The sequence below is a fragment of the Chaetodon trifascialis genome, chromosome 11, assembly GCF_039877785.1.
Source record: "Chaetodon trifascialis isolate fChaTrf1 chromosome 11, fChaTrf1.hap1, whole genome shotgun sequence".
Taxonomy (NCBI): Eukaryota; Metazoa; Chordata; class Actinopteri; order Chaetodontiformes; family Chaetodontidae; genus Chaetodon; species Chaetodon trifascialis.
In genome coordinates this window covers 28904560-29048738 of record NC_092066.1, presented here as the reverse complement: position 1 = coordinate 29048738, position 144179 = coordinate 28904560, and the positions used below count along the sequence as shown (strand labels likewise).

Below are 144179 nucleotides of genomic sequence, written 5' to 3'. Positions count from 1 at the left end.
ACATGTTGTTTTTGTCACAGTAACTGTAAAGGAAATCAGAATAACCATGCTGTCCTTCAAAAACATTCACACTTTAATGTTTCTCAAATGGATTTTTCTTTCTAAGACAGTCTTGAACATAACAACGGCTGAATTATGTCATGCCATGCTGGCCTTCAAAACATTCGCCTTTGAGTGTTTTCAGCTGCAGATTTATTTCTGAAACAGTTTGGCACATAAAAACAGTTACACTTTAAATAAGTTCATATAACCTTCTAGCAATTTGCTGTGTATGTGCAGCAACTGCAATGTAAGTCAAATGAAGCCACATTTTACTTCATGAACATCCACATTTGAGTGTGTCTGAGATGGAAATTTCATTTGAAAAAAGGTTTGTTTTGTTGTTTATGTGCTCGTGTGCTTGTGTGCGTGTGTGTGTGTGTGTGCTACCACTGTAGAATGTGTATATTGTAGAGATCTCATGAAGCTCATCTGTTCCATCCGATGCAGCCACAGGTATGATCAAGTAAACTGAGCAGTGTAGATCACACCCTCCTCAGATGAAAGGGATCCTGGGTCGCTGTGTTTCTCTCCATGTCGTTCCACAATATGAGAACACTAAAGAAAAAAGCAATACAGAAATAAATAATTTCATAATTATCAAAAACAAAAATCAAAGTAATATTTTATAGCTAGATCTTATGCAGCACTTTTCAGGATACAATGGTGCAAGCAATGAAATAAATGAATAGATCAATACATACATACACATAGCAGTTGACATGCTCACAATCTTTGGCTCCTTTCTTCTCTGAAATGGTAAAACCTTAAACAATATACTCCACTACGAGACCTCTCAAGATCGCTGTCTCTCTGACTTTCTTCAGCCAAGGTCTAAGGTAATGTGTTCTTCTCGAAGGTACAAGTGTTTTCAGTTACAGGCAAAGAGGGTGTTAATGCTCTCTCTGGTGATATCATATTGTAACTACACTTGTTAAAATTTACTGGCTGGTCATTCTATGTGGGCCACACTGATACCCTTCAAGAATATCCACAGTTGAGTGTCTCTGAGCTGGAAGATTGATACTCAGACCTAATGGCACTTCATAAGAGCTTCACCCAAAATAATCATGTTCATTTGATTTCAGTGTCAACATCACATGGCCTCAGTGTCAGAGACACGAAATAAACATTTGTTTGATGCAGGGAACATTTCCAGTTTAAGCAAAACAAAACCAAGCCATACTACATTGATACCCACATTTGAGTTTGTCTGAGATGGAAATGGTTTACCAAAGAGTCAATAAAAATGAAAGAGAAAGAAAAAATGAGAATTTAAAATTAGAAAAGGGAGCAGTACTGGTACAGTCCTGGGATGTTCCTCCATAAATTAATCACCTCAGAGATGTGCCATATCATATATATTCACAGCAATTCCAGTATAATTTCTGTGATTACAAAATTCATATTGTCTTGTCTCCTCGTCTTGTCCCCTCGTCTTCTGCTCATTGGGATCTGGGTCGTGGGGGCAGCAGCCTCAGCAAGGATGCCCAGACAGCCCTCTCTGCAGGCCAGCGGAGAGACATAATCCCTCCAGCGTGTCCTGGGTCCTCCCTGACGCTCCGATCCACAGACACAGAAGCTGTCTGAAATTCATATTTTGATAATTATTTTTTATTTTTTTTTTAACATTTTGTCACAACCACAGAAACACTAGGTAACTGCTTAAGTATGGCAGAGTTGTCTGACAGCTTAGTTATTGGTTTGATTAATGGTTTACAGTCTAATAATTTGTTTGTATTGAACACTGACAGTGGCTGAAAAGTCTAATTACCAGCTACAAAAGCTAATATTTCCCTATATTTATCTCCACTTTTTACATTATCAGTGACTCTTCACATCCCCACAATAGTCTGTTCTCCCTGCTGGCTTCTGGAAAGAGGTTCTGCAGTATTCATTGCAGGACCACCAGGTTCTGCAACAGCTTTTTCCCTCGGGCCATCAGACTGCTGAACTCTAAATGAGCACAAACTGTTGATTTTACATACTGTTTATTTATACACTGTATATACAAAATTATTCTGCCGTGTATTTTAACATTCTTTACGATAATTGCAAATATTTTCACCACATACTGTTCATTTATATATATATCTATATATATATCCTAGCCTGCACTGAGCCTGCTGCAATAGAAATTTTGTTCAGTGTACACCTGCTGTTTACTGAATGACAAGAAAGCTTGACGATGTCTCTTTTTGTCAGCTGCTGTGTGTCTGCAGTGTATCTAGTGCCAAGAAGAGGAAAACAACTTTCTCATCGGTGTGTTTAATGTTTAGCATGTCAAAAGGGCTTTAATTCATTTTTGTGACTGTTCTTCTGAGCTCAGACTCAAATGCTAATATGGGTGCTGAAACTCTACCGCCCTGTTGCACTGACCTCCACCATCATGAAGTGCTTTGAAAGGCTCGCCATGCAACAAATAAATTCCAGCCTCCCACCTCTCCTTGGACCCATTTCAGTTTGCATTCCAGGCCAACTGGTCCAGCGACGATCATCCCTCAGCCAACCAGCTTGGCTTGAGCGACCTCCTCTGGAATTGGTGGCAGGACTTTGTTGCAGAGAGATCACATGCAGCACAGGTCAGCATCAGCAACAGTGATGAGATGAACTACAGGGGCGAAGTGAACCCACTGGCCGTGTGGTGTGGACATACCAATCTCGCCCTAAATGTGGGGAAAACAAAGGAGATTGTCACTAACTTCTGGAGAACCTACCCCCAACACCCCCCACTTACCGCAAATCATTCTGCTGTGAGAGGGTGGAGCAGCACCAAATTACTGAGGACCTCTCCTGAACAACAAATACCACATCAGTGGCAAAGAAAGCCCAGCAGCGTCTTTACTTCCTCCACAAATTAAAGAGAGCGAGAGCCCCAGTATTTTGCCGGACACTTGAAACTGGACCCCGACGCAGGCACAGAGACAAAGGGTTGCTCAAAAGGTAACAGAGTTTATTTATACAAAAAAACACAAAAAGACTACGGAGTAAGCAAGCGGCAATAAACAGACAATTAAACAGAGAGGGATGAAAGCTCCGACCAAGAAGGGGTTCCACCCGCGACCGACACGGAGACTGACTCTTTGACAGCACGAGGCAAACCAAGGTGCTGTAAAAAAAGAAACGAGAGAGGAAAAACACTGTTAACAAAGTAACAAAGAAATACCTACATACAGCAAAAGACTAAGTCACAAGGAATGATCTCACTAGGAATACAATACATTTGTATTGTAGAGGAAGCTCTACTGAAACGTGTCGGAATTATTTGGCACTGGAGTATGAAAATGCTGGGTTTTAATGGAGGAGTAGATGAATGAATGGGAGTCCGGTGTGCCTCATCAACTACAAGAGAGCCAGGACCAGCCATGCCCCCTTGCCACACACCTGCACTGTAGAAGGGGGAAAACAGAAAGAGGGAGGGAGAACAACAAAACAACAACCCAGAACCCAAAACACAACAGAACCTAACACCCAGCATCCATCATGTGCTCTTTCTACCGAGGCACTATGCAAGCTCCACCAGACTGAACTATTTATCCTCACACTTTTTACAATTACAATTAATTTATCATTTGGCTTTTTACTTCGACCCCTCTTGATGTGCTGTACATGTGGTGTAATTGACAAAAAAGTCGATTTTTGACTTTTTTGCCACTTGACCCAGTGGCAAGTCTATAATTACTATAGACTTAATTATATTGTTGAAATATAACAGTAACAATTTATATTCAATTCAATATGCCTTTATTCTTCCTGCAAGGGGAAATTCCAATTTCACAGCAACACCAAGTGGATAGAATAGTAAAGACAACAAGTGCATGCAAGTTAAACACAACAAGTTTATACAAAACGGTGGGATAGAAAGAAAAACGTCATCCTAAAAATTTGTAAATATGTTAACATGGTGAATAAAAATGAAAGTTTAACAAAAAAAAATATGTCTATATTATTTATTAATCACAGCACACACATGCTACAGGGAGGAGGAGACTGTACATGCGAAATTTTTTCTGCGTTTTTCGTCACCGCTGGTCAGACGGTGATCTTCTTGCATGTTTTTAGTGGGGGTTATTTAAGGAGGAAACCCCGGGTGAACACGAGGAGAACATGCAAACTCCACACAGAAAGGCCCCCTTTTTCCTCGAGCAGCAGGCACTGAAGACATGGTGGAGGACACGCCACCAGCGCCCACAGCAGGATTCGAACCGGGGACCTTCTAGCTGTGAGGCGACAGCGTTACCACTTGTGCCACCGTGCTACCCAAATATATTTGTGTATTTATGTATGTATGTATGTATGTATGTATGTATTGATCTATTTATTATTACTAGAATTTCATTACTTGCAGTGTCTTTAAGTAACCTGAAAAGCGCTGTATAAGATCTATCCATAAGATATTATTCTGATTATTATTTTTAATAATAATGAAATTCTTTATTCCTGTATTGCTTTTTTTTTATTAGTCTCCTCTGTGGAACGACATGGAGTGAAACACAGTGATCCAGGATCTCTTTCACCTGAGGAGGGTGTGATCGACTGCTCAGCTTACTTGAGCCACTTACCTGTGGCTGCATCAGATGGAACAGATGAGCTTCATGAGATCTCTACAATATACACATTCGGGTAGCACACACACACACACACACACACACACACACACACACACACACACACACACACAAGGACAAAAGAGCACATAAACAAAACAAACCTTTTTTCAAATAAAATTTCCATCTCAGACACTCAATTGTGGATGATAAAAAAAAGGGACTGTGACTTGAAATGTGACTTCATTTGAGTTACTGCACATACACAGCAAATTGCCAGAAGCTAATGTATAATCATCAGAGGACACATTAATATCAATAGTCACTATTGAAAGTGTGGCTGTTTTCATGTGCCAATGTACTGTCACTAAACCTGCAGCTGAAAAACACTCAAATGCAAATGTTTTTGAAGGCCAGCATGGCATGACATGATTTAGCTGTTTTTATGTGTCAAACTGTCTTAGAAACATTCAATTGTGCATGTTGTTGAAGGACAACATGGTTTATTTTGACTCCCTATGCAGTTACTGTGAAAATGCAACAAGTGTTCATGTTGTCTCATTTTGTGCTTTTCTCGCTCAGAAAGTGTGATTTTGACAGTAAAATGCAGCGAATGTCACTATTTAAGATTCAGCTGCTTTTATGTGTCAAACTGTCTTAGAATGACAATTCCACTTTAGAAACATTCAATTGTACATGATTTTGAAGGACAACATGCTTTAATTTGGCTTCATTTTGAGATACTGTGAAAAAAAACAAGAAGTGTTCATTTTGTGTTCGTTGTTACATAATAATTTTGGTACATAGAGCAACTTGTTAGGTAGAACACTTGGGTACATCAAACATCTTGTTGCATTGAAGGAACCTCGTGTTTTTAATTACGTTTGCATGGTTTGAAGAATGTGACTCTTAGCCTTAAGTCATAAAATATCAGTTGTCTGGGGACAACCAGCCCCAGACAGCTATGCAGCTGATTCAAATGATCAGCTTGTCATCAAGCTCTGCAGTGGCTTGATAAGGAGCCACTTGTCTTATCTAATATTACTGGTGAGTTTGAAATGTAATGCAATGAATGATGTTGGCCTGTTAGCATTAACCACAATGCTAACATGCTAATGCTAACATGAGGTCGTATGAACTTGTTGGTGCATACAGGTTTGACTTTTGATGTCGGGTTGGTGTGCTAACATGCTAATGATTATCATGCTAATGCTAACATGCTAACCTCTGGTACTGTAAAATGATTCTTGTATGCATTCTAATGGTGTTTGAGATCTTTTCAAGGTGTTACTTGACATGCTAATGTTAGCTTAGCATTAGCCGCTGTTAGCATTGTGGTGAATGCTAACATGAGGTCCTACGAATAGGTTTGACTTTGATATGAGGTTGTTGTGCTAATTTGCTAATCTGACACTCTGAGACCAGCGCTGCAATGCTTTATATGTGACCTCAAATAAATACTTTGACTGCGAACTGAAGACTTCTCCGGACCGTTCTTGGGCTTTCAACAAAAGAACCGAGCAACAAAGCAAACACTCATCTCGCTCATATATTATGATTTTCATGGTAAAATCAATGTCACTATTTAAAATTCAGCTGTTATTGTTATTATGTGTCAAACTGTCTTAGAATGGTAAATCGCCTAATGAAACATTCAATTGGGAATGTTTTTGAAGGACAGCATAACTTAATCTGACTTCCTTTGCAGTTGCTGTGACAAAAACAAATGTTCATTTTGTGGTCGTCTTGCTCATAGAGTGTGATTTTCATAGTAAAATCATATAAAAGTCACTAAAGGTCCCATATTATGAAAAACCAACTTTTTCTGGGTTTGGGGGTGTTATTTTGGGTCTCTGGTGCTGCCACAAACATACAAAGTGTGAAATAAGACCATTCGCGCTTTTTCGAGTGAGATACAGATTTCTGAAAACACCCTTCCAAACGAGCCATTCAGGCAACGGAGAGGTAAGGTGCGAAAGAAAGGCGGCTGGAAGTGACGATCACCAAGTGGAACCAAGGACTGTGAATGGACAGGAGATGGCAGAGGGAAGTGACGGGTCAGGAAATGATGGGATGGAATTAGGTGGCGGGAGAAATGAAAGTTGGAAGGTTGTGAAAGGGGGGAAGGCGAAGCGTAAATGCAGGCATAAGGGACAGAGAGGAATGAGCTCAGCGTCGGAAGAAACAGATAGCGAGCAAGCAAGAGAGGACGAGGAAGAGTATAAAGTAATCATTAGATTGGAGCAAGAAGGTGCCTCGTTTGGTGAGTGGAATCCTGTTCACCTTACCAAAGCATTAAATAAACAAGTGGGAGATGTGAAAAGTGTGAGAGTGTTGCACAATGGAGCACTGCTGATTTTTTGTAGAGATAGTGCGCAGCTGGGGAGAGCCATCAGGGTGGATAAAATTGAGGGGAGGAAGGTGGTAGCAACGCTGGCTAGGAAGGGAGGAGGGTTCACTCGAGGAGTAATCTTCGGTGTGCCGTTAAGTATATCTACTGATCAGATAAAAGAAAGTGTAAAGGGAGCGAAAGTGAGGGAAGCAAAGCGCCTGAAAACAACCCGTGAGGGGGAAAGATGTGACTGTCGGTTTTGGTTACATTTCACGAGGAGCGACTCCCTGATAAAGTGCATATAGGGTATATGAGTTACGGTGTGAGGCTCTATGTGCCTCTGCCATTGAGGTGCTTTAAATGCCAGAAGTATGGGCATGTCACAGCAGTGTGTAAGGGGAAACAAAGGTGTGGGAGATGTGCTGGGGAGCATGAATATGGGAAATGTGAAAACGGAGCCAAGCTTAAGTGCTGCAATTGTGGAGAAAATCATACTTCTGCATACAGGGGATGTGAAGTCAGTAAGAGAGCAGCAGAAGTGCAGCAAATTCAAACATCACACGGGGTTACATACGCAGAAGCGGCCAGGAGGGTGAGGGTGCAGGCAACTGAAGGTAATGCCAGGGTGACAGAAAGGCATGAAGTGAGAGCACATGAAGGCTGTAAAAGAATTAAGGAAGACACGATGATTGTGGGGAAGAGAGATTTCATACTGTTTATCGTTGAAGTGATTAACTGTACAGCGCAAACGGACAAAAAAACAGAAAAAATCAAAATAATAGTGAAAGCAGCAGAGAAGTATCTGGGACTGGAGGCCATCGGGTGGGAGGAAGTGGAGGACCTTTTGAAAGGAGGGGCATTCAGTTCACAGATTCCGTCACAACAATCATCAATATGGGGTGGGGGATCATCATGGTCCTAAGTATATTGCAATGGAATGCAAGAAGCCTCATAGCTAATGGGCAGGAATTTAAGAAGTTTATTTCTGGGTTACAGGACAAAGCCAGTATAATCTGCGTTCAAGAAACATGGCTGAGTGGGATTTTGTAATACATGGGTACACGGCTGTAAGAAAAGACAGGAAGAATGGGACAGGTGGTGGGGTAGCTACCTTTGTTAAGGATGGAACAGGGTTCAATATTGTTCAAATAGGGACAGAACATGAGGCCATAACAATTAAAATTTGGACAGGAAGGGATGAGGTAGTGGTTATTAATTACTATAACCCATGCAACAGATTGAGTATGGATTCACTGAATATGGTACTGGGGGATGTGCAAGGGAAAATAGTGTGGTGTGGGGACTTCAATGCACATAGCACTTTATGGGGGAGTGAGAGAACAGACTCAAATGGTTCAATAGTGGAAGAATTTATAGAGGATAAAGGGTTAGTATGTATGAATGATGGGAGGGGCACTAGGTATGATTGTGTACGAAATAAGGAGAGTGCAATTGACTTAACTTTAATGTCCAATGAGATGGCAGGTGTCACAGATAGGGAAGTGTGAGATGAAATATTAATGGGGAGTGATCACTATCCAGTCATTAGTAAGGTGAGAGTAGAAATGCAGCAAGAGGAGGAAAGGAGGGTGCCAAGGTGGAAAATTCAGAATGCTAAATGGGATGTTTATCAGGTAGTGAGTTGAAATAAGTTTGAGGAGTTACATGAGGTGCAAGGGATAGATGTAGATGAATGGAACAAGAGAGTGGTCGCAGTTATAATACAGTCTGCTGATGAGACAATTCCAAAAGTGTCAGGGGGCAGAAGTGTAAAAAGTGTACCATGGTGGGACGATAACTGCAAACAGGCAATAAAAACACGCAACAGGGCATTCAGATTGTTGAAGAAACAGCATACAATGGAGTCATTAATCCAATATAGAAGGTCACAGGCAGTGGTGAGAAGGACGATCAGAGCAGCTAAGCGGGCGTGCTGGAGGAAGTACTGTAGTGGAATAGGGCAGGAGGTACAGCTATCAGATGTTTGGGGAATGATCAAAAAAATGAGTGGAATAAGAAGAAGTATAACAATCCCGATTCTGAAGAAGGATAATAGAACAGCAGTCAGTAGTTTAGAGAAGGCGAAACTATTGGCTGAAACGCTGATTCGAGTTCATAGTTCAGAAAATATCTCAGCAGAAGCAAAGCAGCATAGGCAAAATGTGCTGACACGAAACACTTGGGTTACTAAGAAAAAGCAGGCAAGAGGGGATGACCTAGACCTGCCCTTTAATTTGTATGCATTAAGACGAGCTGTCTCCAACGCGCGGCAGTTGTCGCCAGGGAAAGATGATGTTTGCTACTGTATGTTAGATCACATGGATGACAGGTCGCTGGGGGTAATATTGAAGCTATTTAACAAAGTATGGGATTCAGGGGAGGTTCCACAAGCATGGAAACACTCAGTAATAGTGCCAATTTTGAAACCAGCTAAAGGAGCATCAGATCCATCAAATTATAGGCCAATTGCACTTACATCCCAGTTAGGGAAGACAATGGAGAAGATGGTGACAGAAAGGCTGATGTATTTTTTAGAGAGTCACTGCAGGCAGCGGTTGAAAAAGTGGAGCAGTGGGTGAATAGGTGGGGGTTTAAACTGTCAGTGGCAAAAACCCAAGTAATATGCTTTGCTAAGCGACATAAAGAGGTGTCAATAAAGCTATATGGTCAAACTAGAACAAGTCAAAGTTATTCGGTTTTTGGGTGTTTTGTTTGATGAAAAACTTACCTGGAAGCAGCATATTGAAAAAGTAAGAGATAAGTGTAAGAATGTTAATAACCTTATGAGGTGTTTGGCAGGATGAGATTGGGGTGCAACCAGGAAGTCTCTGTTAAACATATATCAAGCTATGATGAGATCTAGAATAGATTATGGCAGTGTGGCTTATATGTCAGCAGCAGAGAGTCACCTTAAGAAGCTGGATGTGGAACAGGCCAAAGGGCTGAGGATATGTAGTGGGGCATTTAAGACCTCTCCAGTGGCTGCTCTACAAGTTGAGGTGGGGGAAGAGCCTCTGAGGATAAGAAGGGTGCAGCTCATGCTGGCATACTGGGTGTATCTGCAGGGGCACAAAAGGTCTCATCCAGCAAAAGCAATATTAGAGGAGTGTTCAGAGTACAGCAAGGCAAATTTTTGGAGCTTGGGCTGGGTTGGAAATATAAAAGCTGAGAGTGTTGGTTTATGTAATATGCAGTATGTGTCGAGTAGTTCTTTGCCAGACATTCCTCCTTGGGTATTTCAGGAGCCAATGGTGGACTTTGGTGTTCAGTGCCAACTAAAGAAAAAATCAGGGCAAAGTGGTACAGGAGTTATTGTGCAAAGATATATTGAACAGAACTATGCAAACAAGCTATTGATATTTACGGATGGGTCAAAGAATCCAGAGACTGGGCACACAGGGGCAGCAGTCTACATTTCAGAACAGAGACTGGCAATTCAAGAGAGAGCTACAGATCATGCCTCAGTTTATGCGGTTGAGCTCTTAGCTATTACACTTGCCTTAAAGTGGTTGAAGGAAGGCAGTAATGTACATGCATTAATAGCATCAGACAGCTAAGCAGTCCTAAAAAGTATTAAAACAATGAAGTTATGTAGACAAGACCTAGTTATGGAGCAGAAAGGAGGAGGTGGCCCTCTCCGCCTCAGGCTGGGACATACAGGGCTGAACAGCACATTAAGAATAGTTGGTAAACACCCTACAGGTAACTGTATGTCAATGTCAATGTCAATGTCAACTTTATTTGTATAGCACATTTAAACGGCCAGTGGCCTACCAAAGTGCTTTACAGTAACGAAGCAGAAGCAAAAAAGGCAATAACTAGCAATACAATAACGAACAACAACAAAAGAGACATGTAGCATATAAATATAAACAGAGTAATAGATCCAATAAAAGTAATCATACTCCGCCAAAAGCTAAAGTGAACAAGTGCGTCTTCAGTCGGGCTTTAAAAGTGGAGAGACTGTTTGCAGTGCGCACACTTAGGGGTAGTGCATTCCACAAAGTGGGAGCTGCAACCGCAAACACTCGGTCCCCTCTGGATTTTAAAAGAGTACGAGGAACATCTAAAACAACTAGGTTAGCAGACCTAAGGGCTCTGGAGGGTTGGTGTAGTTTAACAAGGTCAGCCATGTACTAAGGGGCCAGCCCATTCAGAGATTTAAAAACAAATAAAAGAATTTTAAAATCGATCCTGTACTTAACTGGAAGCCAGTGTAGAGAAGAGAGCACTGGAGTTATGTGCTCGCGTTTCTTAGTGCCAGTAAGGAGGCGAGCTGCCGCGTTCTGAACGAGCTGCAGGTGGTTAAGCTCAGACTGGTCAATGCCAAAGTATAGTGAATTACAGTAATCTAAGCGAGAAGTAATAAAGGAATGGATTACTATTTCAAGGTCTCTCTTGTTGAGATATGGTTTAATCTTAGCCAAAAGCCTCAGTTGAAAGAAGCTCACCTTGACCACAGCACTGACCTGCTTGTCCAGTTTGAAAGCACCATCAATAATAATACCAAGATTCCTGGCATGGGGTTGTATGTACGGTGCTAATGGGTCGAGGGAGCTGGCAAGGACCTGAACCAGGTCAGGACGGCCAAACAGGACAACCTCTGTTTTGTTTTCATTTAATTTCAACAAGTTTAGGTCCATCCATGTTTTCACCTCATTTAAGCAGTTCAACACAGCCTGCAGAGAGTCTTTAGTAGGTGCTTTCACTGGCAAATACACCTGTACGTCATCCGCAAAACAATGAAAGGGTATACCGTGCTTCCTAAAAATAGACCCCAGGGGTAGCATATAGAGGGAGAACAGTAGAGGGCCCAGTACTGACCCCTGGGGGAAAACGCATGTCAGAGGGGCCATGGAGGAGGAAAACTGCCCCATGTGTACAGAGAAGGATCTCCCAGAGAGGTACGATCTGAACCAACTCAGGGCAGTGCCTTTTATGCCTACACAGTGTTCAAGGTGTGATAGGAGGATTGAATGATCCACCGTATCAAATGCCGCTGTTAGGTCGAGGAGAATTAAAACGACACAGCTACCAGAGTCAAGATTTAACAAAAGATCGTTAACCTTTAAAAGAGCAGTTTCGGGAGAGACTTAAAACCAGACTGAAACAATTCAGACACATTGGTCCTCTGTAAAAATTCTTGGAGTTGGTTAAAAACGACTTTCTCTAAAATCTTGGGAATAAAAGGAAGCTTAGAAATAGGCCTAAAATTAGACAAGACCAAGGGATCCAGATTTTTCTTTTTCAGGAGGGGCTGCACCATAGCATGTTTAAAAGAAGATGGAACACACCCAGAGCTGAGACACTGATTTAACAGAAGCAAAATAAAAGACTGAACTGAGGTGAAAACCTCCTTAAACAAACGGGATGGAATACTGTCAGAGGGGCAGTTAACAGGACGACAGTTTTCCACTATCTCAGTGATTGTGGAGAGAGTAACAGGCTCAAACTGCTGAAAGACCGCAGAGCCTGCTGTAGGAACTGAGGGATCCTGGACAGACAGAGATAGCGGGGACCTAAGAACAGCAATCTTATTAATAAAAAACTGCAGGAAATCCTCACACAGCAATGAAGAAGGCTCAACACAGGCAGCATCACACGGATTGACAAGAGCATCAAATACATTAAAAAGAACCTGTGGTTTGTGCGCATTAGCAGAAACAAGTGTGGAAAAATATTCAGCTTTTGCAGCTTTCACCGCATGCTGATAGGTTAAGAGACAGTCACGAAGGAGATCCCAATCAATTTGTAACCTGTTCTTCTTCCACTTTCTTTCCGCCTGTCTACATGCGCATCTGAGCGCACGGGTGGACTCATTCAGCCAAGGCTCAGTCTGTGGCTTAACACGCCTAAAAGTCATGGGAGCGATAGAGTCCAAAATCTCATTGCAGAGTGAATCAAACATAGACATACAGACATCAACACTACGATCACCAAGATCATCCAGAGAATATAAGAAAGAGTCTTTAAAAGCAGCGGAGAACTGCAAAGGAGTAGAAGAGTGAAAAGTACGAAGACGGCGAACGGGGGTGGAGTTTGTGGTTGAGACAACAGGTATCGCGAGGGAGAACAAAACAGGATGATGGTCGGACAGGGGAGTGTGACAGATTTCAGTTATTTGTACATCTAATCCATATGACAATACAAGATCCAAAATGTGGCCCTTGTCATGTGTCTGCTCCGAAACAGACTGCGTGAGATTAAAAGAGTCAATGAGATTGAGGAAGTCTCTAACCAGAGGCCTGGTCTCACAACAGACATGCACGTTAAAATCGCCGACAATTAAAAAGTGATCATAATTTAGAGTGACACCCGACATGAAGTCAGCAAAATCCCGAATAAAGTCTTTGTTAAATTTCGATGGACGATAGACCACCGCACAGAGAACAGTCACAGAGAAGTTTACCTCAAGGAGTTGAAGCTCAAAGGTGCAGCGATTAACAGCTGGAGGCTGCCGGCAGTGAAAGGTGGATTTGAATATGGATGCTAGTCCTCCACCTTTGCCGGTGATGCGGGGGGAGCTGAAGAAGCTATATCCAGGGGGAAGGAGCTCCGAAAAAGGAGCAAGTTCACCTTCCCAGAGCCAGGTTTCCATAAGAAACATAAAATCCAATTTCCGTGAGGTAAAGAAGTCGTTGATTAAGAAAGTTTTGTTTGTGACAGATCTCACATTCCACAAAGCCAAGTGAAGATTACTGTAGAAGCTGTGATGAGCAGGAGACAGTGCAACACATGTTAATGGAATGCAAAGAGTATGAAAGAGAGAGGAGAGTGTTAAAAGGCCTGGAGAAAGAGAAAGTAGGATTCACACTAGGGAATCTGTTACAAAGATCAGAAGATATTAATAAACATGTACGAAGATATTTGAGGAAAACTGGTTTAGTTGAGAGGATCTAGATTGGGTTTGGAGGGGGTTCCCCCCTCCCATTTCTTTCTTTCTTTCTTTTTTTTTTTTTTTTTTTTACTGCAAGCCTCCTGTTCCACACTCCAGTCCGGTAGGTGGCGGCAATGCGCCTAATAGTAGGATGCCAGCGGCCAATCAAAACCAGAAGAAGAAGAAGAACGAGCTATTGGCAATTGTCTCTCGCTAATGCGCAATACGGGAATATGTTCCCGCCCACCAGCCACCACTCCCTCCCCATCTCCCCGGTGTCTCTCCACCCATAGACATAATATACATAGACGCCTCATTACGTGCTGGAGCATAATCCAGCGTCGCCGCCATATTGGGTGGGTCTCCGCTAGCACCAGAGCCAATCGAAGTCAACGTAAAGAGCGCAACAATGCCCCTATTTTATTTATTTATTTTATTTTATTTAGCTTCCCAGCCCCAGTTACAAGCTTAACAGGGTAGTGTAAGACGCTGGAATGACCTGGACTTTTAAAGCTAACTTTTCCAGGCCTTAAAAAAAAGAAAGAAGGAAAAAATGTACTGAGCAGGTATATATGTGAGCTTTGTACGTATGTATGTATGTATGTATGTATGTATGTGTTAAAATCAGTGTATATCACAAACAACAGCAGTTTCAGTCCAGGTTATTATGGAATCTTTGTCATCCTAAAGCTGTGAACAGTTGTTTAAATTTAGACACGTCACGCCAGACGGTGTGTGTGTGTGTTTGAAAGCAGCAGTGGACTGTGGGCCGACACACATGATGAGTTGGCCAAAAAGAAAAAACCTTCCTCGTTTCGACAGTTTGTTTTGGTGAAGTTTTATTCCAACACAAGTGAGTATAAAAACTTACTCAAAGTTTAATACGCATGTCAACAGGTTATGCGAGATGTCTGTTTTTTGTGCGTGTGTTGTGTGCGCGCGCACGCGTGCATGTGCCTGTGCTTAACTTTACATTAAATAAACTCAGCGCACAAAAACAAAAATGAAGAAATTCTTGTGTTATTGGTGTGTACAGAAGGGCCATGATTGTGTGTGTGTGTGTGTGTGTGTGTGTGTGTGTGTGTGTGTGTGTGTGAGAGAGAGAGAGAGAGAGAGAGAGAGAGAGAGAGAGAGAGAGAGAGAGAGAGAGAGAAAAATCAAATGAACAATCAAACTGTTTCTTTATTAAAATATAAGATTAATTCATTTGTACATTTATTAATGTGCCATACCATATGTCTGTATTATGCTCTTTAACAAAGTATTTCAGCATGAAAGCATTTGTTTTTAATGTGTGACAGCGTGATTGCCACATACGTTCTTGATTTCCACAAGAACGATACAAGCCTCGAATCGGGGCTTCATCTGACATGCCCACTTTTGCTCGATAGACGCTCCGACGCCTCGAGTCGTTTGTCCTATCATTACAAATCGCTCCATCGGTTCCCAGCCGCAGAGGACAAAAGAGCGGCGTTTCAATGCTGCTGAAAATATGCTGCTGAAATATTTTCAGCAGCATTCAATCTGGCATCAATCCACTGGTCAGTGAAAAAAAGCCTGAGGGCTTCCCACTGGGCAGATATCCTTTTGACAACTTCAGTCAGTAACAGCCATCGTGTCTGGGAGGGCTTCAGTATTTTGTGGGGTTCAACATGGCAAAAATCCTGAAATTCACGAAGTTCAGCCACACGTTTAGCACTGTTTTTAAAATACCCATAAATGTCTCTGGCTAAATCTTCGCACTGGCGAGGAAGCTGCTTGCAGACCTCACTGGCACACAGGTGTAAGGAGTGACAGATGCAGCGATGTATGGTGATTCCTGGCAAATCGTTTCTTAGACGACTGGAGACAGAGTTGTGTCGTCCCATCATGGTATTACAGCCGTCCGATCCAAACCCCACAATGTTTTGAAGTGGGATGCCTGCCTCTGTGAATGACTTCATCATTTCTTCATACAGCCTTTCTGCAGTGGCTCCTTCTCTGACAAGATGTCTGTTTTCTTCTGAAAAGATCTGCACCAGCCTCCAAAAGCGGGTCTGAACCCTGTTTGTACTCTCGTCAAAAAAACGAACCACAACACAGAGCGTTTTGACATTTCCAATGTCGGTTGATTCATCAGTTAGGATGCTGAATTTTTTTCTCATCAGGATTTCTGATAGACTCTCAAAATAGCAGTCACCAATAACATACTTTGCTATGGCAGTTGCCTTTGTGCAGCCAAGTGACATGTTTTGTGCAGTTTTTGAGTCACTAAATATGTCCTTGATAACATCCACCAGATGGTCTGTGGCCCTCATTGCGATGTTGTGCTCTGCTAAAAACCCCGCCAGCTTGACCTCTGCAGTCTTTACCGCTGTTTCCAGCTTCTCCTTTTCTGACGTTCTTTGCAGGCATTGTGTTATGGATTTTTGTGTTGGCGCTAATATCTTTTCTTTCTCTTTGTGTTTTTTGGATTTGCTGTGGTTTTTTAACACAGTTATTTCAGCCACCAGCTCTGTCGTGCAGCACCGGCAAAAAGCTTTGCTTTCCAAGCCTGCAACAGGTCTCAACCACCCGGCAAATTGGCTTTCCCACTCTTTTCTGTAAGTTTGTAGGCGATGCTGCTTACTTCGACTCTGCCCCGCCGTTTTCTTAGCCTCTCCTTCTCCTTCTCCTCCTCCTTCTCCTCCTCCTCCTCCTCCTCCTTCAGGTTCTCTCATTTTCTTTTCCGCGCTTCACTTCTTCCAGACCAGGGGTGCTTTTCATTACGTTGAATTGTGCCTCCTCGTCTCCTCTCTCCTTCGTCGACCCGGAAGTCGTTTCCCCTCCGCCATGATGAAGGATCTTCCAATTGCTTAAATGCACCTGAAGGAGACGAGGAGCGAGGAGAGAGGAGGCTTCTGAAGGAGATCAGAGTGAGGATACACCGGTGTAGCCTACGCGGAAGTCTTTTATTATTTAAGGGGCGTGTCGTATGTGGCACACGTTTGAATCATGGCGGGAGCAGGTCTTCACAAATGTAATCTTGATTCTTGTTTCAACTGTGTCCTTTTAACAATTGTATCTGTCACCAAGAAATTAATGAAAATTCTTGGTATATTACGGTTTTTTAAAGCAAGGCTACAAGGCTGTTGGTTTAATCTACCACACAGCCGTCCTCTGTTATGTTAGGCATATAATTGAAACCTCATCAATAGCAATTAGGAGTAGAACAGTCTGACTGCAGATCTGACCATAATATCACGTTTTACAGCTTTTACAGCTGTGCAAACGTCATCAGTAATTGACGTCTCTTCGGACTGACGCTGTAGAGCAAGGATTTTTCATTTCGGAGTTTCGTTTCCTCCGTTCTCACATCCCTTCCTCGCATCCCTCTTTCATGTCCTCGCTGGGCGGAGCTAAGACGTGAGGAGAGGAAGCGAGTGGAGGAGACGAGGAGACCAATTTATGTAATGAAAAACACCCCCTGTGTGAGGATTTGTCCTCAGTAAAATAATATTTCAGGACTCAAGGTGCAGAGCAAAAACAGAAAACGATGTCACAAAACACAAACTAGATTTATTTACAAAAGGAGGAACAAAAGGTGCACTCAAACTGAGTGGAGGTAACAACAAACTAAACACCACGCTGGAGACTAAGGCAGGAACAAAAGGCACACTCAAACTGAGTGGGAATAACCAAAAACACCACGCTGGAACTGAGGCTGATAGGCACACCGAGCAGGACTGAGCACACTGAAAGAAAAGAGCAGAACAAAGCATAAGTCCAAAAAGGGCAACACAAAAATCCACTGGATAAGTTCCAGGACAAAACACCAGGGCAGAACCGACAAAAGGGCTTTACTTAGAAGTTACTCACACTGAGATAGGATGTACACACGGTTGAGATCAGGACGAACTGGCAATCACAAGACCAGAGAGCCTCCCTTAAATGCAGCCAGCAATCAGCTCCAACACGCCTCAGGTGTGCAGGTAATTAGGTCACCACGGTGCATGGGGAAAGGACCGCCCATTCTCAGACAGACAGGGAGACAGACCAACAAATAACACTAGGGAAAAAGGAAGGGAAGAAAAGACACATCCTAACACACTTGGATGGCAGCACTGGTGTACGATAGTTTTCAAAAAGATGTGTCCATATTTTAATGTTCGTATTTGTAAAGTTAACAATTTGTATGTCATAAAAATTGTTTTACACAAAATTCTGCTGTCACATACATGAGTCTGTGAAATTGGATTTGGGTTATGATTGTTTTTATATGAGTATGAGTCTGAAAGCTGTGAGTGCAAAGTCTTATGAATACAACTCATTTTTCTATGACTACGAAGTCTTCACTGTGAATACAAATTCAAGTTTACAGGTACGAGTCGAAAAGTGCTGAAATGACGTCACTGAGGTCACAGTCAAGTCGCAGGGGAAACTAATAGATCCGTGATTCCTCCAACTGCGCATGCGCATGCCCCAGACGCAAACATGCAGGGTAACGCCACCAGCCCCGGAGAGACTTCACTGTCAAAGCTCTCAAGTCTCACCCATTGGGCGTGAGACACACGCATTTCAACCCATTCACATGCTCACTCGCCAAATCTTGTATTTCTCACACAGAGAAATTACCAGAATAACACCCACCGAGTTGCGCCACTATTTTTTAAAACAGTGGAACAGGTAGAGGAATTGGTGATGTGTCGGTCGTGAACGAAACAGCTCCTAGAGCCGCTCTTGCAAGTGAAATATCGGAGCAGTCTCTGTCTCTGGAAAATAAGATCCATATCAGCATAATATTAGGGAGCGACTGAGTGTAAAGAGTGTCTGTTTCTGTTAGCACATTGCACATATGCACTTTATGGTTTTAATGATGGTTAAACAAAAACATTCCAACGGGATGCACATTTAGTTAATTTGCTGAAATGATCATTTTTATTGGCAGATTCAAACCAAGCCCCCAGGAAGGTCTTGAAGATTTGAAGGTAATTGTCATAGAGGCCAAACTATGTAACTACAACGTCCCATGATGCAGTGGGGCCCAAAAAGACTTTTTCCCATACGCTTATGTTACAGCCTGAAAAGGGAGATAAATGAATGAATAATGAATAAAGGTGCTCGGACTCTGGCTATCTACCTATCACACACTCCCCTGCAAAATTTGATTTCGTCCCGACATCGCTATACTTGTGGACAAATCTTTCAACCTTACAAGTTCTAGTTGTCTCAACTGTATTTTGAGGTTGATAAAGTATTAACTGTTTTCAGCATGACGGTAAATATGAACAACATAGTCTTACATCATTTCACAAAATCTAGTGACTTTATCAATTTAACAGTCTACTTCTGTGCTTGACCTTTCCTATCTGTTTCATGTCTAATATCCCTGCATGAATAAGGGTTGGTAAACTTGGAATGGACTTGCCCACATTGTTACTGGCTGGACCTTTCTATAAGGCATGGGCTGTTGGTAAAACATTTCATTTGCTTGTGCTGTACTATAGTATGCTGGAGTCCCAACTTGGTCATAGGTAAAGACCTTAGGAGCTCTCCTTTCTCTCCTTGGCAAGTCATGTCCTCGCTCTCTGACTTCACCTGAATCTGGATGCAGGGGTATGGGAATCTCATCCAGTGAGTATTCAGCTCTTTGCTCATTCTCATTCTGATCACTCTCTTCGCGCAGCACATTCTCAGGCTGTGTCTCATGGTCATATGTGTTTGTTGAGGGCCTTTCTTCAACCAGTGGCCAATCAGTGCTCAACACAGATGTTTCTAGGTCATTATCCTCTTGTGTGTCAACATACTCAAGGTTCAAATCCACAATGGGCATTTGAGGTTGTACTACTGGCTGGTAAAAGTACCCACATTCCTCTTCATCCTCTTCCTCTTCTTGATCTGTATTTTCTGCAGCTGTTCCATCATCCCTTTCCTTTGTTTGGATGATGCTTTTGGAGGATTTTCTAAAGGCAAGTGATCACACGGTAATAACAGATGACGATGTAGGATTCTCAACCTTCCACTTCCCTGCTCATGTTTGACTTCATATACTGGAATGTCATCTCCAACCTGGTGTATCACGGTATGGATTATTTCTTCCCAGTGACTGCGGAGCTTTCCAGTGCAAGAACACGATCACCGGGGTAAACACGGAACTTCTCACTTTTCCATCATAGTGTCTTTTGCCTCCCTCTGCTGACTGTTCTCTTGTACAATTTCATATGCTTCCTGCATTTCTCTTTTCCATTTTTCCATGTATGCTCGATGGTCAGCTTTCCCTGTCTCAGAGTTGAGGCCAAACAAGATATCAACAGTTTACCTTGGGGACCTTCCGAATAACAGGTAAAAAGGGGACAAACCTGTTAACTCACATCTTGTGTAGTTATATGCAAAGATTAACTTATTCAAGGATTCTTTCCAGTTCGTCTTCTGTTTATCGGTAAGTGACTTTAGCATTTCACTTGCCCATTCCCTTGTGGGTGGTAGGGTGCCTTGGTCATACTGTATCCGGGTTGGCAGTCCAAACTTCAGGGCATAGTCATTGAATATGCAATCAACGACTGTTTTGGCAGACTTGGAGGTGGTAGCATAAGCTTGCACAAAACAGGTAAAGTGGTCAACGATTACCAATATGTACTCATACCCGCCACTACATTTGTCCAAGTGGATAAAATCTATCGACACTAGTTCAAATGGTTGCATGGTGATGATACTGGTCAAAGGTGCTCGAGTCTCTTTGCATGGTGTCTTTTGTTTCAGGCAGGTCACATAATGATCTTGGTCACATAATACCAGAGGTGGATAGAGTAGCCAAAAATTGTATTCAAGTAAGAGTATTGTTACTTTAGAATAATATTACTCAAGTAAAAGTAAAAAGTAGTCGGCCAATTAATTACTTGCGTAAGAGTAAAAAGTACTAAGTGAAAAAACTACTCAATTACTGAGTAACTGCTGAGTAACCTCTTTGTTTATTGATCAGGATGTCAAATAATACACCTGCACAAATGCACAAAAATATAAAACAGCAATGAAAAAATCCAGAGCCAGAGAATATCTCTTAAACACTAAACAACAAGAGGAAAAAGGCAGTCTGCACATAAGTTTATATCAACCATGTAAACTGTGTGTGTGTGTGTAGTTCTGTGTATTTCCATGTTCATGTTACCAAACTATAACAACAAGAACAAGGCAGTCTGCACATATACCATAACACTGTGTGTGTGTGTGTGTGTGTGTGTGTGTGTGTGTGTGTGTGTGTGTGTGTGTGTGTGTGTGTGTGTGTGTGTGTGTGTGTGTGTGTGTTCACGCCATGAAGTGACTAACAGCAGCTGGCTCTCAAGTTTTGCATTGTAAAGCTCTGACCTTTTAGCTGTGAACAAGAGGCCTGCATGACTGAAAAGTCTCTCTCAGGTGGCAGATGCTGAGAGGGTCGTGTTGATTTTCAGCGATAGTCTCTTAATTTCAGGAAAAGAATGCAACAGATCCATACCTCCAGTCAATGAACAAGAAAGGTACCTCTCCAATTCTCCTGTTTTTGATTTTCCTGCACTCAGGGATGCAAAGAACTCATCTTTGTCAGAGTGATTGCTATTAGCTTGGGCATCATCATCCAAGTCTATGTCACTGCCCAGGTGGCTTCTGATGTAGTCAAGGCCTGTGGCAAGATAAATTGTTTTCAAAAGAGTTAGGTCTGCACATTTTTTTTACTTTTCTTGTCTGCCAAGCTGCTGTTTTTTAATATTAAAATCCTCAGTGTTTGTAACTTTTGCTTGTCATAATTTTTCAGTTTTTGTTATCAAAATAAGGTTACAGCCCTCACAATCTCAACAAAAAATGTGGTTAAATCACTACTTGTCTGACAATGTCAATTAAAAATGTATGTTCTTATCTTCATAGAGGCAGAATTTATGGCAGAGCTGTTGTACAATACTACTGATTTAAACTTGAATTGATACATAAGTACATTTACCAGCTTTTAAGATGTTCATGTCAGTGGACCAAGATGTCCTGAATTTTGGTAGTAGAATAGCTGCAGCAATCAGCTCCAGTTCTTTCATGATGTCCCCAAAGCATTTCTGGATTGCCTCCTGCAGGGCATCAACGAGAGGGCCACAAACTTTGCACACTGACACCAACTTTTTCAGCTTGTCTTGCAACTGGTGAAGTGTTGGCAGCAGGAAGCCCATATGCACCGATGATTGTCCTTGGAGGATGTTAAGGGTCATGGCAACAGGCTTCATTACAGCAGCATACTCAGTCAAAAATGCCATTTCAGCCATATTGAGCCTATAAAAGATGAAAATTAGCTTTTAGCAACTTCTGATACATATGTTTATTGTTCATTGTGTGTTCAATGAGCAATAACAAACTAACAAGCTTGTCAAGTGTTGCCTGTGATACTTGCCTTGACTGGTGAAAACATGGCGGACATAAGCATGGCGGAAAATTTGAAAGTGGTGGCGCTTGCTACATCCATGGCTGCCACTACGGCGACTCCACTTACCTCCCCACACAGGTGCGACGGCTGTCTCCAAAAATCCCAGTCCATTGCACAACTCGAGCGCCGTATCTCCGATCTTTACTGGATCTGGAATGAAGAAAAGCTCCTGGATTCATTGATCACTCTGGGCGCTGGTCTGCCGGTCAACTCCGAGATGGACTCTACCATCCCGGTCGCGGATGCTAACCATCTGGCCGCCTCTGTCTTTCAGCCTTTCCTTGGCCTTGGGGATAATTCAACTTCAACCAGGTTGGCTGCCTCGGTCCCACCATGTCTCCAGTCTGATGACTGCTGGCTATTGCTGGGTGCAAAGCCCAAGCGTATGTCTGCTGCTACTCTGTATTTTACCCCAAATCCAAGGCACAGAGCGCGTAGTTCCACCCTGCAGCGAGAGCCTTGGACCACGGTACCAGGCAGAAAGGCAGACGGGACCAGCCTGCAACCCCTCGGTGAACTCCAGCTGTCCAACTGGTACGATGTCCTGAGCTTGGAGGATTTCCCCCCACTGACCAGGGAGCCGGAGTCGGAGCCAGAGGTTGTTCCTGAGCGGGCCGCTGCTTCCATCGTGGCGGCTTCGGCCGGCGCTCCCTTCACCGAGGCTCAAGCTGGTGTCTCCTCTTCTGCTCCAGTAGAACCCATCCCTACAGCCTCAAATCACTCAGAGCCGGGTCGGAATGCACCCCGCTCTGCTGGCTCGTCGGCGTGGCGAAGGCTGCTCAGGGAAGCGGTGCGCCAGCACTCACAGGCGATCTCTTGCCGTGCTGCTCCCGAGCAGCAGCAACCAGAGGGAACCCGGTCCCAGTCCAATGGGGACAAGGTAACACCAGCACCCCCTCGTCCTCTTTTCCCTCCAACCACCTTAATTGTGGGTGACTCCATAATTAGACATGTCCACTTTTTCAATGCTGTCACTCGCTGCTTCACACAACTTTAATCTATTTTGGAATCGCTATTCCTCATACAGGCCAGATGGTGTACACCCAAACAAACTGGGCAGCACTATGCTAACTGCTAATTTGCAACACGCGGTGCAATCTGCCACACGCGCTGCACGTGACTGATGCCTGTTTACATCACACACCCCCTTCCAGACCTCTTCCTCTCCACCTTCTGTGGCAGCTCCTAGTCCTGCCTCACTCAACACTGCCCCCCATGGACCCACTATCCCCCACTGCGACCATATCCCCACTGTTCACTACCCCATCCCAGTAAAAATAAGTTCACGCCATTCCCATCCACATAGGCCCACCTCTGCTCGTCCGCGGCCCCGGGTGGCTTTACGGAGCTGCTTGGTGCCACGGACCTGTGGAGGCGGCGAGGTGCGCACGTTCGGCAGGGACATTCATTTGGCCATGCTGAACATGCGCTCTCTTTCAAACAAGACTTTTATCATAAATGATCTGATTTTAGATAATAAGCTTGATATTTTATTGCTCACAGAAACATGGCTTGGTTCTGAGGCAGGAGTTTCCCTCACTGAGGCCTGTCCACCTGATTTTAACTTTTTATTTTCTACCAGGGGAGGTAGGGGAGCTGGGACTGCATCTTTTATTCTAAAATATCTTAACTCTCACGAAGTTTCCTTTAAAAGTTACACATCCTTTGAACACCATGCATTTGTTTTTAGCAGTCCCCCTATCCTCTGTATTACGGTCTATAGGCCACCCTGCTATTCCAAAGCTTTTATCAGTGAGTTCTCAGAGTTACTTTCAATCGTGCACTCAACTTATAACAGGATTTTAATAACTGGTGATTTTAATTTACACATTGATAATGGATCGGACGCAACGTCCAGAGAATTTTTAAACATTTTAAACTGCATGGATTTTAACCAGCACGTTACACAGCCAACTCACAACAGAGGACACACCCTGGACCTGGTCATAAGCTACGGGCTGTCCACTGGTGTGTCCTCTGTTGTTGACCTGGCTGTGTCTGACCACTATTGTGTGTTTTTTAACATCACCAGCTTTAGCCATCAGGAGGCCCCAGTGAGAACAGTGAGGAAATGCTGTCTTACTTCTGAAGTGGCTGCTAATTTTGAGATTTTACAGAGCATTCCTGCTGAAGTTTTACCCGCACCTTGTGATTTTATTGTTGATGATTTTAATAACAAGTTAAAGACATCACTAGATGCAGTGGCTCCACTTTTAACTAAAACAATAAGAACAAAGAAAACACAACCGTGGAGAGATGACAACATCAAAAAACTGAAAAGGAAATGCAGGAGTGCAGAAAGAAGGTGGAGAAAAACCAAATTAACAGTTCACTATGAAATATACCGGGATCAACTCAAAACCTACAATAACTCAGTCAAACTGGCAAGAAGGGCTCATTTCTCAAAACTCATGGCAGACAATAAAAACAATCCAAGGTTTCTTTTCTCCACCTTCGCTCTTTTAACCAGCACTGATATTAATAAATCCTCCATGATACCAACTGAGATCCTCTGTGAGGAGTTTGCAGACCACTTCAGAAGTAAGATTGATAATATCAGATCCAGTCTTTTATCCCATCAGAATGCTGTTCTTAATACACCTGGATCACTGCTTTTACCCAAGGAAACACTGGAGAGTTTTAACCTGGTTGATGCAAGGGCCCTTGGTCGAGTTTTCTCCCAAGTAAACCCAACAACCTGCCTCTTAGACCCAATTCCCACATCACTTTTAAAGACATTTTATGAATTCTTTGAGGAAGAGATTTTAAACATAGTCAATTGCTCTCTTCAGACGGGTGTCTTCCCCACTGCCTATAAAACGGCAGTGGTGAAGCCCTTTCTGAAGAAGAGCAATCTAGACTACAACATTTTTAACAACTACAGACCTGTATCCAACTTACCATTTTTAAGTGAAATTTTAGAAAAAGCTGTTTTTAACCAAATAAATTATTTTTTAATGAGAAACAATATTTTTGAGAAATTTCAATCTGGTTTTAGGATGAACCACAGTACTGAGACAGCACTTTTGAAGATTTTAAATGACACCAGGTGCAATTTAGATAACCAAAAACTGACAGTATTGGTCTTACTGGATCTTAGCGCTGCCTTTGATACAGTAGACCATCACATTCTGTTAAACAGACTGAGGCACCTGGTTGGCCTCTCTGGTACTGTTTTTAACTGGTTCCTATCTCACAGATCGATCTTTCTTTGTAAGTATGGATACATGTTCCTCCAGAACACATGAAATTAAATGTGGGGTCCCCCAAGAGTCAATTTTAGGCCCACTCCTTTTTAATCTTTACATACTTCCCCTGGGGGATGTCATCAGGAGACACGGCATCAGTTTCCACAGTTACGCTGATGATACGCAGCTGTACATCGCCGTGTCTCCTGATGACACAAGGCCACTTGATGCCCTTCTTAACTGCATTTTAGATATAAAGTCATTGATGGCAGATAATTTCCTCCAGCTCAACCAGGATAAAACAGAGGTTGGTAACACTTTACAATAACCATCATTTATAAATGCTAAAGAGACCATTTATAAATGATTAACAGATAGTTTATTAATATTTAATAATTTTCATAAGCTGCATATAAACCATTTATAAATAGTACATAGATGATTTATTAATGTAAGTTAATAGTTTCTTTACCATTAACAAACAATTAAATTATAATCAGTAATGTTTATTAATTATTAATGGACTATTTATTAACAGTTTATAGTTGCACTCGTAACATTTTTAACACTATATTAAGCTTTTGTTAATGATTTATATACCTTTAAGAAATTGGTTGTAAAACGTCTATAAAAATTAAATATGTAGAAGACCACTTATTTGTAGCACTTGTAAATGGTTAATATTTTGTTTATAAACCATCTATAAACATTACTTTGATGGTTATCGTAAAGTTGCAACAGATGTTAGTTATACTTTGTAAATGGTTAATAAGTTGTTTGTAAACCATCAAGTAACATTTATTCGACTCCATTAAAACTTTTATTGGTGATCTCTTAGAGAGCTCATTTGTTCACCAATACAGAATTGGGTAACACTTTATAATAACTATCCCTTATAACTAGTTAATAGATCATTTGTAAACTGTTAATTAATGAGTTATTAATGACTTGTTAAGCGTTTGTTAATAGTTTGTTATGGACCTTATAAACTAGTAATAGATCATGAACAATCTATTAGTGAATTACTTACTAATGACTTGCTAAGTATCAGTTAATAGTTTATATATGTTATTGGGACGTTATTCTAAAGTTGCAACTATTCCTCATTTATTAACTGTTAGTAAATGAGGAATAGTTGCAACTTTAGAATAACATCCCAATAACATACATAAGCTAATAACTAATACTTAACTAATATATTAACAGATCAGTTGTTCATTGTTCAGTTTGTTAACCATTTGCTAATACCAAACTTTGTAGAACAGCAAATGGGTGGAACAACTTCAAGGTACAGAAATTTGATGTGATATTTAAAATATCAAATTTTTGTACCTCAACCCTGTTCCACCCATAGGCTTTTCTGTGTACTGTATTTTACCAAAGACACACCACAGATGAAATGTTGAACATTGTGTTTAATGTATAGAAACACGCATACTGAGCCATCACATGGCAGAACAGCAGTATACAACAGTATACAAACCCATGAGGTTTGGGCACTTTTTGTGCAGGACATGAAAACAAAATAAATCAAAATCAAGCCATTGGCATTATTGATATGAACATGTCTTAGCACAACTTGGACCCTCTATACTTAGTGAACCAGACCCGAGCTACAACCGAACTGCTCTAGGGCACCATCCTACAGTGACACAACACCTAAGCTTTCTTAGACAGAGGAATCAGTTTCCCCTTTTTCTTTTGATGTTCAACATCCCTCAAAAGGTTTGGACCATTAATCAACACTTCCAGACATTATTTGGCAAAGTCCTGCAGTCGTTGCTGTGGTGTATGAGCAACCAGCAACTCCTTGTATTTCTTTGGGGCTACAACAGCCAGCTCACAGATCGGGGCATTGGCGACAACAGTGTTTCGGTCGACACCGACCTTTCGATATGCCACACTCAGCTTTATTCCATTCCTACGTCTTAAGGACTTTTCTGTATCTCTTGATGACCTCCTCAGGATAACGTGCTGAAACAGATAAAAATTTAGTTAAGTATAACAAACATACAAGTAGTGAATCGACACAGGGAACCACACACATAGATGCAAAGTGGTTGCAAAAAGTAATGAAGATTACGTGGGCACAGAGCAACTGAGAGAGAGCAGGAGAGAGAGAGAGAGAGAGAGAGAGACAGACAGACAGACAGACAGACATTGCGATGTCTACATGCCTGACACACATGAGGGGAGCAGCCTTATTTCTTGTTTTATTAATGTTTGTTTTTATTTATTGTCTGTATTGCTGTTATTTGCTTTGGCAACACTGTATTTTAACGGTCATGCTAATAAAGCGTTTTGAATTGAATTGAGAGATAGAGACAGACAGACAGACAGACAGACAGACAGTCAGACAGACAGACAGACGTTGTGATGTCTACATGCCTGACACACATGAGGGCAGCCTTATTGCCTTCCTCTCTTTACACTTACCTCTCTGCTTGCCATGTTGCCTTTTTTTCTTCTCTTTTTTCTTCCTCTTGTCCTTTTTCTTGTGACTCTGGTGGTGGTGCTTCTTTTTCTTCTTGCGTCTTTTCTTCGATTTCTTGTCTGAATCGGAAGAATCAGTTGATGAGGATGAGGAGCTGGATGAAGAGGATGAAGTGGAGCTGGATAAAGAGGATGAATATGGGGTAAGGTTAGTAATTAGTTAAAACACAGTTTTTTTTTCAGCCGAATCAATGTTATGTTCGACTCGATACATAATGCCTGTGATCTCATGACGTAGTTTTGACAGTTATTTCACGCTTGTCAGATTCGTATTCATTCTGAAGAAAGCGTACATCCGTAAACTGCAATCCGTATTTGTAATTTAGTAAAGTTGTAACTTTATGAATTGTATTCTCACAGAGAAAATATACAGTATGTAATCTATGCATGATTTGACTGAAACAAGAGTTTACAAAATTTTTAATTATGCACAAATATAGACTAATACGCATACATTTTTAATACATGCATGATTTTTTATGTGTACATGCAGAAAACTTTTTACAGTAACCTTACCCCATTGATGAAGAGGAGTTGGATGGACTGGAGGATGAAGAGAAGAAAGATGCACCAGGAGACGAGTTGGCCAAGGAAGATGTGTCAATTGTCCCACCATCATCTGTATATACAACATAACAGAAACTACAATACCAAATGCATTACTAACTATGATGATACAAGTCAACTCACATACATTCTTATCAACATTTACATTTATTAAGACTTTCAGTTTCACTGATTCATCAAATCGTGATCTCATCAGTTGAACAGATATGTCTGCTGTCAATCAATGCTACAGATATTATCTTCCAGGTATTAACTGTACATGTGTATTGTTTGGGTAATAACACACCCATGCTCTGATGAAGGTCTTGTCACTGTGAAATGTTGGCATTTCTTCCACTCAACTGTATATATATATTTTACAAAACACCCAAGTATCATTGTCAGGTGTGCAGACATGCCTTTCCAAGAAATTGTTAGGCCTACTTACTTTGACCAACTTGTTGGCAGAGGGAGTCTCTCTCTTTTTTGATTTTTTCTGTGAGTGTATGCTGCTTCCTCTTGCCCTCACGGAGCTTAAGCTGCTTCTTCTTAAAATGTAAAAATGCTGATGGAGCTACAGTTGCCTCAGTATCTGGAATGATAGGATAGAGAATTAAAAAAGCTCTAATCATAAAAGCCAGGTGAAGGTAAAATAAAATAATGAGCAGCTGGCTCTAGATATCTGCACTGGATCTCTGAATGAATGAACGTAACTGTATAACTATCATCCATCACCAGTGAATATATGAATGGATATGTACAGACTATCATTATATACATATATACGCACATATACATAGGGCTGGGCGATATGGCCTTTTTGAAATATCTTGATATTTTTAGGTTATGTCATATTCATATTTTGCCTAAGCCTTGAATTAAAGTTTTGATGCATACAATCACACCAGTATGATGATTCTTGTTTTACTATTTTACAGCCAATTCTAGACCAGTCTGGTGAATTCAGAAAATGACATCACTTTAATAGCTTTCAAAACCAAGAAAAGCCAACTATTGTGCCATATAACAATATCGCTTTATTGTTCAGCCCTTTTATATATTTGACAGCTGTAACATTCAATCAACATTGATTAATACTTTGTATGCACCGTGTGTTGCTCTGTGAAAATAACGCAGACACACAAAATTACTCATTGGACACTTCACTAATCTGATTTAATTTACTGTTTAATAAAGCCAATGTGTCTACGGGTCTGAAGCAGACCAGGGTGGCTACTGGATTAGCCTCGGGCTAACCCTCGGCCTAGAAGGACTTTGATGACAAGCAGTCTTGCTTACCGTCACCGTTGTTGACCGTGTATTCATTCTTGGAAATCAATGCTAATGCAACCTGCCCATCAAGAATTTGCTGAGTGAGTGAAGGATGGGCGTGTCTGGCTAGGTTGTCACTGGTTGTCACTCACCGTGTACAGTGGTGATGCGAGGTGACTGACAAGTTGACAACCAGCCAATATGATGGAGGAGGCCGGATGGCTCCTCCTCCAGCCCGTGAATACAATCATGATTGGCTTGTTTCAACCTCGTCACCCCCGTCCTATAATTCGTAATAATCTGGCGGGAGCTAGTCACAGAGACTCGGGAAGCTTGCGTGATGTGTGTGGAAAGAACAGAGGATAAGAAAATAGGTAGGCCCTAATCAAGTCATATTGTAATATCGTAGCGAAATAATGCCTGGTTTAGCCACTGAGCTAAGAGAGCTTATTGAAGGCAGAACTAAATCTAAAAGAAGACACAGAGAAATAATCAAATGGATGCAGAGGAAAATGCTTCTAAGAAGAGGGATGAAATGCCAAAAATGCAAACACAAGATGAAATTCAAGGAATCAGTTTGTGCGGACAACTATGCATGGTAAGTTTTATTTTTATTGCATGAAATTAAATTTATTTAATTGTGAGCTATTAAGAGTACCCAATATATCTTAATTCAGGTTAACATTAATTTCTAGAAATACACGACTATACACTACACTACTGAATACTAATCTACAAGATCACAACATGTCAAAATGTTGTGAGCTTATAGATCTCCCATTTTCAGAAAAAAATACTGAAAAAAAAAAATTCAACACTTTTGAAACATTTTAACACACATTTTATGGGGGTTCCTGACACAAAATATTTTCAGATGGGGTCCATGGCCAAATAGACATTAATCTGGGGGTCCTTGACATGAAAATGTTTGCTCTAGGCACTACCCTGGCCTGTGTCATGCTTATCTTTATTTGTATGTCTTCAGGGTTTGCAAACACCATAACCACAGAGGGAGGAAACTGAAGAGGTCAATTAGACACAAATCTATATTCAGCAAGTCAAAGGTCTCCCTCTTCAATTGGATGCGCTTTGTGTACAGGTACGCTATGGCATAGGTATATGATTTTAGTCTGTCTGTTGTTATGCCCAGTCTAGGGGTGTCTGAGACACAACATGAAAAGGCCCCCATCTCCCCAAGACCCAAGGATCCACATGGACAAATGGATGAGTGAATAAAGAAAGTGTAGATTTTATTTACAAGAACTAAAGGATGTTAAATAATATGCTGAGTCAAACTTCAGGAGGGACTAATGCCAAAATAACAAACAAAACGATCATATCTAAAAAATAAATAAATAACCTAATAAATTATAGAAAAACAAATTCAATTCAATTCAATTCAATTTTATTTGTATAGCGCCAAATCACAACAGAAGTTGTCTCAGGACACTTTCCATATAGAGCTGGTACAGACCAAGCTCTTTTATCTACAAAGAAACCAACAATTCCCCCATGAGCAAACACTTGGCGACAGTGGCGAGGAAAAACTTCCTTTTAACAGGCAGAAACCTAGAGCAGAACCAGACTCTGGGTGGGCCATCTGCCTCGACCGGTTGGGTGAGAGAGGAAGAGCAAGAGAGGGAGAGTGAGACAGACAGACAGAAATGCACTCAGAGAGAGAGAGAGAGACAGAGACAGAGACAGAGACAGAGAGACAGACATGCAGTCATAGTAACAGTGACAGTGGATGTAATAACAGCAGTAGCAGTTGCAGTGGATGTCAGGCAGGGCCAAGGCAGGAGATGCAGCTGAAATCCACAATCCAGATTCAGCCACTGTCCATGGGAACCTGCAAGACGACAAAGCACAGAGACTCCGGGGAAGGAGCTAAGTTAGTAACACGCCGTGGTAGGACATGAAAGCGTGGAGAGGGACAGAAGGACAGAGGAGCTCGGTGTATCTTTGGAGGTCCCCCGACAGTCTAATCCTATAGCAGCATAACTAGGGGCTGGTCCAAGACAAGCCTGAGCCAGCCCTAACTATAAGCTTTATCAAAAAGAAAAGTTTTAAGCCTACTCTTAAATGTAGAGACAGTGTCTGCCTCCCGGACAAAGACTGGAAGATGGTTCCACAGGAGAGGAGCTTGATAGCTAAATGCTCTGACTCCTGTTCTGCTTTTTGAGACTTTAGGAACCATAAGTAGACCTGCATTCTGGGAACGCAGTGTTCGAGTAGGGCAATAAGGTACTATGAGCTCTTTAAGATAAGAAGGTGCCTGGCCATTTATGGCTTTGTAAGTAAGGAGGAGAATTTTAAACTCTATTCTAAACTTTACAGGGAGCCAGTGCAAAGTAGCGAGTATTGGAGAAATATGATCTCGCTTCCTGGTTTTTGTCAGAACACGTGCTGCAGCGTTCTGGAGCAACTGGAGAATATTCAGCAACGAATTTGGGCAGCCTGATAGTAAAGAATTGCAATAATCCAGCCTGGAAGTTACGAATGCATGGACTAGTTTTTCTGCATCATTTTGAGACAAAATATGCCTGATTTTTGCGATATTATGTAGGTGAAAAAAGGCAGTCCTTGAAATTTGTTTTACATGGGAGTGAAAGGACATGTCTTGAAATAACCTAATAAATTATAGAAAAACAAATGACATAACCTCACCTTCCTAACTAAATAAACAGGAGAAAACAATATCAGCCAAACTGGCAGTCCCACCCTACTTCTCAACAAAAGCTACTCCAAACATTAACGAAATAATATGTGGTCTGTTGGGAGATGAGGGAGATGAGGTCCGCTGCCTGCTGCCCACCAACGACCGCCATCTTGGCTCTTTATATATCCGGTGAGACCCTGGCGCGACCAATCAGGAACGAGGACAGGTACGCTCCTCCAATCACCGCTGGGCAATGGCACAGGCTAAGGGAGAACAGGGAGCAAAGAGACAAATCCCAAAACACGACGCTAGTCGTAACACTGTCTATGATGAAAAGTGTTCAATGTTTCAATAGAAATACTGTATAACTATGCTGTCATAAACAATAACTGCAGACTATGTAGTAAAGCTTGTGATTATTATGTTATGGAGCATCTCTAGACTCATGATGATAACAGGTGCTTGGAGTTATTTCACTTTGGTGATTTAATTTGCTAAAAGGTGTTATTTACATCTTGAATTCTTAACAGTTTAATTATGGAAATATGTTTAATTGCTGTTACTTATGGGATGCTGTGTTGGTCAGCATTAGGCCTGGTGGAGCAACATGAGTGTCTGACCCTGCCTCTTGAAGCTCGGTGGCAATTGGCTATCTCAATCTATAGGCTCTGGCAATTAATATTAGAAATAGGATTTTACAAATACCCTATTAGTCCCAAATGTATTGACAGAGCTCTGTAGAAAATACCACAAAACATATTTTCCATCATTATTGCTGTTTTTGTCTACACAGTAGTGGACAATTGTCATATCCTGGGCTGCAGTAGATGCAAACTTTGTGTGTCAAACCAAAAAGATCAAAAGAACTGTGGTATAATTATTTGCCTTGTTCTGTCAGATTTGCACAAGGCCTGCGTCTACGTCAAGTGGACATGATCAATGATGACATCTCTGGAAGCTCAGCAACCCTGTCCAAGATGGCTCAAAAGCTGCGAGATGTGTGCACTACTGCGATGGACAGATATCAGCAAGCAAGAGGCCAGTACATTGGGCAGCAGCAGCAGTTTGTCACTGTTGATGAGAGCCACTTCAGACACAAAAGAAAGGCAAGCAGCAAGCACTATTATCAAGATAGTAATGCACCTTACCATTGAATGACAGATTATTCATTTTGTTTATGGAGGGAATAATTCCTAATATTTTATGTTTTCAACAGTATGGACGGGGACGAATGGCTGGTGGCTGGAAGAGGAAGAAGTGGGTGTTCGGGATGCTAGGTGAGCCGGAGAGGGAGAAAACATGTAAAGCCTGTTCTTCGTTTAGTTGAGAGAAGAAGAAGGAGAGATCTGGTGCCACTTATAGCTCACCATGTTAAAGTGGGGTCTACAATGATAAGTGATGAGTGGCGGGCTTATCGCAATGCTTTACCTCAGCTAGGTTACACCCATTTCACTGTCAATCACAGTGTATCATACAGTATGTCGATGCCCAAACAGGTGCACATACTCAGCACATATATGGAGAACGGTTAAGGAAAATGTGTGGAGACTCAGGGGGAATCGTACAGAGGAGTTACTGGTAGACCATCTCAGAGTTATTGAATGGTATGAGTGGCTTGCCCGTAAGCATCGCAAAGGGCCATTAGGACGGATAATCCATGACATTGCTGTGATGTATGGACATCAAATGTCCCTCTGAAATCCTGTTTATTCAGTGTTTAGCACAAAAAGTGCCCAAACCTCATGGGTTTGTATACTGTTGTATACTGCTGTTCTGCCATGTGATGGCTCAGTATGTGTGTTTCTATACATTAAACACAATGTTCAACATTTCATCTGTGGTGTGTCTTTGGTAAAATACAGTACACAGAAAAGCCTATGGGTGGAACAGGGTTGAGGTACAAAAATTTTATATTTTAAATATCACATTTCTGTACCTTGAAGTTGTTCCACCCATTTGCTGTTCTATAAAGTTTGGTATTAGCAGATGGTTAACAAACTATGAACAACTGATCTGTAAAGTGTGAGTTAATATATTATTTAAGTATTAGTTATTAGCTTATGTATGTTATTGGGACGTTATTCTAAAGTTGCAACTATTCCTCATTTACTAACAGTTAATAAATGAGGAATAGTTGCAACTTTAGAATAACATATATAAGCGATTAACTGATAATTAACAAGTCATTAGTAAGTAATTCACTGATAGCTTGTTCATGATCTATTACTAGTTTATAAGGTGTAGTTATAAATCATTAACATACAGTTAACAAGTCATTTATAACTCATTAACTAACAGTTTATTAATGGTCTATTAACTATCTATAAGGCATCATTATAAATCCATAACAAACTATTAAGAAACGCTTAACAAGTCATTAATAACTCATTAATTAACAGTTTACAAATGATCTATTAACTAGTTATAACGGATAGTTATTATAAAGTGTTACCAGCGTTTAAAAGGAATAAAAACTTGAAGGACATTTTAGTTCATGCTTCACTACAGGGAGATAAAATAAAACACAATCATGTGCACCTGAGATCCATTAAATATATCACAAACAAATACACAGACTTGAGTGCACCAGTTTGGCAAAACTTCCAGCTGGACTTGTCAAATCTGGTTTATGCAATTGAATGTAGGATCTGTGGTAAAATATATATTGGACAGACTAAAAACAAATAATGACAGAGGTTGAAACAACATAATTTGAACTTGGATTGAACAATAAAGACTACAGAGTTGTATACATATTTTCGGTTACATGGTGTGGAGAATCTCATGATTGCAGGCATGGAATCAAAAACTGGCTGGTCGACGGCCCAGAGATTGACAGCAGAAAGACGTTGGATCACCAAATTAAAAACAGGTGTGCCCAACGGCTTAAATGAAGTTTAATAAATATTTTCTTTTCTTTTTTTGGGAGGACTTTCAAAAGTGAGGCTCAGTTCCAGTTGGGAAGAGCTATGCCTTTTGTTTTTTAAGGTTGACAAAATGGATAAAAAACAACCCTGTTTAAAAATGAGGAAAGGTAAAGTTTCAAAAGGGAGACTCGATTCCTAATAGAAAGAGATACGCTTTTTGTTTTTTCAAGTTGACAAAAAGGATAAAAAAACAACCCCTCCGTATATATATAAAAAAGAAAGAAATATAAAAAGAAATATAAAAAGTCTCCGGGACCGGAGACTGTATGTCGTTGAAGGTTTGGTTGAAGGAGATCCAGTCTACCATTGATGGTATTCTCGACCAGTGAAAACAGCGCTGTTCTTTTGTGAATAGTGGAATGACTGTGGGATGCATTGTGTGCCTCTGTTTTTCATTTCTCCATGTGGACGACAAACTTATGAAATCTTTTCTAAGCCCCAACCTAACTCCACCTACCCCCCACCTAGGGGGGTGGGGGGTAGGTTAAGGTTCCAAGGCTCTAGCTCCCTTCCCAGAGTTCGGCAACTTTTTGCCATATCCGCTTTTTGACCCTTAATCTACATACTTTTTTTAACATATCATGATTATCATGAATCATAAAAGTGACATAGTAATGCTGAAAATTTTTAAAACACTGAAAGAAATATGTTTGTATGTTAAAAGGTATTTTAAAGATACCCTTTGAATGATTGTTAAAGTTTCAAAACAGAGAAACTTTAAGGATCCTACTAGCACCTTGAAAAAATTCAATCAGAGTAATGTTGCCTAACATTTGCAATCAAGTGATACACTGAACACGTCAAAATCAAATTTACTTTTTACATTTGTGATGAGTTTTGCCCACCAGATTTGCTGATCCCATCCTGAAATGCAAGAAGTTTTTTTTTTTATTTAAATTTACTTAAAAACCTGTCTGCCAGTGTTAATGGCTCCTCTATATCTGTTTTATCCTGTAAATCAAACATGAATTACACAGCTGACACCACAAGTATCATTATTAGTATTATACTGTATCAACATGGGTGAGAATGTTGAGTAAGTGGTTGAACCTGTACAATTAGATCAAACACACGATGACTGTCCCAGTTTCAAGCTGTAGCTCAGGTCGCTTGGGCTGACCATCAGCAATGGCATCTGCCATTTCCTGGCCCTGACAAAGACTCCTATTCTGTCTGTAGTGTTACAAAATAATCTTAACTCAAGGTCAAATTGCTAGCTTTTTCTAGGCTTTAAATGACATCCCATGGTCATTATCAGTGGATGGAGCTGGCTTGGGTATCCATGACAAGTCAGCGATAACTATTATAAAGCTATTAAGTAGATCTTGATATTATTTTTTTACTCTTACTAGTCGAATGAGCTAAGAATGAGCCTCCTTGCAGAAGCGAGTTAGGGTGAAAAAAGGTTTTTCAAAATACTTTTATCCATCCATCCATTATCTATACCGCCTATCCCTTTCGGGGTTGCGGGGGGCTGGAGCCTATCCCAGCTACAATGGGCGAGAGGCGGGGTACACCCTGAACCGGTCGCCAGCCGATTGCAGGGCAAAATACTTTTATAATAATATAAATAGGAGGTTGATACACTGTATGCAGCAGCAAATGTGGTGTGGACTATGACCTTATACCTTATCTACATTGGTCAGTCCATATGTGTCACTACACTTTCTGTCTTGAACAAAATTCATGAGAAACCACTCGTCTACTCTTGTGTTTTTGGTGACTCGCATGAATTTTGTCCCTCTGCAACATTTCCATTTGTACAAACCTCTTTTCCATGCTCTCCCTATCTTGCTGCCTCTCTCTGCCTCTCCCTCTCTCTGTCAATGATTGTGGTGGAGCCGCCCTCCACAGAGCTGTTATTGTTATGAGACTAAAACTAAAGAAGATATAGACATACAAACACACAAGGGAGAAAGTAACATGTTTTTTTCCTTCTGTTACTGTAACTGATTAACTTTTGGTCTACACACTTTCCTCTTCAAACCCAGTCTATTATTTCCATTTTTTAAATTAGATGCGTACACTCAAATTCAAAATCTGTATCTGTTAGTTGTTTTTGTATTGCATGTGAACAACCTAATACTAAGGCAACATCTTGTGTAACCCGGCTTCCAAAAAGTTTGGGACGCTGTGTAAACCAAAATGGAAAGAGAATGTGATGGTTTGCAAAACATTGAAACCCCACATTTAATTGAAAATAGCATAAAGACAACACATCAAATGTTTAAACTGACAAATTTAATATTTTTTTAAATAATATCCCCATTTCAAATTTGATGCCAGCAACATGTTTAAAAAAAGTTGGGACAGACTCATGTTTACCACTCGCATCACCTCTTCTTTTAACAACACCCTGTGGGGTGTTAAGGAACTCAGGAGATCAATTGCTGTGATTTTGAAAGTAGAATGTAGACATTTGTGAAGGCACTATTAATGCAGAATGATACATACAGGTTTTTGGGGCATGTGCTGCCAGGTAAATGCACATATTACATATTACATACTACGGCTCTGGAGGAAAAGAGTCTTGGAGCAAGAGAACCGGCCTGCTTGCAGTCCCGAGTAAAATGTTGCATATTAAAATGTTGCATATTAAAAGGTAAAATACAACAAAGGAGACCCCAAACTACTGAGCAACTGAAATTATACATCATGTAAGAATGGGAAAACACTCTACTTTCAAAATTACAGCAATTGGTCTTCTCAGTTCATGACCCCATCCCAATTTTTTAAAAATGTGTTGCTGGCATCAAATTCTAAATGTTACAATGCTGCTAGTGTTTCTTTTTTCCTTTCTCCCTGCGTTATGTGTTGTCTGTCTGTTTTCCCCTGTCTGTCTGTCTGGGTGTGTCTCTACACTTGGCCTCCTCAGGTGCACACCTTGTGCTACACCTTTGCTATGTCCTCTCCTTGTGAGTTGTGCTAATGATTAGTTTGTTTGGACGGCCACTTATAGTATGATCTGTGTTTCGTTTGTCTGCCTGCCACATCAGTATGTGCCTTGCCTCAGAAAACCTGATTCATCAGAGCTCCCTTTGTTTAATTCCACTCATATTATGAATGCGCTTTATTTTGTTCTTTTGCACTCCTTTTGAGTGCGCTGTGTTATTCAACATACCCTTGGGCCATTTGGAATACATGGTAATGCCTTTCGGTCTCTAACACTCCAGCTGTCTTTCAGGCAATGATAAATGATGTCCTGAGAGATTTCATCAATCAGTTAAAATCTTCTCCCGTTCCCTAGAGGAACATCAATTTCATGTGCAACAGGTGCTCTCACGCCTGTTGGAGAGGCTGAAAAATGTGAGTTCCATACTAAAACTGTGTTATTCCAAGGCTTTCTCATCCAGGAGGGCGGTCTGAAGGCTGACCCAGGAAAACATAAGACTAGTGGAGGAGTGGCTGGTCCCAGAGACCTGAAAGGAGATTTCGGGGGTTCACAAACTTCTATCAAAGATTTGTCCGGAACTACAGTAAGATAGCCATTCCGCTGACAAAGCTAAGTTTTTTCCAAAGTGAAGTTTAACTGGTCAGACAAGGCTGACAATGCTTTTAAGAGACTCAAGGGGTTGTTTACTTCCGCACCTATATTTTGGTGCAACCCAACCCCTGCAAACCATTGTGTAGGTTGATGCCTCTGACACTGGGGTGGGGGCTGAATCTGATAACCATTTGCACCCCTGTGCTTTTTTCTCCTGTCATCTTTCTCAAGGTGAGCGTAACTACAGTCATGGAAAAAATTATTAGACCACCCTTGTTTTCTTCAATTTCTTGTTCATTTTAATGCCTGGTACAACTAAAGGTACATTTGTTTGGACAAATATACTGCTAACAACAAAAATAGCTCATAAGAGTTTAATTTAAGAGCTGATGTCTAGCCATTTTCTATGTTTTTGTTGATAATAACCAAAATCACTTAAGTTCTTAGATTAATAGCTATGGCATTGTACTGCACTCTGGCAGGCTGTTCCAAAGCTTCGGACTATAGTGGCTGAATGCCGCCTCCCGGTGGGCTTTGGTCTGAACCCTTGGAACAATCAAAAGGCCTGTGCCAGAGGACCTCAGGATCCGTGAGGGCTGATATGATAAGAACAGGTCAGATAAATAAGATGGCCAAAGACCGTTAAGACACTTAAAAACTAATAAAAGCACCTTAAAATCGATCCTGTAACACATGTAAGAAAAACCTATCTTTGTTACATTTTTAATATGAGGAATAAAACTAAGCTCAGAGTCAAAAATGAGCTTTTCTAAAATCTTACTTAGAAAGGGTAAGTTGGATACGGGTCTGTAGTTATTAAGAATGCTGGGGTCTAAATTGCTCTTCTTCAGAAGGGGCTTCACCACTGGTGTTTTGAAGGCAGCAGGGAAAACACCCACCTGAAGAGAGCAATTCACTATATTTAAAATCTGTTCCTCAAAGAATCCATAAAATGTCTTTAAAAGTGATGTGGGAATTGGATCTGAAAGGCAGGTTGTTGGATTTACCTGGGAGAAAACTCAACCAAGTGTCCTCGCATTGACTGGGCAAAACTCTCCAGTGTTTCCTTGGGTAAAATCAACTGTCCAGGTGTGTTAAAAGTTGCGTTCTGATGTGATACAAGCCTGGATCTGATGTCGTCAATTTTACTTCTGAAGTGGTCTGCAAAGTCCTCACAGAGGGCGTCCGTTGGTGTCTCTGGGGATTTTTTTTAAAATGGTGTTAGTTAAAAGATCGAAGGTGGAGAAAAGTAATCTTGGGTTGTTTTTATTATCTGAGATGAGGTTTGAGAAATGGGATATTCTTGCCTGTTTGACTGTTTTATTGTACGATTTGAGTTGTTCACGGAATATTTCATAGTGAACTGTGAGTTCGTTTTTTCTCCACCTTCTCTCCGCACTCCTGCATAGTCTTTTTGATTTTTTAATTTCATCTTTACTTCTCCAGGGGGGTAAAGGTTTTGTTTTTACTGTTTTTGTTAAAAGTGGAGCCACACAGTCTAAAGTTAATTGCAGTTTCCAGTTAACATAAAGTTAGGGAATTAACAAGTAGTTGAGAGAACTTGGATAAATTAGCAGTATCTTAACCTCACGGACCAACTCTTATTCAAACCCACTTAGCATGCCTACTTGACTGATGGCGTCCCGTTGTCCTCTGCTCCGAACTAACTCGAAGATGCCCAGATGGTCGTCCTTGGCTCGATCTGCTCAGTGGTCTGGTGAAGGCCAAGCGCACCAAGGTGGAGAGCTGATATTGGACGGTGACGTCTCTGGAACTGGTTCTAGAGTGTCGGTTACAGATGAGGGATGGCTCCGGACGGTTGATATCCGGACCAAGGATCAACAGCTGGCTGCAGGGTTGGGTTCGGTTGAGTCCGTGACGGATTATTTTAGGCTGATAGTAAAAATTAAGTCGGGCAAAAACTACAAAATTAGTATTACTTGCCTAAATTTACTGAAGTTAAAACAAAACGTTTGGCTAAACAAAAAGGTTAACTTGAAAACTTGCGGCAAATTATAGAAACACGTCTTCTGAAAAATGAATCACGCTACTCGGTATGGCTTTTGAGTAGCTCGAAGACGGGAAAAACTTAAAGAGCAAAAACGACTGTGCAAAACTAAAAGACAAAACTAAACATAACCTAAGACAAGACGGAGTAACGCGCACTCTGAGTAACGCGCGCACTCTGAGTAACGCACGCACTGTGAGTAACGAGCGCACGCACTGAATTCATGCTGCGGCTGCAGACATTTAAACCTCGCTCCAGAGGCGTGTCTAATGAGCAGGCCGTCGAACATGTGAGACGCTCTGTGACGCGCAATAACCTCAAGGAGCTGAATTAATACATGAGTCACACGAGGGGCTCATCTGCTTCTCACTATGGTCAATCACATATAATTTCAATAACAAATTTTCAATGACATTTCAACATTGTTCACAGCATGCATCAGGCACTTCCTATGGTTGGTACAGTTTCATCCCAACATGAATAATGACTCAATGTATAACTAATACAACAATAAAAGAAATAGAAAGAGATAAAGAAGGAAATAAAGATAAAGAAATTACGAAATAAAGAAATGCAGACGATATTTGCCAAAATGATTATCATCCTTATGATTGTTCCTTAATCAAGGTCTTATAAAGCACAGTCAACTTCAAACCCTACGAACCCTTAGATAATAGGAAGGCTCCATTGCAGAGCCTCAGGCAAATCTTAAAACAAAGTTAGATTCACAGCTTGTCATGGGACATGAGAGAACATGGGCATCATATAGATCATGGGTTTAGCCATGTGAATATGTCCATTGTTGAGTTGTACAGAGATGCAATTGTCAGGTATACCAAGAAACAAAGTCCTCTGGCTTACAAACAGTTCATTTTAAGGTTGGCTACTTTGCAACCCATCAGCAGACTCGGTTTGGGGATTCAGTCGAAGCCTGGCCTTTGTTCTTCCCACCCGGCTTTACTTCCTTAGGGCTATTGGGGGACCATTAGCATTGACATGGGACATCCTGTTTCTCTTCAAAATCACACTTCATTATGAGCATTCTAGATGGTCTATAGTTCAATCAGTTAGACTGGTTTCCAACTCCGTTTCTCATGAGAAGTCAGAGAGGGTAAGAGAAGGTCAGTTAGAGGCTAGTTCTGCTACAGTGCTCTGTAAAATCTCGATAAAATTTGCAGCCACCTCAGAAGTTAGGTGGCATTTACTCACTGTTCTCACCGGGGCGCCCTGATGGTTAAAACTGGCGATGTTAAAATACACACAATAATGGTTGGACACAGCCAAGTCAACAACAGAGGACACACCAGTGGAGAGGCCATAGGTTATGACCAGGTCCAGGGTGTGTCCTCTGTTGTGAGTTAGCTGTGTGACGTGCTGGTTAAAATCCATGCAATTTAAAAGGTTTAAGAATTTTCTGGACAGTGAGTCCGAGGTGTTATCCACGTGCGGGTTAAAATCGGCAGTTATTAAAATTTTGTTATAAGAGGTGTGTATGATTGATAAAAGCTCTGAAAAATCACTGATAAAAGCAGTGGAATGATGGGGTGGTCTATAAACAGTGATGCAGAGAACAGGAGGACTGCTAAAAACAAAGACCAAAAGATGAATAACTGTTAAAAAAGACTTCCTTTGACAATAAAATATTATTAAAAATTGATGCAATCCCACCTCCTCTCTTGCCTTCCCTGTGGAGAATAAAAAGTTGAAATTTGGTGGGCAACTGGTGCCTCTGTGCCAAGCCATGTTTCTGTTAAAAGTAACCCATCTAACTTGTTGTCTAAACTCAGGTCATTTATGATAAAAGATTTGTTTAAAAGAGAGCACACATTCAGCACAGCCAGGTTAATGTTCATGCTGAACGTGCGCTCATGACCACAGGGAGATAAAATGTCCAGGTGTATGAGGTTATCCCTGTTAAAAGCCCTCTGTTTGTGAGTCTGGGGAAAACGTCTGCCTGTAATGGTTTGTATAGTAAAGATGTCCTGTTTAGGTGGTAGTGACAACTGTGGACTGTGGGGGGGCTAGTGAGTGTAATAGTACTGTGAACAGCTGGTGTGGATGGAAGAAGATGAATCTGGAGAGGGGGTGTGACAGGTAAACAGTCAGTCTCGTGGAGCATGCTGGATGGCGTGGTGAATATTAGCCATTAGCATTCGGCTGCCGAGCCTGTTGGGGTGAACTCCGTCGGCCCTATAAAAGGAGGGACGGTTCCAAAACAGGTTAAAATTGTCAATAAAACCAATGTTAAAAGCTCTGCAGGCGGACTGTAGCCAAGTGTTTAGGTAGAGTAGCTTGCTGAAATGCCATGCTCCGAGATGGGACAGTGTGGGAAGAGGACTGCTGATAAAAACGGACTTACCACAGTTGTTTAAGAAGCTAAAAAGGTTGTTAAAATCCCTTTTGAGCAGCTCAGACGGCTTCTGAGCAGTGTCAACGCAGCCCACATGTACTAAGACACGGCTTATGGAGGATGGGAGTGACCGCAGCAGACCGGGAAGTTTCTCCACTTGTCAGATCTCTCTCAGTTTGTACATGTTAATGACGACTCCTCTGTGCTCGCTAAAGTCGGCTATGGAGTTCTGCAGGGTTCTGTGCTTGGATCAGTTCTATTCACCTTATATATGCTTCCTTTAGGGAAGATTATGAGGAAGCACTCAATAAATTTTCATTGCTATGGAGATGATACCCAGCTATACTTATCAATGAAGCCAGAAGAAACCAGTCAGTTAAGTGGACTACAAGCATGTCTTCAGGACATAAAGACCTGGATGACCTGCAATTTTCTGATGCTAAACTTAGACAAAACTGAAGTTATACTACTAGGCCCTAAACATCTTAGAAAGTCACTTTCTGATGACATAGCAGTTATGGATGGCATTGCGCTGGCCTCCAGCACCACTGTAAAGAATCTGGGAGTTATCTTTGATCAGGACATATCCTTTCACTCCCATGTGAAACAAGTTTCAAGGACTGCCTTTTTTCACCTACCTAACATTGCAAAAATCATACTTTGTCTCAAAATGATGCAGAAAAACTAGTCCATGCATTCGTAACTTCCAGGCTGGACAATTGCAATTCCTTACTATCAGGCTGCCCAAATTCTTTCCTTTGTCCTTCTCTCCCTCTCCATCTGCATGTTTTCTTGCCCTACCACAGTGTTACTAACTGAGCTCCTTCCCTGGAATCTCTGTGCTTTGTCGTCTGGCAGGTTCCCGTGGATAGTGGCTGAATCTGGATTGTGGATTACAGCTGCAACATCCACTGCCACTACTACTACTGTTATTACATCCATTGTCATTGTTACTGTGTCACTGTTTCTGTCTGTCTGTCTGTCTGTCTGTCTGTCTGTCTGTCTGTCTGTCTGTCTGTCTGTCTGTCTCTGACTGCATTTCTGTCTGTCTCTCTCTGTCTGTCTCACTCTCCCTCTCTTGCTCTCTCTCTCTCTCACCCAACTGGTTGAGGCAGATGGCCGTCCACCCAGAGCCTGGTTCTGCCTGAGGTTTCTGCCTGTTAAAAGGAAGTTTTTCCTTGCCGCTGTCGCCAAGTGCTTGCTCATGAGGGAATTGTTGGGTCTCTGTAGATAGAAGAGCTTGGCCTGTACCAGATCTATATGAAAAGTGTCCTGAGACAACTTTTGTTGTGATTTGTCGCTATAAAAATAAAATTGAATTGAATTGAATATTTGTATGTGTAAATATTTATTAAGACTGGTGTATATTTCAGGTGATGTGATTATGTAAATATTTATTGTATATTTACAGTAACTGTGATCATGTGGTCCACAGCTGCCAAGAAGGTCCTCCTCATTGAGTTGACTGTTCCCTGGGAGAACGGAATACCTGCTGCGCACAAGTTCAAGGCTCATGTACACAAATCTGACTGCAGAGTGGCAGGCTGGACTGTGCCTATCCACCTGGTAGAAGTTGGGTGCAGGGGCTTTGTGGGCAGGTCAGCAATCCGACTTTTCCGTGTTACTGGAACAACGAGCACAAGTCTGCAGATTACCATCAAGGAACTAGCAGAGGAGGCAGAGAGAGCTAGCTACTGGTTGTGGCTACGGAGGAGGGAGACTTCGTGGGCCAGACACCCCAGTAAGGTCAGCTGCATGGAGTGGCAGGGAGATGTCCCTACATAGCCATTGACCCCCACCCGGACATGCACTGGCTCTGTTGTTTTCGTTTGTTTTTGTTAATTTAGTGTGTTTTTTCCATTTTGTTGTCACATTGGTGGAGGATTACAAATACCTCGGAGTGCACCTCCATTATTGGCTGTAAAGAAACGTACTTTATTGATCACAAACATTACATGCACAAACATGCACACGCCATGCTTCATGAAATTATTTCTCTGCTTTTGACCCATCCATCATCCGTCCTACATTTATTTATAATCTGCAACTTGCACACATTTTTTTCTGGTATATAGTTTATAGCTCTGGCTTGCTCTCTCTCTTAAGAACTGCTCTTAATATTTGTTCATATACTTAGTTACATTGTATTTTTATTATATTATTATAATATTATATCATATGTATATATATTATAATTAGTGCTGTCACAAATATTGCGTTATTGACACGTTAATGCAAATTAATTTTAACGGCGCCATTTTTTTATCGCGAGATTAACGCTCATTGTGACCGAGTGAACTTGTAGTTTTTTTATAAGCTGTAGCCACTGCTAGTAACGTAAGAAAAACTACAGGATCCGGTTGTAAACCGGAAACAAAATAATAGGCACGCCCCACGCATGTGTTTGGTCTTGTCTGCTTGCTAGCTGTAAAAATGTAGGCTACTGGTTTGTGTGGATGTCAAGGGCGAAACGCCGAAATGGATGCGACCAAGATTCTGAATAGAAAGTTTAGTTTCAAAAAGTTGTCAGATGGGTCAACTGACAAGACCAAAGTTATCTGTGTGTATTGTCGGTATGAACTGAATTATCACCGTAGCACATCCAGTCTGAAATACCACTTGATGGCCAAACACACAGCGAATGCGAATTCTCCGCCGCCTGCTTGTTGAAGGGGCTTTTTTGTAACCAAGTAATTATTTTTTTGTTGTCTCTTTATTGACAGTGTTAAATTGTGTGAGATTTGATTCATTCAAATGTGAATGGCTGCTTAAATTGAGAATGTTAGTGTGAAATATAACACTACACGTTTTTTTCAATTAAAAAACATTTGCACAAAGCAAGCCTATCCACTTTTCCATGTTGATAACAGTATTAAAATGATAATTCAAGGGACATTTAGAATAGATAAAAATGTGTGATTAATTTTGTGATTAATCATGAGTTAACTATGACATTCATGAGATTAATCGCAGTTAAATATTTTAATTGATTGATAGCACTAATCATAATACTTATATAACTTGATACTTAGTTATACTTAGTTCTGTTTTTAACAATTGCTATTATTCTGTTTGTATACTTAGTTATATTTTAAGAATTGCCAGAGCACCATGATGAAGGTGAACCTGCTGCTTCAGCTGTCCAGCAGGGGACCACAGCAGCAAGCAGTTCTACTACACTGGAGGAACTGACAATCTTGGTGAAGTCTCTTGTCTGCTCCCAAGCATCTAGAGATCAGCAGATGGAAAAAGAATCCACATGCCAGGAACAGGATATCTCCTGGATGTACACTGCAGGGGCTGCAGTTTGCAGTATTTGGTGGATTGGGAGGGATACAGGCCTAAGAAGTGCTGCAGGGTACCCCACAAACAAATTCTGCACAAAATGCTGCACAACTTGTGGAAGTAAAATCATTAGTTGTAATTTAATTTGTTCTATATAAAAAAGATGAAAACCAGATAAATCTGTGAAGGATAGACCTAGGATGGGGAGTCTATATGTCCTGTGTGTGTATGTCCATGTGTTCAGGAACATAACTATATCACTATCTCTGCACATTCAGAACATGATTTTGAGGTTAGTTTGAGGTTGAGTAATTAATAAGCCAATAAAGGTATTGGTGTGCATTACCAATTGATCAAATGTTGGATAACTGTTTGATCTGGCCAGAGAGGCAACTCACAAATACAAAGAAGCAATAAAGAAATTAAGATAAAATAGTAGATTGACAGAGTGGTCTCACACACACAAAGTAACTGATATAAGCTCAAAGCACCATGGGTGCTGTGCTTCTCAAGAGAAATGGACAAGCATTTTTTTTGTTTTTGTTGAAGGCAAGCGAGTGTATCTGTGGTGGAAATCTGAAGTAAAGATCATGGAAGCTCCAGCACGCAACAGCACTAGCCACCACAGACTCATAGAAAATCCTGAGCATAGTCCGGCAGATGTTGAAGGACCTCAGTCGCCTCAGAAAATAGACTCTGGCCCGTCCTGTAGAGAGCGTCATTGTTCTTTGCCCAGCCCAGTTTCTTATCAATATGTAACCCCAGGTGCTTGTCCTCCACAATGTCCACACTGACCCCCTGGATGCAAACAGGGGTCACCGGTGCCTTGGTTCTCCTCAGGTCCACTACCAGTTCCTTAGTCTTTGCCACGTTTAGTTGGAGATGGTTCTGTTCACACCATGTGACAAAGTTGTCCACAGCAGCCCTCATCCTCATCACCCTTACTGTTACATCCAACTATCGCAGAGTCATCAGAAAACTTCTGAAGATGGCAGGGTCTGTGCAATAGCTGAAGTCCATGGTGTAGAGAGTGAAGAGGAAGGGAGCCAGAACAGTCCCCTGTGGGGCCCCATTGTTGCTGACCACTCTCTCTGACACACTGTGTTGCAGGCGCACGTACTGTGGTCTACCAGTCAGGTAGTCCACAATCCAGGACACTAGGGGGGCATCCACTCGCATTACTGTCAGCTCGTCACCCAGTAGAGCTGGATGAATGGTGCTCGCTGGCTTGTCCAGGTGGGCGTAGACAGAGTTGAGCAGGTAGATGATGGCGTCCTCAACTTCAAGTTGGGGCTGATTTATTTATTTATTTATTTTTTACACTTTTTTGTTTACTACATCATTCCATATGTGTCCCTTCATTGTTTGAAAGTCTTCAGTATAAATCTACAATTTAGAAAATAAAAAAGAATAAAGAAAAAACATTGAATGAGAAGGTGTGTCGAAACTTTTGACTGGTACTGTAGCTCTCATAAGCAAACACTCCTCTAATCTGTCACCATTAATTGACCATTTAAGCCAGCATTAAGCCCTCAAACTGGAGAGACTAACTGTCAATGTCCCTGAGCTGGGGCAGGCATTAAGAAAGCATCCCAATTGTTGCTTTGTCAATTATTTGATTAAAGGACTGGTCCAAGGGTTACTAGCCGGGTTAACATTGTTGCGAAAAGTGTTATTTGTGTACAATTACTTGCAATCTGCCTTAAAGGAGCCTGAGATAACTGATATATTCGTGATAAAAGAGGTTAAGAAGGGATTCATGATTGGTCCATTTGATAAATCGCCCTATCCAATTACTCGCAATAATCCTATAGGTATAGCAACTCATAAACATTCTGGTAAAAAAAAATGGCAACAATGTACCCAATTGTAGTTGCGTGTCATCTGTGGGGTTAACACTGGGCAAGGAAACAAATATTATTTTTTTGTGACAATGAGGCGACTGTCAATATCATTAACAAAGGTCAGTCCCATTTATTAACAGTGATTGTTAATTTGTTCTAATAAATGTTTTTCAGTTAAACACAAGGACTCTTACCACTCAAACCAAGATCACCTTATTCAATTGGATTAATTATGCGTCAACTTGTATGATTCTGCTGGCACTTCCCCATAAACACGGGGAAGGTCAAGGGAGCAGAGAGGTGCTCTCTTTATGCAAGCACATGAAAGGGCAGGGAGGTCCCAGAACAGAGCCATACTGTATCTGTGTATGCTGTATTAATAAGTATACTTTGACTTAAGTGGTCCTGACTGAACTACGTAAACTCACGTGTACACTTGTGGGAAAATATAAGGTAACTTACTTCAGACACAATGCTGAATAAAAGTCTCAAAACACAGAAGCAAAACATTTGAAATCAGAAATGTATTGATCAAAACTTTCACAATTAGTTTTACAGTTACATTCAAACACTGTGAGCTACCTGAAACATACATGTACTCAAATTAAATTTTAGATACATACTTAAAACAATCTCTACATTCCTCACATTCTTTTTGCCCATTTCCGCTATTTACTATAGGAGTCATATTTGTGTGATTAAGGTAAGATGCGTCTACACTTTCAATATTCACATTCAATATGGCTATATCAGTAATTAAGCTGTCATAATAATTTGTGTAAAAGATGAAAATGTCAACTTCTACAAATTACATACATACAGTTAAAAATTACATTAGCTTCGATCTAGCCACTAATTGAAATTTATTTCTAACATTTGCCACAAAACAAGTTTGTTTTGGTGCTTCAAAATGTACTGTGAGTGTATAGTCCAAGGATGACAGCAGCCTTTTCATAAAGTGTGCTCAAGTTCTCAACACAAGGTCATATATGTTGTTTGTGAATGCAGAGAGTCTTTAAAAACAATCAAGCTTTCAAACTCATGCTAATAACAGAACGTGACAATTCACTTCAGTCTGAACACAGAAGAGCTTTGAGTGGTCTGGACCATTGGCTACCAAACTTTAACATGTGAGGTATCAGATATAAGAAACACTTTAGTAGTGTTCATTGTTCCTGAGTATGAGCATGCGTGGCTTTCTTTGGTTTGTTGATGATTTAGTATTTGCTATGGAAAGACACACCAAAGCATAGACGCATTTTTAGAAAGTACAGAAAGGACGTTTATATTCCACAATGCATGAGGATTATTCTATTGCTATTGTTATTCTGTGGCAACATATACTATATATTTCTATTCAATTAGCAATTGTTTGAATTCCTCTAATTTTAATGTAATTTAAGATGAATAGTCATTCAACATTTGTATTCAAGTATAAACCACTGAAATGAGGGAGGCATTCAAGTCTCAATTTCAAAACAGTATAATTACACTAGGATGATTAAGAACAAAAGAGGTGTTGATTTGGATGGCTGTGCTACTCCTTCCATTTCAGTCATCCTTCACTTCACTCCTGTTTTTTGGAACGCCCCCTGAACGTTTCCATGAAGTTGAAGGCTCCCACATACTGGCCCAGCAAAATGCTCAGCTTCTCAGGAACGATGCTGTGGAGATAAAAAAACAACAACAACAAAATGAGCTGGCCATTAAGACCTTTTGGTTGGTCCTCAGGTCTTCAATATTTCAGTTTAGTTTAGGTAAGGACTTGAGTATAGATTTAAAAACAACTTTAGATGCAAGTAAGGGGAGACTAAGTCCAGTGTTACCATGTGGATTAGGCCTGTAGTCTTCCTCCAAGACGAGGACTATTTTATCCCCCACAGAACATGGTTGGTGAACCAACATTACCTGAGGAGCCCTCCAGGACTAAATCATGAGACATTTTTTTTAATTTAATGTGGTTCCACATTGATTATTCAAGACAATAAAATCACACATCATTTTTATGCACATTACACGTAAATATAAATATAAATATATATCTTGCTCTGTAACGAGTGTTTCCACAGGTTTACTTAAAATCAGGGGTATTTATAGAACTTGAGGATATTGGGGTTTAGCCTGGACCTCCGTAGGTGTGTCTTATTTTTATAAACAAGCTCTTTTCAGCCTTTTTCAACTACTTTTTGATGTACTTTGGCACCTTAATCACATTCTAAGTTCATGTCTTAATCATGGAAAAATGTAAATGTGTTCCACAAAACCAGATTAATCATGGATTGTGATGTTAAAAATATTAGCAGGTGTTAGTAATCATTAGAGGTGGCGGTGGCTCAGCAGGTAGTGCGCGTGCCTCACAGCAACAAGGTTGCAGATTACAGCTAACTCAATACTGTGTGAAGTTTGCATGTTCTTCCCGTGCATGCGTGGGTTCTCTCCGGGCACTCCGGCTTCCTCCCACAGACCAAAAACATGCTCATTAGGTTAATTGGTGACTGTAAAATTGCCCCTAGGTGTGAGTGTGAATGGTTGTGTGTTTGTGCCCTGCGATCGACTATCGACCGGTCCAGGGTGTACCACGCCTCTTGCCCGTTGATGGCTGGGATAGGCTCCAGCATCCCCCGCAACCCCAAAAGGGATAAGCAGTATAGAAAATGGATGGATGGATAGTAATCATTGAGTTCCATTCCATTCCATTCCATTGAGTTGGAACAGAATATTTCACAACTGGCATTTATAGACTAAAGTTGGAAAAACGATAAGATGGATTTATGTTAAAATTTGTTTATTGGAATATTAAAAAAAAGAGCTGGTGTGATTGCCAAGCGGTATCATGTAAGCAACTACCTTTTGAATATGGGAAAATGTTAATATTTAATTTACAGTAATCTGTGCAAATTTAACAAAGATAAGGCTGTTTGCTGACTTTGTAAAAAGAAACTCCAGTTAACTGGTCACTCAAGGTGCGATTAATTCTACTACGCAGTTTTCAATTAGGCTACATGGGTTGTTGATTAATTCAAATGAATAAATGTGGGTGTTCAAATTATTGTAAACTTGAAGACTGGACTGCATGGACAAAAAGTAATGTCACTGCACTGAGGGCATATGCTTTGCAAGTCTTTGTACTTCTTACATGTCCCAGTCTTTGAGACTAGGTATGCAGAGCATTTCATTTCAAGAAGAACAAGTGTGAAGGGTTTTCTGTTTTTTCTGGCCTGATCTGTTTAATACGAAAGTTTAAATTCAGTCAATTGATTAAGGAGAAGGAACATCTTGAAACTCTAGAAAGTGAGTGTAAACACCATTGTGTAGACTTTAGTGACATCAAGTAGTAAGGTTGCAGATTACAGCTAACTCAATACACCTCACCCCTCCCATTCCATATATATGGAACAATCTACGGTGGCAGCAAAAAAAAATAAAATAAAAAAAGCTACGGTTCTGCAAGAGCCGGTGTTTGGTTTGTCCATTCTGGGCAGCTGTAGACACAAGGCAGACTCTGGAAGTTGACCTGCTCGTTCTGTAGATATAAAGAGCTCACTCTCAGATAATGAAAAAACATTTCTCATGTTTAGATGATTCAATACTATTGAAAACATGCTTATGAGCATTTTATTCCATCCATCCATTATCAATACCGCCTATCCCTTTCAGGGTTGCGGGGGGCTGGAGCCTATCCCAGCTACAATGGGCGAAGGGCAGGGTACACCCTGAACCGGTCACCAGCCACATGCAAGGACAAACAAACATTCACGCTCACACTCACACCTACGGACAATTTAGAGTCATCAATTAACCTAATGAGCATGTTTTTGGTCAGTGGGAGGAAGCCGGAGTACCCGGAGAGAACCCACGCATGCACGGGAAGAACATGCAAACTTCACACAGAAAGGCCCCGCCTGACCCAGGGATTGAACCGGCAAGCTTCTTGCTGTGAGGCACGCGCACTACCTGCTGCGCCACCGTGTAGCCCCGCATTTTATTCCATTTCTGCCATATTCTGCTAATAGGTTCCCCCAAATCTTACACACTGGTACACTATTGTGTACAGTTTCTATAGTATAATTATTACATTTTGTATTCGTGAATCAGTGGCAAAAATATGTAGAAGAGAGATGTTTGACAGAAACTGTGTAAGAATTGTTTGGCTCAGAACAATGATTGCTGTGTTCACGTGTGAAAAAGCACACACAAAAGTAATAGAATCTTGTTTTATTACTGGGTATTGTAAACAAGTTACAACGAATGAGTTTGCTTTTAAGATAGTGGACCTCCCCTATTTTACACATGGGTTAGTTTACTATACATGATGAATGAAAATTCGCACGTAAAACACTATAATGCTGATGATGCTATCAACTTTGTCTTGGCTTGGGCTTGGACACTTCAACTTTTTAACAGAAAGTCTGTCTTATAAACTTGGAGTGTGAAGTCCAAAAGATATGAGCATTTACAGTACCAGACAGGGTGGGTCTACAGCCCGTTTTAGATGTGGGATGTGTAACATTGCTGGCTTCATCTAGCCATTTGAAGTGATTGCTTTTTTGTTTTTCAGACTTTTATATGAATGTTCCTTCCAGCTTTATTCAGACATGGCAAGACATTTATATAAATAGGCACAATACTCATGCAAGATTTGGCACCTGGTGTGTGACAGTGAGTCAAGAGAGAGAGGGCAGCAGAGAGTTGAAATGACCGTTGTAAGTGCAAAGGATGTTCCCCACTTCTCATATTGAAAATACATTTTCACTCCACTTAATCATTCAATGTGATTAGTCTGGAAATTCTGCTGCTGCTATAATACCTTAACAACATATTAAGGTGGGTTGCTTGTTTAATTCTTGTGAAGATTTAGGTAATAAATTAATTGCAATCATCTTAGAAGTGCAATGTTGAAAGGGATATGGAGATGTGACTAGGTCTGACTTACTAAGATTGCCATTGTAACTTATCCATATAAGTGACCAGGGGACATACTTGACTATAATCAATTTCATATACATCAACATTGACAGATCATGACTCAGGTCTATAGTTGTGGACATCTGCATCACCACGCAACATCAGTACTACAAATATAATATACCACACCTCAACATTCAAAAATCATACAGTCACTGTCACTGTATCATCACCATCACTAAATGGTAACAGCTTGCACTTTGAATTACAGTTTTTCACAGTTCTTAACACACATTTCTCAAAACACTAACGGATTCCTTCAAATTGTACACACAAACCTGAAAACCTCACACACAAAATGCTAAACCTGACACTCCCTTGTCAAGATGACTCTTTGCCATCAAATCTCTTAACTGTTCACAAAATGGAACTCGTGTTCTCATTTGGTACACACAGCCACATTCTCAAATGACACACACATACGAGTCAATTGATACACACAGCTCAGCAATTGCTGCACACTACCACTGAATTCACAGCACAGAAGTGCAAAACTGAAAACCCAATTATAGAAATGCAACACCCAATGTGAATGGCAATGACTCATGAGAATTACCCATTTTTCCTTTTGGAAAATGTCTGTGTAGGCCCACTTCTTCAAACATAAAATATCACACAAGTATGCAGCAAATCATTGTTTTATTTACAGTGTTTCAGTGCTCTGCCCTGCGATCGGCTGGCGACCGGTCCAGGGTGTACCCCGCCTCTCGCCCGTTGACAGCCGAGATAGCCTCCGGCCCCTCGCAACCCCGAAAGGGATAAGCGGCACAGACAATGGATGGATGGATGGATGTTTCAGTGCACAAGAAAATGTACGTTTAAAAAAAAATAAATAAAAAAAAGTCAAAAGGTTACACTTTTGCCTCAAACATGCCCACCCCCCTCCTCCCCTTTCACAGGAGGAATTAGACAACATCAAGTCTCCTGTTTCTATCTGGCCAGAGGGCCTCATCCACGTCACAGATGGTCTCTCAAGGCACCTCTGGAAAAATCGTCTTGAGTGCCTCATGAAGCCTTGACAGGCCTCAGCAGAGACGTCACCACAGGCCTCCTCCATGGCCTGCAGCAGTGGGACCTGGCCCTGGGGGTTTCTTTCATAAACCTTCAACCTCCAAGCGGAAAAGAATTCCTTGATGGGGTTTAGGAAAGGGGAATAAGGGGGGAGGTAAAGTACAGAAAATCCTCTCTAATGCTCAGACCATGATTCAGAACATGGTCAACAATAGTGGCCTGGATCTGATTGGAAATTATTGCTCTCCTCCTCCTTTCTCCTCCTCCTCCTTCTTCTTGTCCTCCTTGTCCCACTCTTCCTCCTCCTTGTCCTCCTCTTCCTCCTCCTTGTCCCACTCTTCCTCCTCCTTGCCCCACTCTTCCTCCTCCTTGTCCCACTCTTCCTCCTCCTTGTCCTCCTTGTTCCACTCTTCCTCTTCCTTGTCCTCCACTTCCTCCTCCTCATCCTCCTCCTCTTCCTCCTCTCACTCTTACCCCTCTCATTCTCTGGTTGTTGTTCTCCATTGCTCAATGCTCACCAAACAAAGCAGAGGCTCAAGGCCCTTTTATGCTGCAGTTCTCCTGATTGCAAATTGCTCACCTGACCTGGGTGTTCAGAGCTTTGCATAACTGTGTGTTGTGGGTTGATGCTTTGAGATTTCAATTGGGGTGTGTGTGCAACAACTGACCATTGTGTGTACAGCTTTGACAACAAGGTGATGTGTAATTGACATCAGAGTGTAAAGAAGGAAAGTCAGAGTCTAATGCAGATAAGGGAGTGTTTAGATGTGGCAAATTGGGCCGAGCAATTGGTACTTGAAGTGAGGGTTTTACAAACTGTGCCAAATTATCGATTGTTGTGTGTTAAGAACCGCGAAAAACTGTAAGGGGATGGACACATTCTGACTGAATGGCCATTGCTTTATTACAGCATCTGCTCACTGAATATATGATTTTGCACGTCTTAGCTGTTCAGTCTTGCTTTTTTTTTTGGCTTTGTCCTTGTTGAGTTGTATGCTCAAGTTGTAGCTGTACTACTAGCTACCCCAAACATCAAGTGCCACTGGATGGAAATAAAAAAAAGAACCTGATAAGTGCTGAGTTCAGTTAGAGGCTGAACTGAACACACAGAGAATGCTGTTGCATGGTAGTTTACAGCTGATAAACAGGTATTCTAGCTGTTTGGTGTGAATAAACACAAATTATCCCCTGGTCAAACTTGCATGAGCAATATGTGGCCAAAGTTTGCTTCGCATTCTGTCTGAATAATCTATTACCAATACAGTCTCACAGGAAGTAATCCCACAGACTAATATGCAGCCAGACTGGCTACCAAAACAAAGAACAGCAAAGCTTGGATTAAACACTTTTCAATCGAATTAAATTTTATTTAAATAGCGCCAAATCACAACAGAAGTTGTCTGTCATAACATTAAGAAAATGACTGACTTCTTTCTCTGCTCAGGACGCCATAACTATAGAATAGCTTTACATACCAAATAGCTTTTTGCTACTAAATTAATAGTAGCAGATTAGTTAATTAATTAGTCTCATATATAAAACATTTAACAGGGTTGCAATGTGGGATGAGTTATTTCCATTGTCCAGAGATGGGAGCACTTTATTTTTAAAGCACTTAAAAACTTAAATGTACATGGAACTCTCCTGGTTAAATCAGTACGAAAGAAAAACAAATGCATTAGATAATACTACTTAACTGCAACTCCCAAAGTACTTTCTAGTAAGAAATACCTATCCATCACTGAGCTTAAATTTCTGCTACATGTGCTGCAGAAGGTAATGATGTCACTTTCTAGAACCCTGATAAACATTAAACAGAAATGACAAAGTTGCTTCTGCTCTTGTTTGTGCCTCTGACTGGCTTCTACTCCATAGCAGAGCATTCTGGCTAATAGACTCAGAAAAAACACAATTTCTTGGAAACTTCACAGAAAGAATTCAAGCTGACAACATAAAGCTAATCCCTTGTTACATTATCAACACTATATTTCTATGTTGGGGAGTGTTGAGGATATCATTAGTAAAAGAAATAAAATGAGAATTTAGAGGAGGGAAAGTCACTACAGCAACTAGCAACTATCCATCCATCCATTATCTATACCGCCTATCCCTTTCGGGGTTGCGGGGGGCTGGAGCCTATCCCAGCTACAATGGGCGAGAGGCGGGGTACACCCTGAACCGGTCGCCAGCCGATTGCAGGGCACTAGCAACTATTTTATGGGAAATATATGATGAACAGTTTTGTAACTGTAACTTTTGTAAGACACTAAAATTCAGGACACTGTGGTTTCTGCAGAAACTGTGAGCCTGGCAAGTTCTGATTTTGCAATGTTAAATTGCTGGAAAACCCATTTAAAACTAGGAAAAACATTCCAGGGGCCAATGCCTTTGTTTGTGTCAACAATAAGAATTACTTTCACAAATAGCTCCTAATGGAATAATATATTTGTGCTAATGTAAATAGGCTTTGTTAAATAACAATGTGACATTGTCTTCCTGCAACTCTTCTGAAATAGGTCCGTGTTAACAGCTTCTGGATGACTAACACATGAATGTCTTCAAAGGGGGAGCAGAGACAAAGCTGGATAATCCAACAACACGTTATTAAAAACTCAAATACAATGGCTTTTATGTAAAATGATCAGAGGTGACAGGCGAGGCACGATCTCCATCTATGTGAGCTGTGTTCCAAAGCTGAAAAGCTTTTTAATACAGAATAATGACTCTTTTCAGACAAATGGACCAGAGAAAGTATAAAGAACAATGAAAGAAGACATCTCCAGAATAATGACTTTTCAAACGTCATCAAGGGCAAAACAACTCAGCTGAAGTATTGAGGGTTTTAGGCATGGTTATAAGAAATGATGCATTTTCATTACCAATTACCAATCTTACTGCAAAGATACTACAGATTTTTAATCATTTAAATCAAGTGGTGGGAGCTGCTGTTGGTGATTTACTCTGTCCTCCCTCTACTGGAGCCAAATCAAAAAATAAACAAATAATTAAATAAAAAATACAGTTGAACAATAGCAATCTCAACAGTAATATCTCTTTCCAGAAGTTGTGGCCCGGTTACTTAAAATAATCAATAGACTGTGTTGTGAACAGTTTCATGTTCAAATTATTGTCCATCTACCGATCTACCCCCACCATCCGAATCATTGCACATCTACTCATGGATGAGAGGCTCATCACAGTGTGGAATGTAAACATTAATGAGGACCTCATCTCCTCAGCCATAAAATTAGCTATCAGTATTAGTTAGCCATAAACTTAGCAATGTCAGACTATCCATCCATCCATTATCTATACCGCCTATCCCTTTCGGGGTTGCGGGGGGCTGGAGCCTATCCCAGCTACAATGGGCGAGAGGCGGGGTACACCCTGAACGGGTCGCCAGCCGATTGCAGGGCCACAGGTAAGGACAAACAAACATTCACACTCACACCTACGGACAATTTTAGAGTCATCAATTAACCTAATGAGCATGTTTTTGGTCTGTGGGAGGAAGCTGGAGTACCTGGAGAGAACCCACGCATGCACGGGAAGAACATGCAAGCTTCACACAGAGAGGCCCCACCTGACCCGGGGATCGAACCGGCAACCTTGTTGCTGTGAGGCACGCGCACTACCTGCTGCCCCACCGTGCAGCCCCCAATGTCAGACTAGGGTTAGAGAAATAGATGCATGCTTCCTTCTGTGCAGTTATGTGGTTGGCCGGTGTATTTTGCTACAAAGAAAAACAGTTCCCACATGAAACAGCTCCCAAGGGCATAAGGTCTGAGGATTATCTTGAGTAACAGGGTCATGTTTTCTGGAAACAGACATTGCTGTTGATAGCATCTAATCTCCGGTGTCTCACCTTAAAGGCTGAACACACACACACACACAGTATAAAGTGGACATCAGCTCTCTTTTTCAACACTCTCTGTCTGCGTACCTACACACAAACCCAAAACAATCACCCCCTTTATCCCATCCTCTCACCCTACTGAGAACAGGATGTGTATCATACATGGAACATGCATTCTTGAGTTAAAGAGACTCTTGATTGACTCTTAAGTCACCCAAGTCTGAATTAATATAAATTAGGTGTTTCATCAGTTGGTAAACTGGCTTACATGATTCAGCACGATTTTTTTTGCGATTTGTATAATTTTGACATCTTTGCTATGCAAAGTTAGTCTGCTATAAAATCAATGAACTGAAACACGGTTTTGTTTTACTATGGACAATATTGCCTAGTGACAATAGTTAATAAGGTCCTATAATCGCTACATTTTCATTGTGTGATAGTAAATTGGGTAATCAACCTGAATGTATTTAACTTGTTTTCGAGTTAGTTCAGCAGTAACAATACTGTGATTGAGTGATGTTTTAATTATTAAGATGTTAAACAATTTGCCTTTCATGAATGCCTAATGTTAACTTTATTCCATATAATTTTATTCTTAAATCTTTCTTGATTGATCATTATGATGTGAGTAAAAAAAGTCATAAAATTAGATTTCATATAGGCTTCGTGTAACATATAAATTACATTTCATTAAGTAGAAAAACTAGGGCTGTCAGTTTAACGCGTTAATTAGATTAATTAATTACGCTGCAAATTAACGCGCTATAAAAATTAACGCAATTAATCATGAGTGGCAAGTCAATGCGCAAGCATTTTAAATTTGGCCCTTTGAGTGACCCGTAGGCTGCAGTGGCAGGTCGCATATTACCTGCGCCACTAGTCAAGAGCAGGGTGACAACAGACATGGATGCGACAACGGAGAGCGAGGCAAGCCTACTTGGACTTTTGAACAGCAAGTTTATTTATAAAAAGAACAAAGATGGGACTATTAACAAGAACGCAGTGATTTGTACCTTGTGTAAAAAAGAATTTTCCTATCACCGTAGCAGCTCCAGCCTGAATTATCATTTAAACGCTAAACATGTAGTTGCTGCTAGTGCCGCTAGTGCTACCGTGAGCTCACTACGCCAACCCACACTTGCTGAGTTAGGAAAACGAATGAGCAGAGCCACGACAGAAAAACTGACAAACTCTATTGCAAAGTGGGTTGCTGCTGATTGTAGGCCGATTTCAATCGTGGAAGACGAGGGCCTAAAAGAGGCGTTTCAGATAGCGTCATCTGACTCTAATTTCCAGCTACCGTCGAGAACTACAGTGATGAAAAGAATTCACCAGCTGTAATGTGAATGTCAGTGAATTGTAATGTCCTAGAATTCAAATTCTTTATTTGGGGACCTTTATCAGATATGAGATTAAAATGCGATTAATTAGATTAATTAATTACAAATCCTGTAATTAATTAGATTAATTTTTTTAATCGCCTGACAGCACTAAGAAAAACATCACTTTTTTTTAAACCAGGTTTTGTTTTTTGTTTTTTTTTTTTACTATATTTTAACACTGATAGTATTTCAGGAAAGTTTTATAAATATCAGGACAATAATATTTACAATGATATTTCTGGACACAATAATTGTAGCATAAAAATTTCATATGGGCAACCAATTTGCCATTTTCACCAAAATGCCACTCACCCCGAAAACACCTGGCAATGCTTAAACATTCATGGAATTTAAAGCACAATTATCACAGTATCACGTTCCTTCCAAAACCCAGTAACATCCTTACAAACTTAACAATAATCTTTTAAGCTGTCAAATCTGTATCATGTGAACTCCTTACCCTACTCTGTATGCTAAAATAGAAGAGAACCTAACAAAGGGATGACCCAACTTCTTTCCCTAATTGGCAGAATCTTTCCATTTAAAATGGCTATTCATCCTTTGACACTTAGTCAAACCAAACCATATTTGGTTTAAGGCTGTGTCCTCAATTATTTTCAAATCTTACTGGAAAAACAAAAAAAAACCCAGTAAATTAAACTATGCCAAATCAATTTGTAAACCTCAAGGACGGCTCCAGCACCCAATGCGTCTTTCTCGCACCCAAATCTAGAGTATCTTCAAATGCATTAACCACTCTCCGAATATTGCTCGTATTTAATTGAATCCATTCTTCCCTCTACCAGTGAAATGCTCCCTGTGCCACCACTGGTGCCAGACTCAAAAGAGATAATAAGCCAGCATTCTGACTTTTAGTCCCTAGTATAAATCTTTAATTGAATCATGTAAAAACCTACCAGAAACAATTGTGCATAATTATTTGTTTCTAAAGATACTCTTTTGGGTATTCTTGCATTTATGATGAGATGTAACAAACATCTGTGGTTAGATTAGAGTTGGGAACATTGGAATGCAGCTCAAAACTAATAAGTGCAGTCACAGTGTTGCCACTAACGCGTTACTTAGTATCACGTTACTCAAATTTGACCTATTTTTTTGTAACAAGTAATCTAGTGTGTTACTACTTCCAAACCAGTGATCAGATTAAAGTTACTTATCCAAGTCACTGTACATTACTATATATTTTAATCATTTTCCTTAGTAACAAGATAATATCTATAATACATTTTTTGCTTCCTGCTTGTCTTGGGGATTAACGTCTTGTGTGCATAAAGTCGCTTTTTCAGCATGAGGACAACTCAAGTCACGTGTAATACCACGCTACCAGCAACACAAACATAGCTACATGTAAACAACAATGGAGGGAGTAGAGAGAACTGTGTTTTCGAGCTGGAGGTATAGTCATTAATTTCAGTTTGTGTTGGCTAAACAAGACAACTTGAAAGTACGCTGTACACTCTGTGATGGTGAGAAATTACTTTAAAACACAACAATAAAAAACAATAAGAACACAACTTTGAATTTAATAAAGCATTTGGAATTGCAGCATGGCATTGTGCAATTACTGGAGCAAGTCCCACCAGGTAGTGCGAAGAGAGCAGCGAGTGAGACTAATGGAGGCCCTCCACCACCACACAAACAACAAAAGCTGGGCTTCGGTCCAAAAGTAAGTGGGGGAGAGATTAAAAAAAGTTGGTCGAGCAGTATGTTGTGGAGGAAATGCTGCCCATAAAAACAGTTGACTCGTCCTCATTCTGTGTCATAATAAATAAGATCCCTACCACCATCAATGCTGAGTTGCCTCACAGAACAGCTTTTTCTTCTTACATGGAGAAGGAGTATGCAGAGATGGAGAGAAATCTGAAGGCCGCACTGAATGAGGTTGACTTTATGTCAAACACAGCGGATACTTGGACTTCTAACAACAGAGGCAACTATATGGGAGTAATGCTCCACTGGATAAGTAGATCCACATTAGAGTGCAACAAGGCTGCATTGGCACGTAGAAGAATTCGCGGTAGACACACATACTGTATGATGTTATTGGTGCAGAGATCGAAAACATTCACTCTTCATATGGACTACTCAGCTGCTGAATGTAACTAATTAAGTAACTTGTAATCTAACTTAGTTACTTTTAAAATCAAATAATCAGTAAAGTAACTAAGTTACTTTTTAAAGAAGTACTCAGTAATCAGATTACTTTTTCAAGGTAACTGTGGCAACACTGTGCAGTCAACCCAAATAGACCCAAACTGTGGCCGAACAGCAACACCGGCAGCACCATGATGTGCGATCACTTAAACATTTTTTTAATTGAATTGTGATTTTTTGAACTCTACAGTTCACACTCAGACCTCTAGTCCACAAAAACATTGGATCCTTGATTCCTGATTCCAGTGATGCAACTTAAGGTTTTTTTTTTACATCCCCCTGTCTGACCAATGGAATTCTGTAAAATAAACAAACAAACAAAAAAATAAACAAAATAAAGCCAAGCTCAAGCTCTAGCCAAACATTACATTAGCCAAAAGTACTGTCCCTGAAATGTCTGACCAATTTGTCAACATTAGCTCACCAACCACCTAACATTGCCTCACTCATTGGACAGGATTCGTTGTTGAGATGGGACATTCATGAATTCAATTAAAAAATTTGTCTCTTTTAAACGTAACTTGGCTTGTAACATTTTGCATTATCCCTGTCAATTTTGGGGATGTAGTGGAGGTTGAATGCACATACATACAGTACAGTATACTGTATTTACACTATAAATTTTACATTTGTTTTGTAAAGGATACATTATATCACAGTTGAATACACTACTTATTGTATTGATAGCATCAGTATGTATTGTTTGATCAGATAATGGGTGTGGTGCAATCACATCACATAATCTAATTTTTGTGTTCCTACTCCCTCTATGTTTACAATTTAATGATATACTTACCCAAAGCAGTAAAGATTTGCTACTGGCCAACTTTTCTTTCCACTAGACTGATGCTGGGGGACTGGCAGTGCAAATTATATCTACCTCACCTAGTATTTACAATTGTATCATTGAGAGGACTTCTCTTTCCATGAGTGCATGCAGGTGTATTCAGTAACATTATTGCGTGTTTACATGTTTGACTGGTAGACATGGGAATTGTGTGAGGTACTAGTCATAATGACTTAATATTGGTCTGATGAAGGGTGCCATAAGGGGGGGGTGAGGGGAGAATACCATGAATAATTTGAGGGGACACAGTGTGTACATGCCAGTACCATCAGAGAAAAAGACAGGAACATTCACATAAGTAGCCTGTCTTTTGTCTTAGAAACATTAACTACTGAATGTAGGGAAGGTGTGAGGATGATTTGAGAAACAACTTTATCCAGACTAATACCTTGTGTATTTTTGCAGCAGTGATTCTGATACTTGCTCATGATGCACAATGATGTGCTCTAATTGATTACCTTTCTGTGAATTTCTCTGCCATTACACAGGTCAATGGTAACAGCATATGGAATCAGATTTGTGCCAATAAAATAAACAAAACTTCCTAGATATCAAACAAAAACGAGGATTTGAGAGAGAGTAAATCTCACAGAAGAAAAAACGAACAAACAAACAAAAAAAAAACAAACAAAAAAAACCCTGTCATCTTGTCTTTTATGTTTTTGATAATAAATTCCCTGTGCTTCTTACTCACTGATCAGACTTTTGCCCTTGTTGTCAGCTTCGTGGTTACACTGCCAGCTCTCTGGTTTGTGCAGCCTTTTTTTTTGCTCTTCTGTTCACTCTTACTGTCTAAGATAGCTTTTATCTAACTAAGAAACATCAACAACAACTTACTATGTATAATGATTGCTAGTTAAGTAGCCAAAGTGTTCGTGCATGCCACGCACACAATCATGTACACATACAACACTGGTACTTAGTACTTTAATTATGATTCCAATCTAAAAAACTAATGGGAGGACTGACTTAAATACAAAAACATCTAACATTATATTTTTAATGACACAGGTTGTTGGGTCATGGCTTCTTTTGTTCAAAGTGCTGTCTGTACTTTCAAAAATATAAATAATAATTATTTTGTGTAGGAGGCTTAAAACTGGGTGAGGAATGGCCAAACTCTGCTACCAAGGTGAGGTTGTGGAAGACAGTTTCATGTCACAGGTCATACACCATGGACAGACTGAGCGCAGCAAGACACAAGGTAGTTATACTGCATCAGCAAGGTCTCTCCCAGACAAAAATTTCAAATAAGACTGGGGTTTCAAGATGTGCTGTTCAAGCTCTTTTGTAGAAGCACAAAGAAACAGGTAATTTTGAGGATTGTAGACACAGTGGTTGGCCAAGGAGACAGTGCAGCAGATGAAAAACACACCAAGCTTATTTCCCCTTCGAAATCAGAAGATGTCCAGCAGTGCCATCAGCTCAGAACTGGCAGAAACCAGTGGGACCCAGGTCCACCCATCTTCTGCCCGGAGAAGTCTGGCCAGAAGTGGTCTTCATGGAAGAGTTGCATCCAAAAAGTCATACCTCCAACATGGAAACAAGGCCAAGTGATTCAACTGTGCATGAAAACACACGAACTGGGCTGCAGAAAAATGGCACCAGGTGAACTGGACTGATGAGTCAAAATGAGTGAAGCATAGTGGAGGTTCCTTTGCAAGTTGATCAAATTTATTCTGCAGCACAACCCCAAACATACAGCCAATGTCATTAAGAACTATCGTCAGCATAAAGAACAAGCCCTGGAAGTGATGATATGTCCTCACAGAGCCCTGATGTCAACATCATCGAGTCTGTCTGGGATTACATGAAGAGAAAGGATTTCATGAAGCCTACATCCACAGGAGATCTGTGGTTAGTTCTCCAAGATGTTTGGAACAAACTACTGTAGGAATTAGATGACTTTCTAATCCTGGGAATCAGTCTATGAATTGTTTAAGTCTTTGTGGCCCTTTCTCAATGAGGTGAGAAAGAGAGAGTGAACTCCCCCAAAATTGTTTTTGAAGGAAAGATTTATGATTACCAGGTGTGTGTGACATGTCATTTTCTTTTTGAAAAGTATAAAAGCCAAGACATTGTGGAGATCTAGAGAGAACACTGCATGAGTCCTCCCCCCATGCTGCATGTATTAAAGAGACCTGATTCATCACACCGAGTCTATAATTCTTCAGAGAATAAGCAACTCTCAACGAGCAAGAAGGAGAATCTCCTTTACAATTTGGTGACGAGGATGGGATGGACGCTCTGCTGATTGACATCTGAGCCTGGACTGAGGGTCAACTGCCAGCAGGGGTCTCATACAACTCAGGGAAAGTTCCGCTCCGACAAATGGAGGACACGATCCCGCCTGAGGTCAGGCACGGGTGGCGGAGAGTGGACGCTCCATCTATTTTAATAAGTGAGTACAGTGTTAAGAATCAATCTCTAGACGAGTTGCGTAAGTCCTGTGTGGGTGCAACCGTCAGTTCCCATGTAATTCTTGTGTAGGTTTGGGAACGGCTTAGATGTAATTCTTGTGTAGGTTTGGAAGTTTTTTATGGTATTGAATTTAAGTTCCCAGGTAACTCCTATGTTGGTCTGCGACAGTTCACACTTAAGACCCGAGGGGCAAGTACTAAAGATCACACTTATGAACAAATTTGGGATCGAGGTGGGACTGACATGATAGAAATGGAGTATTTGTGGGTTCACAGTTTACAGCTGCATCTGTGCATCTTTCTGAATCTCAACAGAAACTGTTTTCACCCAGTCTTGTGCCTCTGATGCCTATGATGGATATTGTAAATAGATTATGGTATGCACCAGGATTTTCAGAATTTGCTGAAAAGTTTTGCAAAAAATGTTTAATTTGTGCATCAAGCAATGTTGGCAGAGGTGAAACAATTCCCTTGTCAGCCCATCCTAAACCAGAGACTCCTTTTGAACATTTAATGATGGACTTCATTGAACTTACTGCATGTAGGGGTTACAAATTTTGCCTTGTCATTGTTGACATGTTTTCAAAATGGATTGCCTTTTTCCCATGTAAACATGCTACAGCTGTCTCAGTTGCAAAAGCACTGTTGAGCTAGTGGAGGGGCAGTGGCAAGGGCTAACCAGACTTTGAAAACATCACTGACAAAGTTGATGGCAGAAACTAATCTTCCATGGGGTGAAGTTTTATCACTCGCATTAATGTTCATGAGAGGCTGCCCACATAAGACAACTGGACTCTCTCCTTATGAGATACTTACTGGGCATCCTATGCGAATGACCAACACCCCTTTTCCGCAAAATAGGTTAACACTGACAGGAATGGATGATGACATGTTAAGATACTGTTGTGTACTTAACCATATCTTGAAGCTTATCTTTCCTAAGGTGAAAGCTGCCCTTCCTGAGCCTGCATTGGTACAGCTCCGTAACATCCAACCTGAAGATTGGGTGCTGATGAAGGATCTCAGAAGAAAACACTGGCATCAACAGACAGGGCAGGACCAAACCAGGTGCTGCTGACCACTCCAATTGCTTTCCGGATAGCCGAGAGAGACACGTTGATTCACGCATCCCAGTGCAAACCTTTCCCCAGCGGTGCCTTGGATGGAAAAGAAACAACCCAGCCAGCAGGGAGCTGAAAAGGGTTCCTGGTGGAAAATCCTGATTGCAGTTTTCATCATGTGATTTATCATCACAACTAGCATAGTCCAACTGTGGTTTCCAGCTGAGCAGCAAAATGATAGCTGTTCTTACAACCAGCTGAACTCCAGAGAGGATGGCGATGGACTATTATCCATGAGGGCGCAAGAAGACACAGAGGGGAGAAGTGGCATTGCCATGCCACCAACGCAGGGTCAGAAGACCCCAGAAGAAGATTACATCAAAACAGCCAAAATAAAGCAGTTGATCAGGAGAAAGAGACAACTGTTTGAACAGCATGACTGGAGACCCTGGAGGTTTGATGCTGAAAACTTAAACTGATCACTTCGGCCCCTGGGGTACCATGGCAATTCATGCTTTTATTCCTGTTTTTTTGTTTTTTGTACTATGTTAAGCTTTTGTACTGTGCGCTTATTTGTATGCAGGCCCTGATATATAAATGAATAAATGAGGTAGTTGGGGAAGACTGTATGTTAAAATACCCCTTGAACTAAGTAATAATGATGAACCAGAGTTTCACCCGATGTTAGAATGGGCACCAGGAAACCCCTATAGTGAATCAGATGATGAATTTGTGTAATATTGGTTTGTTTCCATTGGGATATGTATTGATGATTTTGTATTTGAGATTTTGATGTAATTCCTAATAATGTTCTGTTGACACTTTGTGTCAAAAGGGAGCAATGTAGGAATTAGATTACTTTCTAATCCTGGGAATCAGTCTACGAATTGTAAAATTCTTTGTGGCCCTTTCTCAATGAGGTGAGAAAAAGGAGCAAAGGACATTTAATGAAAGAAACAGGATAGAGGGGGAAGGTTAAGGTACGATTCATTGTACCTGAGGAATCTATGGTATAGTATGAACCCTAAGAAACAGGATGAGTGAACTCCCCCAAAATGGTCATTGTTTTTGAAGGAAAGATTTATGATTACCAGGTGTGTGTGACAACCATTTGTCATTTTCTTTGTTGAAAAGTATAAAAGCCAAAACATTGTGGAGATCTAGAGAGAACACTCTGCATGAGTCTTCCCTCTATGCTGCATGCATTAAAGAGACCTGATTCATCACACCGAGTCTATAATTCTTCAGAGAATTAGCAACTCTCAACGAGCAAGAAGGAGAATTTCCTTTACATTACCAGCCAAGTTCCTTCAAAGCCTGTGTGCAAGTGTACCTAGAAGAATTGATGCTGTTTTGAAGACAAAGGGTGGTCACACCAAATATTGATTGAATTTAGATTTCTTCTTTGCAACAGGAACCATGCAGGACGTCTTCCACATCATCAGGACTCTCTGCAGGCTCAGGCTGAAAAGGTGTCCCAGGATCACGGAGAGATGGCACAAGTCTTCAGGACTCTGGAACTAATGCCACCAGGGCCAGCAGCCCTGCCCAGGTGCAGCATCTCCAGCTGTCTTCTTACCTGGCCCCCAGTCAGGTGGGGGATGATGCTTATGGAGGGGGTGCTATGAGGGATGGTAGGGAATGTGGGAGTTGATCCATTGAGTCAAAGGAAGGGATCACCAGGGGATGTTGAGGGTTGGAACGAGAAAGTTTGGGCAGAGGGGGCTTATGGAGGCCGTCATGGACAGTGGTGAGGTGTGAGGGGGTGGGGAATGTGAGGCCACTTCTGGCTGTGAGCTAAATCTGTTCAAAAAGGTTTAGCTAATTGGTCCTCTTGAGGCTCCTGGCTACTGGTCTGATCTCCTTGATCCATGTAATCACATTTATTGTGATGCGCCATATGCATCTTTTGCATTAGCATACAGTAGGCCCAGTGTGGTGTTGTCTCTGGTGGGGCAGTTAATAAATTGGTGGAATGTTGGAAGAATTTTGTCCAAAGTGTGGTGATTTAAGTCCCCCGTAATGACTACAAAAGCGTTTGGTTCCTGCATTTATAGTTCTGCTGCAGTGGAGTGGATGACATCTTGTGCTGCTTCCCCATCAGCCTTCAGCGGAATGTAAACAGTGATCACAATGGCAGACGTGATCTCCCAAGGCAAATAATTCCGCCGCATGAACGGTATCATGTCTGGGATTACACCGCTTCTTATTCACAAACTCCTCCCTTCTTCTTACCGCTTCAAGTCACATCTCTGTCCACCTGCACACAGCTGATGCCAGGTACCTCCACGCTGTTGCCTCTTCAACTTGTCCGGGACTACAGTCCTCTCTCCGGGCTGCAGCGTGGGTTTACGCAATGTAATCAGCTGCTTGCATGTGTAAACAATGCACCCCACTACTCTGCAGAGGAGAATGCAAAAAGTAACAGAAGGACCACTACAAAAGTTGTGCAACTGCATGCAACTATCACCACAGTTACCAATAACAGTTGCAACGATAGAATTAAAAAAAAAAAAAAAGATCGGAAAACACCAAATGTTGGTATCTAACCATACAGTAATAATGCCATGGAAGAATACAGGTTAATGCCAGCAGCTGTGTGATATACTGACATTTAAAATGAGAGTTCTCTGAGAAGTTGTCTACTTAATTGTAGCCCACGTTTAATATTTCTATATGACTTATAATCTATAATCTATAATGACTTATGGCACTGTTAGGTTAGATTGGATGCTGGTGGACAGAATTCAGCAGGTAATAGCTCTGGGGAAGAAGCTGTTCCTGTGCCTGCTGGTACGGGAGCTCAGGCTCCTGAACCTCGTACTTGATGGTAGGGGGGCAAACAGTCCATGGTTGGGGTGGGAGCTGTTATTGCTGATGCATGCCCTTCTTAGAGACTACCTCAGGACCTGCCAGGAGACATTCTGGTGAAATTTGGGGAGAACAGTCCTGAGGTTGGAGTGGTTGAAGTCTCCAGCGACAATAAAGGTTCCATCAGGGTGTGCAGCATACAGTTCTGTCATTGCTAGTGTAGCATGGGTGTCCAAGGGGATATAAGCTGCAGTTATCACAGTGGATGTGAATTCTCAGAAATTCGCAGAACAGTGGCTCCCAGTGATAACAGAGTCTGTATATCAAGTTTTGTTCACATAGATACACAGTCCTCCTCCCCTGATCTTACCGGAGTGCTCTGCCGTTCTATCCCCTCTGAAGATGCGGCGTCCCTGCAGCTCTATCACATTGTCTGGGATGATGTTGTTAAGCCACATTTCACTGAAAATCATGACGTAGCCGTCCATAAACATCCTCTATGACGTGATCCGAAGTCGTAGCTTGTCCATGTTGTTCACCAAAGACCGAACATTGGTGAGGAAGATACTGGGTAGTGATAGCCGCTGCAGGGTTAGCTCTAGCTTAGTCTGTAGACCTCTGCACTTCCCTGTAGCGGAGTCGCTTTTTCTTGCTGTCCTGGCGAAGGAGCTCAAGTTTATCGAATACACTGCTTGTGCATTGAAATCTTAAATCCAGAAGTTGCTGTCTGGTGTAGGAAGTGTTGGCAAAGCTGTAATAAGCGAACAAGCTCAAAAACAGTAAGAAAATAACAACTATATCGTGATTTCTAGTGAGACACTGAGCCTTGTGCATGCTAGCACTAGCATGCACAAGGCTAGTGCATGCTAGTACTAGCACTATTAAGTGCTAACATCTTGAACAGAAAATAAACCATTTTCTAATTGATATATGATATTTGACTACATATGTGAAATGTGTAACAGATTGTGTTCTATTTCCGAGACTTGACTCTATTCACAAGCTGCTTTGGAACTCCTCACTGCATGCAAACAGAGTTGTGATGAGGGAGGGCTGTTGTGAGTCCTGGTGGCAGAAAAAAACAACAGCATATTGGATTTTATGAAGTTGAGGCAGGGTTTCAGCAGGGTTGCTGCCTACAGTGGAGGAGCTGCACCATGCCATGGTGGAAAAGAAGACACTATTAAGTGCTAACACTACACTAATAAACTGATCTTGATGTGTAAAACCAGTTGAGCAACCTGAAGCTGTTCTATTGACAAGGTATGTCCAGAAGTTCTGACTATCCATAGGTTGATTTTCCTGGGATAATTGACAGTGCATTGGAATTACCAGTAGCAGCTCAAGTAAGAGTAAAAAGATATCCACACATACTCATTTCAGAATTGACTCCTGAAATGCTATTCATAATTAATCTTCATGTGTACACATCATGTATATGTTGCACAGACATCTGCACATAAAACAGCAGTTGAAATCACACCATTGTGGGTGATGTGTACTTTTAACTGATTTGTTCAACAGTAGCTCAAAAACAGCTCCTGGCACCAACATTATCATGCTTCATAAGCTGCATCTAGCCAGATACTTGTGCCCACTGCCATAAAGACACCCAGTCCCTGTCTCCATAAAACTGATGGTCTCTGATGACTCCAACTGCCGTAGCTCCACAAAAGGCAGCTTGAGGCCAGAAGGTCATAAACACTCAGTAGATTCGGAGCAGCCAGCTGATTTACTTCTTATATTATGTCTCAGTTTGTTGTTCCTGCTGGGTGTTTGTCCAGTTTGTATTCAGTCAAGCAATGCATTTGGACACATGTTAAAATTTATCACTTTAGATATGCTGTGGGTGTGCAGTAATTTTGTTCTCCCATCAATGAATCCATCTGTGTACTTTTTCTCCATCCCTTGTTTTATTGATCCATTCATCAACGCTTCTGCCAGTGTGAGGGAAACATGCAGGTAGAGCAGCATCTGGCTCAATACTTGCATGGTACTAGAAGACTGGACTTTGAAGCTATTCAGACTTGAATTTATAAAGTGCTTCACAGAAGAGAGACCCACCTTTATTTACAACCCTATATGAACACTGTATGAACATATAGATATTTGAAATGAAACAAGCTCTTCAACTAATCAGGGTTGGCTAATTGCAAAGTGCCGCAGTGTGTGCTGATTGGTTTGGTGCTCCACTGTGCTCATGTTAGCTTCTGGCTGACAGCGTGATGAGTCATGTCAGGCAAGTTTATCATAAAGTCTAACATCTAACAATAATTCTAAATGATGTCAATCTGTGAATTGTGAATCTGTGAATCACTTTAAAGCATTAGAAGAGCTTTGATTCTTTTCCCCCCGTCTGAAAGTCATGTTTTCTTAACGGCATTTAATTTCCTTTGAATGAAGATGTACAATGGAGGTGAGATGAGGTAGATTCAAGACACAGAAGGACCAAAAGGTGTCATCACTTTTGGAGATGCTGTAACAAAATCAAAGAGTATCGAGATTTTTGTGGAGTGGTGTATTCCTTAACAGGCTTGCAACTGCCCCTTCCTGAAGGGTGCAAAAAGTCCCGGATCCACTGGGACTATGGACAAAATCTGTTCCATCAACAAAGCAAAAACAAACCAGAGTGCAACTAATCATGTACAAATTTTTATTCTATTTATTTTTATTTTTTTGAATCTGTGAATTCATATGCACAAATGCCAAGCCTCTTATTCACACTAGCCACAGTATGGATGCTTCCATTATCTTTGCAGCCACTGGCCCTGGCCCAAGTTCCACATCAATTCAAGATTAATTTCCCAGTCCCATATGCTTCCAGTGATTGCTGCTATACACATTATATGAGCTCTAATGTCTTTCCCAACTCCTACTATGTGCTCAGTCAGCCTCAGGGGTCTCCCGTTGAACCACCCGAGCTTCCTCCTAATTGTTCCCTTAGGCAACAAATGTACAAGGATCATGTAACTATCATACAGGGAGATTTTTGATTGATTGGTCTGTTATTCCATTTTTGGCCTGCAGGTTTGTGATTAATAAGATCTATGTAGGTTGCTTTTGATTTTCTCTTAATATCTCATTTCTCTGTTTATTTCCCTTGTGATACAGGTTGTAAAAATAAATTAACTAGGACCTGAACTCTTGAACATGTGTAGAAATCATCAGGTCAACAAATGGAGGGCATTTATGGAAGAAAGACAGACTAAAGAATAATGTTTTTAAAAGTGAAGTGAAAACTGAAAAAGGTGTGCACTGCCCTGACACTGCTCATTGAAACACTGCTCACTGATGAAGTGATGAAAAAGTTCCAGCTGTGATTGCCTCAGGTCATCAAAACAAGTAATGGACAGTTGTTATATAACTATAATAAAATATAACTATGATCATAGCTGTTTCAAAGTGGAATGTGGGATTTGTCAATTTGTAGTGATGCTTGAGAATGTAAGTCAATGCCAGCAGGCAGTATCAACTAGGCCTAATCATTGCACTGAGTAAGGAAAGAAAAGCAAAGACTACAGAGACAGAATGGAACTGTCGTCTTGCAGGTTCCACAGTGGCTGAATCTGGATTGTGGATTGCAGCTGCGTCTCCTGCCTTGGCCCTGCCTGACATCCACTGCAACTGCTACTGCTATTATTACATCCACTGTCACTGTTACTGTGATTGCATGTCTGTCTCTCTGTCTCTCTCTCTCTCTCTCTCTGACTGCATTTCTGTCTGTCTGTCTGTCTGTCTGTCTGTCTGTCTGTCTGTCTGTCTGTCTGTCTGTCTGTCTGTCTGTCTGTCTGTGTCTGTGTCTGTCTCACTCTCCCTCTCTTGCTCTCCCTCTCTCACCCAACCGGTCGAGGCAGATGGCCGCCCACCCAGAGTCTGGTTCTGCCCGAGGTTTCTGCCTGTTAAAAGGAAGTTTTTCCTCGCCACTGTCGCCAAGTGCTTGCTCATGGGGGAATTGTTGGTTTTCTGTAGATAAAAGAGCTTGGTCTGTACCAGCTCTATATGGAAAGTGTCCTGAGACAACTTCTGTTGTGATTTGGCGCTATACAAATAAAATTGAATTGAATTGAATTGAATTGAATTGAATTGAATTGAATTGAATTGAATTGAATTGAATTGAACTGAATTGAATTGAATTGAACTGGAGAAAGACTCATCTCAGATCACCTGAGTTAAGTCTTTCTCCTCTAAAGCCAGTTTTCTGAACACATCATTGGGTTGCTGGTTGACATTTTCTGTAACACAGTACGTTGACAGAAATGATATGGGATGTGTGTTCATGATATTCGAGCATTTTTTTTGGCAAATGACTTCACATTACTGGTGTGCAATTAGAATTACAGTCCAATTCAAAAGCATCACTGCTCATCAAGTTAAGACTTGTTGGAGGTGCTGGAGTTATGACACAATAAAGAATATTTGGGAAATCGTCCACACACCCCAATCTGTACAATATTCATTTATTGAGGGAAGCTCTCGGTCAGGGCCCGAGATGTGAGTGTTGGCTTTACTGTAAAAACATAATTCAGATTCATGACAAAATTAATATTCCTGTTTCAACAAAAAAATTGCCCACATTTTGGTGCTTAAATATTAACGTACTTGAAGTTACTCAAGTGATACTGACCAAGCATCATGAAAAATAACACCTTTATTCAATTGACACTCACATTCAATCAAAACCTGTACAAGCTTTTGGCAAAACAGAGTACTTGTTTGCAGAGTCATAATGACATATGGGCAACTGACTCAACAGATACTCAATATACAAGCTTTAATGCTGAGAGGAACATCATCATTTGATTGTACCAGGACCTGCCAAACAATAAATACCCCATGCTGGTTGCAATCAGAAGTACACAAAAGTCAGTGTCTCTGCACTGTTGTGTCAGTACTAAATACACACACACACACACACACACACACACACACACACACACACACACACACACACACACACACACACACACACACACACACACACACGCATGCATGCACGCACACACGCAATTTTGATAAGCAAAAATGCCTGGAGGTTGTTGAAAATGTCTGCAGAAAACAAGGTAATAATGTTGGATGTTGCTAGTGCAATTTGCAGTGCAGACTGAGGTCTGTCTGTCTACTCTGATTGACAATCCCAGGTAAGAACCAAGGAGGCAGGTCAGCTTCCACTGCAGAACACTGGAGAGGATGATGGACAGGATGAGGGCAAGGAAGAAATATATAACATATTCAACTCTGACTTTCATATCTGCAGGCAGTGTATTCAGCATTTTAATTAATCAATATACATTATCTCTGTCAAATGGACAGATGACAGTGGAGATACCTGGTGTCTTCTATGTTCTACCACTACCATTTGCACTAGTTTTTTTCAAAATTAAAATCATGTATCTCAAGCATTCTCGAGAGGATGTTTTTCCTGTCATGCCTCTCTGGCATGTCTTTTCATTTTCATGAATAACGATAAAGATTAAAGATTTCACAGTGATTTGCTTGCCAAATGTAACATTAGTGGCAAACATGGTGAAATGCAATATACACGCCACCAGAGACAAAAAAAATGTTCCCATAGATGATCAGTATACAGTAATTTAAAGAATCTTCAAATTTATGTAATCATGACAAATTGATACATTTGTTTTATTTAGTACTATTAAATTGGATAATTAGTATGCAGGGAATTGGGAGAATTAATCATGGACGATATGTCTGATGCATTTTAGTTGTCCTATTATATAATCTAGTTGGAAACATCTAAACAACCACAGGATTGACTGCCATGAACTACACCACAAATATCAATGGTGCTAATGGTATGAAACCAAATAACTTTGGTAATCCCCTAACTTTCCATCTAGCACTGTCATAGGATCCATTTCTCTACTTTGACTGGATAGATATCCAATTGTTTGGTTCTCTTTACAGTGACCTTTACAGCTTCAGTGAGCAGCTACTGTAACAACAGAGTCTAAATCAAGTTTATTTATGAATCCAGGACTGCCTTGAAAGCACCAGTGATATTGAGTAGATTATCCTGGTGAATTAAGTAAATTTAACTGGATGGTGAAATTGAAATTAAATATTTAGAAACCATGTTTAAAGTTTTAATGGAGAGATTACTGCACATTTGCCATGTAGGCCACAGAGCTGGTGAGTTGCAATTGGTATTTGATCAATCTATCAATGCATGAAAGAAGATTAATATTAAAGTTACCAAACTGCAATTGGGAAGACAGCTACAAAAGCAGTCATACAAGGATGGTTGCCAGTTAGGTAAGAATCACTTATAAAAGAGCTAAACGAGAAGGGCTTTATAAAAACATCAAACACCCAATGTGCCAAGTGCACACCTCCCTGAATTGCGCAAGCAAACACAAAGACAATTATATAATTTGTCAAGGGAACCAGATGTCAAACATTATGACAGGATGCATCAAAATGGACAAACTACACTACCTAATAGAACACTGGGAACAAACAGAAGCTCATTAACACAGATGAACACACAGGCTGGTTAATGCCACAAAAGTACCAGCTAAAATTACCACAGCACTGAACCAGATTCCCTGTGAGGCTTCTCAGTAAAAACTGTACATAATGAACAGCAAAATGGAATTCATTTACAAGGCTTCCCATTACAAGACCAATTGTAACCAAAGCTATTGCACAAAAACACATTATCTGGTGCTACAGAAACAAAACTTTGACCCCAGGTCAATGGAAAATGTTTTGATGAGTCATCCTCCACCCTTTTTGCTACATCCACACTGTCTTTCATTTGGAGAAATCCAATACACTGACAGTCCAGGATGATAATACCCTGATAATTTAAGAAATTTAACTGTCAGGGATTTGTCAATTACACACCAAAATATATAGACAGTTGCCACAGTATTGTGTACATACAGATAATTGCAGAATTTATAAACAGTCAAACTGAAATCTGATGGTTTCTCAGTTTCCTAAAATTTAAGTGATTAGGGTCACTGATGTCACTGAGTAAACACAGGCTGTGTTGTAGTTCACTGACAACACAGAACTATTGCCTAGCAAGACTGATAATCAGCCCGGATATTAAGCATTTTTCTAATTATTATTATTCTTTTTTTTTTTTATTTGATTCCCAAGAAAATCAATTGACGAAAAAGTAGTGCTATTTTAGTTCCGATGCAGCCGCCTCTCTCTGTCTATAGTCACCACTCCGTCGTCTTGCTCAATGTCCCTACCTGCTGTGATCAGCACATGACCTGAGATGAGAAGTCACATGACCACTGAAATGTCACTGACTTGTGTTTGCTAAAGGCAATGGTATTCCCAGCAGCTCATAGCAGTGCCCCTCCTCCTTATTGTGAGGTGGAGTAAGCTGCTTCATCCATGAAGCACAGAAGTGTAGTAAACACAGCATTGTAAGCTGAGGACAGGTCCTGTCTCAAATGCCCCACTTGACATAGATGACCTTGGCCCCTCTTTCAAACCACCTGTCTTTTCTGTCTAGGATACATGACATACTTGTCACTTTAAAACTAAAGTTGTTTGGATGAACATTTTGGTGATTGTTTTTTTTGTTATTGTTTAGTATTTATTAAGAAGAGAAAATAAATCTTTTTTTTTTTTCTTTTTTTTTTTTTTTAAATAACCTGGACGTTTTAAGAAATTAGTCTACATGGACATATCTGCTTTGTGAACCACAATCTGCTGCTGCTGCTTAACTGGGACAACTAATTGAGGACAGGGATTTTGAGAGAAGGTCTCAAATTTCAATAAAAATTTAAGTTTTATTGGTTTTACTGTGCCCTGCAATCAGCTGGCGACCGGTACAGGGTGTACCCCGCCTCTCGCCCATTGTAGCTGGGATAGGCTCCAGCCCCCCGCAACCCCGAAAGGGATAGGCGGTATAGATAATGGATGGATGGATGGATGGTTTTACTGTATACATATTTTTTTTTTACTTTGTTTACTGTATGAAACTTGTTTTTTTTTTCACAACACATTTTTTCAATGTAATGTAATGTATCAAGTTTTCCTTCCCAGCATTTATTAAAGATATGCATAGAGGCATTTAAACGAAGTTTTGAGTTGGAGTTTGTGTATTCCAAACTGTGACACTGAGATTTTCAATTTTACTGGAAATTTATACCTGTTCCAAATATCTATTAGTCTTCTTGATTACTTATATCTGGTAATAGTATCAACACTAAAACAAACAAAAAACAAACAAAACATATTGGTTAACCGGTATTCCTTAGATCTCCTCCTGCACTTTAGTTACTGCTATATTCATCAACTGACATATCAACTCTATCAAAGCTGAAACTATTTGGAATTAGTGCTGTCAATCGATTAAAATATTTAATTGCGATTAATCTTATGAATGTCGTAGTTAACTCGCAAGTAATTGCAAATTAATCGTACATTTTTATCTATTATAGATGTCCCTCTAGTTTCATTTTAATACTGTTGTCAACATGGAAAAGTAGATAGGCTTGCTTTGTGCAAATGTTTTTCAATTGAAAACAACGTGTCGTGTTATATTTCACACTAACATTCTCACTTTGAGCAGTCATTCACATTTGAATGAATCAAGTCTCACACAATTTAACACTGTCAATAAAAAGATGACAAAACAATAAATACTTGGTTACAAAAAGGCCCCTTCCACAACCCTTTCTAAGGGATCAAAACAGGGTGATACAAAATGAAGTTACAAAGTGCACATTATCGCTATTATCGATAAACTAGGACTCAGGCTATAGTGCAGTTAAACCATGGCTTAAACTTTCTTAAGATTCTTTTGAACATAATAGCATCCATATGCCTCTGTCAAAGGCCATCCATTGTTGCCTGGTTTTGACAAGGGGCGCTATCAAGTGGTATTTCAGACTGGATGTGCTACGGTGATAATTCAGTTCACACCGACAATACACACAGATAACTATGGTCTTGTCAGTTGACCCATCTGGCAGCTTTTTGAAATTGGACTTTCCATTCAGAATCTTGTTCGCATCCATTTCGGTGTTTCGCGCTTCACATCCACACAATCTGGTAGCCTACTTTTTTACAGCTAGCGAGCAGGCAAGACCAAACACATGCGTGGGGCGTGCCTATTGTTTTGTTTGCGGTTTATAACTGGATCCTGTAGTTTTTCTTACATTACTAGCAGTGGCCACAGCTTATAAAAAAATTACAAGTTCACTAGGTCACAAAGAGCGTTAATCTTGCGATAAAAAAATGACGCCATTAAAATTGATTTGCTTTAACGTGTTAATAATGCAATATTTGTGACAGCACTATTTGGAATATATTGTTATTCACATTCTCTAGAATAGTAACTGGAAATTTTTATTGAACAGCATAGGCATGCTAATTATTATCAAATATTATTAGTAATTACTTTTTTGCCACATTGACAACTTTTATCACTACATTTAACAAAATCCTTTAGATGCTATATGGAATACTGTGACTAAATGGGACCCTGGCAAAACATGGCAAATGAGCAGTGCCAAACAAACCATAAAGCATTAGGGGTCACCATCCAGAGGGGTCAAAGTTCAACAAAAGCACTAAGACTCACCTACCTGATCTGTTGCAAAGCATTTCTTAAAATAGTGATATACGGATACTTTATGACCACTCTTCTGGTCAGGTTGACCTCTGGCCCTTCATGTGACACAAGCTTTATGCTAATGTCAAGGTGCAGGGGGTAGGAATAAAAGCTAGCATAGAATAGAGAGCATAAAAGTCAGTTGCACCAGAGATAAAGTGAAAATGGACTACTTTTCAATCTCCCTATTTTTTTTAAATAAGAGAAAAAAGAAGCAATTTCACTGAAAAGGTAAAGTGAAACTGTAATCACTTTATATGGAGGAATATCATAGTTTGAGTATTGCTTCACGCGAGTGAAGTCACTACAGCAGAAGTTGGTGACAGGATAGAGTAAAAAGAAAACATTAGGAGAAAAAGCAGAGGTTTAATCTATAATGGAGACATGAAAGAAATGAAAATGGTGCCAGACTGTCAGGCTCTATCTTCCTGGAAGATCGTATCCAGTGGCAGACAAAACTGTACAGTGAAAGCAAGGCTCACAGGGGCCCAATGGTGTCACAATTCTGTAGCCATTACATTCTGCAATCAACATTTACTTCATAATGATACGCAACGCAAAAAACTATTGCCAGTTTAAGTTCAAACCACAAACAGTGTACACTTAAGTTGGAAGCCTTGCCCATCACACCATGTGGTCAGATATACGACATTTGATTCGAAGTAGGGCTGTCAACGAATATTTAAAACTTGAATTTATAATAGAATTGTACAAAAATCCATACATTGGATTATGAAAATTAATATTGGAATGTGTGTGTGTGTGTGTCATGCAGTACTGCACTGACAATACTGCATGACAGATAGGGGTAACAAAACCAGTTTCTATTGTCCAGTAATTAGTTTTATTTTGTTTTAGTTGTGTTTATGTGTGTGTGAAGATAAAATCACTGTGAATGGAGTCTGATGGCTTTGGTGAGAGCAATACAGCTGTTTCTCATTCAACATAATGGATCTTATTCTTAAACAAGAAAGTATCTTTGTTTCATAATGTCATCAGACACATAACAATCTGAGTCTGTCAGTGGCAAATACAAATACTTTTATTGGATGTACATTGATTTGAGGATTAGATTGCGTTGTTTCGTGGCTGCCAGCTGCAGTGCTCTCACACAATACTGCAAAAACATTCTGAAAATGTTTGTCTCCATTGATCACTTTGACACAAAAACATGGAAAAATAGGGCCCATAATCAGATAATATGTGACTGGAATTCCTCCCATTTGTCCGGGACATTGACGTCTCCTATACAATGAGTATGTCTCTCATTGCATTGGTTTTCCTACTTATGGACGAAATGCACAAGAATAGATATTTGAATTGTTCAATCCATGTGCGTTTTTTAGAGGGAATATTTCAACATCAATTTTGGCCAGTTTTAACAGCCCTATCTCAAAGTGGCACTGAACACTAATGTGCCACAAGCACAACATCAGCATTTATGATAACAGCTGACAGGATCAGCAAATGGGCTGCTGATCTCTTCTAAAGTCAGTGTATCATAAACTCACTAAGTCCTCTAGGTGTAAATACATGTGGCCAACTGTTAGTTGGCTATCTGTAGAGAGATGTGTGTAACTTTAGTGCAGTAATGTGGAAAATAAAAGGTAGACTCTAACCTCTTGAAAGATGTCATGATGTACATGGTCTTGGGCAGCAGCAGGTAGACCTGGTCTGTGAGCACAGCATGGACGATCTTCTTGGCGACATAGGGTGGATCCAGGATTGGCAGTAATCTTGGCCACCTGATGAAGACGAGAAAAAAATTAAGTAAAAGCACAACTTCTAATAACACTGAGCCACTTATCAGCAATTATTACAGTGTGTGTTTGCCCTGCCAATTTAACTGGTAATTTTACATTCAGTTAAATGTTGTGTGAATTAAAACCAAAAAAAACTAGCATTTTTGCAAAGCACATGCAGACTCGCCCTATTAATGTACAAATTACAGTGTACAATTCAAGTATTATGTCCTTGAGAACAATAAACTTTGATCTGAGATTCTCAAGATGTGAAAAAGCCGAAAGGGGGAAGTCAGTAAATGTCGCTTGGCCCACTGAGTTGGCCAGCTGTGATCAACACAGGTCATCCAACTACTTCCGTGTCATGTTTTGAAAATGTTGCAAAACAATAAAAAAGCTTGAGCCATAGCTCTGACACTTCTGGGGATCAAAACCTTGAAAAAAATGATGATGTGAAGCCAACTGTGGCCACAGAACACTGGGCAACTTGAAATGCAAATTTCGCAAAAGTGAGTTTTGTGGTAAATGTGTTTAGGCAGTAACATGACACATACTCATCACTGTATTGTGTCGAGTTTAATTTATAATCATTAAAGGTGACATATTATGAAGCTTTTTCAATAAGTTACATAGGTCTGTGATTTCCCTAAAACATGTTTCTGAAGCTGTTTGCTGGAAATAGCTTTCAGGAAAAGATTCTTGCCTCCCTCTATTTCCCTCTGTTTCAGTCCCTTTCAGAATGTGCTGTTTCTGGTGTCTGTAGCTTTAAATGCAAATGAGCTGCTGCTGTCCCACCCATGTCACCGTGGTAACAGGCCCTCACCTTCTCCTCTCTATGATTCTAATGGCAATGCTAATTCTTTCCTGATGAGAGAGAGATCGGGACAATAAACCTGTCTGAATGAAAGGTGCCAGGCTCCAGAGGAACCTCCAAAAATCAGATAATGCTGAGGGGCTGTAAATTAGACATTCCTGAAGCAAACTGTGCTGTATGTTTGTGTGCTTTTTCCTAATACTCCAGGATAACCAAACTTCTATGTTGAACTTAACTTTTGAGGTTTTCACATTACAGGACCCATAATATGTATATATTGGTGTTTTTCCAGTTTTTCTAACTTGAAGAATGACAAAGTTGAGATTTTAACTGTTTTATAAAGTTTGTCTGAATTTTTACCATGGAACCATACTGCCATCTAGAGGTTCATGAATACGCTTGATGTGATACATTTATTAATAAGTAACCGTAATGTGTTACAACCGTTATAGCGATATGTCTCGCGATAGACACGTCATCAATATCAATATAAAATGCGTTCGATAAAACATTCGATAATTTTTTTTTCTTCGTCGGAAGAAACCTGAAGTTGCAAAGTGAGGTTGGTTGCATGAACAAAGGCACTCGCTCTCAGGTAACTGAGCAACGTAGGGAATAATCGCTAATCAGTGAGAGAGACACGCTAACACGCCAATCATGTAACATTATCAAGTTCGGTTGCGCCATGTCGTTGTCATGTGTTTGTTGCTCCGCGAGGAGTGAGATGAGAAATAGAAAGTGAGCGCTGCAGCGAGCGAAGAAATCGTCGATAGAACAGGGAAAGTCAGCTCGCCAGTATGGAGTTTTTTGGATTTTATAAGTCGGACCGTAGTCAGACCAATGTGGTCTGTAACTTATGCAAGACTTTCGTCCCCACCGAGACCGGTAATACCACAAAGTTATTTAACCACCTTAGCCGCGCTCACTCTTTGGAGCGCAGCCGTATTCGCCAACGTCCGCCAACCACAGCACCACCGCACAAGCAGCTGACCACCATGCAGAGGTATCTGCTTCATTGCCTGATGACAAATCATCTAAAAGGCACGAAGACATAACGGAGGCAGCGGCATACCATATAGCTAAAGACATGCTTCCGCTGAGCACTGTGGAGAAGTCAGGTTATAAACATCTCTTACACGTGCTTTTTTTTTTTTTTTTTTTTAAACACACTTGCAATAAAAATATAATTGAATAGTTCATGTATGTTTAGAGTAAGAAGAGTGACTAAAGTTGTTCATATGTCTTGGCTGGTTTTATAGTTCAGTCAATCTTACTGTGCTGTCTATCATGTTTGTTTGTTTGTATGTTACAGATGTCAAGTCTACCTCAGTTTCTGCTATGTTTATAAAACACTGCACATATTTGAAAACATTTTATTCACCAGAGGGTGAATCAGCTTGTGAACTTTCTGCACTAAACCTGCAGAAAAAAAGTTCTCAGGTTTCTCTGTTTACATTTTTACACTTTTTTTACATTTATTATTTGAGTGTTTTCCATGGTTGTGTTGACAATTCCTTTCTGCCTTGATAGCTGAGGGGATTATAATCAGAGAAAGGTTAAATTTAAAATAAAAACGTTTAAATTGAATGTATTTTTCTCCTGGTCCTTATTTTAAATAGGTCATAAAAAATATCAATAATTATCGATATCGACCAATATAAAACATTTATATCGCAATAGAGTTTTCAGCCATATCACCCAGCCCTACGTAATAGTGATAATCATTTTGGGCAAATATAGTCTGCCTTTCTTTATTTCTTTATTTTGTGTTAGTTATACCTTGAGTCATCATACATATTAGGATGAGTATTATAAATTGTTACCATGATTATCGTTTAATGTTGTCATCCAATCATAGGAATTGCCTACCGCATGTTGCGAACAATGAAATTGAAATGCCATTAAAAATCGTCCATTCAAAATATATGTGATTGACCATAGTGAGAAGCAGATAAGCCCCTTGTATGAATCATTAATTAATTTGAGCTCCATGAGGCGAGATTACATTGCGCGCCACAAACCGTCCTACGTGAGCGACGGCCTGCCCATTAGACACGCCCTGGAGCAAGATTTAAATGTCTGTAGCTGCAGCATGAACTTAATGCGCGTTACTCAGTTTTGTTTTAAGTTAGTTTAAGTTATGTTACTTTATGTTTTAGTTTTGTTTGTTACTTCTTAGTTGTCTTAGTCTTGAATGGTCGTTTTGCCCTTTAAGTTTTTCCCGTCTTCGAGCTACTCAAAAGCCATACCGAGTAGCGTGATTTACTTTTCAGAAGACGTGTTTCTATAGTTTAGCCGTAAACTTTCATTTTTCTAAGCCACACGTTTTGTTTTAGTGTCAGTAAATTTTAGTCAAATAATAATAATTTTGTAGACCCTTTTCGACCGGCCATCTAAGAGACTATCAATTTTGTTGTTATCAGTCTAAAATAATCCTTCACGGACTCAACCGAACCAAGCAGCTGTTGATCCTTGGTCTGGGTTAACAACCATCCGGAGCAGTCCCTCATCTGTAACCAACACCATAGATCCCAGTTCGAGAGACATCACCGTCCAACATCAGCTCTTCACCTTGGTGTGCCTGGGCCTTCCACTGGACCACCAAGCAGATCGAGCCACGGACGAGCACCTGAGCATCTTCGAATTAGTTCAGAGCAGAACTTACCGGGACGTCAACAACCAAGTAGGCATGCTAAGCGGGTTTGAATAAGAGTTGGTCCATGAGGCTAAGATACTGCTAATTTATCCAAATTCTCTCAACTACTCGTTTAACCCCTTAACTTTACGTTTGCGTCCCTATTATCCCCTTTCAACTACTTCTCACTATCGCCAAACTTGTTTTGCCATTGCGTTGCCATAAGTTCCTTTTGTGTTATGTCATATCACCTCATATCTTCTGTCGTACTATTCATGATACATTATTCATTCCCCATCATTGTGTTTAATAAATGAGATTCTGATTTAAGTCCTGGTTAGATGGTGTCCTTTTGAGCTGAATATATATGATCCCTGTATCCAGAGTTTACACTTCAGATTATCAGACTGGTTTACCGTTAGTTCATTCATTAGTATTTTATCAGCGTTATACTGTAGCTGTAAATTTCTGCAGTCCTTCTTAGCTGAGGAAGGTGGTGCCCCGTCATTTTATCAACGAATGCTCGTGCCCCCCGACCACGTAAACTAAGTAAACCAAAAGTACAGAGAAGAGGAGTTAAACATAAGAATCTAATTAAAATTAGAACAACCTCTGCAATAGTACAACAAGATAGGAGAATTAAATGTGGACTCCTTAACATCAGATCTCTGTCCTCTAAAGCTGTTCTAGTAAATGAGTTAATATCAGACCATAATGTTGATTTATTTTGTCTGACTGAAACCTGGCTGTGTCCTGAAGAGTATGTGAGCCTAAATGAAGCTACTCCTCCGAGCCATATTAATACCCACATTCCTCGAGGCAGCGGCAGAGGAGGTGGAGTTGCAGCCATTTTTGACTCAAGCCTTTTGATCAACCTTAAACCTAAGCTCGACTATAACTCATTTGAAAGCCTTGTTCTCACTCTTTCTCATGAGAAATGGAAAACAGTGCAGCCACTTTTATTTGTTGTAGTATACCGCTCTCCTGGTCCTTACTCCGAATTTATAGCTGAGTTCTCAGAGTTTCTATCAAGTTTAGTTCTTGAAGCAGATAAAGTAATTATTGTAGGTAACTTTAATGTACATGTCGACGTTGATAATGACAGCCTTAGCACTGCGTTTATCTCAGTATTAGACTCAGTTGGCTTCCGCCAGAATGTACATGAACCGACTCACTGTTTTAACCACACCCTCGACCTTGTTCTGACATATGGCATTGAAATCGAAGACTCACAGAATCCTCTTTTATCAGACCATCATTTAATAACTTTCGAATTCATATTACCAGACTACCAGCCAGCAGGCAAAAATTCTTATACCAGACTCCTGTCTGATAGTGCTGTAGCTAAATTTAAGGATATGATCCCATCAGTATTTAATTCAATGCCATGTCTCAATACAGCAGAGGAGTCTTATGCTAACGTTAGTCCCTCCCAGATTGACCTGGTTCCTGGTTGATAGTGCTACAGGATCGTTGCGTATGACACTTGACTCTGTTGCTCCCCTAAAAAAGAAGAAAATTAAACAGAGGAGGTTAGCTCCATGGTATACTCCTCAAACCCGCAAATTAAAGCAAACTTCACGGAAAATAGAAAGGAAATGGCGTTCTACCAATCTGGAAGAATTTCGGTCCGCCTGGCAAGACAGTCTTAAAATATACAGGAAAGCCCTCCGCAGTGCCAGGGCAGCCTATTACTCTGCACTAATAGAGGAAAATAAGAACAATCCCAGGTTTCTCTTCAGCACTGTAGCCAGGCTGACAGAGAGCCATAATTCTATTGAACCATGTATTCCTTTAGCTCTGAACAGTAATGACTTCATGAGCTTCTTTAATGATAAAATTCTGACTATTAGAGACAGAATTCATCGACTCCTGCCGTTAACAGGTACTGTTTTGTCTTCAAACGCAGAAATCATAGAAACTGTTACTCAGTCTGTCGCAGTCTTAGACTGTTTTACTCCTGTTGACCTTCACCAACTAATTTCAATAATTTCATCATCAAAATCATCTACCTGTATTTTAGATCGTATCCCGACTAAGCTGTTTAAAGAAGTATTACCTCTAATTGACTCTACAGTTTTAGACATGATCAATCTCTCTTTATCAACAGGCTACGTACCACAGTCCTTTAAAGTAGCTGTGATAAAACCGCTACTGAAAAAGCCTACTCTTGATCCAGGGGTTTTAGCCAACTATAGACCGATATCCAACCTTCCCTTTCTCTCAAAAACTCTTGAGAAAGCAGTTGCCAATCAGCTGTGCGACTTTCTAAACAATAATAGTTTATTTGAGGATTTCCAGTCAGGATTTAGAGTGCATCATAGCACAGAGACAGCACTGGTTAAAGTTACAAATGACCTTCTAATTGCATCTGATAAAGGATTTGTCTCTGTACTAGTCTTACTGGATCTTAGTGCTGCATTTGACACCATTGACCATGGCATCCTATTGCAGACACTGGAACATTTCATTGGCATTAAGGGAACTGCGCTAAGCTGGTTTAAATCCTACTTGTCAGATCGCTCTCAGTTTGTACGCGTTAATGACGACTCCTCTGTGCTCACTAAAGTCAGCTATGGAGTTCCGCAGGGTTCTGTGCTTGGACCAATTCTATTCACCTTATATATGCTTCCTTTAGGTAAGATTATCAGGAAGCACTCAATAAATTTTCATTGCTATGCAGATGATACCCAGCTATATTTATCAATGAAACCGGAGGAAACTAGTCAGTTAACTAGACTACAAGCATGTCTTCATGACATAAAGACCTGGATGACCTGCAATTTTCTGATGCTAAACTCGGACAAAACTGAAGTTATAGTAGTAGGCCCTAAACATCTTAGAAAGTCACTTTCTGATGACATAGCAGTTATGGATGGCACTGCGCTGGCCTCCAGCACCACTGTAAAGAATCTGGGAGTTATCTTTGACCAAGACATGTCCTTTCACTCCCATGTAAAACTAATTTCAAGGACTGCCTTTTTTCACCTACGTAATATCGCAAAAATCAGGCATATTTTGTCTCAAAATGATGCAGAAAAACTAGTCCATGCATTCGTAACTTCCAGGCTGGATTATTGCAATTCTTTACTATCAGGCTGCCCAAATTCGTTGCTGAATATTCTCCAGTTGCTCCAGAACGCTGCAACACGTGTTCTGACAAAAACCAGGAAGCGAGATCATATTTCTCCAATACTCGCCACTTTGCACTGGCTCCCTGTAAAGTTTAGAATAGAGTTTAAAATTCTCCTCCTTACTTACAAAGCCATAAATGGCCAGGCACCTTCTTATCTTAAAGAGCTCATAGTACCTTATTGCCCTACTCGAACACTGCGTTCCCAGAATGCAGGTCTACTTATGGTTCCTAAAGTCTCAAAAAGCAGAACAGGAGTCAGAGCATTTAGCTATCAAGCTCCTCTCCTGTGGAACCATCTTCCAGTCTTTGTCCGGGAGGCAGACACTGTCTCTACATTTAAGAGTAGGCTTAAAACTTTCCTTTTTGATAAAGCTTATAGTTAGGGCTGGCTCAGGCTTGTCCTGGACCAGCCCCTAGTTATGCTGCTATAGGATTAGACTGTCGGGGGACATCCAAAGATACACCGAGCTCCTCTGTCCTTCTGTCCCTCTCCATCCGCACGCTCTCATGTCCTACCACGGCGTGTTACTAACTTAGCTCCTTCCCCGGAGTCTCTGTGCTTTGTCGTCTTGCAGGTTCCCATGGACAGTGGCTGAATCTGGATTGTGGATTTCAGCTGCATCTCCTGCCTTGGCCCTGCCTGACATCCACTGCAACTGCTACTGCTGTTAATACATCCACTGTCACTGTTACTGTGACTGCATGTCTCTCTCTCTCTCTCTCTCTCTCTCTCTCTCTCTCTCTCTCTCTCTCTCTCTCTCTCTCTCTCTCTCTCTCTCTCTCTGACTGCATTTCTGTCTGTCTGTCTCACTCTCCCTCTCTTGCTCTTCCTCTCTCACCCAACCGGTCGAGGCAGATGGCCGCCCACCCAGAGTCTGGTTCTGCTCAAGGTTTCTGCCTGTTAAAAGGAAGTTTTTCCTCGCCACTGTCGCCAAGTGCTTGCTCATGGGGGAACTGTTGGTTTCTTTGTAGATAAAAGAGCTTGGTCTGTACCAGCTCTATATGGAAAGTGTCCTGAGACAACTTCTGTTGTGATTTGGCGCTATACAAATAAAATTGAATTGAATTGAATTGAACTTTTTTTTCCATTTAAGCCGCATGTGATTGGTCAACTATATGATGTGTGGCGCTTCAGTGTGTACGCATTGAGCAGGAGGGGGCGGGGCGGGGGTTAGTCGAAAGAGCAGGCTCTTTTAAGAGAGCTGAGCTGTGAGAACTGGCTCTCTGAAAAAGAGCTGGAATTCCCATCATTATCACACAAGCCTGGTATCATATGAAAGCAGAGAGTCCAAAGGTCCTGGTTGTTTACATAAAGAGGAGGGGGTTTCTAGCAATCACTGGGTTGCTGAGACATTGACCAGTCTAACTGCACTGTTAGTTTCAGTGCTCCGTTGCATTCACACATGAATGGGCATAGCACGCAGACACACTGCTGAGCAGCACTACTGACCATTCACCTCAGGCTGATTAAAAGTAGCTAGCTAGAGCACACACATTCAAATGTAAAAAAGGGGTGCTGTTATTGGTTGAAAATGCTGGTATCCAACGTTTCTTATTTCTTTAGCTTTATACATGCATGAATTGGCATTTTTTTCAGTGCACATGTGGAAACTGTGCAACAATGCAGTCAGAGCCGGAGAACATATACTGCCAGGAGGAGCCACAGGTCACAGTATATTTACCTGCACTTACAGTATGATCGCAGTGTATGATTGCAGATAACATGCCACTGCAGATACTCACCTTATGTTATGCATAACAGGTTACAAGACGGCTGCAGCAGCTGGATGAAAGGCCTCCATGCATGATCGACCATCTAGGTTTAGAACCTGTTTGCCTAAATGTGCATACAACACTTACAGGGCTGACTATGGTCCTTTACAGCTATGGGAGACAGAGCAGTGAGTTTCATCTGTAATAACCAACTTCACTGTTCATACACCATAATAAACTAAAGTCAGTCTTATTTTTTCTTGAACATATAGTCAAGTTTTTCCTTAGCAAATCCTGTATATTACACATTTATTCACATGAAACATTTTACAGATATACAATAAATATTTATTGACCGCAGTCATGAATATTTATACATGGAAATACAGAACAAGTGAAGGATTCAATGAATCCATATTAGAAAAATGTGAATACAGATGTTGACATTATAGAACCTGTTGACTAACATAATTTTTTCAATTTCAATTATTTCAGTTGTTACAGGTATCTAGCTTATATGAGTTTTGTGAGCTGGTGCTGGAGCTTCCTTGGCCAGAAGATTCACGTAGTCATCCCATCATGCGTAATACTACAGATACGTTGGGAGTTTCATGACGCCCAGGGAAGATACGCCCCCCCGACTGAATGTTGACTCGTAGCTGGTGATGACCTGCTCCTTGTCTGGGTGCTTATATTGTGAAGGCATGTCCAGTTTATCTTCAGAATCTCAGCTCTGTACTATGATGGGTCGACCAAGATCTTCTCCATGATCATGTCCATCAAATCATCAATATACCGTGGGCAATACACAGACACACAGAAGTGAATCATTAGTATCATTTATTAGATCAGGGGTTCCCAAACTTTTCCATGCCATTGCCCCCCAAACAGCATTAGCTTCTGGCCGGGGACCCCCTTTGCAAACCCACCGAGGATGCTACAAAATATGTAAAGAAACATCAACTTTTACATTTGTTTAGCATAGGAAGATTAACAAACATGTTTTCAACACTGTATTATATTCCCACTGAATAATGAACTTTTCAACAAACTGTTGACAGACAAGAACAGAACAAAAGAAATCAAACCTCTCTCAATTGTGTGTGTGTTCATTATTCAATAATTCATTTGTTTAGCATAAGAATATTATTAACTAACATGTTTTTCTTTTTTTCTTTTTTTTCTTAACTTCCCTCCAATTTTCTGAGGCCCCCACTTTGAAAACCACTGTATTAGATTATTCAACAACTGTTAATATAGTGACATTTTGCACTTTGAATTCTGTATTTAAGTGTGTATTTTGGGGGGTTTATTTATTGTGTTGAAAGTACCGAGTTCATGTTACTTTGTGACGTACAATATAAAGGTTTGTTTTTTGAGTTAACACTTAGGAATGTGGCCTGAGACTTCACTGGTTTGGCTCTGCACTCTCACTTCATGAACTGTGGAAAGCTCAGTTTGAAAAGAGGATGCCCTGATGATGTGGGTGGTTTGTCCTCTATCAGCATTCTCGCTGTAATGCGGTGCAAAAGTACAGTTTTATTATAACAGGGCATAAAACATGACAGCACTGTTACAGTGTAAATTCAAGCACTAACAGCTGCAACAGCTCACTGCTACACTTGATCAACAGCAGGTAACTGTAATGATGCACTGGCCTATATAAAATGAGAGAAGTGACATCAACTTTATCTTACATGTACAGCTATGCCAATAGCTGCATGCAGCGTAACAAAGGGTCACTCATAAATAAACTCCAGAGAAAAAACGCTTGGAGTGTAAATTGTGCTGGGATGTAGCAGCCTCAACCATACACTCGTTTTGCCCTGGGCTTTTCTAACATACTCCATTTTAAAAAGCATAGACCCTGCAGAGTGTCTGTGTATGTATCGCTTGACCGACCGGTTCGCTGGGTTTGCATATGGAGACCGTGCTGATTGCTAACTAGAAGCTAGCGGTTAGCGCTAGCTTGTGCTATGTGACAAAACACTTCTTGCTTATTTCGTGTAAAACTGCAAAATGAACATAGCTTAATATTTGTGAATGCTGGCATCTCCCTGGAACATGTATTAAATCATTTGCAAGATCAGAAACGTGATGTGATGTACCAAAAGCTACAGTAGTAGTGAGCAAATGTTTAATAGAAGTCAAAGTCTCGAAGCTAGCGGTTAGCCTTCCATCGTTCTCAATGGCAAAACACACACACTACAACACGCAAGAGTTTGCGTTAATCTACAAAAGAAACACACAGTTAATTATTTGTATACTTACATGTCCCTCCTCTGCACGTATTCCACGCAAAGCTGGAAGTGAGCCCTCCTTTAGAGAAAGTCTCTCGGCTAATCCTGCCTCGTACTGACCGAGGTTGGAGAGTCAGCCTCAAAGTGGTTAGCACACACCAACAGGTTTTTGCCAACTGTATTGGGGACGTTACCTTCAAAAATTCAATTCACACCGCTCTTCTGTCCTCTGCGGCTGGGAGCCGATGGAGCGACTTGTGCTTGTGTTTACAGCCAATAACAGAACACTGGGTGTGGCAGCTCAACATCCTGACACGGTGCTTTCGATAGTGAAGTGGCGGATCTGTGAGAAGGTGGCGCTGTGTCTTGTGGGTGGAGAGATACCAGGGAGATGAGGAGGGGGGTGGTGGCTGATAGAAGGGAATATACAAATGTGCCCACTTGTTGCGTAACAGTAGGTGCCAAATTCAAACTCGTTTGGAAGGGTGCTTTCAGAAATCTGTATCTCACTCAAAAAAATGCAGACGGTCTTATTTCACACTTTGTATGCGTGTGGTAGCACCAGACACACAAAATAACACACCAAGTCCCAGAAAAAGTGGGTTTTTCATAATAGGGGACCTTTAAACGACTGTGCTTGGACCAATTCTATTCACCTTATATATGCTTCCTTTAGGTAAGATTATTAGGAAGCACTCAATACATTTTCATTGCTATGCAGATATGATACCTTGCTATATTTATCAATGAAGCCGGAAGAAACCAGTCAGTTAACTAGACTACAAGCATGTCTTCAGGACATAAAGACCTGGATGACCTGGATGATCTTTTTTCACCTACATAATATCTCAAAAATCAGGCATATTTTGTCTCAAAATGATGCAGAAAAACTAGTCCATGCATTCGTAACTTCCAGGCTGGATTATTGCAATTCCTTACTATCAGGCTGCCCAAATTCATTGCTGAATATTCTCCAGTTGCTCCAGAACGCTACAGCACGTGTTCTGACAAAAACCAGGAAGAGAGATCATATTTCTCCAATACTAGCCACTGGCTCCCTGTAAAGTTTAGAATAGAATTTAAAATTCTCCTCCTTACTTACAAAGCAAATGGCCAGGCACCTTCTTATCTTAAAGAGCTCATAATACCTTATTGCCCCACTCGAACACTTCTTTCCCAGAATGCAGGTCTACTTATGGTTCCTAAAGTCTCAAAAAGCAGAACAGGAGTCAGAGCATTTAGCTATCAAGCTCCTCTCCTGTGGAACCATCTTCCAGTCTTTGTCCGGGAGGCAGACACTGTCTCTACATTTAAGAGTAGGCTTAAAGCTTTCCTTTTTGATAAAGCTTATAGTTAGGGCTGGATCAGGCTGGTCCTGGAACAGCCCCTAGTTATGCTGCTATAGGATTAGACTGTCGGGGGACCTCCAAAGATACACCGAGCTCCTCTGTCCTTCTGTCCCTCTCCATCTGCACGCTTTCATGTCCTACCATGGCGTGTTACTAACTTAGCTCCTTCCCCAGAGTCTCTGTGCTTGGTCGTCTTGCAGGTTCCACAGTGGCTGAATCTGGATTGTGGATTGCACAATTGCTCTCCTGCCTTGGCCCTGCCTGACATTCACTGCAACTGCTACTACTGTTATTACATCCACTGTCACTGTTACATGTAACATGTGCATGTCTGTCTCTCTGTCTCTGTCTCTCTCTCTGACTGCATTTCTGTCTGTCTGTCTGTCTGTCTGTCTGTCTGTCTGTCTGTCTGTCTGTCTGTCTGTCTGTCTGTCTCACTCTCCCTCTCTTGCTCGCCCTCTCTCACCCAACCGGTCGAGGCAGATGGCCGCCCACCCAGAGCCTGGTTCTGCCTGAGGTTTCTGCCTGTTAAAAGGAAGTTTTTCCTCGCCACTGTCGCCAAGTGCTTGCTCATGGGGGAATTGTTAGTTCTCTGTAGATAAAGGAGCTTGGTCTGTACCAGCTCTATATGGAAAGTGTCCTGAGACAACTTCTGTTGTGATTTGGCGCTATATAAATAAAATTGAATTGAATTAAATTAAATATGGGGATGATATGGATGATGTACATCTCTCCTTGAAGCCATTCATGGTGTTGCACTTCATTATTCACACTAAAAGAAATTGTGTAACAAATAAAAAAGCTAAAGAGGGAGTTTAAACCATGGCACCCTTCTCACCTCCAACCTGAGACAAAGGTCATCTGAATCAAAAATTGGCACAACACTAGATCAATTTATCATGTGCAGTGTATCATAGTGGATAACAACTCCATGCTGCATTTGGGACACCTCAAAGTGTCCCGACCAGCATTTCTGAAATTTGCCTTCCTTCCACGACATTTTCTCTGACACTGACCAAGCGCTCTTTCACACACAACTGGAAACATTGCAAAGTGAAAGAGGAATGATATTGTTGGTGCTGGTAGGTAGAATTGTTAAAAATAGGAAATGTCACAGTCATTCCTTCTTTTTTTAGGCTTTTGTGAACAAAAGGAAACCAATATGATACAAAGCACTTTGTGTTTACGTTCTTATTAATAGAAGCCGGTCCCCAGTACTTCCGTCCTGATGACATGCAGGTGAAAGACAGCAAGCTATGACTGGTTGGGGACCAACATGTAGTCTGACATGTCTCTCACCCAAGTCAAGGCAATAATCGCCTCATGTGACACAGTACAGACACCATTTTAACAGACACAAATCCAGTAAAATACAGCCTTTCTGAGCTGGTGAACTGAATTTCATGTTCTGCAGGTATCAAAATCAGAATTAATGTATATTTACAAATTACTAAAGTGTATTAGTTTGAACATTAGATATCTTGTATTCGTACTATATTCAACTGAATATAGGTCAAAAAGGATTTGCAAATAATTCCATTCTGTTTTCATTCACATTTTACACAGTGTCCGGGAATCTGGGTTGCACTTCTTAGGTGAGAGATGATTCAGGCTTTTTGCTGACCTCCGTCATGTACACCTTTGCAATGATGCCAATAATGTTGTCCAAATAAACCAATGAAACATTGGAAAATAGGGGGAGGAGGAAATACATACCCAAACTCTATCTCTTATGTCGAATGGTTTTGGTTAGATACACAGGATGCACATGTAATCAGGGTCAGGGTTAGGGTTATATGGACACTTTCAATTTAATCAGTGTTACAAAAGTCAAAATTTATGACGTTTTGTGATTATTTAAAGGACTTCAAGGTACATATTTGAGAAGTAAAAAGTGACAGGCCAGGTGTTAGGCGCTGGCATGAAGTATGTGTCCTGGTGGCTTCAGGGGGCTATTTGATGGATGAAGGCAGAGAGACAGAAATAAACATGAACATAAGTCTCCAAACACCTTCAAAAGCTGACCCCAGGACATCCAAGAGTGTGCTACAATGGCCCTGCAATGGTGTTATTTGTTTGCAAGTGTAAGAGTAGACAGAAAACAAGAAAGACATTGTCAATTTCACTTTACCAGTCATACAAAGAGGAATCTTTCTTGTCCGTTACAGCAAGTTGAAGTTTGTGTTTCCATGACACAAAAACAGGCAAAATGAAGACAATTCAATGGTCCCCATGGTGTGTGTGTGTGTGTGTGTGTGTGTGTGTGTGTGTGTGTGTGTGTGTGTTATAAATTTTGACTTTTGTAACACTGATTAAATTGAAAGTGTCCATATAACCCTAACCCTAACCCTGATTACATGGCTTATCCATAAATGTAATTAAGTGTAATGGAAACATTTAGTGAAGTCTATAAAGTAGCCAGCGACACAATATTAATATCTGTGGCACAAATTGATTTTTAATTACTGGAGGTACGCGCTCCCCTCAGCCCTCCACCTATTTTACTGGCCATAGCTAGTCTGTGGAACAGTGGGGGCTGGGAGCCTGTTTGGCTGGCGACCATCCATTGAGTTAGAACAAAGGATACACTGTAATGCAAATAATGACTTTTCAGCCAACAACGTGGCCGGCTCGACACTACACGTGCCTGACAGAGTGACAGACAGGAGAACATCATGACGCCTGTGGTGATGATGCACGATGTGTCAGTGAAACTACAGGTTTACTCAGCTCTGAAATGTGCCGGGAGTTAATCGCTTCAAATGCACAAATGCAGTGAAGTTCACAAACCACCAACAGTTTATAGAATAGGATGGACTGTCTATCAGTGGCCATTAGAGCAGCTCTCTAATAATTAAAATAGATGTCACACTGTGCGGAAGAGCTTAATAAGTTAACAAGAGATTTGGCCACGACAGCCGAAATGTAAACTTCTGTGATGCAAAACTGTGTTTGCTTCTGATGTCTAAGTGTGAAGCGTTTTAAATCATGTGCATCTTCTTTGTACTCAGAAGCACATCAAGAATGCATTTTTTACTCCGGAAATTATGAAAAATCAACAAAATATCACAGCCTAGAGAAGGATCACAAACTTTTCAATGTCTAATGTCAATTTACTAGTCGCCTTTATATTTGTTTATTTACGTGCATAACGTGCTGTCTGCCACCAGCTTTGTGTGGAAATACTTCAAAATATGAAACAATGAAACAATTGGATTTATACTTTATCCAAAATCGGGGTGAAATATTGCATGCCACGGATTGTGTATATGTGTGTACTGTATATTACTGGACAGAAATCATTTACAGTGCGCTGAAGAGGGAGGGACGGGAGGATGAAATGCCAATTTCAGCCTGTGATCTGTTAATGTCTGACTGAACAGCCTCATGGAAGTGATATTTTACAGTTCTACATATTTTAATCTAACGAAATTCGTTAAAACAAGTCACTTGGTGCTTTCAAAGTCATGTCATTGAGCTGAAAGGTTCCAGATTTCGTTCGCCTTCACAGGCGGCTGCGGAGCGCCGCAGACGGCTCGCACTTCGCACTGCGATGTTCAACATCATAGGCTTAATATACTGTAGTTAATTATCACTGATCTTTTTCATCACTCTGTCTGACTGTCTTTGTCCTCCTCTCTGTGTCTCTGTCTCTTTTTTCAGACTGTTCACGCAATGAATATAAACTATTAAAAAAAGTTATAGTCGCGGGAAAACGTAGTACTCAGAAGCGCACCAAGAATGCATTTTTTACGCCAGGCGTTGTGCACGCGTGTTTGATATTAATATTGTGCCGCTGCACCTCAAATAAATGTTTTTTTGGGAAACGGAAATGTTCAACATGACTTCATCATGTTAGACCAGGCAGACAGGTTCTTACTACAACATCAACTCTCCCTCCGCAGCCAGCGAGCCTCATCCCCCACACGACACCTACATTCAATCATGAATAATCCTAATGGGCCAATCAGACCAATGAAAAAAAACAATGTTGTGGGCCATAAAGGGCCAATGGGCCGATGTAGATGGGCCAATCTACTTGTTTTTATTGGCCAAGCAGTTAACACACACACATGAAAATGGCCAATAAACAGTGAAATCAGTATCAAGCAGTTTTTCTTACAGCAGTGGAGGCTATGTGCAGATCTAATGAACGACTCAGCAAAGCTGACACGGTAACCAATTATAATGACTGCTCCTCCTGGTGGACTGATCGAGCGAGTGCAGGTAGTTTCCGCAAATGGAGCTTAGGGGCGTTACGAGTTGGCCCCGCGCCGATGACGTCATCGCGGGGGATCTCATTACAGTCACGAACCCGCCTACTGCAGAGCAGGGACCGGTCACGGACCCGCCAGGACCCCAGCACAAGATTAGGGGAATTTCGAGGCTGCTACATCTGTAGTTTATAAGCTTTCCAATGATGTCTAACACATGGAAATCTGAAAATATGTGAGAGTTAGTTATGTGGCCATTTAAATGTAGGCACTTCTCAAACTAGTTTTTTTGAGAAATCCAGCCTGAAAGATTCTCACCTACCAGGGGAGCCAGGTAACAGTGTTGCTCATTGCATCTCATTTCCATAAGTCCAACCCCCTAACCATTGTTCAAACAATTGTAGTAGTTTGAAAAACGGTTATCAAATGGATATGGAAATTCTTTTCTTACAAAAAGCCCCCGAATAAAAATGAAAAACAAGAAAGGTAATATACTTAAGAGTTAGGCACAAATGTAGATACTTATTTCCATTTTAAAATAAAATAAAATAAAATAAAATAAAATAAAATAAAATATAATAATTCTGCAAAAAAACCCGAAAATCATTAATTATTATTTTTTTTAAATCGATTTTTCGTTGTTTACTCAATTTGTGCCGGACTGACTTGTTGCTGGTTTTCTCATGTCGGATCACAAATATCTTTGTACAGATAATAGTTTACAGGCCATCTGCATCTACAGAACTGGAGACATATAATGTTTGTGTATTTCTAAGCTTAAACTTTGGTTCAGTAACACAAAATACTGTAGCGCTGATGTGGCAACACCAATGTTATCCAACCAGACCAGGCTAAATGTAGCCTACAGTTTACTTCAAAATTTTTTTTATTCATTGTACATTTTATGTACCACTTCTATATGCTGCTGATATAAATCTCACAAAGTCTGACTTGCATGTGATGTGCATTGGAAACATCGCTCATGATAAACACTTTCCAAAAGAGTATGATTCAACTTTTTCCCATGGTCTAGTGTTAAAAAAGCAAACAAAAATTACAAATTTTAATATCGAATTGCAATATTGAATTGGCCCCAAGTACTGTGATAGTATCGTGATAGTGTTGTTGTTTTTAGCCTGGGAGTGTACAATATTGATGGTATTTTCCAATATTGTGTAGCATCAGCCGAAGGAGTGAAGTGAAGACAAGTCTGGAGGACCAACTGTCAGACAAGAGTCCCAGTTTGTTCCAGAGACTGTGCTGAGCGAAGATGAGTGCAAGGAAGTGATCTCACTGATGAAACATTCACCTGATAAGGACACAGTCAAAAAGTAGATGACTCTGACATTTGTTTATTGCCAGCAGTCAGAGCAACATACTGTCTGACTTTCAACCTTTCAAAGACGTCAAAGGCTTGGTAATTACTTGTCATAATTTTGACATTATGACAACTGAATCATTTTTTAGACAGCATATGGGTATTGTTGATACTCAAACAATAAACTATTAACTTTGGAAATCCTGAAACTGTCACCCAACGCCCCCACTCCAGGTTGAACAGGATTTTGTTCTGATGTTTGGAGAGAGTATATCAGGCAAGCTTCTGGAGAGGAGGCCAACCACATTCAAGAAAAAGATCATCCAACAATGCAGAAAGCTTCCATCCATCACTGAGCTTGATGAACTCCTGCTTGCAGCTGATCCTCCTGAGAATGGTACTGAAGCTGATGTTGACTTTGGTAAGATGCTTGTAAGCATACTGTTCTTGTTGTATTGCACTTGCACAATAGACTTGTAATATATCAACATCATGTATCATGTACAGTGGTGGAAAAAAGTTTTCTTTTTATTAAAAGACACAATTTTTGTTGCTGTACTTCATGTCTATATAAAGCCAGCACATTTGAAAATTCTTCAGAGACAAAAATGGCTAAAACAAGGAACCTAACGCAGGAAACACGCCTAAAGATACGGATTCTCAGCCAAGAAGGGTACAGCCCCTGCCAGATAGCCAGGAAGTGCAGATGCAGTCCTTCAGCAGTTGGATGCACTCTGCAGAAATACAGACAAACCAACAGCTTGGAAGACAAACCAAGATCTGGGCATCCAAGGGTTTCTTCAGCAAGAAATGACCGCATCCTGATCCGCATGTGCGGGCAAAACTACCACATGACATCACAGGAGCTTCAGCAGCAGTGGTCCACTGTCACTGTTACTGTGACTGCATGTCTGTCTCTCTGTCTCTGTCTCTGTCTCTCTCTCTCTCTCTCTCTCTCTGACTGCTTTTCTGTCTGTCTGTCTGTCTGTCTGTCTGTCTGTCTGTCTGTCTGTCTGTCTGTCTGTCTGTCTGTCTGTCTGTCTGTCTCACTCTCCCTCTCTTGCTCTTCCTCTCTCATCCAACCGGTCGAGGCAGATGGCCGCCCACCCAGAGTCTGGTTCTGCTCGAGGTTTCTGCCTGTTAAAAGGAAGTTTTTCCTCGCCACTGTCGCCAAGTGCTTGCTCATGGGGGAATTGTTGGTTTCTTTGTAGATAAAAGAGCTTGGTCTGTAACAGCTCTATATGGAAAGTGTCCTGAGACAACTTCTGTTGTGATTTGGCGCTATACAAATAAAATTGAATTGAAATTGAATTGGTCAAACCAAACTGGTGCCCAGTGTTCCACCCGCACTGTACATGGCCGACTTTTAGATCATGGCTTAAGGTCCTACAAGGCTGTCAAGAAGCCCCTGATCAATGAGAGACAGAGGTTAGCCCCGCATCGTTGGGCCCAAGCACACAAGAAGTGGACAGCCAGGAACTGGAAGAAGATTCTGTGGTCAGATGAGTCCAGTTTCCAGCTTTATCTTCCTCCTGCTAATGTGAGGATACACAGAGGGCCAGGAGAAGCATTATCTCCAGCATGTACAGTACCTACTGTCAAGCATGGTGGAGGCAGTATCATGGTTTGTAGATGCATGAGTGCTGCTGGTGTTGGTCATCTCACGGTCTGTGATGGCACACTGAACTCTGTCAAGTATTGTGCCATTCTTGAAACCCACATGCTCCCTTTTGCATGTGCACTGTTCTGTTGAGGTGAAAACTGGACGTTTCAACAAGATAATGCCCCTTCCCACACATCCAGGGCCAGTAGAACTTTGCTGCAGGAGCAGAGTATCCAGGTCTTAGAGTGGCCAACTCAATCCCCGGACATGAGCCCCATTGAAAATCTCTGGTGGGTTATCAAAAGGTCTGTTTCAAAGCGTAAATCAAAGAATTTAGAAGAATTAAAAGCAGTAATTCAAAAAGAATTCAATTCAATTCAATATTCCTTTATTCATCCCTCGAGGGGAAATTCCAAATTTCACAGCAGCATCAATAAGTGAGTATAATATTCAAAAAGACAACAAGTGCGTGCAATTAACACAGTATATACAAAGGTGCATAATAGAAAGAGAAAGAGAAACAACATCATCCTAAGAATGGGACAAGATTACCCCTTAACAGTGTGAAAGGCTCATGGGGAACATGCCAGCCAGGATTAGAGCTCTACTGCATGCTAATGGCAAGACTACTAAATATTAATTTGATGATGTGATGGTTTATTTATTTTTTGTTGTTGTTGTTTTTCTCTGTTATTTGTTGACTTTGATACCGATGATGTTGAGAACTGACATATTGAAACTGTCAAAAATTTAGTTATGTTAGTTTTTCTTGTAAAAAATAAACAAAAAAAAACCATTTGTATTTGTTTGTGTCCGTCTAATGTAGCCACACCTTTTGAAACACAAAAAAAGATTTTTCCACAAATATTTCATGATACTATTTGAGATTGTGTAAAATTTTAAGGGTGTCCGAAAACTTTTTTCCCACCACTGTATAAGCATCCACTAGAATGAGAAAATGCATCCAAACTTTTGACTGGTACTGTATATTGAACAAAACCTCAACACTAACAAAACCTAAGCCAGCAGGTTCTTTAGATAGGGTTGGGTGATAATTCAATGTTATCGCTTTCAGTTAAATCATATCGTGATATGAAGATATTTTAATATTGTGGCATACATTTCTGCTGTCTAAATTGATGTTGATAGCAAATTTGACATAAAAACTCTCACAAAATGAGCTATGGTCGGAATATTTTTTGAATATTTAAATTTTGTTTGATTCAATGACATGAACGTTAATTTGATTATTTGACGTGATTTTGCATATGTGAACAGTTTTGTGGTATATACTGATATCGACAAAAATCCTTAGGATTGTTGTGATGTTGATTTCAACCATATCAAACAGCCCTATTTTTTGCGTGGGAGAGCTTCTTGTGATGATGTAGAACTGCTGTCCTTTCTGTATATTGTAAGAATGCTGCAGACATTGCAGATGCACTGAATTTTGTTGATGGTCCACATAATTCAAGTGAGTTAACATAAAACTTGTGTTGTTAGAGGATGGGACAGTGATCTCTCATCGGTGTTACTGCTGTTACACATGATTTCACCCTCTGCTCAAGGCAGGAAGAGGCCAAGAGAGGTATCAACATACCAAGCAGAGAAGCATCTTGTGGTCTTCAGGAAGGTTTGTATTTTTTCTTAATTTATGATAGGAACTTTTGATTATCATAGTATAAAGCAAGAAATCTCTGATTCAGTCTGAGCGTGCGTGTGTGTGTGTGTGTGTGTGTGTGTGTGTGTGTGTGTGTGTGTGTGTGTGTGTGTGTGTGTGTGTGTGTGTCCGTTTCCATATCTCGAGAACCATTCGCTCAATCTACTTAACACTTGGTGGATGTATTGCTGGGGACCCAATAAAGTGCAGATTCAGTCAGATTTGGTGCAATTGGGACAGGAGACACACGTTCAATATTAAAATTTGAATTAACAAGCTAATCTCAATGCCATCACTACCAGCACTCAACCCTATCTCCTGGTTGTCGGAGTGAGGAAGAATCAATCCACCAGTTTTTCATTTTTCTTGACAAGAGTGCCATACCGTGCAGGTCAACCACTTCTCTTGGTGCTTTGGATGAACTGTTTAAGGCACATTTTGTGTTTGGCACATCATACAACACCATGCTCCAAAACACATTCACCCAGACCACTGTGTACAATATTGATGTTGGCAAAGTAAAGGAGAGTCCTCTTGTTGCGGAAGTCAGGGCAAGGTTGCTTCATTAGTGCCTGAAGTTTCTCCTCCGTCATAAATTGTTTTGTTTGTCAGGCTTTGTTAACTAGTTCAAATATGCTTGTTAAGCATTTCCAAGTAGTTCACGGTTACTTGCCTTGAAAAAATCTAAGACTTAAATGTGTTCAGACTGGATGTGGTTATGTGTTTAGTACTTTTGGTTCTTCTACTTGGTACGTCTACTTCTGATTTTAGAAAACATTTAAACACCAAATCCACCCACATTGACCAACAGGTTGACACTGATGGTAATTTTAGCAGTGCAGGACAGGCAGTGATAACTAATGTAGATGAGACAGGCAAATCTGAACTGTTGAGAAAGTCTAGATGTGTGTGCCACTGCTGTTGCACAACTCAAGACAGCTGGATTGTCAGTCTAATGCAAATAGTTGTCTTATCCATGGAAGAACTGTTTCTTGAAATTCATAGTCAGGCTAAAGATGCAGCTTTAGACAGGGTCCTAAAGGTGTTGCACATAAATAATGCTTTTGTATTTCAAACCATTTGATGTTCAAATTAAGTATGGAACTACAGATTCCCCCTCGTATGTTGTTCCACATTGCCATTTTATGGAGACATCAGGTCAATGTTTTAAAGTGATTTTGTATTCTCCATAAGATATTTTTACCTGACATAGCTGGGAGCTGAAAATAAAGTTGTTAAATGCATTATTTTGTAATAACTTGTGATTTTTATTCAAAGCTGCAGTATGTAAGATCGAAAAGAGAACCAACACAAGTTCATGTCACTCCCCCTCCGCTGCACTCATGCTTTATGGTTATTTGTTGTCTTAGCCGTATATGCTGTTGTTGGCTGCGGCAGTATGCGCAGTTTCTCCTTTACGGGTGGCTGTTGCTGCGCAATAGCTTTCACTAGCCTCTTGACACCACTCACAGAGCTGTTCGACTGAGCGGCAGCTGGCAGCATGAGCGGAGGGAGGGGGCGGTCTGCAGCATGTGTGAGTAGTGATTGACAGACACTTCCTCAGATGCTCCTCTGGCTCTGATTGGTTGTTTTGTGTTGGGCAAGGTGGATTCTTGCAAATCGCAGTAGGAACAGTGGGTGGGACCAATGGAACCACAGATTACATGTTTCATGTATTGCTGTCTGGGCATAGGGATAGTTTTTTGCAAATATGACAAAAAATTACTTTTATCCAAGGTACATACTGCAGCTTTAATGATATATTTGAAAAAACAGTATTGTTAAAATTTAGTTGTAATGTGATACTACACAAGAGTAAATTAATTACAAAATTAATACTGTAGAGTGTGTCAAGTTTCAGAGACAATGTGCAGTGTCAATCGGAGTTAAAATTTTACTCAGAGCTTGTTTTTGCAACAAGAAAAAATTATCAACACAGTAGTGTGTAACATCAACTCTCTTTTTTGGATTCTAAATTCTACCAGCCACTCAAATTTTTTACCAGCCACCATTTTGTAAGTGTAAGTGTAAGCAAGTGTATTTGTAATTTGTAATTTCTCTTGTTTTTTTTTAAAAATCCACACATCACATATAAAATGTTTATTAAAATTCATTATGTTCATCCCTCACCTGCATCTGAATCAGATTCTGACACCGATTTTGTTTCCTGTACCCTGCTGCTCTCCATGAAATCAGACCACCTGGGTCTAATGCTGTCTTGGTGGATGGCAGAGGTGGGGTCAAAGTCCTAAATTGAGGGGGTTGCCAGCTGAACCATCATGAGGTCAGAGAGGGTAGCTACAGCAAGGCGTGACCTCCAGTCATTTTTCACAGGTTTCATCACATTAAATACTCTCTCACAGTCAGCAGTGGAAGCTGGAAGAGTGAGGACAAGGTCCACCAAGCTGAGAAAGTCAGGGCACTGATAGTGCAGCATTCAATTTATCAGGCCATGTTGTGGAATGGAGACTGTCACCCTTTTGGTACAATCTGTTTTTCAGAATGGTCCACTGGTCTGGGATGAGGATCAGTTGTCACTCCCAAGGACAGAAGTACTTGTTTGAAATGTCTTGTTAGTTCATCTACTTCTGCCTCCCCAAACTCTGATGAAAGATAAACAAATAATGCTATGAATGTTTAGTTACAGTACATGGCTCTGCAAAATAAGTAGCTTATTTAAACACTGACTGAGGCCAATAGAGTACCTTCAGAGTGTCCTGCATCAGGCCAGCAATTCAGGTCCACCAACCTTGTTGCATGGAGAACACTGGAGCTCATGTCAGCAAATCAGTTCTGCAGGTTCTCACACAGTCTGTCAAGTAGGCGAGCCTTTGCTGTCCACACAGAGCTTAAAGTTTTCTCACTGCACTTTGGCTGGTCTATGCAGGTTGCCAGCTTTGGTCCAGGCCTGTGGCATATTGGTACAGTTAATTTAAGACAGGCATTACATGGCAAAGTTTCATACAATGCATTTGTTTCTCACATGGTTTTGTATTTTGCCAGCACTGACTGAGTAGAGGTGAGGCAGCCATGCACTTCAGCCAGTGTCACTGTTGAGGCCTGAAGTGTAAGAGAGAGGTTGCTCAAGTGGGTCAAGCAGTCATGCAAGTTGGAGAACACCTACACAGCGGGATCCTTGCAGGTTTTGAAGAAGTGGTGTGCTTTGCTCTTCTGCACTGCGTTCACAGCTACAGCATGTGGTGACTGAATCTGTGAAGATAGCAAATAGAGAATTTATTACAATGATAGGTTAATTTCATTCATTATTATCTGATTTCACAATAAAGCCGATTTAACATTTTAATAACCTGACGCTGTTATAAAGCGTACCTGTTCTAGGTGCTGAATAAGACCCCGGCGGCCCCGTGAAAAATGGTCTAAGGCTCTCAACATATGAGTGACCCATCTGGTACCTCCAACCCTTGTGGGTATGACTGGCGTCTGGCCCAGAAGACTAAAACTGCACCAAAGGTTTGCCCTATTCAAAGCATTTTTGTGATAAAACTCATGCAAGCCTGCTAGTAGATCCTCTATCTGGTTTGCCATAGCACAGCTCTTGACTGAAGCTTTGAAGGCAAGCTCCAAGCGAGCCATGCAGTGGATTCCCAAGACATGATTGCTGCTCTGTGCTCTCAGCCTGCCTCTTCGCTCCCCTGTCATCACTGACATCAGTCACACATGCAACCAGCTTGTCCTGCCACTTGTCTTTTCCACAGATTCCCCTCATCAAAGAAGTTATGGCATTGGTGATACTCTCTGCATCTGCCTTTTCCACTGCTTGTATGCCAACAAAATGCACCGCCCCCTTTCCATGCTTACACAGACGAACATATAAGATTTCCTCTTCTGTCACATCTGTGTCTACTGACCCATCTGACATGATGGACAGGAAAATGGCTGCTTGTATGTCTGCTTTGAGGGAGTTCCTCTCAGCTTCAGCTGTGTACTTCATAAACTCTTTGGCCTGTTTCCTGTTCACATAGGTGCTGCCTGTCTGTATTCCTTTTTTCATCCAATCTAAGATCACATACAAAAATACATTATTAGATTGCGTTTCATTCTCACACAAACTATCATTACGAAGTTATATGAGCAAAGTTACTTAAGGAGTGTTACTGCAACGTTAGCTAATATGAGCTAACATGTTAGCTAACGTGAGCAAACACGTTCTAAAAATCGGTGAATAGTAAATACAATACTTACTTGCAAAGCCACTCGTAGTCGCAGAAAGGTCTTCCTTTTTTACCGATAGCATGTGCAGTTCTGAAAAGTCTGTTCAACTTCTGATGCTGAGCTGTTTTCAGACTGGACAGTGCCCTTATTGCAGCAGTTTTCTCCGGGGCAGACTTTGCTTGAAACATGAATATCACCCGCTTGTGAAATTTAGATGCTTCGTGGTCCTTGATAGCTTCTAACTTTAGATTTTTTGTGCCTACAACAAAGCTATTTGCCTTGCTGCTGGCCGAAGCATGCTGTCGACAGTGGGAGCAAAACATTGACTAGCTGATCTCATCAAAAAACAAGCCAGTCACGTAACACCCCAACGTCGGCCCTTCTCCACTTTTCATTAAAAAAAAAAAAAAAAACGTCTTTTAACTTTAGGTTCATCCAGCCTTGGTTCCTCACTAGAGGGCTTGCTGGCATCAGCCACACGTTTTATGCAGCCAATGTAACGCCACATTTTGACTTTCTTCTTCTACTAAGGCATCTACAGCAGACTAGCGGCAGCACAGGCACATTGCTGCCCCCAGTGGGTCAGCTGTATAACTCAACTGAATGCTCTCTGATTTAATATCTCCCATCGAAACTGTAACCCACCACAGAGGCTTGTGGGCTCATCAATTTCACCCACCACTTAATAAATTTACCCGCATGTGGCCAGTGGCGGGTGCTAATTTCCAACCCTGTCAGCTCTTATATGTTATTTGACCCTTCAGTGTTAACTTTTAATAACTCGATGCAGTGTTGAGCTTGGAATTTAACCCAGAGTTGATCTGTTATCACAGAACAGTCAATTGTCAACACTAGTGAGAATGATACTTACACTCTCCAGAGTTATTTAATCTGTAGTGTTAAGTTTAAATAGCACAATAGAGTGCGAGTGAGTGTTAATGTTTTACTCTATTTAGAGTTAACTCTAAAATTTTAACACTAGGGCAAGAGTCAATTTAACACTAATTCCGAATGGGACCAAATGCACTCAGGAAAAGTGTTAAATTTAACTCTTCAAGTGTTACTTTAACACTGCAAAATTTACTGTGTAATTATTTCTATCATTTTTTACTAAACATTGCCCTTTGCCACAGCAAAAACCCAAGCTTCCACGATGAACCTTGATGACAGTTCCTGGATATGTTTACATATCCAAATTATTTTGAATTACCAGTTTCATTTCAGCCAACTGCGCCAGGTACCTGAAATTAAATAAAATTGTCAAAGGTGAAAATCATGCAGATACCTACTTAGTTTGACATCCATCGAACATTCCAGTGTTGATGAAGTATGGGCACACAACAGTGGTCTTGACGCCATCTTTCCCAGTTGCCACCATCTCCAGGGCCACTGACTCTGCAAAACCTACTGCTGCAAACTTACTTGCACAGTAGTCTGAAGGAAGGGAAAAAGAAAAGAAAAAAAAAAAAACGTGAAAAGAATAATCCCTTATAAGGAGTCACAGAGGTCAGTTTATGCTCTTACTTTGTCGTCATTCCCTTCAAGTCTCATTAGTTCAGGATATATTCCAAGAGAACAGGAAATGGTAATTAATTATTTTGGGGTTATTCAATAATCTTATCCCATTAGGACAGACACCTAATTCAGTTAACTGAAAGATGATTAGGAAACCATATGTATTTTGTTTTGCTCCTATATTCTAAAAACAGGCTGGAAGGGAGTAATCAGTATTGTTATATAAATTATACAAACCCCCTCACATGTAAGAGAAACACCTCAACCACGTGCTCCCTTGAAAACCAGTTGGAAAAAGACCACAATTAGCTAGACTAGTATTTTCATGTCATTTTCAGAAAGCTCCACACTGTAACAGCAAAAAATTAGGGCAGCCTTTTTGAATTATCAACTCTGGAGGATTCTTTTTTCTGTGCCCGAGAGTCTGTAAATAAATACATTTCATTATCTGTCCATTATATATTATTATATATATATTTCTCAGTCAGTCACAAGGAAGGAATTTGGAAGGTTGTTTCAAACAACCAACAAGTTCTGTTCCATGCAGTGTTTGTCCATGCAGCCTTGAGGACCATAAAACCACCCTAACTCCGAAACAAAGTGAATTCTTCACAGTCAGAGACATTTACAGATGGGTGACAAATTAAAGGAAAAATCTAACACATCATGCTCTGTGGCATGTGTAAAAATGCTGAGCAGACAACTGATTCTGAATCTGGATATTATACTCTGATTGCAGTGCATAAACTCTTTCTTACAAATGTGAATGCCCATTTGAAAGTACAGTGGTGCAATAACCACTGGCACTGATCAACAGAGATGTGTAAAAAAAAAAAAAAAAAAAGTCATCCTTCACCATATTCTTGACAAATGGGCGAGTGCATGTGTGGCATTCACCAAGAGTACAGGCTTGAAACCTTGGGCCATACAGTGAGGGGATCTAGTGTGTTATGCTGTAGGGCAGGGGTGGGCAACCTGTTCCACAAAAGGCCGCTGTGGCTGCAGGTCTTCTTTCCAACCAAGCAGCAGCACACCAGACTTGACTCATTCAATCAACTGATCTCACTCTTCAGACAGCTGATTGGTCAAACTGTGAGCTCTTGCTTGGTTGGAAAGGAGACCTGCAGCCACAGCGGCCCTTTGTGGAACAGGTTGCCCATCCCTGCTGTAGGGAGACATTTTGCTGGCCTTAGAGCACAGGGTAACAACAAACCATTACAAAGTTGTTAGGATGGAACATTTCCATCCCCGAGCGGATAGTAAAAATATTTGTGGACTGTACTTTTTGCGGTTATTTTTTATAGATATCCATCACCATAAAAAGTTAGCAATTTCCACTCTAACTGAAAAGCCATGCATGGGTACATTCACTGGAGTACACTGCATCTTCTCAGTTTATGTTTATCTTCAGTAGGCAGACTCCAATAAAAGTGCATTAAAAATGCACCTCCCTTTCACATTTATACCTGTCATGTAATACGTTGTTTGTTTATTACAATAGAACTGTGATTATACAGTAAGAGTTTTGTGTGAATCTTATCTTTGTTCCAATGCCTTCATCTATTGCACAATACAACCCAAGCACAGTTATCAGTGATAAGGCAACAAAATCTTTCTGACAAGTATAGGTAAGAGGGCAATCCAGCCTTAAAGAGAAATCCATCAGTCCATTATCTATACCGCCTATCCCTTTCGGGGTTGGAGCCTATCCCAGCTACAATGGGCGAGAGGCGGGGTGCACCCTGAGCCGGTCGCCAGCCGATTGCAGGGCCACATGCAAGGACAAACAAACATGCACACTCACACTCACACCTACGGACAATTTAGAGTCATCAATTAACCTAATGAGCATGTTTTTGGTCTGTGGGAGGAAGCCGGAGTACCCAGAGAGAACCCACGCATGCACGGGAAGAACATGCAAACTTCACACAGAAAGGCCCCGACCCAACCCGGGGATCGAACCGGCAAGCTTCTTGCTGTGAGGCACGCGCACTACCTGCTGCGCCACCGTGCAGCCCCCTTAAAGAGAAATGATATTTACAATTACAATTAGTCATTTGGCAGATGCTTTCATCCAAAGCAACATATATATATGAGATTTTCAAACATCAGAAGCAACACAAGAGAACAAAAGTAGGTGCCCTAACGCAACTTTCTGGTCCAACTGGACGTAGGTACTATGAAACAGTGCTATGAAGTAATGCACAAAGTGCATAAAATGAACAGAGGTTTTTTTTGTTTTTGTTTTTTTTTTTTTAAGAAAGAAGGTGTTCAGAAAAGAGCTTAATCTTCAGTCTTTTTCGAAAGATCAAGGACTCTGCAGAACGAATGGAGTTTGGTAACTCGTTCCACCACTAGGGAACCACAGAGTTAAAGAGTCTAGCTAGAAACTTAGGGCCTTTTTGAGCTCGCAACACCAGGTGCCGTTCCTGGGCAGAGTGTAGGGAGCATAAACCTGAATGAGGGAGTTCAGGTAGGTCAGAGCGGTTTTAGTGGCAATTTTGCACGCAAGCATCAAGGACTTACACTTGATACGGGCAGCAACTGGGAGCTAGTGGAGGGAAATGAACAGCGGAGTGACATGCGCTCGTTTGGGCTGGTTGAAGACCAGGTGAGCTACCGCATTCTGGATCATCTGCAGGAGTTTTAATGAGCATGCTGGGAGTCCTGTAAGTAAAGAATTACAATAGTCGGGGCGTGATAGTACCAGCGCTTGTACAAGGAGTTGTGTTGCATGCTCAGACAGCTAGGGTCTGATCTTCCTGATGTTGTATAGAGCAAATCGGCATGACTGAGCAAGAGGCCACATGCTCTCTAAAAGTTAGTTGGTCATCAATTATGACTCCCAAGTTTCTGGCAGATTTTGCGGGAGTGAGCAGAGCTGAGTCAAGCTGGATCTGTTGTTGTATAAAAGGACTGGCCAGAACGACAAAGTGCTCAGTCTTGGACAGGTTATGCTGGTGTCGCTCCTTCATCCATGCCGAGATATCGGCGAGGCACGCCGATATCCGTGCAGAGACAGTGGGGTCGTGTGGTGGGAACGAAAGGAGGAGCTGGGTATCGTCAGCATATGAATGGTATGAGAAGACATGTGAGCGGATGACTGCACCAAGTGCGGTGGTGTATACTGAAAAGCAAAAGAGTCCAAGGACTGACCCTTGATGTACCCCTGTGGACAAGCAGTGGGATTTAGACACTTCTCCCCTCCAAGATACTGCAAAGAATCTCCCTGAGAGGTAGAACTCAAACCAGCTGAGAACAGATCCTGAGAATCCGAGCTCAGCGAGTGTGGAGAGGAGGATTTGGTGGTTAACCGTGTCAAAGGCAGACGATAGGTCAAGCAATAGTAGAACAGAGGATTGACCAGTAGCCCTAGCTGATCGCAGTGTTTCCACTACAGATAAGAGTGCAGCCTCCATAGAGTGTCTCTGTTTGAAACCAGATGGCTGGGATCATGCAGGTTATTATCAGAAAGGAATTCAGAGACCTGATTAGAGAACGTGCGCTCAAGAGTCTTGGAAAGGAAAGTGAGGAGTGAAACCGGCCTGTAATTTTCAACCTGAGCGGGGTCGAGTGTGGCTTCTTTACCAGTGGAGTTGCTTAGGCTTGTTTAAAAGGAATGGGGAACACACCCGTTGTAAGTGAGGAGTTGATCATTTGGGTGACAGCAGGGATAAGTGTGGGCGAGATGGCCTGCAGGAGGTTGGAGGCTATAGGGTCCAGTGGACGGGTAGCGTGAAGAGTCGAGCAGAAAGTTGGAGACTTGGAGAACTGGTTGCTGATGGTCTAAACCTTATCAGTTAATAAATCAATAAAGTCAGCTGATGGGTAAGGACAGCCAGTTGTTTTTTTCCAGGACAAAGTTCAATTAAATACTAATGTCATAAAAACTACTTGTCAAAACTGACGTCATAACATAGCCCTGGAAGTGAAATTAGGTGAGAGTGCAAAAGAACACTCCCAGATTGTGGAGTACTGACTGGTATATCTGGAGGATCATACTTTAACAAAGATACAATGATAATGAAGATAAGGTGAGACCAAAGGTGACTTCCTAACCTTGGCTTGACAATAAAGTTGAAAAGTTTAAATGAATCAGACATAAGGAGGTTCCTCTGTTGTCTGTTGTTTCCACAAAGTACTACAGACACTCTTTGAAATGATGATAGATGACCCACTAATAGAGGGCTAAGAGCATTTTAAGATATCTGGACACATGCAGACGACCAGGAAACTACAAGCTTTAATTAAAACCTTTTTTTTTTTTCTTTCTTTCTTTTTTTTTTAAATTTGAGTGAATGTAATGTTTCCACGATGACTGATGCTCACTCTTTCTCTGAAGAGATGTAATTCATCATTCAGCAGAGTGGTAAAAACAAATAAATATACAAATAGGCATACATGTTTTAATTAGTAGGAAAGGTGGGGAAATGCAAACAAATGAGAGGAAATGGTTGTCTTTTAAATTTTAGCCTTTCCATAAATTCCTTTTTCCCTCACTTTGGTAGAGGCAGTGTGGCGAGAGCCGAGCAGTAAGTTGGAGACTTGCTCCTCTGTAACATGGGAAAATGAGAAGTGAGGCTCTGTTAGCTGGTGGTATCCGGCTGAGTTGATCAGGCTCAGAGAACTGGTTGCTGATGGTCGAAACCTTATCAGTCAATAAATCAATAAAGTCAGCTGATGGTTAAGGACAGCCAGTTGTTTTTTTCCAGGACAAAGTTCAATAAAATACTAATGTCATAAAAACTACTTGTCACACAATGTTGTCATGCCATGGCTCCACTTACAAGTTTACTAAAAGGGTAATACTGAAGATCAATCAACATCAATAAACATTTAGGCAAAAACTGTGCCAATTTAGCTTTGGCAGGAAAATTACTGTTTTAAAGATCTGAGGTTTATTTCAAGTAAAGCAAAGTAAAAGACAGATGGCTTTAATTCATTTTTACAGTAATCAAAATTGCTTTCAAATGTTCTTCTTCTTGTGCTTTTCTTAGAACAACTGCCTCTAAATAGAAACAGTTCTTTATTAGTTCAGTATAAGGATATTTTCAAACTGCTTGAAACCACTTTCCATTGGGTGTATTACCTTGTGACCATGGATCAAAACTGACTTCTTAACATAGCCCTGGAAGTGAAATTAGGTGAGAGTGCAAAAGAACACTCCCAGATTGTGGAGTACTGGCTGGTATATCTGGAGGATCATACTTTAACAAAGATACAATGATAATGAAGATAAGGTGAGACCAAAGGTGACTTCCTAACCTTGGCTTGACAATAAAGTTGAAAAGTTTAAATGAATCAGACATAAGGAGGGTCCTCCTTTAAACACAACGAAACACAAAGTTATGTAGACTAATGCTACAGAGGCAAGAGTTTCTGCTTCCTAAAACCATCTGAAGGATAAGTCTGTTGTTTCCACAAAGTACTACAGACACTCTTTGAAATGATGATAGATGACCCACTAATAGAGGGCTAAGAGCATTTTAAGATATCTGGACACATGCAGACGACCAGGAAACTACAAGCTTTAATCAAAACCTTTTTTTCTTTTTCTTTTTTTTTTTTAATTTGGGTGAATGTAACGTTTCCATGACGACTGATGCTCACTCTTTCTCTGAAGAGATGTAATTCATCATTCAGCAGAGTGGTAAAACAAATAGGCATACATGTTTTAATTAGTAGAAAAGGTGGGGAAATGCAAACAAATGAGAGGAAATGGTTGTCTTTTAAATTTTAGCCTTTCCATAAATTCCTTTTTCCCTCACTTTGGTAGAGGTAGTGTGGCGAAAGCCGAGCAGAAAGTTGGAGACTTGCTCCTCTGTAACATGGGAAAATGAGGAGTGAGGCTTTGTTAGCTGGTGGTATCCGAATGAGTTGATCAGGCTCAGAGAACTGGTTGCTGATGGTCGAAACCTTATCAGTCGATAAATCAATAAAGTCAGCTGATGGTTAAGGACAGCCAGTTGTTTTTTTCCAGGACAAAGTTCAATTAAATACTAATGTCATAAAAACTACTTGTCACACAATGTTGTCATGCCATGGCTCCACTTACAAGTTTACCAAAAGGGTAATACTGAAGATCAATCAACATCAATAAACATTTAGGCAAAAACTGTGCCAATTTAGCTTTGGCAGGAAAATTACTGTTTTAAAGATCTGAGGTTTATTTCAAGTGAAGCAAAGTAAAAGACAGATGGCTTTAATTCATTTTTACAGTAATCAAAATTGCTTTCAAATGTTCTTCTTCTTGTGCTTTTCTTAGAACAACTGCCTCTAAATAGAAACAGTTCTTTATTAGTTCAGTATAAGGATATTTTCAAACTGCTTGAAACCACTTTCCATTGGGTGTATTACCTTGTGACCATAGATCAAAACTGACTTCATAACATAGCCCTGGAAGTGAAATTGGGTGAGAGTGCAAAAGAACACTCCCAGATTGTGGAGTACTGGCTGGTATATCTGGAGGATCATACTTTAACAAAGATACAATGATAATTAAGATAAGGTGAGACCAAAGGTGACTTCCTAATCTTGGCTTGACAATAAAGTTGAAAAGTTTGAATGAATCAGACATAAGGAGGGTCCTCCTTTAAACAGAACGAAACACAAAGTTATATAGACTAATGCTACAGAGGCAAGAGTTTCTGCTTCCTAAAACCATCTGAAGGATAAGTCTGGTGTTTCCACAAAGTACTACAGACACTCTTTGAAATGATGATAGATGACCTACTAATAGAGGGCTAAGAGCATTTTAAGATATCTGGACACATGCAGGCGACCAGGAAACTACAAGCTTTAATTAAAACCTTGTAGCACCCAATAATGTAATAATTTACTGAAAATGTAATAACGCCTGAAAATGTAATAAAATTTGCACTTAACTCAATCGAAAATGTAATAAAACCCAATAATGTAATAACTTGACCAATAATGTAAGAATATATTCTGACATTTTTACCAATGTAATACCTTATTACATTATTGGAGATTTATTACATTTTCAGGTGGGTCTTTTTTTTTTCTTTTTCTTTTTTTTTTAAATGATAATGTAAAGCTTGACAGATAATGTAATATAGAGTTCTATATTTTGTGTTTTGAGAATCCAAGACTGTTATATAGCCTACACTGGATTTGAAACAACAGAATGACTGAATTGCAGACCTATACCATACAGCTATATGCACATGCAAATACTCAGGGACATCCTGGTCCTGCTGAGTGTGTGATGGACTTTTACCTCCTTTGGTGACCAGAATTCCAGAATTCCATCTGGTATAGTTTTTGAGCAGCACTGGAGACCCCAGGTAAAACCCTTTTTTTCTTTTTTAAATTTGAGTTAATGTAACGTTTCCATGACGACTGATGCTCACTCTTTGTAATTGAGATGTAATTCATGATTCAGCAGAAACAAATGAGAGGAAATGGTTGTCTTTTAAATTTTAGCCTTTCCATAAATTCCTTTTTAACTCACTTTGGTTGAGGACCATCCCCACATAGATTTAGCAACAATGTCCGATACTTATACTTACTTTAAAATAGAGTCACTACACCCTGATCCAGGGTGTCTAAATAATTTTAAACCAATCCCTAACTTTTCATTCTACTCAAACATATTATAAAGAGTTGTGTCTCAGCAAATTCTGGTATGCATATTTAATAGCACATATTTTTTACTTTTCAGAGCCAATGTGTGAATAGACTCAGAAAACAAGACTTTCCCTGACTTTCTCGGTTGCCTGGAGTAGCTTGTGGACTGATTTCAATGTAAAAGAAGTGACAGATTTTCCATTAAAATTAGAGATCGACCGATATGGATTTTTCATGGCCGATACCGATTATTAACAATCAAGCGAAACCGATAGCCGATATTTAGAACCGATATTCGTCGGTGTCAAAAATTAGATTAACATACCTGGGACTAGAACGAATACAGTATTCCGTTTGTTTGTTTGTTTTGTGTACACTGAAAAAAAAGATCTTGAATTTTTGTAAAATAACACAAACACAAAATCTTAATTGAAATGCCTTTAATTATTTTAAAACAAAAAGTGATGATTAATGATTCCTTTCCCTTTCCCTTAATGATGACGAGCAAACCAATAAAGAGGGTGGCAGGAACCTTGGTTCACTACATTTGATAGCTTTAGTAGTTACTTTTCAGATTAAGTTTTTACATAAAACAGCATAATGAGTAAATAAAGATTAAACTTTTAGGGGTTCCCAGACCTTTTCACCTATAGTTCCTTATTTATTATTATATTTATTTATTTATTTATTTATTTATTTATATATATTTAGAGTAATAAAGGCATATTCTGAATCTCAGAACAGTAGGCTAGATGTAAACTCTTGTGCTTATACTGCACTTCGCAACTGTAAATGTAAACAATAAAGGCTTCATTACACACGTGAGTTGTAGACGCGACGGTAAATTTATTGATTGAAAATAAAACACACTGAGAATAATCTCCTCGACATGTGCTCTCTGCCTGACTCATATCCCTGGACTTTAAGAGTGACAGGCAAAAAGACAATTATTTAACACCAGTAGTTACGTGGATTTATTATTCCCACGAAGTAACGGTAACCGAAAGGGCCTATATTATTATTATTGTGCGTCTGGCCACAGCTATAAAGCGGTTGCGGCAGTTATAACGTAGCGGTGGGTCATCATCATGAAATACGCCCTGTTGAAGTTGTGAACAGTTTCATCTCCAGAGCCAAACAGCGGAATTCAGCAGGTTTTCCTCCCTTATACTTGCTATAGTCTACCTACCGGTATGTTGTTGTGTCTTTTTTTTTTATTATTGTTAAGTAAGGAGCTTCAGGTCATGTGCACTTGGTTACTTTTTTTTTTGTGTGTGGTTTATCTTGCAAAGTCATATGCTTGATGCGATTAGACAAGTAGGTCGGTGAAATTTCAACTCTGGGCTTGCATGTTATCACTGAAATTAATCATAAGGTTGTGGTGTTTTTAAAACTTCATCATAGAGGGTTTTTAATGGAACTACGACTGCCTTATTTCTGCTTGATAACCGGAGCAGTCTGCTTCTCCTTGTCTGTGGTGCTGCACATAGAGGCTTCAGTGTCGATTGGCTGTCACTGACTCACTTGTGCCATGTAGCCAATCAGTGAGGGCTGTGGGCGGGACATTGTTACACAGCCAAGAGTGGTGACTTCGGGCGGAGAGACGGCTGCATCAGAGCCAAAGGAGCGCATTTTAAAATACATTAATTAATTTTATCGGTTATCGGTGGAAAAAACGGCTGATGCCGATCATCGACAAAATGCAGAATATCGGACAATATTATCGGCCAGGCCGATAATTGGTCGATCCCTAATTAAAATCCAAAGGACGTGATGAGACCAGCACCCACCAGAACATGGAGTCCTACATTAAGTCCAAATTCAAAGCTAGCATATTGCAAAGCCTTTGAAATATACTGTGATACCATGATTATCGCAGGCTAATATCAGCTAATATTAGCTCACTTACTAACATGGACAAATTGCTAGGGCTGGGCGGTATACCGGTTCACACCAAATACCGGTGTATATTTTTGTTATAATATGAATTTTTAATATACCGCCATACTGGTGTATGTAATTACACAATGTCCGGAAGTTTGCACTTCATGACACTGTTTCAGGCAGGACCGTTTTCAATGCTGTGCTTCTAAACAGGCATGGTGCGGGGCGTGGTGAGGGTAAACTGTGATGCTCTGGTGTTACGTTACGGTGAAGATGGATGGGACAGACATTGAAAGTTCCAAAATTAAAGCTGCAGAGCTAGTAGAACATGATGACACACAAGAATTTGTGCCAAAAAGAGAAGCCGTGTGGGTTGTTTTTTTTTGTCAGGCTAACACGAGCAATTTGCTCCACCACCTTAGCCGCAAGCATGTCTTGTAACAAAAAGACGAAAATAGCGTATGTCCACTTTATTTCACCACTTCATGCAAATCACACAAGCCTGGTATCATATGAAAGCAGAGTGATGATCACAAAAATGTCTGCCTCCTCACTGTGCGACGAAAACTCTGCAAGCTAGCAGCCAAACAGTAGCAGAAAAAAACTTCGCTAAATCATCCAGTATGTTTTACCTTTGCGGTTTTGTGCTCAAAAGTTATATTCCAGCTCGAAAAAACGCTGCTAATGTCTCCTCCCATGACTTTGCATTAGATTGAGATCAATCACGAAGGTCCTGGTTGTTTACATAAGGAGGAGGGGGTTTCTAGAGTGGAAGGAGCACTCTTCATGCGATAACCTATCTCTGGGCTTACTTCCTTCTGGATCGTCATTGGTGTTACTATGGTAAATTGAAGCGCTGCCCCTCGAATGTCTTGACTCTGACTGGTCAATAGAGGTGTCGATCATCAAAATAGACCAATGGGTTGCTCAGTTATTGACTGATCTAACTGCACAGTTAGTTTCATCGCTCCATCTCATTTAGTCATGAATGAGCAGACAGCTAACAGAAGACTCTGCTGAGCAGGTGTTATTTTACTGTTTCATTTGCATTTCGTAAGAACATTAGCAAGCAGAAAAAGAGGCTGAAAAAGTGTTTTCAACAGAGGAGTTTCTCTGTACGCTTGGACGAGATAACGGTACTCTGCCCAAATGAGTGCCTGGATATACCTGTGTTTAAACATCTGTCTTCCAGATGAAAGAAAAAAAATACCGTCATATACTGTGAAACCATTGTAATTTTGAAAAATACCGTGATATACATTTTTGGTCATACCACCCAGCACTACAAATTGCTAGTTAGCTAATGTAGCAAAAAACTGTCTTGAGTAGATAACGACAGTTAATTCAAGCAGAATACTGGCGCTGATCTGGCCGATAAATTGGCTCGGTTGTAATTTGCCAATTATTTTATCAGCTAGTGTTACAAAGCAACCGATGCCAGATCCATGAAGCGTACCTAAGTTAAAGCTAGCAGGCTAACCTTACCTTCCTGGTTGGCCCAATGCTGTCACTAGCAAAATACTATCCAAGAGGATGTGTTAGTTGGTTAGTTTACCAAATTACTTCACCAGGTAGCACAATCCATGACAAAGGTGTTGATTTTAGCAAACAAGAAATCATGTAAAGGTACAACAAAAGGTGAACAGCAAACTGCTAGCCAAGAGCTATGCAAGGCAGGGGTGGCCAACTAGCTAACTGTAACCTAAACTAAATTGGGGTTGACAAGCTTGGCTGAAGGTTACACAAAGAAACTAGAAAAATACTATCTCCCCATTACAGAAGTATTTCTTATACTCATGCATGTGTCCTAAGAAATCATTCTTAGAAATGTAAACTCCATTCTTCAATCAGCAATCATCCTGTCATGCCAATATATGCATTTAGAAAGGTACAGAGGACTGCCTGTATACTTCATTAGAATGCAATATCAAGGGCTGTTTAATTTCATTTGTCACTACCAAGTTAGCTTGCTGTAATGGACAAGAAAAACTGAGCATTCAATTTTAGCTTAGATGAGTTCGAGGCATTAATTGTGTTAGTGGAAGAGAGAAAACCCCAACTTTCTGGGATGTTTTCTTCCCAATTATCAGCCCAGTATAAAAAATATGATGCAGAAAGAGGTTGTGGAGGTTGTAGTATCATGGCAGTATGCAGAGTTTTGAGTAGTAGACAGTAGGCAGTTTTAAACAACAGCAGGACTTTAGAGACATGTACATGTCACTAATATGTAGAGACAAAACAGTTTTTTTTTTGTTATGGTTTAACACAAATCAGCTCTGCTTAAATTACTTGGTGACACATTTGTTGTTGTGTAAATACCTCAGGCTACTGCCTTTGTGAGTCACTCCTAAGGCACTTCTGCTTTAAAAGATCACAATGAAGTTTTTTTTTACAACTTGTGTATCAAGAGCACAATGGGGTAGAATAAACATTGGATTCGAGGTAGATTAGCTTTATCCAACCTTTTACCAATCTTTCAAAAGACTTTGTGATCAACCCTGACAGAAATCGCACAGGACAGATCCCAGGACATCCCTAACTCTTTGTGCTCATCAACACTCCCTCAACTCAATCATGCCTAGGTGAAATCTTTTACAATCAGAACTGCGCATCAGTTCCAGTTTCAGTTCCAGAGCCGAAGTATTCAGAGAGCCTAACCAAATGGTAGAGGGATTAAATGCGAACAAATCAGCACAGATTGAATCATTTTTCATGGCTGTTTCAGACATTAGAATCACCTCGCACATCACTGATTTCTTCAAGGAATAGGTCAAATAGGTCTAGTGTTCCACCCCTTGATGCGTTCCCCAGCTGAAGAAACAACCAGCCTGTCAGTGTCTTGTAGGCCAGACTAAGAATGGAGACATGCCAGCTAAATCTATAAAAGAACTGCAATAGGTAAATGCTGCAAACATGGCTGCAAGCATAGAAGCAGCTGCCAAGGTTGTTTTAAGTTAACTCACAGATAACTAGCTTCTGATGGGTTAGGATAAAAAAAAAAAAAATTACACCTATCTCAAACAGAAACTGGCTAGCATGGCCATCATGTCAAATTGGATAAATGAGGGGGTATTAAAAATGGCTGACCACTTGACTGCACATTCACCAGAACTGTCAATGTTTTCTACCAAAAAAAAAAAACAGTTAAAAATTGTATACATACAGGTTTAAATCAATGGCACTTGTGCCATAAACAATATGATTACGATGAGAAAACACACACCTGCCAATCCACTGACTCCTACAAGTCCAGCAGAACTGGCAATGCTGACAAGATGACCATGATTGTTGGCAATCATGGCTGGAAGGAAGGCCTTGTAGGTCTGAGTGGAGAAAAACAGGAAACAATTAAACCATGAACCATGAACCCTGCCTGTTTAGAATGCTAAACAGGCAGGGATTTGATTGTACAGTTTAGAGGACAAATGGCAAGCACTTTACGTACAACATAAACTGTATGTTGCTTGCATAAACAATCCTCATTATTTTGACCAAAAAGATAAGAACAAATAAACTTCATGTCAAAATTCCAGCCCATTTAGTCAATTTTTCTGGAGATTTCGACTGCATCTCACCTTTATGTTAAGTTGCCATGCAGGTTGTTTAGTTATCAATTAAATAGTTAAATATTTTTTTTCCTCTCAATTTTCCAAGCTCAAGAATAAACTTTCAAGCTCATCTTGATTTGATATTTCCTAAATGTATTGATTGATCAATATCAATCAATTAGATAAGAAAATTATTCTAGTAATGCACCCTGGATTCAATATACATTATTTTTCTCAGCAAATTAAGAGAAAAGCTTAATCAGGAGACAACTGGAGCAAAGAATTTAATTTAAATTTATTTATTAATTTTCAATTTAATTTGAATTTAACACTATAATATTGCTTCATCTGTCTCTACATCTAATAAGAAACCATATGGATGCACAACACAAAAAAACATGATAAAGCTGCTGACAGTGCGCAGTGATTTTCTAGCTGACAGCTCTGCATGTCTGACGTGTCTGACTGACCCAGAAGTGAGCCATAGTGTTGACCTCCATTGTCTTCTCAATCAGGGAATCCGGAGAATCCATGAACTTCTTTCCTGTCACAATCCCAGCATTGTTCACCAGAATGCTGACATCACCAACTTCTCGCTTCACCTGCAAGGAGCCAAGGAAAATGTTTGTCATGCATGATGTAATCCCATTTTGGAAAAGATATCCCCAAATGCAGACAATGCTCCCAAATATGCAGATTTAAAATGTACTGCTACAGAAGAGCGCTTAAAATTTTAGTGATACTGAGCTGGTGATACCCTGAATAAAGTTAACATTCTAGGACTTCGGTTGGGTTAAGAAATGTCTTCATAGACTAATGCGAATTCCTAGATATTAAATGTGCATCTGCAATTTTCTGCTGTGGGCCCAGTAATATCTGTTCTTAAGGTGTACTGACATACAATATTACATGATATGGTTACAAAACGTTCGAGTCAAAATATGTTATAAACGCAGTTTCAAGAATAATACTTTCCACTTAAGATTTTTGATTCGAAAGAGAACTTACTCTAGTTCCAGTGTTTCCTCTACATTCATTTAGGAGTGGAAGGCCGCCATTCCTAAATCCTAGCTGCCGCTCCTTCAAATTTCTTTTTTTTCTTTCTTTTTTTTTTTTCTTATTGTCACAAATACACCACCGCCACTTTCACAGCAGAGTCTGAAGCTAATTACTCGCGACAGCACAGCCTTGAAAGTGACATCAGGTCAAGCACCCAGGCAGCAGGTCAGAGAGTCAGAGGAGTGTTGTCTTGGAAAGAGGGCAGCGACTTACCAGAGAAAAGGTAGACTTATTAGCTTAAGGTAACTTATAATAGATTTTACAAGTTAAAAAGACATTCGCAAAATATTGATGGCCAGCTAATGTTACGTAACATATCCGTAGCTAGATATCTACATGCCTGGGTAACTGCTGACTGCATTTTCAGATGAGCTTGTTCAGCCTTTAAAAAGAAATTTTCAACTGGCCATTCAATAAATAAGTTGTAAAAGTAAAATCTGCAGTCAAGTGTCATTTTTTTATGCCGCCACGGCTCCCCGGAGAGCCTGCCCCCGCTGCTGAAAAAAATCCTAGAGGAAAACACTGTATTCTAATTATCTATTAACTCCCCCTGGTTTTTCATTTGGTTCTACCTGTGGGATGTCTCCCGTTTTTCTATGACTCACCCTGTATTGAGTCTTTTCCCGGAGTGATTGTTATTTTGGGTGCTTTAAATGCATGCTCCACCTAACTCCTCTCCATGCACAGGGAGCTGCTTTCTCTCCTACTCTGCTCTATGCTGGACTGTTATTGTGCATATCCATTATCTCCATTTCTTACAGTAGTATGTTTAAGGTTGTTTTCCAGTTTCATTCCCTTATGGTGACAATCAGGTACTGTACTGTCACCAATCAACAGCACATGGTCTTTAGCAGATAAAATTGCAGACATGGTGACACACTGTGCTGTTTAATATTTCTGTCTTGTAAGCCTAATACAAGATAATAACCCATACATTTGTTGGTGTAACGAAAACTAATATCTTTTATGACAGAATGATGCTATTTTTTATACTGCATTTTACAAAACTTAGATGCTGCCACTTTAAGATGCCCACTCACACATGTACCGTATGTGTTGTGACAGCCCTGGGCCATTAACAACTATAGTGTTGGTGTTAGCAGCCTGATAGAAATATGACTCGAAACCGTCATGATGTGACGCTGTGTATCGTGATGTTACATGGTTATTTACTACCTCTCCGAGTCGAAAATTGTATTGTTTTTGTTTGAATAGTAGAGGGTATAATTATAGTAGTCAAGAAGACAGACTCCCATCATCCTTTGAGGTCAAACCAACCACTGCTAAAAATAAACCCAACAAGAAAATTACAGATGAAAATGGCAATAACCAAAAAAGGGATTAAAGATGCTCCACTGTCTTTTAGAGCTGATGTGTGGCAGCTAGGACTGGGCCGATAGAACGATAGTGATATGTCTCGCGATAGACACTTCATCAATATCAATATAAAATGCGTTCAATAAAGCATTCGATAATTTTTTTTTCTTCGTCGGGTTGCGAAGTGAGGTTGGTTGCATGAACAAAGGCACTCGCTCTCAGGTAACTGAGCAACGTAGGGAGTAATCGCTAATCAGTGAGAGAGACACGCTAACACGCCAATAATGTAACATTATCAAGTTCAGTTGCGCCGTGTCGTTGTCATGTGTTTGTTGCTCCGCAAGGAGTGAGATGAGAAATAGAAAGTGAGCGCTGCAGCGAGCAAAGAAATCGTTGATAGAGCAGGGAGTCAGCTCGCCAGTATGGAGTTTTTTGGATTCTATAAGTCGGACCGTAGTCAGACCAATGTGGTCTGTAACTTATGCAATACTTTCATCCCCACCAAGACCAGTAATACCACAAACTTATTTAACCACCTTAGCCGCGCTCACTCTTTGGAGCGCAACCGTATTCGCCAAAGTCCGCCAACCGCAGCACCACCGCACAAGCAGCAGACCACCATGCAGAGGTATCTGCTTCAGTGCCTGATGACAAATCATCTAAAAGGCACGAAGACGTAACGGAGGCAGCGGCGTATCATATAGCTAAAGACATGCTTCCGCTGAGCACTGTGGAGAAGCCAGGTTACAAACATCTCTTACACGTGCTTTTTTTTTTCTTAAACACACTTGCAATAAAAATATAATTGAATATGTTTAGAGTAAGAAGAGTGACTAAAGTTGTTCATATGTCTAGGCTGGTTTTATAGTTCAGTCAGTGTTACTGTGCTGTCTATCATGTTTGTTTGTTTGTTTGTATTTTACAGATGTCAAGTTTCTGCTATGTTTCCAAAACACTGCACATATCTGAAAACATTTTATTCAGCAGAAGGTGAATCAGCTTGTGAACTTCCTGCACTAAACCTGCAGGGAAAAAGTTCTCAGGTTTCTCTCTGTTTACATTTTTACACTTTTTTTTTTACATTTATTATTTGAGTGTTTTCCATGGTTGTGTTGACATTTCCTTTCTGCCTTGATAGCTGAGGGGATTATAATCAGAGGAAGGTTAAATTTAAAATAAAAATGTTTAAATTGAATGCATTTTTCTCCTGGTCCTTATTTTAAATAGGTCATAAAAAATATCAATAATTATCGATATCGACTAATATAAAACACTTATATCGTGATAGAGTTTTCAGCCATATCGCAGCCCTAGCCATATGTTTATGTTGGTTGGTCAAACCATGCTGAATAATTACAGCACTCCCAATGCTGGCAAGTAATGATCATTGTCATTGTCACTGACTTGGAAAGGTATTTTATTGCGTGAATGTGCAGCTCATTCAATACTATTCTATTCAATTACCATGACCAATATCACAGATGAGTATCAGCACTTATGTCAGCAATGAAGTCACAGTAACTATCAGTAGAGAAATACCAAAGATATATTTCACGTCATTTAGAAACATGGCTCCATTACAGAGTTTGTCCAACAGTGAGCACTGACAAGTTGATTTTTTCACTGCAATAAGTCCTGCTCACTATAGCAAGTCAAGCACGGTATTTGGTGAAAAAGTATAGTAGTGAATAGTGTAGTGGCCATACTGTTTTTCTGGTTTTCAAGGAACCTTACCTGGTCAGCCACTCCATAAACCTCGTTCTTGTTGCTGCAGTCACACAGATAGTAGTGGACTCTGCTTGCTCCACTCTGTTTAGCCAGTCTGGCTGTTTCCTTCATCCCCTCCTGGCTGATATCCCACAACACCAGCACAGTTCCAAGAGCAGCAAACTCCTGAGCCATTAGACGACCGATGCCACTACCTGCCCCAGTTATCAGCACTACCTCCCCAGCTATGTTCTTCTTCTTCCTGGGTACAAAGATGTGGATGGCAGATTCCACATTATACCAGATGGACAGCAGGAAAACTTGGATTGTTTCCAGGAAGAAATTCATAATGGACCTAGGAGGGAAAGGAGAGAGTGGACACATTAGAGAGAAACATCATGGGACAGCAGGGAGACCTCAACAAAATTGAAAAATCTGCATAATGTTATGTACATTGGCCCTGGGGGTCAAAACACAACATTTCAGAAAACCCAACAACATTTCCCAAAAGACAGACATTACACATTACACAGAGGGTGGGACATGTCTTGTCTGTGAATGGAGTTCAGTTCAGTTGGTACTAGATAAGATGGGGGGCTGGCTACTTTCATTTTATTTTATAAAAGAAGGGAAGCAGAGGAAGAACACACAAATTTTATATGAATTAAAAATGCTGTAAACACAAAATTATTTATAAAGGGCATTTTTTCAAGTTATTTTTCCTTTTCTTTTTTTTAAATATCGCAATAGATATCACGAGTGAGGGAAGGATGGAACGTGAGATTGACAGGCGGATCGGTGCAGCGGCTGCAGTAATGCGGTCGCTGTATCAGTCTGTCGTGGTAAAGAAAGAGCTGAGCCAAAAGGCGAAGCTCTCGATTTACCGGTCAATCTATGTTCCTACCCTCACCTATGGTCATGAACTTTGGGTCATGACCGAAAGAACGAGGTCCCGGATACAAGCGGCTGAAATGAGTTTCCTCCGCAGGGTGGCGGGGCGCTCCCTTAGAGATAGGGTGAGGAGCTCTGTCACCCGGGAGGAGCTCAGAGTAGAGTCGCTGCTCCTCCGCATCGAGAGGAGTCAGCTGAGGTGGCTTGGGCATCTCTATCGGATGCCCCCTGGACGCCTCCCTAGGGAGGTGTTCCAGGCATGTCCCACCGGCAGGAGGCCCCGGGGAAGACCCAGGACACGCTGGGGTGACTATGTCACTCGGCTGGCCTGGGAACGCCTCGGGATCCCCCCGGAAGAGCTGGAGGAAGTGTCCGGGGAGAGGGAAGTCTGGGCGTCCCTGCTCAGACTGCTACCCCCGCAACCCGGCCCCGGATAAGCGGAAGACAATGGATGGATGGATGGATGCAATAGATATCATATCTTAATATCAAGGTATTATCATACCGTGAGTTTCTGATATTGTTACATCTCTACTTGGTATCTATATGTTTGGTTTAGAACCTGCTCTCTACCTGGATGTTGTCATGATAGTTCCTGCCCACATTTAGTGTATTAGGCAAATGAACTGTCTGTTTACACAATAGTCATCCCTGCCATGCCTTAAAGGCACACACACACACACACACACACACACACACACACACACACACACACACACACACACACACACACACACACACACACACACACACACACACACACGGGGGGGGGGGGCAATATTATATTGTTATATTGTTTTTTTACAGTTACAAAAATAAAAAGGGACACTACACTCAAAACATGACCTCTTTTCACTCCATTAGCAATGTAAGCGAACATACCTTCAGACAGAAAAAATAAAAAATAACTGACATGTTTATTTGCTTCATATAGGAATGAAAGTGAGGTAAAGGCCTACATGTGTTTTGGAAGGTGTAAGCTGCCCCATAATGGGGATAAATATATGTAAGGTGATCCATTCTCAAGGTTAGACAAGAGGTGTGAATAGGCATCTCAACAGCATTTGTTTGGCAGAAAACCCAAATACAAGTATCACAGTTAAAGTATCGTGGAGCAAATCTATCATGTACATTTATATATGGCAGCAACAGCCACATACTGATGCAGCATGGGGGCTTTCTTGTACCAACAAGGCTCACATGGCATCTCTTGGCTGTCCCTAAATATTAAATACGACAACACTGCTGCAGCGGGTGGGTTTACAATAGATGCAGTTACCCACAATAGCTGCGGAACATGTTAACGCCAAATTCAACAGGTTGACCAGCAAAACAATTAGTAAAGCAACATAAAATGTCAAAACCTACAGGTTCTAAGTTTGAAGTCGGTAATGATGCATCCTTGAGCTTTAGTTTTGAAGCGAACCCTGCTTTATATTGGGCATCAAAGCAGAATGAAGTAAAATTATTGGCTCTTAGTTTCACTGTCAGGCAATGGATAACGCTCGGGCATGTGTTAGCAGGGCACCTTATTTAGCATGTCACCATCATCTCATGTCACCATATTTTGTGAAATGTTGCTGTTTTGACCTTCAGTGCCACTATAGTCTTCACTTTTTCTTCTCTTAATCAGTAATTTTAAGTTATTTTTTAGATCTACTCATCTTCAATTTTCACAGGGTTTTCTTTCTAACAGTGTTTAATAGGGGAGTTGGGCAGCCTCTCTAAAATAAAGACCACCACGACTGCCAAGCCGAGGAATGGAACCACCGACCTCCTGACTGGCAGACGACCGCTCTACACTACAACATACTTTGAAAAATGTATGCCACTGATAAGTTTATATGAATAGTAGTAAAAGGCTAAACATGAAAGAAAACAGGCCATTTAGGTAAGTACAAGACAGGAACTCTGAACTCTGTACTTAAGCTTGTATAGAGGGCTGGGGTTTTTTGTTTTGTTTTGTTTTTTTGTTTTTTTCTGAGAGTTTAACCTTGTTAAGAATCTCCTTTTGAAGTTCTGCTTTCATTTAATAACCAACTCCTGCCTCCATTGCATGTAGGTTACAGTTATCACTGACCGTCAAACAAGAGGCAAACGACTTTGTGCAAGCGGGAAATAACTCTTAGGCTTATATATACGAAGACATACCAATCAAATGTTTAACGGCGAAGATCTCTTCTGTTCCTGCGGGCACCTTCGCTCACCACACAGACTAACGTTACGACACAGGGCTCTACTTTTATCAAACGCGTTATCACATTGAAGTTGCTCGAATCAATTTTAGAGTGTGGTTTACAGTTCTTGAAGCTGTGGAACGTACCGTGGTTTGTTTAGAAGGATAACAGCAAGTGTTTGAATGGTGGTCCTCGGCCTGTCGTCCTGGACGAGGTTCGACGTTTCTATAGCCTCGGGAGAAGAAACGCAGGGCGTTTTGTATCAATAACAGGCAAACTGCTTCTGAACCTGGATAACCCGGATGTATCACATGACAGGCAATCAACCATTCCCATTCCAGCGCGTCTCCTCTGCTGCGCGAGGTATTGTGGGACATGGAGTGTGTGCTTTTCACTTGTTTTATTAAATCCAAATTGAATGTACAACAAGCACTGCGACTAAATAAATAAATAAAACAGGCAAAGTCCATGACAGTTCATCATTCACATTGCTGGAATAGGAGTTCAAGAGTTAGTAAACAAGAATAAAACACATTCAATTCAATTCAATTCAATTTTATTTGTATAACGCCAAATCACAACAGAAGTTGTCTCAGGACACTTTCCATATAGAGCTGGTACAGACCAAGCTCTTTTATCTACAAAGAAACCAACAATTCCCCCATGAGCAAGCACTTGGCGACAGTGGCGAGGAAAAACTTCCTTTTAACAGGCAGAAACCTCGAGCAGAACCAGACTCTGGGTGGGCGGCCATCTGCCTCGACCAGTTGGGTGAGAGAGGAAGAGCAAGAGAGGGAGAGTGAGACAGACAGACAGACAGACAGACAGACAGACAGACAGACAGACAGACAGACAGACAGACAGACAGACAGACAGACAGAAAAGCAGTCAGAGAGAGAGAGAGAGAGAGAGAGAGAGAGACAGAGACAGAGAGACAGACATGCAGTCACAGTAACAGTGACAGTGGATGTAATAACAGCAGTAGCAGTTGCAGTGGATGTCAGGCAGGGCCAAGGCAGGAGATGCAGCTGAAATCCACAATCCAGATTCAGCCACTGTCCATGGGAACCTGCAAGACGACAAAGCACAGAGACTCCGGGGAAGGAGCTAAGTTAGTAACACGCCGTGGTAGGACATGAGAGCGTGCGGATGGAGAGGGACAGAAGGACAGAGGAGCTCGGTGTATCTTTGGATGTCCCCCGACAGTCTAATCCTATAGCAGCATAACTAGGGGCTGGTCCAGGACAAGCCTGAGCCAGCCCTAACTATAAGCTTTATCAAAAAGGAAAGTTTTAAGCCTACTCTTAAATGTAGAGACAGTGTCTGCCTCCCGGACAAAGACTGGAAGATGGTTCCACAGGAGAGGAGCTTGATAGCTAAATGCTCTGACTCCTGTTCTGCTTTTTGAGACTTTAGGAACCATAAGTAGACCTGCATTCTGGGAACGCAGTGTTCGAGTAGGGCAATAAGGTACTATGAGCTCTTTAAGATAAGAAGGTGCCTGGCCATTTATGGCTTTGTAAGTAAGGAGGAGAATTTTAAACTCTATTCTAAACTTTACAGGGAGCCAGTGCAAAGTGGCGAGTATTGGAGAAATATGATCTCGCTTCCTGGTTTTTGTCAGAACACGTGCTGCAGCGTTCTGGAGCAACTGGAGAATATTCAGCAACGAATTTGGGCAGCCTGATAGTAAAGAATTGCAGTAATCCAGCCTGGAAGTTACGAATGCATGGACTAGTTTTTCTGCATCAAAATATTATATTATATTATTATATTATATCATAATATATGAAAATATTTAGAACAGCTCTCCTGTTGGAAACCTGTTAGCCCCCCATTTGCCACAATTTCTCAACCGGTTAGCCTCCAGCAGCCTAATGCTAGCCTTGTGTCAGTTGCAGTTCCTGAGTCAGCTAGCCCACAGCCTGCTAGCCTGTAGCCAGTTCCTGTTCTTGAGTTTGGTAGCTTCCAACCTTATTTCACCTCTGACAATTCCCAAGAGTCTGCTTTCCGGGGAAAATAGCTTCCTGGCTCCCTGTCATCAAGTTCGTTGGTCTCTTTCCGTTGGTCCTTTCTCTAGCCTCCAGCCAGTTAATAAGTTGGCTAGCATAAAACCAGCCAGCTCCCTGCATTATCGTGCCCTGGAGCCAAGGTAGCTTTCCAGAAGGAAGTGTGGCTCCCACTGACATTGTGCCTCTCAGGTGCCTGGCTCCTTGTCCTCACTGCTGGTTCCCAGTCAGCAGTTCAGCTGTTATCTGCTCTTGGTTTCCAGGTCTGGCCAAGGGTTAACAAATTGGTGCCATGACCCGGATTGGCTGACTCAGAGGCTGTGTCCTATTGATGACCACTGGAGTCGATTAGAGGAGAACTTTCCCAGACAATTCCAAGCGCCTAAATCAAAGGTAAGCAGAAAACCTTTTTCTAAGTGAAAAATTTCTGCACACTGGACATACCTACATACATATTACAATTGTCTGATAAATGCCATCCACTGATCGCTAAAACTAAATAATTTGATGTTCAAAAGGAAAACTGTTGTTTATGTGGTTTATTTCAGGTCTTCGTCCAAACAAGCGATAGTGTGATGATGGTATAGAAAGAACTCTGCTGATACAAGCTTATATTAAAGAGAACTTTTATTGGCAAGCTTAATATCAGATCAGACGCCGGTAGTCTGATGGAGAGCCTGGGTCGAATGAGTAGGATCTCTCTCCCTTCTGTCTGTGATCCCCGAATATATAGACAACCTCTGAAAAACACTTTGACTCACAGATGTTCTTAACCCTTTACCTTGTTGTCTTTAGAACACTCAAATGCCTTTATTTATCTTTGTTGATGAATGTGACAGGTCTGTTCAGAGGTCTCTTCCATGGGGCCTCTACAAGCACATTTTCACATATGGTTTTCCTTGACCTTTACCCTCTAAGACTCCTAGTAGTCTGAGCTCCATACATGCCCTTACAGTAACCACACTCCTTGATTCAGTTCTACCATTCTATTGTATTAGGTCAGACACCACATTTATTAACTGAATGGTCACGTATAAAACACATAGTCTCACATGAGGGAAAGTGAACAAGTGTCTTAGTGAGATTAATAGAAGAAACAGCTCCATCAATATAATCAAGATAAAGACATGGAAGTTATAATTGGAAGAAAAGCTCTGTAAATCAGAAATATGTTATAGCTATAACTATAGAGGTCAGTTCCGTCCCATAGAGAGTCTATAGAAATTATGTGGCAGCTACAGTATAAAGACAGCTCCGCATGATTGCGTGGTAGCTATAGAAGACAGCTCCATATGATTACGTGGAAACTATAAATAAAAATAAAAAATTAAAAAAAAGAGGAGTTCTTGTGAGCTGTGAGCTGTGAGCTGTATGGTTAAACTGTTCATGAGGACACAGGGATAACTTTGTTATTTTTCATGCAAATGTGGGGTGGTTTCCTACTTGATTGATATTTTACTTTTAGTTACAGTGTATCGAGCAGTTTAGACTGATCGAGAATTCCTGCACTGACAGATCTCAAGTAGTTCTGTAAAAGGGGGCACTGGAATAGTTAAATGATTTTCAGTTAAGGTGTTGCAGAGGTTAACGAATGACAAGACTAGGAGAACCCCCAGCGATCAAGCACACAGTGTACTAGACTTTGTGTAGAAGTTTCTTGATTGAGTCCTCACTCAGGCACTGTGCCATTCACCCTCTCTGTATAACACGCATGAAAGTATCTGAAGAATGTCACAGTCACAGTCACTTGATAAGTGGCAGAAATGCAAACCCAGCTCATTGGGGTCAGTACTATTTGAAACATTGACCAGATGGCAGAAAAAAGTCCCGCAAGAGGAAAAAGACATTGGCAGGGATAGATTTGTGAAGTGGGTGGGGGAAATGCAAATAAGGGGTATGTTTGGAGACTATGAAAACGCTCCACCAAAGTCGAGCGATTTCAGTATGTTTCTGTAGTACCCTGAGACTTTTTGTACTTTCTAGAGGGAGCTCTATGCTCCAGGTGTGGGTTACCTGGCAGGAAGTCTATATACAGAAGTATCATGTCATGTGACTCTGTCTGTGCTGCATACCATGGCTGTGTCTCAATTCAGGAGCTGCATCCTCTGAAGGATGCAGCTCCGATTACGTGATAGCGCTGCAAGAAGGCTGTCCCAATTCGTCCAAATTCGAAGGGTCCTCCAAATGCAGCCGACAAATCCGTCTTCCTTTTCCCTGTTTTTGGAGGATGCATTGCTTTGTTTTTTTAACAATAGCGATTAACAGCACCAGCAGCACCATTATTATTGGTATTGTCGTTATTATATCGAACAATAATTTTGTTTGTTGACATAACAGAAAATATGCTTTACATGTCATTTTGTGAGCAAGGAGCAGATGGAGGTTCAAAAAGGAAAAATGTCATTATTATGGTCAAAACGACCATCTGTTTACAGGGGCCAAAAACACGGCCACACTCGGATGGAGGTAACTGTTGAGGCATAAATGAGTAGCCCATTTGTTCTCTATACATACTAGCCCGTTTGTTATCTATACATACTGTATTTGTCAGGCTATGGCTCAAAGCAGGACTCAGATGCAGAGACTCGTTCACAAGTTCTGACTTTATTAGTGAAGTCTTGAACAAACCTCTGGGCAGAGTGAGAAAACAACGAGGCTATGAAACTACCTGACGCGTGATCTTCCCTAGGGGAAATCACACGGCTATGAAACATTAACAAAGAAACAAGAAACCAAAACAGACTATGCAAAATTTACAAACAGAAATCGCTCCAAAAGGGAGGATAATCTGAAGAACTAGCAGCTACAACAAAGAACAGAAAAACACTCCAATGAGAGGAATAACTATATAAGCTAGCGTATATAACAAGAAACAGAAAATCACTCCAATGGAGGAATAAACAGGATAAACAAAACAATACAAACTACAACAAAAAAAATCACTTGAAAACGAGGAAAGACCTATGTCAGAATAACTAAGAATACTAAACTGGTCTATTAAATGTACAACAAAAAAATCACTCTAGATCAGAGAAAGACAAACAAGAACTTCGATATCAAAAACCTGTGGCTGTGGCAAGGAACGATGGCGTGAACATGCAGGGACGAAGCACACTGGCACAAGACAAAGGGAAACGCAGACTATTTGAACACATGAGGGCAAGGGAACCAGGTGGAAACAATCAGGTAATCGGGAAGACAATCAGACTGGAGACATGAGGAAGGGCAAGTGACCTGAAACGAGAGGAGAGTTACTTTTCAAAATAAAACAGGAAATGACGAGACAAAAAAACGCAAGACAAGACAATACCTTACCGCGGTGTGACAGTATTTGTATGTGAAAGTTACATAAAGGAACAAATACAATCTTTGGATCACATCAAATGAATGTTGTTTTTGGATGGGGGTGGGAATTTTATGTCTGTCCTGAAGTTGTCTGAAGTTGTACAGAGGTTGTCTGTAAAAAAATCCAGCGCAATTTGCGCCTTTAATTCCTTTTCCTTTAATTCAATATGTAAACTTATCAAACTTATCAGAAGTGTGTGGTTGGACTTTTGTTTTTTAGAGGGTTTTTATCCCCCCCCATGGCTCCCTCCTTTCTGTCCCTTTCCGAGAATTAAGGAGGTGTAGTGGAACCTATGAAAATTGTGACTTTTGACATAAGTATTCATTGCGCCGTGTGTAATTGCGCATGGAGAGGTATTTGCACTTCAATTCAACTTTAAAAAAAACTCCAGCTACCAGCTTTGTGTAACTTTTTCTATATTGTGCATTTGAAATTGTATAGTTTGACGATGCTCGTGAATTTATTTGTCAATGTGTGTATGGCTTGCTGTGCGCCGTGATTTATAGCACTGTCCATGGTGATGAAGCCTCGGTGTCGGTGTCAGCAGTGTCACGTTCTGGGTTACCTCATTTTATATTTCCAGATTTTGGCTTATGTTTATTTAATGTAGCCTCCTGTTGAGAATGTTTCTCGTTGCGGAGAATATTATTGATGTTATGGTCTATTTGTTTACATTCTTGTCATCGTTAATTAAAGGATTGCAGTTGTTGAACGCTTTCAATTCATCGTACTGTTTCTTTTTTTCCGCGATGATTTCTTTTCTTGGCAGTGAGGGCTGAGGTGAAGGCCCAGCTGTAGTGCTCACAGTTCGCCACTGGATTACTGTCTGTCACAACAGTAAACTCGTTGCCATATAAATAGTCGTGAAATTTCTCAGTCACAGACCATTTTAAAGCAAGAAACTCCAGCTTGTGGGCTGGGTACCGGGACTCACTTCGTGACAGACCACGACTGGCAAATGCAATGGCTCGTAGCTGCCCCTCCTGTTCTTGGTATAACGCTGCACCCAGACCAGTAGTACTGGCGTCTGTATGCAGGATATAAGGCTGCTGTGGATCTGCGAACCCGAGAACAGGGGCTGAGGTAAGCTTATCAATGATGGTCTTAAATGCTTCCTGACAGTCGGGTGTCCACCTCTCCTCAAAAGGTTGTCTAGGATCAAAATATTCATCAGATCTTACTTTGACCTTTGAACCTTTTCGAAGCGGTGGGTACCCACGGGTCAGTTCGTTGAGTGGCCTCACTATGGCTGAATAGCCCTTGATGAAGCGGCGATAATAGCCTGAGAAGCCTAAGAAAGATCTAAGTTCTTTAAGATCCTTGGGTCTTGGCCAGGTTTTTAAGGCTTTTATCTTTTCTGAATCAGTTTCCACTCCCTTTTCAGATACGACGTGCCCAAGGTAGCAGACAGTTGTCTGGAAAAATTTACATTTTTCAGGAGACAGTTTCAGACCATAGTCTTTGAGTCTGGCGAGTACTCGCATCAACCTGGTTTCATGCTCTTCCAGGGTCTTTGAGAAGATGATTAAATCATCTAAGAAGACTAAGACTTCCTTTAAGTGCATGTCTCCCACACACTTCTCCATGAGTCTTTGGAAGGTGCTAGGCACGTTTGTTATGCCTTGTGGCATGCGGTTAAACTCCCAGAATCCTAGTGGTGTCACAAATGCGGTCTTATCTTTGTCTACCTCCTCAACTTCAATCTGGTAATATCCAGACTTGAGATCGAGCACTGTAAACCACTTGGATCCAGTTAGTGCCGAAAAGGTCTCTCCCAAATTTGGAAGTGCATATGCATCCTTTATCGTTTGCAGATTGAGTTTCCGATAATCAATGCACAGTCGCACCTCATTGTTGCGTTTCCTTACAACAACAATGGGTGATGAAAAAGGCGATTGAGACTCTCTTATCACACCTGCAGCAAGCAACTCTTGGAGGTGTTTCCTCACTGCCTCCAGGTCTTGGGGATGTATTGGCCTGGCTCGCTGCTTGAAGGGAGTCTCGTTATGAAGTTTGAGCTTATGCTTCACCTTGTCTGTACAACCAAAATCTAGATCATGGTGAGCAAAGACATTTAGCTTTTTGGAGATTCGCTCTTTCCATTCTGGCAGTATGGGAAAATCGCCAAAGTCAAAGTTCAGCGTTGCTGTTTGAGGTTTGTCTGCATCACTTGTTTCGCTCACACTGTGCTGAGACAAAACACAGTGGAACGCTCCAAGTTCGGCAATGACACAGGTAGGTGGAATAGTGATGTCTTGCTCTGTCTCATTGGTAATGACCACAGGAACTTTGTATGGTGCACGAGCAGGAAGGGTGATTAGGCAACTCTTGACACAGAGGCCCCCAGGCAAGGAAGACATGGAAACTCTGTTTCTGCTGGGTTACATTTACTTTTCTCCTTCCACACAGACAATGCTTTTTATCTCGCACGCATGGTAGAGAAAACACTGATCATCCATGTGCTCAGGCTTTACTGGATAGCTTGCCAGACTCTATGTGGTCGGCAGGTTCCACTGACGTTGGTCTGGGCACCAATTTGTTAGCCTTGATTTTTTGTTGGAAGCCCAAGAATGGTCCGAAGCAGTCTTCAGTTCACAGTTAAAGTATTTATTGAGGTCACATATAATGTAATGCAGTGCTGGTCTCAGACTGATAGAGTTCATGCAGGATCTCAGCCAGAATGAGCACAGATTTTAGACAGAAGTTATCTTCTTGGTTTTGACCAAACCCCATACAATAAACAGACATACGTTACAGAATGTAATTGGCTGGTTCCCAAGTAGTGGACGTACCATGCTTTGTTTGTGCCTTATCCTTGACATGTAACAAACAATCTCTCTGTGTGTGTATTGTTTAAGCATGTATCTAAATGCAACAGATGTCACTAACAGACAAGAGAAGAGAAAAGTCTAGCCTTCTGTTATCAAAACAGGCTCTCTCCAGTCATGTTATCTTACAACTTAAGCTATGAAGGACATTCGTTCCAGAACAAACAAGTGCAATAAAGATCGTGGGATGAGCATACATGAGATCACTTTAAAATAGTAAAAAAAGTAAAATAGTAAAATGAACGCAATAATGAAATAAAGGAAACTTTTAAACAGTATAATAAGTATAATATTGACCAAAATAATGAAATACATCACGAAATACACAATAATGAAATAAGAAAAATGATCAAATGAATGAAATCATTAAACAAGTCTTCATTTAAAGGACATCAATCATAATACTTTGTTCATGAGATTTTGACTTCCCCCTCAACAGATCAAAATTCATTAAGTATTACCAGCATTAAGAATTCTTTATGTACCATGCCTCTACATGCATGCGAAAGCTATATCTGGGAGTGTGTTAACCATTAGCAGGTCATGTGTATACAGGATCTCAGATGTACAAGCATTAGTCATCTTCATTTTCTTCCATGTCGGGGTCCGCTTCAGCTTCAACTGCTTCCTGTCCAAACTCAGAGAGGGAGACCATAGAAACCATATCACCAGGATACTGTACTAATTGATAAGGAGGTGGTGGTGGAAATTTATTATTGATGGCTGTAGAGATATATTTTAGACAGAGGTGCCTGATGCATGGTATGAAGCAACATCCACATAAGAAGAAGAGGAAGAAACGTACTTATTTATCACATCACAAAAGTGAGTTACACTACACGCCATGCTTCTCGTGAAATTATATTTCCCCATTTGACCCATCCTCGGACTGTCGATCCTCCGCAGCAGACCAGGAGCGGTGGGATGCCAGCTGCCAGCTGATGCCGGTGCCCGCGCCCGGGGACCCATCTTTTTTCGTCACCATTGGTCAGGTGGTGATCTTCTTGCATGTTTTTAGTGGGGGTTATTACGGAGGAAACCCCGGGTGAACACAGGGAGAACATGCAAACTCCACACAGAAAGGAAATCAGTGAGATAAATACAGAAACAATTAGCATTTTCCATTTGCCAAACATTCTATCAAGCCAATTAGTTAGTGGGTTCTCAATCGCTGAGTGTTCTGCTAGTTCTTCAGACATTGTTTTAAGGCCAGAAAGAGCTCGAGTGATGGAGCCATCTGGAGCAGTAGGGACGTTATGGCATCTCTGGTCATGTTACTGAGTCCTTGGATATTAAAATGAACATAGTTAATTCTGTCCACATTCTTATTTATGGTTACCCACCAAAATAGGGATGATTCAAATCATCAGGTACACCTCTGGGGATTCCAATCGCATCTATGTAGGTCAGAGAGTTTTGGTTGGTGTGGCTTTCACCCACCTAAAGAACGGATCTACACAAACTATAAGATATCTTTTGTGACATTTGTTTATATACATTGCATTGCCTCTTGCTATTCTGTCATCTCCTTTTTGATGTCCTCTGCACTTGACTAGAGCGACCTGTTTTGGTTCAAGCAGGGAAAAATAGAGATCAAGTAGCTAATTCAGATGTTTACAGTTTTTCACAGTTCTTAACACACATTTCTCAAAACACTAACGGATTCCTTCAAATTGTACACACAAACCCGAAAACCTCACACACAAAATGCTAAACCTGACACTCCCTTTTCAAGATGACTCTTTGCCATCAAATCTCTTAACTGTTCACAAAATGGAACTCGTGTTCTCATTTGGTACACACAGCCACATTCTCGAATGACACACACATATGAGTCAATTGATACACACAACTCAGCAACTGCTGCACACTACCAAGCATTCACAGCACACTGAAGTGCAAAATTGAAAACCCAATTATAGAAATGCAACACCCAATGTGAATGGCAATGACTCATGAGAATTACCCATTTTTCCTTTTGGAAAATGTCTGTGTAGGCCCACTTCTTCAAACATAAAATATCACACAAGTATGCATCAAATCATTGTTTTATTTATAGTGTTTCAGTGCACTGCCCTGCGATTGGCTGGCGACCGGTCCAGGGTGTACCCCGCCTCTCGCCCGTTGACAGCCGAGATAGCCTCCGGCCCCCCCGCGACCCCGAAAGGGATAAGCGGCACAGAAAATGGATGGATGGATGGATGTTTCAGTGCACAAGAAAATGTACGTTTAAAAAAAATTTTTAAAAAAAAAGTCAAAAGTTTACACTTTTGCCTCAAACACGCCCACCCCCCTCCTCCCCTTTCACAGGAGGAATTAGACAACATCAAGTCTCCTGTTTCTATCTGGCCAGAGGGCCTCATCCACGTCACAGATGGTCTCTCAAGGCACCTCTGGAAAAATCGTCTTAAGTGCCTCATGAAGGCTTGACAGGCCTCAGCAGAAACGTCACCACAGGCCTCCTCCATGGCCTGCAGCAGTGGGACCTGGCCCTGGGGGTTTCTTTCATAAACCTTCAACCTCCAAGCGGAAAAGAATTCCTCGATGGGGTTTAGGAAAGGGGAATAAGGGGGGAGGTAAAGTACAGAAAATCCTCTCTAATGCTCAGACCATGATTCAGAACATGGTCAACAATAGTGGCCCGGATCTGATTGGAAATTATTGCTCTCCTCCTCCTTTCTCCTCCTCCTCCTTCTTCTTGTCCTCCTTGTCCCACTCTTCCTCCTCCTTGTCCCACTCTTCCTCCTCCTTGTCCTCCTCTTCCTCCTCCTTGTCCCACTCTTCCTCTTCCTTGTCCTCCTCTTCCTCCTCCTCGTCCTCCTCCTCTTCCCCCTCTCCTTCTCTGGTTGTTGTTCTCCATTGTTCAATGCTCACCAAACAAAGCAGAGACTCAAGGCCCTTTTATGCTGCAGTTCTCCTGATTGCAAATTGCTCACCTGACCTGGGTGTTCAGAGATTTGCATAACTGTGTGTTGTGGGTTGATGCTTTGAGATTTCAATTGGGGTGTGTGTGCAACAACTGACCATTGTGTGTACAGCTTTGACAACAACGTGATGTGTAATTGACATCAGAGTGTAAAGAAGGAAAGTCAGAGTCTAATGCAGATAAGGGAGTGTTTAGATGTGGCAAATTGGGCCGAGCAATTGGTACTTGAAGTGAGGGTTTTGCAAACTGTGCCAAATTATAGATTGTTGTGTGTTAAGAACCGTGAAAAACTGTAACAGGGGTGCCAGCTGAGGTCACAAAACCTTTCCTTCTCCAGTGACACATGTCCATGTACATAGCTTGGACCACATAAGCTGAATCAGTATAGATAGTTACAGTCTTTCCTTTTGTGAATTTTGCGTGCTGCTGTTATCATAACTAATTATTTGTACTGCTTTTCCTATAGCTGCTACGTGTCTGACACATGTAGGGTGTCCTTTTTCAAAATTTTCTAATTCAGAGCTGTCCTCTCTGTTGATATCTTACTACTCTCCCTCTTATGAAAAAGGACAGCATTCACAAAACGTTCTTTTCATCAACATCCAAATGAAAAGGCTCGGAGTAGTTCGGTTTGGAGGGAGCAGGCTGTGGACAGAGCAGTTTTAACGTCAACAATAGCTTTGTCATTTGATGTTTTGGCGAGGGTGTGTTATCATTTGGCTGACTACATTGTGTCTCTGGAGGAGTTAAGGTCTTAACTGGCATTTGATGTTTTGGTTGTACAGAGGACTGTATGTGAATAGCGTGCTTGCCTTCTCTTAAAGAACACTGACAATTTATCAGAAATGTTTCTGGCCTTTTTTACTTCCCTCTCTGGTTTGCCTTTCTGCAGTATTCCTGCCTCCTGTAACTTTGCTTTTGCCTGTTCCAAACTGCCTGTTGCTTGCTTAAAAAAACAAAAAACAAAAAACAAACAACAAAATGTAGCAGCATAGAGGTGTTTTTCCTCTATGAGCTGCCGCTCGTAATGAGCGCTGCTGGTGGGCTGGTATAAAAGCGGCTGTCCTCCCACCAGTTCTTCCTTTGCGCCTCCCCCGTCATCACCGGCGCGTCATTTCCGTGTCGGAGGTCGCTTGACCGTCAGGGCGTCTGCTGCTGTGCGCTGCTCCATGCCCCGTGTGTGCTGTTGCGTTTGTTGGCCGTGGTAAGTGTCCTCTCTCTCTACGGTATGGTTGATGCTATTAATTGACTAATGCTAGTGTGGTCGCAGGTAAACGCGGGTGGCTGCCTGGAGTCCTCTCTCTCCCTCCCTCCTCTCGTGCGTGTCTGTGTGTGTGCTGGCTGTGACCGAAAAGGTATGTGTGTCTCGTAGCACGCACCGCATCACGTTCAGTTATTTAGCCATGCTAATAGTATTTTTCTTGGTTAGGTAGTAATGTAACCAGCTGATTGGGGCCGCTGCTGTTTTTGTCTCCGCTGCTGTTTCCGTCTCCGCTGCTGCTTGTCTCCACTGCTTCTGCTTTGCTCGACTGCTGCTTGGCGTCCACGACACGGCGTGAAGGCTTAATTGATTGTTTAAATGTCCTGTGTGTGACGGCTGCTCGGCCGCACGCCACGGCCGAAGCACAATTTTAAATATTGTATGCATGAGTGTATGAGTGCGTAACGTGTGGTTACGTTCTATTACTTTTGAATTATTTGTATGGGTTAAATTGTATTTTTTTTTCCTTTTTTCTGATTTAATCCTGATTTTGGTTACTTATGTAATTAATTTGTTAGGTTAATTTGACAGATTTTCTATATGTAATTAGGTAATTGTTGGGTTTGGGTTTTGTTATCTTTTCTTTAGCCTTCCTTTTTTTTATGATTGGTTGCATTTGTTTACGTTCTGCTGGGCAGTGATTGATATATTTTGTTAAGTTTAGGTTTGCGACCTGCCCATTAATTATAATATTTGTTAGATTTTGATTAATTGTTTTTTTTTTGTTTTGTGTTGTTCTGTTGCAACCACACTAATTTGTTTAATTTCCCTTGTTTTCAGTTGCTGAAGGCCAGTGGTGGCGGTGCTGGTGTTGGTGGTGGTCTCCCCTGTCTGCTGTGTCCCTGGGAGTGGGTTTCTTCACTGAGAGTGTGTCTGTCACGTGTGTCTGGTGATTGTCGAGCTCCCTTTTCTTTGGTAACAGTATTATTCTTACGTTCATTCACCCCCTCCTCGCCACAAAAACAAACAAAAAAACAAACTGAAATCGCTCGGCTTTGATGGAGCACTTTCACAGTCTCCAAACATACCCCTCATTTGCATTTCCCCCACCGAATTCACAAATCTATTCCTGCCTTTCTCTTCTTCTTCATGCAGGACCTTCTTCTGCCACAGAGTCACTGTTTCAAATAATGCTGACCCCAAGGAGCTGAGTTTGCAGTTCTTCCACTTATCAATGACTTTCTGTGACATCTTTAAATATTTTTACACGTGTTATTCAGAGAGGGTGAATGGCAAAGTGTCCGAGTGAGGACCCAATCAAGAAACTTCTACACAAAGTCTAGTACTCTGTGCGCTTGATTGCTGGGGGTTCTCCCAGTCTTTTCACTCGTTTTAATTCACCAACCTTCATAACTGAAATTCCCCTCTAAATTATTCCAATGTCCCCTTTACAGAACTACTTGAGATGTGTGTCAGTGCAGGAATTCTCGATCAGTCTATACTGCTCGATACACTGTTACTGACACAGTAAAATATCAATCAAGTAGGAAACCACCCCACATTTGCATGAAAAATAACAAAGTTATCCCTGTGTCCTCATGAACAGTTTAACTCTGCAGGTCACAGCTCACAAGTACTCCTCTTTTTTTCTCCTTATTGTATTTATAGCTTCCATGTAATCCTATAGAGCTCTCTTCATAGCTACGCCTCCCCTATAGTCTTCCTATAGGATGGAGCTGTCTTCTATAGCTACCATGCAATCATGTGGAGCTGTCTTTATAGCTTCTATGTCATTCTATAGACTCTCTATAAGACAGAGTTGACCTCTATAGTTATAGCTACCACGTATTTCTATTAGGCAGGGCTCGGTTTCCTCCTTTTCTCTGTGTTTTCCCTGTGTTTCCTTGCCCCCTTGTGGTCTTGTCTGTCTTCCCCTGTCTATTCAGGTCTGTGCTGTGGGCTGTACCTGCCAGCCAGCTCCTCCGACACCGCCTCCTCTCACACCTGCAAGTCATCATCTCATCATCACCTAATCTACAGCTGTATTTAAACACGGTGCAGTCCACCAGTATTCATCGGATCGTCTGCTTGTCTTAGCAGTACACCCGTCCGTTCCTTTGCCTGTATTCTACCTTCTGCGATACCTGTCGAGCCTGACCTGAACTTTTTATTTTTTCAGGTGCTTCACCTGCCTGGTAAGCTCTCAGCCCAGCCCAGCCTTGCCTGTGAGAGGAGTCGGTTGCTGCCTGTTTAGAATGTTTTATGCTCTCGCCCTTAGTTTCCCGTTTTTGTGGACTCTTTCTGTTTAAAGACTGTCTAGGTCTGCTGGTCACCAATTTAGAGCATTTTTTGGCTCTCGCCTTCAGTTTCCCATTTTTGTGGACAACTTTTGTTAATGGACCAGCCCTCCATGCAACGTGCTCTGGCTTTTCACGGGTATCTTCTGGGACAACATGGCCAAGTTTTGAACAGAACCACGCGCTCAGCGAGCAGATAAAATCGCTGAACGTTAGTCTAGCTCGTTGCCTGCCATTAATAGACTCTGCTGTTTCCTCAGCTTCCTCCTCATCCCGAGGTTTTGTCTTACAATGTAACATGATGTTTGCTCAACGACCCCATACATTCAGCTCTGACATCAGCCAAATTAAGTACATCTTCACTAGGCTGTGGGGAAGGGCATTAGACTGGGCTGAGGCATTTAATTCAAGCAATCCCATCAACCTACTCACCTGTGATGAATTTTTGGTTCACTTCCTTTCTGTTTTTGATCCCCCTGAGCACGAAGAAGAAAGCGAGGAGAGACTTCTCTCTCCAACAAGGCACCAGAAGTGTAGCGGACTTCTTGCTGGATTTTTGGACAGTGGCTAAATATGCCCGGTGGGAGGAGAGAGCCCTGCGTGGAGTGTTCCTCCACGCAGGGAGGATGATGAATCTAAAAATCTTAACGCCCTGGTCGATTCCGGGGTGGAAGATAACTTTATTGATTCTGAGTTGGCAGCTAGCCTCCACATCCCTGTCGAACCACTTTCCCCCACTCTCACTGCTAGAGCCCTAAATGGCACTTTCCTGGCTGAAATCACCCAGCAAACCATCTCTGTGACTCTGGTCGTCTCTGATAACCACTCAGAACTCATCCGGTTCTGTGTACTGCCCTCCTCTGATCTCCCACTAGTACCTCCGGATCTCTCCCTGGTTCCTGTGGTTTACCACGACCTGGCAGGTGTCTTCAATAAAGACCGAACGGTCTCTCTGCCTCCGCATCGTCCTTACGACTGTGCCATCAAACTGCTGCCGGGTGCACCGCTGCCTTCTGGTCACCTGTATAATCTCTCACGTCCGGAGCGTGGGCAATGCAGGCTTAGATTACAGACTCCCTAGCCAGGTATCATTTGACCTTCCTCCTCTCTGGTAGGTGCTGGGTTTTTCTTCGTTGCCAAAAAAGACAAATCTCTTCGTCCTTGTATTGATTTCCGGGGTCTGAATAATATAACTATTAAGAACAAGTATCCATTGCCGCTAATTTCATCCACCTTTGAGTCCCTACAGGAAGCTAACATCTTTTCCAAGCTGGATTTATGCAACGCTTATCATCTGGTGCGCATCTGCGAGGGTGATGAGTGGAAGACAGCGTTTAACACACCACTGGGACATTACGAATACCTGGTGATGCCATTCGCCCTCACCAATGCGCCAGCAGTATTTCAGTCTCTAGTCAACGATGTGCTCCGTGGCTTTATTAATCACTTTGTCTTCGTCTATCTAGATGCCATCCTCATCTTCTCCCGGAACCAGGAGGAACATGAGACGCATGTAAGGTCAGTGCTCCAACGTCCTCAACTCAGAGTTGAGACCAGGAGGCAGTGCTGCAGTCCTACACGCTTCTCTGTGCTTCCATTAGAGCAGTTACCCACCCAACACTCAATAGAGACTGTGTCTGCCCCTTGACCACATAAACTAAGTAAACCAAAAGTACAGAGAAGAGGAGTTAAACATAAAAATCGAATTAAAATTAAAACAACCACTGCAATAGTGCAACAAGAAAGGAGAATTAAATTTGGACTCCTTAACATCAGATCTCTGTCCTCTAAAGCTGTTTTAGTAAATTAGTTAATATCAGACCATAATATTGATTTATTTTGTCTGACTGAAACTTGGCTGTGTCCTGAAGAGTATGTGAGCCTAAATGAAGCTACTCCTCTGAGCCATATTAATACTCACATTCCTCGAGGCAGCGGCAGAGGAGGTGGAGTTGCAGCCATTTTTGACTCAAGCCTTTTAATCAACCCTAAACTCATTTGAAAGCCTTGTTCTCACTCTTTCTCATGAAAAATGGAAAACAGTGCAGCCAGTTTTATTTGTTATAGTATACCGCTCTCCTGGTCCTTACTCCGAATTTATAGCTGATGTTGCACCCTTACAATGTACTGGCAAAAAAAAACACATCCATGTTCTTTTTGTGCAACATTTATTAATGAAAATCCCTTAGTTCAGTACAAGCACATTTTTACTTTAGCCTGCATACAGCACATCTTTGTGACTCTCCCTCTTAAAGTGACAGCGCTTTCTTCTAAAGGGTAAGTACAACAACTTTTCTATCTTCACAGGAGGTAAGTATACAGGTGAGTAATATTTTTAACATTTTTAATAATAAAAATATGAATTAACAAAGATACTTATTTAAATGTAATGTTTTTAACTGGACACACTGATATAAAATCAGCAAGAAAATGATGAAATAATTGAAATAATATGTTTCAGGACGCTACACCCTCCCCCACTAAAAGAATAAAATGTTGGCAAAACATTTTCCCTTAGGTATAGAGATATAAACATTAGTTTAACACTAGTATACACTTTTGAACACCTCCAGATGAGTACTGACTAGTAGACAGTTCCATTATCAGGCAAATATCAATAACTACACATCTGGTGACTACCACAGCATGACTACAGGATAGATAGTTAACTATTTCTTTTGCTGTCTGGTTGTATTGTCTTAATCCATCGGTACATTGGTAGGCCTCCCAAGTCCATTAAGTCACATATGGCAATAACTACCATTCCAACATACTTAATGTACATTAACATTATACATGCTTTAAGTGTAGTACTTTTACTAACAGAATGCCATTTCTGTCACCTTGTTATCCTGTAACGTAACCATTTCTGTAAATAAACTTATTTATCTTCTTATGTGTAGTCT

The 144179-nt window shown here is 40.9% G+C and overlaps 2 protein-coding genes and 1 long non-coding RNA gene across 3 annotated transcripts; 1 reads left to right on the top strand and 2 right to left on the bottom strand.

The window, feature by feature from the left end:
- Positions 1 to 27057: 27057 nt before the first annotated feature.
- LOC139339387 (uncharacterized G-patch domain protein DDB_G0278987-like) lies at positions 27058 to 29226 on the bottom strand. The gene is made up of 4 exons (XM_070974979.1): positions 28866 to 29226; positions 28388 to 28490; positions 27815 to 27990; positions 27058 to 27352 (listed from the first exon to the last, which is right to left on the bottom strand). Exons 1-4 carry the CDS (start codon positions 29047 to 29049, stop codon positions 27300 to 27302), a joined length of 516 nt encoding a protein of 171 aa, XP_070831080.1. The 5' UTR covers positions 29050 to 29226; the 3' UTR covers positions 27058 to 27299.
- A 772-nt stretch (positions 29227 to 29998) lies between these two features.
- Positions 29999 to 33448, top strand: LOC139338365 (uncharacterized). Its single transcript, XR_011602626.1, has 3 exons — positions 29999 to 30063; positions 30675 to 30788; positions 33247 to 33448. It is a non-coding gene; the product is annotated as an uncharacterized lncRNA (long non-coding RNA).
- A 15303-nt stretch (positions 33449 to 48751) lies between these two features.
- LOC139339422 (epidermal retinol dehydrogenase 2-like) lies at positions 48752 to 126951 on the bottom strand. Its single transcript, XM_070975035.1, has 7 exons — positions 126813 to 126951; positions 123626 to 123953; positions 119986 to 120117; positions 119191 to 119290; positions 106268 to 106412; positions 80001 to 80126; positions 48752 to 49910 (listed from the first exon to the last, which is right to left on the bottom strand). Exons 2-7 carry the CDS (start codon positions 123944 to 123946, stop codon positions 49814 to 49816), a joined length of 921 nt encoding a protein of 306 aa, XP_070831136.1. The 5' UTR covers positions 123947 to 123953; positions 126813 to 126951; the 3' UTR covers positions 48752 to 49813.
- Positions 126952 to 144179: the final 17228 nt, after the last annotated feature.

Coding starts and splice junctions, on each gene's coding strand:
- LOC139339387 (XM_070974979.1), bottom strand. CDS start 29,049: ATGATTAGAGCTTTTTTAATTCTCTATCCTATCATTCCAGATACTGAG. Junction 28,491..28,865: donor CTGCCAACAAGTTGGTCAAA/GTAAGTAGGCCT, acceptor TTGTATATACAG/ATGATGGTGGGACAATTGAC. Junction 27,353..27,814: donor GCAACATGGCAAGCAGAGAG/GTAAGTGTAAAG, acceptor TATCTGTTTCAG/CACGTTATCCTGAGGAGGTC.
- LOC139339422 (XM_070975035.1), bottom strand. CDS start 123,946: ATGAATTTCTTCCTGGAAACAATCCAAGTTTTCCTGCTGTCCATCTGG. Junction 120,118..123,625: donor TTTATGGAGTGGCTGACCAG/GTAAGGTTCCTT, acceptor GGCTCCTTGCAG/GTGAAGCGAGAAGTTGGTGA. Junction 106,413..119,190: donor AGGAGTCAGTGGATTGGCAG/GTGTGTGTTTTC, acceptor CCCTTCCTTCAG/ACTACTGTGCAAGTAAGTTT.